The sequence below is a fragment of the Melanotaenia boesemani genome, chromosome 20 (assembly GCF_017639745.1).
Source record: "Melanotaenia boesemani isolate fMelBoe1 chromosome 20, fMelBoe1.pri, whole genome shotgun sequence".
NCBI lineage: Eukaryota > Metazoa > Chordata > Actinopteri > Atheriniformes > Melanotaeniidae > Melanotaenia > Melanotaenia boesemani.
This window is the reverse complement of record NC_055701.1, coordinates 29,523,635-29,667,813: the sequence shown is the minus strand read 5'-3', so window position 1 is coordinate 29,667,813 and position 144,179 is coordinate 29,523,635. Positions and strand designations below refer to the sequence as shown.

Genomic DNA, 144,179 nt, shown 5'->3' with positions numbered 1-144,179 from the left:
TGGAGTCTCCTCGTGGCGGGGGGTGAGGCCACTGGTGGTGCCTGGGTTGGTGGGCGTCGGTCCTGAGCCGGGTGGCCGGGCTATTCTGGGGCGGGCTGGGCGGGGGTTCTGGGCTCTGGTGCCTGGGGGTGGTCCTCCTCCCTCCGGGGTGGTGGGCTCCGTATGTGCCTGGGGTCTGGGCCTGCCCGGATGTGCTGCCATGGTGTGGGTTGGTGCATGCCCTGGTGTCTGGTTGACACCCTGGGACCCAGGGTATGGCCCGGGGGCAGGGGGGGTGTAGGGGTTTGAAGGAGGGCTGAGTGGGATTCGGGGGATTATAGGGGGAGGTGCTGGGGTGTGAGACAGGGATGCTTGTATGTTGTGTGTGTGTCTATACTTTGGATGTTTGTGTGAATGGGGGGGTATGTTTGTGTGCGTGCGTATGCATGTGTTAGGATGAGTGGGGGTGTGTCTGGGGAGTGAGAGTGGGAGGGTTGGATGCTGTGCGAGTGTTTATATTTTTTGGGTGGGGCTGAGAGGGCATATGTGAGTTAGGATGAGTGGGAGTGTGCAAGGAAACAGGTGTGTGCATGTGTTTCTGTGTGTGGTTGGGGCGGGGTTAAGTGCACTTGTGGGGGGGGCTTGGGAGGGCCTGGGGGTGGTGGGCCGTGGGTCTGCCGCTGTCCCCATCCTCTCATTCCCCGTTAGGGGTGTGGGAGGGTGGGAACTTTCTGGGGTGGGTGGCGGCTCACTGGCTGCGGTCCCTGAATGGCCCGGTCGTGGGGGGCGGCCTCTCCTGGCCTGTCTTGCCCTGGGGGGCCTCCTGGGGAGCAGGGGTGCCTAATGCCACTAAAGGCTCATCATCCAGAGGGAAGTTTGCTTCCCTCTGGACATACATCCCCGGACCCCTCTTACTTCCCGCTCTCTCTGTCTCACACACACACACACGTAGGGAGTTGGGAGGCGTGGGGCCATGAGGGGTGGAACGGAGGAGACCATTCAGTGGTCTCCTTGGATGCACCCCATGGCTGCTCGCCTCTCAGTTTTAATTGCACTAAGACACCAAAACACAAGAAACACAACACACAAACAACACCTGGGGGGCATGGCATGCGGTGCATGGCGGGCGGGGCCACTTAGGTGGCCCGGCTCGCGGCTCACTGCCCCTCAATTTTAATTGCACACAACACACACTACATAAACAGTCAGGAGCGGGGAGGGAGAGGGTATTGGGGACCTCTTACGCCCCTGCTCCTCCTGTGAGTGGCTGGGGGCGGGCAGGGGGGGGGTTGCCCCGGGGCCGGGTCCCGGGATGGCTGCGCTGGTGGGCTGCTGGCTCTATGGGGGTTGGGGCCCGCTGTCCGCTGGTCCGCCTGGGGTGTCCCCCACGGGGCATGGTGGGAGGGTTGTGTGTGGCGTGATTGTGTGGTGGTGAGCGATTGTGGGTGTGGCACGGGGGAGGGTGTGAGTGTGGGGTTATATAGGGTGCAGGTGGGGAGTGGGGGGAGGGGGCCGATAGCACCCTGGTTCCCGGGGTGTGCGGCTGGAACATCGGGGTGTGGGGCCATCCGCTTGGGCTGCCCTGGGTGGGCCGGTCCCTGGCGGGGCTGGCGGCTACTGATCTTGGCCCACTGGGACCTGTGCCCCGGGACCGTGGGGGGCTCTTGCTGGGGCTCTCCTCTGCCGCCCTTCAGGTGGGGCTGGAGTTGTCTTTGTGGTGGGGTGGCATGGGTTGGTGCTCCGGGTCTGCTGCTGAGGGCCCGGCCCAGGCCCTGGTCTGCCTCTGGCCTCTGTGGAGGCGAGGTCGCATTTGCATGATCTCACTCACCACTCTTCATCACTGATCACTCCTTGTTTCTCATGCTCTGCATGCTGACACAGTTACTGAGTTGTCTAGTGGGTTTTTAATATTAAGCAATAATTATTAAAAAAAAAAAAAAAAAAAAAAAAAAAAATTGTATTTTTCCTGTGAGTTAGTATCTGGTCGCTGTTATGTCTTTTTGATTTGATTTGGTTATTATTTAAAAACTCTTAATGACTGGCAGCCCTGTTTTTTTTTTTTGTTTGTTTTTTCTGTGTGTGTGTTTCTGCTTTTGTAAAAGTTGTAGGAAATGTTCTGGTGTGTTCATGTACAGGTGTAACAGCTTGTTGTCTGGTGATGGTGTGGATTGAAGGGTCGTTTCCTTCTGTCTGTGATGTTTTTGTCTCCTTTCTTCTTTCCCTTTTGCTCTTTTTTTGCTATTTTCCATCTTTTTCTGTCCCCTCCGGTCAGGTCCAGCAAGATTACATAGATTCCGTGATTCAAAGTAAATAAATAAATAAATTAATCACATTATCAAGAGGAGCCTTACCCATAGGCCTCCCCTTGGCAGAGCAAATTTGTTCAGCACGATACATCAACCAGATTATCATTTTGCTGCTATGATGCTGGACAGGACAAGTTAAAAAAAAAAAAATACTCATCAAGCAGAAACTTTTCAATTGAGAGGCTGGTGCAGACCTGGTTTATTATTGTACACAAGGCCTTTATAAGCAACACGGTGCGTCACCGTTAGGAAGTTAGGAATTTCTCTGCTGGTGCAGACCTGGTTTATTATTTCCAGAGAAATTCCTAATTTACTACATGGGATTAAGTTTTACAAGGAAAAGTAAAGGCAATCAGAACGGGAACATGAAAACACAAATGACCCCAAGACATATCAGAAGAAGCAAAACAAAGATATGAAGAAGAAATGAAGTCTTAAAAGATTGAAAGAAAGAAATTTCTGAAACAAAACTATCATGAAGCAGGCTCAGAGGCCACTAGAAGGTTGGCAAAGGGTGTATGTTAGCCACAAGCTGTTAATAGTTTATACAGAATCTGAGACCCTCAAACAGTAATATCAACCCCGCAGGGCATGGGGAAAATCTTCCAGAGGTATTACCAAGAGCTGTACACACAGCCTCCATCAGCAGATGAAGATGCATTCCTGGACTTACTCCACTAACCCTCCACTGGGAACATACAAAACGAAAGCTTAGCAGCTGCCATCACAACAGAGGAGGTGAAAGATGCAAGGAACAAGTTAAAAAGAATAAAACACGGGAGTGGTGAAGACCCAGCACGGTGGTACGAGATGTCTGGGGAGGAGTTGTTGCCACTACCCCTGGCCCCCTTCTACTGGATGCCACAAAACCATAAAATACCTCCATCCTGGACCAAAGCAATAATCACAGCTTTCCAAAACAAGGAAAAGACCAAAACAACTGTTCTAACTACACACCAATTCCTATATTACATGTGGACTACTGAATTTATGCAACAACCATTTCTAAAAGACCAAACTCCTTTGTACAAGAAATCATAGAGGAAGACCAAACAGGATTCATCAGAGGACGTCGGACACATGACCATATTAGGACATTACATGTAATAGATCCAGCCAACAGAAGACTACACGAGAACAGCGTTTGTAACGTAGACGCTGGAACTTTCCAGTATTGACAAGCGGTGGGCTCTAAGCCAGAACAAATTAGTCAGATAAACTGTGAACGTGCACGTGAATGAAAGGTGAGCTAGCCTGACGTTATCAAGAAAAGTGGACGTAACATGGAAATTTACTCCCATCAGGTGTAGCTGATGTTGCTCTCAGGGGAGATGAGTCAGTTACAGGATTAATGATGGCACTCCATCCAGGTCCACCTTCCAGTACCGGGTCGTCCTCTTCATCAGGACCTCCTTCTAGTACCGGGTCGTCCTCTTCATCAGGTCCACCTTCTAGTACCGGGTCGTCCTCTTCATCAGGACCGCCTTCTAGTACCGGGTCGTCCTCTTCATCAGGTCCATCTTCTAGTACCGGGTCTTCCTCTTCATCAGGTCCATCTTCTAGTACCGGGTCAACCTCTTCATCAGGACTATCTTCTAGTTCCGGGTCGTCCTCCTCATCAGGTCCATCTTCTAGTCCCGGGTCGTCCTCTACATCAGCTCCACCTTCTAGTGCCGGGTCGTCCTCTTCATCAGGTCCATCTTCTAGTCCCGGGTCGTCCTCTTCATCAGGTCCATCTTCTAGTCCCGGGTCGTCCTCTTCATCAGGTCCATCTTCTAGTCCCGGGTCGTCCTCTACATCAGCTCCACCTTCTAGTCCCGGGTCGTCCTCTTCATCAGGTCCATCTTCTAGTCCCGGGTCGTCCTCTTCATCAGGTCCATCTTCTAGTCCCGGGTCGTCCTCTTCATCAGGTCCATCTTCTAGTCCCGGGTCGTCCTCTACATCAGCTCCACCTTCTAGTCCCGGGTCGTCCTCTACATCAGGTCCATCTTCTAGTCCCGGGTCGTCCTCTTCATCAGGTCCATCTTCTAGTCCCGGGTCGTCCTCTTCATCAGGTCCATCTTCTAGTCCCGGGTCGTCCTCTACATCAGCTCCACCTTCTAGTCCCGGGTCGTCCTCTACATCAGGTCCATCTTCTAGTCCCGGGTCGTCCTCTTCATCAGGTCCATCTTCTAGTCCCGGGTCTTCCTCTTCATAAGGTCCATCTTCTAGTCCCGGGTCGTCCTCTTCATCAGGTCCATCTTCTAGTCCCGGGTCGTCCTCTTCATCAGGTCCATCTTCTAGTCCCGGGTCGTCCTCTTCATCAGGTCCATCTTCTAGTCCCGGGTTGTCCTCTCCCACCATTACACCAGCAGCAGAACATAAAGAAAGTGCTCCAGACGTTGTTGTATATTGATTCCTCCATAAATAATATCCCTCTCTGTTCATTTTTCTCTCATATATTCATGTAATTTATGGTTTCTCAGTGAAATAGTGTGACCGGTGCGTTGTCCCTCAGAGAACCAGCCACTGTTAGTGCAGGTAGAGGTGTGTGTGTGTGTGTTATTTTCTTACTGTATAATTTACAGCTGCGACATGAAGCTCCCTGGAAGACTTGAACCTCTGGAAACAAGTCTACACCCCATTCTGGACCGAATATGATCACTCGCAGTACGGCGCCATTTTCCCAGCCTGCTTTGCATATGTCTGCAGGGTTTGGGATCAAAGAGAGGAAATCATGCAGCAGGCAGGCCCTGTCTGATGAAACACACAGTGCTGATATCAGGAAGCCTGAGAGAGTCTTAATGTACAGTCTGACTCTATTTGCATTTATTATTTATATACTTGGTGGGTGGGGGGGCTGTAATACTCAAGAATTATACTATCAGTGGAAAAGTGGAAACATACCTTCTGTTTGAAGACTTTTTAAACCTGCTGTATGAAAATCCCTGCCACCTACATTTCTTACTGTAGAAACCATCTTTGTGCTTCAGAGTTTGTAGGACTTCTTTATGAGCTGAAAATATTTCTCATGCCTGCAACCTCAGCAGGTATGAAAAAAGTGATGAATGAAGGAGTCTGGGGCCACCCTCCCACCAGACAAATGTTGTGATTTTAACATGGAAATGAAGCATTCTGGTGTATCCCAAACAGTTTTAATTGAAACTGAAGCAGACAAATTTTTCCACCATACAGTTTAAATGTTGGAAAAGGTGAGGTTAGAGAAGCTCCACACAACGTTACCCAGCAGATGACAATGACAAATAACCTCCAAACTATTGCTGATGTCCAGAAACAAAACATTGCAGGCAATATTGCATCCAAGTGAAAAGGAATTTACTCATTTTTCACATCCACACTCGGGTTATTCCAGGACTGATTACTTTCTGTTATCCTGCACTCTGGGCGAGGTTAGCCCTCTATCCTCTAGATAAAACAGAAAAAAGTTTGAGATGGTGTTTTAACAACTGTGTGCAGAACAGGGAAGAAAATGCCAATTTTATTAAATTGGGAAAAACAGGAATTCTCTGAGCATAATGAAAGCTCCATAGAGGACCATGGAGGATGCTTTCAGAGCCTTTCTGAGGGGATGTATTATTCAGAGAAGTTCCCTTATAAAAAGGAGTCAAAGGACACTTAAACTAGGTCAAGATATTAAAAAGCTTGAATAGCAACACAGAGCAACAGGACTCAGATGCATGGAGTAAAGTGAATGAGCTAAAATGTGAACAACATAACGTACTGAGCAGAAAACCTGAACTTGCCCTGTTCTGTACCAGGCAGAGCTGGTAAAGTACACAGAGGGAAACAAATACAATCCCATCAGTTTTTCATGAAGACAATAAGCTTGTTACAAACAAAAGAGACATAAATACCACATTTAGGGAGTTTTATGAAGAATTGTGTACATCTAAAGTATTGACTTGAACGCTAGAGGCACTCATGCGAACAGGAGCATGAACACGACAGGTCCGAGGTAAACACAAAGGCGTATAGATCGGACCGTCTCTCGGACCTTGTCTGTAGCTACCAGCGTCTGTGTGATTTTTCCTTCCCGTTGCACATGGATAAAAACTCGTGCCTTAACAGTTGGCAACAGAATGGAAGCGTTTTGTGGGCTGATGCCCCAGATTTCCAATGTGACCAGTAGATTGACCGTTCTCTATTTTCAGGTGCTGTGTACTCCCCCTAGTGGTGACCTCTGGTATTGAGCGTTTTTGCCGCGCTGTGCTTCTGTTGTTTGCAGTCTTTACACAAACAGAGTGGAACGTTGACATGTACGCTAGTGTCCACAGCAGGGACATCCCTGCCCTTACACTCACAAATTATAGTGACAAGCTGCTAAGTTGGCAGTACTGTAAACAGGTCCTCCAGGGAGATACTGTAGGGGTGGGGCTGCCCACTGAGGTGCCTGTTTAAAATGAGTAAAGCTGGTCCTTCCATGAACCAGCAGACTCCAACGTGGCATTTAAGTACCAATACCTGTGCTAATTAATATCTAACTAGGTATAAAATTTAGAATCGATTAGTATCTGAGAATTGATTTTTTGACAATAGTATTATCCAGTAAGCCTGAATCCTCACTTCCGGAAATTTGTTCAATTATAAACCTGCTTTCAGAGATATCTGGTTCAAATCAGAAGCCATGCCGGTACCCTAAATGTGCCCCCTAGATATCAGAAAGAAGTGGAAATTAAGATGGATGCCAGATGGATTAACATATTTGGGCATCATAACAAGGTCCGGTCTGAAAGAAATAATAAAAGCCAACATACTCCCAGTCATCCAGAAAACTCAAATTCTGCTAGAAAATTTGGATAAGTTGTAGATTTCCCTGATAGGCAGTCTCAGTTTAGTAAAAATGATTCTAAAGCCCACAATCAATTACATGACTTCCATGCTACCGCTACATCTTCCTTCCTCACGACTTAAAACATTCAACAGGGTGATAGAAAAGCTATCTGGGCAGGGAAAAAGCCAAGTTTAATCTGACTAAGTTATGTGCTGCAAAAGACAAGGGGGCATTAGCACGCACAGATAGACCGGTGTCATCTGTCATTTTCTCTGTCTCTGCTATCTAAAACTCACCTGCCCACTACAAAGATCCCCCGTGGGCCGGGATAGAAGAGCAACGTGTACCCCTTTTCTGTGGAGGCCAGTTCCCTCCGACAACCGGCACTGGCCTGGAAAGTTGCACATCAAATAACAAAAACTGATCCATATTTATCATTGTACCTCCGTATGGTACAATAAGAAAGCGTTCATCTGATCAAGTCTGGTTTTCAAATTCAGATCCTTTGATGAAATTAAAAATAAATATAATCTGTGTAACTCTGGAGGTTTCTACAAATCAGACATTGCATTCTCTCACATAAAGCACATATCCAGCAGTACGACTGAATTTCAGGAAAGTTTTCATAAGATAGGAGATAAAAGGAGCGTCCAAATTTGATGAATTTATTAGAAGCACACAAGTGCCGAAACTAGATGGCCTGAAAGTATTTTGGGATAGGGACCTGGCTCAGGAGATTCCAGAAGATGACTGGATAAAGCCATGTGCTTTGTGGTACTCATGTGAAACAGTCACATTCATTTTAGATCCTATGAGGACGGAAACTCAGAAACAGTGATGGGTGTTGGAGGTGTAACAGAAAGGTGGGAACTCTGGGGTAGGGATGTAACGATTACCGATGTTACGGTAAATCTCGGTGAATTTTTACAGGATAAGAATTACCGTTTATGTTTAAATTAATCTCATTATCGCAGTGGATTATTGGACATTACAAACAGCCTTGTCTGGGTTTGGCGATGCAGGCGCAGCCGGACTGCGTAGCTTGTAACGACGCTTTAACACAGAATGAGAACATGGCGGAAAGTGGTAGCAGTAAAAAAACTAAATCTGAAGTCTGGGCATAATTTGGATATTTTAAAAAATGCAGAGGAGCAGCTGCTTGAAGACATCTATAAAAAGAAAGTTGCTGCGAAGGGCGGCAACACTACAAATCTCCTGAGCCATCTGCGGGACCACCAATCACAGCTTTACAGCCAATGCGCGGTAAGCAAACGTCAGGTTTTTAGGTTTTACGAAGCTTGTCGTACTACATGTAACTTTTCAATGACATATCCCAAACATTTAAGCCGTATATGTCCTCCTAAACACCAACTAGGTTTCGTTTTGAGTCTTCTAGTAAGAGCTAACTGAGAAGCTACTAGCTAATAACGTTAGCCATGTTAGCATGGGGAGCGAAGCCGACAGAACATAGACCGACGTAACATAACGTAAACATAGAACGCTGTGATTATGGTTATTTATAATGGCCAGATAGAGTTGATACAGGTGGCCACTTGTGTTTTCTGTAACATAAACTTAAGGTTTCTTGAGGCTGCTGAAAGTACCCGTGTCACAATACAAAGTGCCATCATGCACTTTATTCTCCAAAACACAAATCCCCAAGTTATATAATGAGGTCAGAGCTAATGTAATGAAGAGGTCAAGTGAAGCACTTTTTTGCTGCAACTTCTGGACCAGTGGAAGTGGAGCTAGTGTACCAAACATCAGCTTCACTGTTCATTACATTCAATATGTTTACATGTTTAGCAGATCGTAAAATGCACCTGACAAATAAGCTTTATTCCTGTAATCTGTTTACACATTTGGTTAATGGAAAATAAACACTTCTGTTGCTGTGCCAAGCCCTTTTTAATGTGAAAGTTTCATTTTAATGAAAGATTTAAGATTTTGTCTGTTAACATTTTAGTATAAGGAAGTTACAAGATTTAGGGAAATTATTTCTATGTATTTCTATTTTGTTTATATATATATTTTACAACACTTACAAAATATCAAGATAATATCGTTAACCGTGATAATTTTCACTATATTCGAGATATCAAACTTTCCATATCGTTACATCCCTACTCTGGGGCATTCGTTATATGAGTGTGACCAAACAACTGACGTGTGAAATACAATAATTCTGTTCTTAAATAAAATGAAGGATTCACACTTGATAAAAAAAAATCCATCATTATGTCTCTGGTTTAGGACGCTGTCCTCAGGATTGTTGCTCGACGAATGACGACGCTAACGCGACGCATCAAAGATCTTTTATTGTGAAGTCCTCTGCTCTTAAGACACATTTTCAGCAATAAAAGCTGTGTCACTGCAAAGAAGACACCTCTCTCTCCCCTTTCTAAAATACTAACTCTCTGGATCTATACGATTAATGAAATATTTTGATTAGAAAATTGTGATTTTTGGTGAAAGTTTGCAGGTATGCATTGTATGAATTCTTATGGATTTGTTTATTTTTCCTAAATAATCAACATGATCAACATTGATTATGCTTTTGTCATAATCAAAATATATATTAGGTTATATAATAATCTGGATTTTAATTAATTAAACTACCAAAGGATAAAAACAACATTTTTATTCCATTCACTCTAAATTCAGTCTTCCAGATTTAAAACATTAAATAAGTTGTAAAGAACTGAAAATGTTCAGCTGTTGTGTTTTAGCACCATGTAGGACCAGTTTCCAGATGTTTCCAGACCCAGTTCGTGTTACCGTGGAGACCTTCTTTGATATGACATCTCTCTCAACCTTTAAACCTGGAAGTTCATGGACAGTTTCTGCCTGAATCTCACTGAGACCAGAATTTCCTCCCAAAGTGGCTGTTTGGAGGTCTCCTGCCCCCCTCCCTCATACATCTTCCTTTTAACGATGCTCCACAGGTTCTCAGTAAAGTTGAGGTCAGGAGATGATGGTGGTTCCACCGTGATATTTTCGCTTTATACCCATAGAGGCCAAAGATCCTGCTGGTATTCCTGCATCATGGCATGAAGAAGGAACACTTCTTCTATACAAGGGCAGGAAGTGCTCCAATAGAAACGGGACCAGTTTATCAGAGACATCTCACTTATACCATCTACTTCATTGTCAAATTCAAAATAATTCAAACGGTATAGAAACATCTACCTTTTCACTACCTGGTGTATTGAAATCAAATGTAAAAGCTACATTCTGTGTGGACATGGGAGTAGAATTTGGTCCCTACCAATGTCCAACATGTCCTGATTTGTCCCTAAACCATTTTCAGTTCAGTCTGCTCCCTGTCTGCAACAAGAAATCCCTGCTATAAGTCCCACCTGAGCCCATTTCAGCTGGGTTGATTGGCTCTGCTCCTTAACTTTTTGCTAACATAATTAACTGTCTCTCTCTTTTTTTTTCATTTTTTTACCCTGTCCTGTCCAGCATCCTAACATACAGTCTGGGTGACATATTTTGCTTGACAGATTTGCTCTACCAAGGAAGACATGTTATATACATGGCTGCCCTTGATATTTTTATTATTTTTATTTTAATCTTATTTTCTTTAGATTTTATATGTCAGTACCGAACCTGACAGGGAGATAGAGGAAGAGGAAGAAAAAAGGTAGAAAAGAACAGGATTAAAATGTGTAAATAAGAGTTGTCTAGGCTGAATAAAACACACCTAAAAATATAAACTACCACAGTACTACATGATACATAAAGAAAATAGGATAATGATGACATGAAAAAGTACAGTAGTCATCAAACGTACCTGCAGAGAAACGTACCAACACACAAACATCAGCAACATCTAGTAGAAGCAGATGGAGAGATGAGCACGTTTGTGAGCATGCACGTGTGAATGTGGGTGTGTGGCCATGCAACAAGGAAGAAATGTGTGCTTGCAAGGGGCCGTGATCACGCTGCACCCCGAAGCATCAACGGGGGACGGGGGGAGCCCGAGGCCCCAAAGGCCCAGCAGGTCCACATAGCACCAAGCCCAGGACGGCCAAGGCAGACAGAGCAGCGGCTCACTCAGACCAGATCAGAGGCTCTCTGACCGGTGCAGGGGCACTTGGCAGCACAGGGTGACAGTGAGCAGGCCCAGCAGGCCGCATGGTCACATGGAGGGCAGGCACCCCACAGGCCCAAGGGCCGCCCATTCTCCCCAGCAGAGCCCCGCCCAGCAACCCGACAGGACCCGACCGCCCCAGGCAAAACTACTGCCGGCCCCGCCAACCCAACACCAAGGCTCGGCACCCCAGGGACAAGAACATGTCCGCAGGCCCCCTCCCCCCTCCTAAAAAAACCCCACAAAAAACAAACAAAGAAAAAAAAAAAAAAAACTTTTCCCCAACCCTTAAGGCTTCAGGTGACAGCCGAAAACATGTCAGGGTTACAACATCCCCTCACTCTCACATCAAAGAGCCTTTTTAAACTGAAAACAAACAAAAACAAACAATAAATAAATACTTTTTCTTTTTAGTTGCAGACGTTGTATCTTCCACAAATTCTGGAAGTTAATTCTGAAACCATGTTAATATTTGACCTTCTGCAGTGAAGAAGATGGTAAAATGTGGAAAATGTCACTGAGTCAACACTTGGTAAATGAATGATTACTGGCTGACCTATGGTTGTATATAATACATTCAAGTGGAAATCTGCCTGTAAGTTCTACCCTGAAGAGCAGAATAAAGAACTACTAAAGATACAGTCTCATGATAAAAACAATGATCTTAAAACAGAAGACGACGCAGTTCTGTGGGTTTTGTTCTTTTAATGATGAGTCAGTGTGAAATCCTGCTGGACTTGGCTCTGTATTGTTGCAGAGGACGGAGATATAAATACTCAGCCAGCTTCCTGCTTGTCTCTGCTGGGTTTCTGTGTTAGCCGTCCCAGCTGAGCACACAGCCAGCACAATAGACCAGCCCGGACCTTCACAGAGGATTATCACACAAGGCCCCTTCATAAGTCGTAGCTGGAGCATGACAGAACGACACAAAGAGACCACGAAGTTATGTGAAAATGAGTTGAGAAAGATGTATTCTGCTTAAGCTTACAACTGATAACTACAAAAACTATTAGCATTACTACTGTTGTACTACTACATTAAGAATGACAGCAACCCAGTACAACTGCTTATATTTCTAATAGTACTAGAAATGTTATATTTACTGAACTACATCTGTGATGGTAACTGCGAAAACAGAGACAGGAAAAAATTTACAACCAGTTGAAAAGTAGAAAATAATAGAAAAGAATAGCATGAAACAGCATCTGAAACAAAAAAGAATATTTACACTAAAGGTAATACCGGTTAACACAAATGTCTGCCCAGCCAATCACATGGCAGCATCTAACCACGTAAACATGCAGTGGCTGCAGATGTAAGATAGGCATTTGGTTAAGTCTGGTACATGAATATTAATGTACAATGTCCCTGTAATAAATAAACCAAATAAATAAAAATAAAAACATGGTGACGACGACCTGCTGACGTTCAACCTGAGCATCAGGATGAGGAAGAAAGGGGATGAGCGTGGCATAGTTGCTGGTCTGAGTATTTACTGGGATTTCCACCCACAACCATCTCCAGGGTTTCCAGAGATGGTCTGAAGAAGAGAAAATATCCAGAGCAGCAGTTGTCTGGACCAGGATGCAGCAGAAGACACACCGGGTGCCTCCTGCCAGCTAAGAACAGGAAACTGAGGCTACAATTCACACACACTCACCAACACTGGACAATAGAAGATGGAGAAACGTTGCTGGTCTGATGAGTCTCCATTTCAGCTCCACATTCAGATGCTCGGCTCAGAATCTGCTGGAAACATCATGAAAACATGGATCCATCCTGCCTTGGATCAACGCTTCAGGCTGCTGCTGGTGTCATGGTGGGGGGAGGTTTTCTTGTCCCACTTTGGGCCCCTTATTACCAACGTGGCCTGGTTTAACCAGCACAGCCTACCTGAGTATTGTTGCTGACCATGTCCATCCCTTTATGACCACAGTGGAGCATCTTCTGATGCTACTTCCAGCAGGATAATGCACCATGTCACAAAGCTCAGATCTTCTCCACCTGCTTTCTAGAACATGACGATGAGTTCACTGGACTCCAACGGCCTCCACAGCCACCAGATCTCAGTCCAGTAGAGCAGCTTTGGGATGTGGTGGAACGGGAGATTCTCATCATGGATGCAGCCGACAAACCTGCAGCAACTGTGTGATGCTGTCATGTCAATATGGAGAAAACCTCTGAGGGAGGTTTCCTCCACCTGCTTCATCTATCACACCAGGATTAAAAAGGTCCGACCCGGTACTAGAAGGTGGTCCTGGTACTTTTTGTTCAGAAAAGAAACAATAAAAAAAAATATTACTGTTTTCCTCGAGGGATTAGAAATAATATTCATCCATTTTCTGTCGCTTATTCAAATTCAGGGTCGGTGGGAAGCTGGAGTCCAGCAGTTAGCAGGTGTTGGGCAGGTAAACCAGGACAGGTAGACAAGAAGGGTATTGCACGAAACCAGAATAAAGAAATCCAGGATAATTAAACAAGCCCAGCTTGACCTAGCTTGCGCGGCCTATCCTGGCTTAATTGGTTGCACGTTTGCTGAGCCAGGATGAGAAGGTGCGGCTAGGTTAAGCCAGGTGAAGATAGTTGGGATAAGTGCGTGTGCACGGCATACTGAAGCAGACCTCGCGATCGCTCACAGAATCACCGATGGGGAAATGGATAAAAGCCACTGAACAACAGCTCCTGACGGAGTTCTCTGACGAAGTTAAGGATATTATAAGGAAAAAAGGCAACACCAATGCCATAAGTAAAGAACGCGAGAGAGCCTGGCAGACAATAGCCGACCGGCTCAATGCGTAAGTGGTCAAAAACTGTACAATTAATAAACAGTGCTCCACTGGAACTGTCATAATTAGGCTACAATTAAAGGATTACTTTTCAAATCCACTAACTGTTGTATACTTTAAGAGTGACAAGCAGGTGCATGTTACTCAGGAAATGTAGAGTATGATTAGGTGCAAACAATTATCCACAATGTGTCATTTAATCTATTTTCCTCATGTAACGTTTTTATCTATTTTATCTTTCTGTCCTTCATAAAGGACAAACCTGTCTGGCCATAAAAGGACCTGGCAGCAAGTAAAAATTAAATATAAGAACATTTTGCAGGCTGGTAAGTGACTCCAAAGTAGATAACCGTGAACAAATGAGGTGAATAGATGAGGTGTCTGCTGACATGTTCGATGTCTGTATGATTGTAGCAGTTAAAAAAAGGAGGCCAGTGATGGAGGGGATCCAGGGAGGGACAATAACTGACTCTGTCCCAGCCACAGAAACTGTCCGCTTCATACAAGGTACACAAAGTACTGCAATTCTACTGCACATGGAACACAATCAAATATAATATAGTGTCTGACTTTGGATAACCTTGCAGTGTCTGGGAACACAATTACACTTTTGGAGCCACCAGAAGATGATCCGGTTAGTACAGCGTCTCCAAATCACAGGCTTGGTATGTTCTGTGAAATCTTAATCCAAGTCCTCTCGCTGCATGTATACGGCAGGGGGAAGGCACATCTGCAGCTGCAGAATGCACGTCTGCAGATGAGGAGACTGTGTCGGTGGAGTCCAGAAGGCTTGAGGCATGTCAGTTTTATGGGATTGGCCTGCTTATTTATTCCATGAAGGATATGAAGTCAGTGATGTGGTGCTAATAGAAAATGTGTAGCAGGACCCGGATGCTGCACAGTCTCCTAAGCGGCCTGGTAACATTGTGAGTATTGGCTAAAGTAAATCTACGTTATGCACAAATCCTGCTGTGCTAACTGACATTTCCTTTACAGACCTCACAAACTGTCAGAACGCTTTATTCAGGGCACCTGGAGAGAGAGAGAGAGCTGGCAGATGTTAAAAGCTGACTCAAAAAGAGAAAGCTCCAAGGAATGGAGCTGGATCTTGAGATTAAACGCCGGACACTCTGAAAACTGGACCTGGAAATCCAGTAACCGAAAATCTGTATCTCTCAATGACATAGTCATCTCCAAAGGCCAGGGGATGTGAGCTGTCCCTGAAGACTCGTTCACGTCTGAATGCTCTTCTGAGGATGCGGGCTTCCTCGTCCAGCACATCCTCTGAAAAAGGGCAAGCCATTATGAAGAGGGAACAGGTGGAGGGGAGTTGGACCTGAATATTCTACATTGTCTTCATCACGGACTTCTTTGAATACACCTTTGTAACCTCATCCGCTGTGTTTTGTAATCTCAATTAATGCAATAAAACACATATTTATAAAACCTCTGACAGCAATTTGACGAGCAGGCTTCATTAGCATAGCAATATAACACTTGGCCTGAGTAATAATACTGCAACTGGAATCCATATAAAAAGGCTGCTGCGATTACGAACAGATTTGGATTAAATGTACAGTGACTGTATATGTAATATTTTAATACTGGATGATTAAAATGACGCGCCATACTTAGGAAGACCATGGACATGCTGTAAAACACATTAATTCCTCATAGAATTGACGTTGGACATGCAGGTAGTCGCTAGGATTAATCTTAGCCTGAGCAGTTAGCCTGGTCTGGAGCAGGCTAGCTGCAGCGGATAAATCACCACAGTAACTTGGCCGGGTTTAGTTTGAGCTGCTTTCATGCAACCGACTTAGGGCTAAATTCAGCCAGGATAACCAACATATCCCGGCTTAATCGCTTATCTTGGTTTCGTGCAATACCCCTCAGGACAGTTAAACCAGGACAGGTAAACAAGGACAGGTAAACCAGGACAGGTAAACCAGGACATGTAGACAAGGACAGGTCTCCAGTGCATCACAGGACCTAGAAAAAATATTTATAATTCAGTTTCATTTTCACTCTTCTACTCTGTTCTATTTAATCTTGTATTTGCATGAATGAAGCTGATCAGGTGACTGCAGAGGTGACTGGATATGTTTTTACTCATTTTACTCCAGACCTCAGCAGAAAATGTGATATTTGCCATGCTAGTTGTTAATGTAGAAGAAGAAGGTTTTGTACTGGATGCTTTGCAGCAGTGGTGGGACATGTCTAACTGCTGAGGAATGTTACAACCTCACCTGGCCAGGGCTGGTAGTCCTCCGGCAGCTCTCTTCAGATTCTCCAAACCTGGTCCTGATCTGCTCATCTTCATCAAGTCCTATCAGTTAAACCTGTCCTCCTGTCCTTATAATCCCCTGTTCTGCCCTCAGTCCTCGTCGGACCTTAATCCTACGCTCATCAAGGACTCACTCCCTCTCTGTTCCTGGCTTTCCTCACCCCCCGTCACCTTCTCCATTGTCGGTACTAGTATGATCCTTACTCTGAGTTTAAGGTCATTAATAAAGTATCGTTAACCGGCTTTTGTCCCCATGGAGTCCCTACGTAACAAGGAGAAACACAGTCTTATGCAGATTTAGATTTAGGTTCCAATTAAACATTGTGGATCTCATTTTCATCCTCAGTCAGGTGAAATATAAAATGCATAACATAGAGTGATAACTGTGTTACAAGCTTTGCTAAAGTAAAATGTGCTGGGTGTTGTTTCTTTAGTTCTCTGACTTTCCCTGCCAATCACAGGCCTGCTCAGCTGTACCCTCCGGCTAAATTTAACATCGTTGTTTTATGTTAACAAAAACCTTGAAAGAGATGTGAATAATCAGGATCCATGTTGACATCAACAAGCCAGAAAGTGCAAGACATAAAAAGCCAACAAAAATCTGAGGAATCTGTAGCGATGTGAAGCTGCTGCTGCACCTGAGGCGGGACTAACAGCTGCAGCAATCAGCTCAAATGCAACTTCTCAGATCAAACATCCAGGTCAAGATTCTCCTCCACAGCATACCTTCCATCAACATCTGATGAAGTGAAAACCAGACATGTGACCTGAACTTTGGGCAGGGCTCTGATGCACCGCTGCTCAGATTACTTCAGCATTTAAAGCACTGTTTTTTTATTATCCTGCACTGGTTTTATTTATAAACTTTCCAACTTGTGTGAAACTGAAATATTATTTCACAGCAGCTGGAGAATGCAGGTCATTGCAGCTCCCCCAAAGTTTGAGCACTTATACCCCAAACAAGAGAGATTTCCATAGCTGAGAGACACTATGTAGGTCACAGACTGGATGCATTTTGCATATTCGTTTATCATGAATACTGAATGAGAAGAACATGTAAATGAAATTAAATGAAAAATTGACTGTATTAATAAAAAAAACTACCTTATGTGACATATATAATTCTATTGAGCATTAATTAATTTGTAGGTAGCATCCTGAAGATCCTAGGTGCTCTATTGTTGGGTGCTTTATGTCCCTGGTAGGATCACTCATAGCAAACTGGTCTCTAGGGCAGGGACCAGACAAAGCACGGCACAACAGAACTTTATGATGAATAAAAACAATGGATCCAGGTTTCCCTTGTCTGGATAGATCCTCCTCTGGAGTCAGGCCTGGAGTTGGACCCCAGAGGTGAGTGCCTGGTGACTGGGCCTTTGCCCATGTCACCCAGTTGGGCTGAGCCCAAAAGGGTGACATGGTGTAACGAGGGGAGAACTATTGTTAGCCCCCGTTTGTGCTGGGTAACTAGTTCTGAGGAGCAGCTGTCACTCAAGCCAAGTTAAGATAAAATATGTCCAGTTTATTAAAAGCAGAATAAAAGTCCAAGCTAAAACTAAACAAAAGCATCTTGCAACCCTCAGCTCAGACATGGCCAGGGGGGTGCAGTCTTTCCAGCCTCATCCTCCAGGCCAGGGAGAAGGGGGAATGTCCACTGCAGACAATGCTGTTAATAACCAGTCCGGAATGGTGACGGCCAATGGTTTCTGATGCCAGGACAATGGATTAAAAAAGTTGCTCCCGGTGAGAGGCACCGAGCAGGTGTGGGCATGCTGACTGCCCCCCGACTTGGCACCTGTAAATTGGAGTTTACCTCGGTGGACAAGAGGGTAGCCCTCCCTCTGCCTTTGGGTGGGGGGACGGGTCTTGACTGTTTGTACTTATGCACCAAACAATAATTCAGAGTACCCACCCTTTTTGGAGTCCTTGGAGGGGGCGTTGGAGAGCACTCCTTCTGAGGACTCCCTTGTTCTGCTGGGGGACTTCAATGCTCACTTGGGAAATGACAGCGAGACCTGGACGGGCGTGATTGGGAGGAACGGCCCCCCTGATCTGAATCCGAGTGGTGTTTTGTTATTGAACTTATGTGCTTGTCATGGACAAACACCATGTTCAGGCATAAGAATGTCCACATGTGCATTTGGCACCAGGACACTAGGCTGCAGTTCAATGATCGACTTTTTGGTCGTATCGTCGGACATGAGGCCGCATGTTCTGGACACTCGGGTGAACAGAGGTGGCGGAGCTGTCAACTGATCACCACCTGGTGGTGAGTTGACTCAGATGGTGGGGGAGGATGCCAGTCAGGCCTGGCAGATACCAAGCGTGTTGTGGGGGTCTGCTAGGAATGTCTGGGGGAGTCCCCTGTCAGAAAGAGTTTCAACTTCCATCTCCAGCAGAGCTTCAACCATGTCCCGGGGGAGGCAGGGGACATTGAGTCCGAGTGGGCTGTGTTTTGCCTCTATTGTTGAGATGGCCAGCTAGAGCTATAACCAAAAAGTTTCCCGTGCCTGTCGTGGTGGAAATCTGGAAACGCATTGGTGGGATGCCGTCAAGCTGAAGAGAGCCCTATTGGGCCGGCAGTAAATCAGAATCGTTTCCAGTGAGTGTTGGACTCTGCCAAGGCTGCCCTTTGTCTCCGATTCTGTTCATAACTTTTATGGACAGAATTTCCAGGCGCAGCCAAGGTGTTGAAGGGATCCGGTTCGGTGGCCTAAGGATTGGGTCTCTGCTTTTTGCAGATGATGTGGTTCTGTTGGCTTCATCGGGCCGTGATCTTCAGCTCTCACTGGAGCGATTCGTAGCCGAGTGTGAAGCAGCTGGGATGAGAATCAGCACCTCCAAATCCGTGGACCATGGTCCTCAGCTGGAAAAGGGTGGAGTGTTTTCTCCAGCTTGGCAATGAGGCAATGAGGAGGTGGAGGAGTTCACGTATCTCGGGGTCTTGCTCACGATTGAAGAAAGGATGGAGCCGGAGATGGACAGGTGGATCGGTGCGGCATCTGCAGTGATGCGGACTCTGCATTGGTCTGTCGTGGTGAAGAAGGAGCTGAGCCAAAGGAGTCGCTGCTCCTCCACATCAAGAGGAGCCAGATGAGGTGGCTCAGGCATCTGGTCGGGACGCCTCCTGGGCGCCTCCCTGGTGAGGTGTTCCGAGCACGTCCCGGGAGGAGAACCCAGGGAAGATCCACGATACGCTGGATGGACTACATCTCTCAGCTGGCCTGGGAACACCCCAGGATCCCCCTGGATGAGCTGGCGAATGTGGTCGGGGAGAGGGAAGTCTGGGTTTCCTTGCTGAGGCAGCTGCCCCATGACTTGACAGCGGATAAGTGGTAGAAAACGGATGGATGGATCATGGGATCTTGCAGGCTGTCTGTGAGTAAGGACTCAACACATCCAGCAGCTGGTGTCTGTCATGCCTTGTGGGTTTCTGGCTTGGGTTTGTATTAGTTTAGCTCAGTGTTTCTCAATCCAGGTCCTTGGGACCCACTGCCCTGCATGTCTTAGACGTGTTCCTAGTCCAATACTTCTGATTCAAATGAATGAACTTCTTCATCAAATTATTTGCAGCCTGTTAACGAGCCATTTCTTTAATTCAGGTGTGTTAAAGTAGGGTAATTTCTAAAACATGCAGGGTAGGGGGTCCTGAGGACCTGGATTAAGAAACACTGCTTTAGCTGTAGCTGAGTTTGTCTTGTTTCCAGTTTTATTTTGTAGAGTTTTCCCATTGTAAATATTGGTTTGCTTCACTTCACCTGTTTCTTGTTTGTTCACCTTCCTGTATATACTCCTTGGTTTCATTTATTCTTTGTCAGTTCATTGTAAGTCTTTATGTCATGTTACCGTTGTGTGTCCTCTGTTGCCTCCGTGCTCACTTGGATCCTCACCCCATGCCTCAATCATGACAGTGTTTGCTGGTTTACAAATTGATTTCTGCCCCTCTGATGAATTTGTCCCAGGGGTCTTGTTACCTCTTCTTTGCAAGATAGCAGCCTTGGAGAGAAGCTCTTGCTCTGAAAGGCTGTAGACTGAACCCCCAAACCAGCTGCTTTTTACAATATTATTTATTATTAAAGATAATAACCCTATCTTTAATTTTATTAATAATTAAAGAAAGAGTAACAAACAAACATTTGAGCACATCACTGAAAAGCCAACAGCTTGTTGGGAATTCTTCCTCTGAAAATAAAAAACCCTTTTCCCAGCACTTCATGTAATCTTTTGAATGGACTGGATGAAAATAAACTTCGGGTTGATATGTTCTGACCCTTCCCCTCTGGGATTCACTCCCACCTCAGGCCCTTTCTGAGGCTCATTAACGCAACGCTGGACCCATGGGGCCCACTAGATCCTGCAGCCAATATTGATCCCAAGCCAAAACAACCGAAACATAATGAAGGCTTTGCATTGCGTTGACTCCTCTGTACAATGATTGTGCACCATTATCTAACAATTCCTCAGATTGGTAAAATAAGCCTCAGTCATCAAAGACAACCAAATTGTGTTTGGTTTTATTATTTAACTCTTGTAAGTCGTGTGAGTTAATTATCCTACCGGGTCATCAAAGAACGAAAAAAAAAAAAAAGTCCTTTTCCAAAAACTGCCATGAAAACATCACAGATTCATATTTCTTTTAAATTGTTTTGCTCATATATTCAGTCCTGATCAAAACTACTGAATATGTAATCATTCAAATGATTTTAACCCTTTATATGTCAATTTGATCAAATGATGTAGCAGCTTAGAAGGAAAAAAACAACACAGAAGTGAGTTTTTTATTCAGATAACCCATAAAGGCTGAGGTATGAAGGAAGGTCGGACGGTTCGATCTGCAACATATGAGAGCATTCTGAATCTCGCAAGACGTCACCAAGAGGGGAGGATTCACACTGACAGTAATAACAAAGCCACCACAAAGTAGTTTTTATTTTTTCACTCACTGATGACCACATCTTCACTTTAGAACTAATGACGACAAAACCGGATCAAACCCACCGCAGTCTGAAGGAAGGACACATCAACCACCAATACTACAAACATCTCCACAACCCAACCAGATGCACCTCATCCACACAAAAGAAAAACGATATCTTCCACCTACACCAGCGATCTTCAGACAACAGAGACTGAGGTCAGTGTATTAACTGCTACTAATAACAAACTGGACTTACTGGTAACAATTCACATGGAAACAAAAGACCTCCAATCCATCCTGGGATTCGCCTACAACCACATCGGATAGCTTCAACAGTCCAACGACTCTTCAATCGACCATCACAATGCTCAGCAAAAGAATGGACTCAGTCTGATGTTAAAAAAATCCAATTAACTTTGTCAAAGGCTTTCTCTGCATCTAGTGATACTAAAATACTTTGTGAGTGGTTGTTTTGGGTGAGATTAATTAAATTCTACTCTGTCTGAGGCGTTTCTATTTTTCACGACTCGTGCACCAGCACGGGGGTGACGGTCTCTGTCCTGGTGGCCAAAGCTTTAGTAATTATTGTTAAGTCAGTACTGATTAATGACAGGGGTGGTAGCTGGAGCGGTGGTTTGGGTCTTTGCCTGGTTTTAAGATTACTGTCTTGGCTGCTGTATTCATGTGAGTTGGTAGTTTTTATTTCTTCTATTACTTTAAAACCTGCTGGGAAGAGGATTGGCCGTCTGGTCCTGGTGATTTATTATTTGGAGGATTATTTCCAGGAGTTAGTGAGGCATCTAAACGGTCTGGTTGTGCCTTACCTAGCTCTGGTAGTTGGAGGTCTTTTAAAAACTTGTCAGCTTCTGTTTTTTTTGGGGGGAGGGGGGGATTGATCAATGGAGTATAAACTACTAAAAAAGGTCTGAAAAACTTTATTGATATCTTGAGTTCTGACCAGTTTTGCCTGAGGAGTTGAGGGATAGTTGCTTTTTCTTGGTTTGCCAGAAATTTGCTTGTTTTGTTGCTGTGCTGAAAATTCTCATATTAAAGTTTCTGAATAATGAACTGAGTTTTTTCTGGATTATGCATCTTTCAGATGATTCAGTTCATTTAGTTAATGGTCATCTGGTCAGTTTGCATGGGAGTATGCTAGTTGTTTAATCCTTTCCTCTACATTATTTTCTAATTGTTGCTGTTTTCTTTTGTTGTATGATGAAAATGAAATGATTTTCCTCTTAGTACAGCTTTTCCTGTTTCCCATAATATTGATGGAGTGGTTTCTCGAGTCGTTGATTTCTAAACAAAGATGTCCACTCTCTCCTTACAAAGCTATTAAACTTGGGATCTTGGAGTAAGGATGTGTTGAAGTGCCGTTCAGTTTGACATTGACATTGTTTGGTGTAAAGATCCATTTCTGCTCCCGTACGTTCGTGAACAGCAACGTCCGTTTCAGACGTTGTCATACGTCGTCGTCCTCATGCTTCCATGTGTTTTGTGTTGTCATGGGTGTTAAGTCAGTTCCTCCAGTAGGGGGCAGTGATGAGTTCACTCAGCTAACCGACGTCAGTTTCAGACCCCATTTAGCGGCGGTAATGATGGATTGATGGAAAGAAGAATAGAAGGTATATTGCCTAGTTGTGCGGTTGCTTCTTCTCCAGCTATCGCCGAGTCCGAGGTGGTCTATACACTGATTACTTCAGTTGAACTCCAGTTACGTTTGAACGGTTGATCTCTGGTTTAACATTTCCAGCTAGTATATTTGTTGAAAAGAAATGATGAAAAAGCAGGGCTCGTCTTTGTCAGTACCATAAATGTTAGCAAGTGTGAATTTGAATTTATTAAGAGGAATGTTAATAACACTGGACAATAGACACTAATGAGGTCTACAGGAGACTCAGCTCTTTCAACGCCTGCAGGACCCTGCTGCAGATGTTTCACCACTCGGTGGTATCCAGCTTCATCTTCTGCTGGAGCAGCAGACTGAAGGCAGCCGACACTAACAGACTCAACAAGCTCATCAGGAGAGCTGGACCGGTCCTAGGAGTTGAACTGGAGCCTGTGGTGGAGGTGTCCGGGAGGAGGATGCTGAGGAAGCTCCTCCCCCTGCATGCCACACCGACGTCCTGTCAGAGCTCGTTCAGCTGTAGACTGAGACCACCGAGGAGCTCCACAGACGGTCTTTCCTGCCTGATGCTGTCAGACTTTATAACTCCTCCCACTTTAGTTAGCTGCAGCGAATCTTAAAAACTTTTAAAACTTACTGAAAATAAGAACTGTAATATTTATCTGCATACACCTCTTCATAACAGAACATGTGCAATACTCTTTTTGTTATATTTTTTCCTGTACTCTGGCATAAAGTAAAGTTGTTTGTATTCGTAATAGTCTTCCTTCAAGGCTGTTTGTAAAGTTGATGTTTTCATTGTTTAATATTGAAACTCCTCGCTGCTTATTATTTTATACAGATGAGATTATGTTAGGATATTTTTTCCATTTTTAGCTTCTTAAGACCTGATTCTGTTAGGTGAGTTCTTTGAGAAAGCACAGTATCTGCATTTAATTTAACCAGATGGTTTATTATTTGATCATATGGAATCCTCACACATTCCAAGTGACCATTTTATATTTTTGCATTAAGTATGTTTGCATGCTGTCTGTGTGAAGAACTGGTTAAATAAAACATTTGCATACATGATAAATGAACATAGTCGTATCTGTATCAGCTACATAAATGGAGTTATTGTGAATGCCAGAGTGTTAGTGTGGGGTGAAAGTACACAAACAGTCACAAAATAGAAAAAACATCAAAACAACTAAAATAAGTTAAACTTAATAACTAAATAATCAACCTTGTGGTGAGGCGCTTACTTGGGTTTAGAAATCCCCCCTCCTCCAACAGACTAGAACAACCATGGGGTTGTCTTGGAGGCTTGGTGGAGTTTCCATCTACATATAATTTCATTCAACACAAACATATTACGCCCTGAACGACCGGTGCCAGAGGTTGGTTCACATTACCGGCAGTAAATCAGATTAGTTTCCAGTGCGGGTTGGACTCGGCCAAGGCTGCCCTTTGTCTCCGATTCTGTTCATAACTTTATGGACAGAATTTGTAGGTGCAGCTGATGTTAAGGGGATCCAGTTCGGGGCCTCGGGATTGGGTCTCTGCTCTTTGCGGGTGATGTGGTTCTGTTGGCTTCATCTTTAGCTCACACTGGAGCGAGTGTGAAGCGGCTGGGATGAGAATCAGCACCTCCAAATCCGAGACCATGGTCCTCAGCTGGAAAAGGGTGGAGTGCTCTCTCCGGGTCTGCAATAGGGTCCTGCCCCAACTGGAGGAGTTCACGTATCTCTGGGTCTTGTTCATGAGTGAGGGAAGGATGGAGCGGGAGATCGACAGGCGGATCGGTGCAGCGTCTGCAGTGATGCGGACTCTGCATGGGTCTGTCGTGGTGAAGAGGGAGCTGAACCAAAAGGCAAAGCTCTCGATTTACCGGTCGATCTACGCTCCTACCCTCACCTATGGTCATGAGCTGTGGGTAGTGACCGAAAGAACGAGATCGCGAATACAAGCGGCCGAAATGAGTTTTCTCTGCAGGGTGGCCGGGCTCTCCCTTAGAGATAGGGTGAGAAGCTCGGTCATCCGGGAGAGGTTCAGAGTAGAGCCGCTTCTCCTCCACATCGAGAGGAGCCAGATGAGGTGGCTCGGCCATCTGGTCAGGATGCCTCCTGGACGCCTCCCTGGTGAGGTGTTCCGGGCACGTCCCACCTGGAGGAGGCCCCGGGGAAGAGGAGCTGAGGAGAAAGACCAGAGAGGGGAGGCCAGTTACAAGAGGAAGATGGAGGAGCAGCTGCAGCAGCAGAACATCAGTGGGGTGTGGAAAAGCCTAAAAACTATCTCAGGCTTCAAAATGCTCCACTCACAGGCTGAGGGGGAGATGAACTGGGTCAACAATCTGAATCTGCATTTTAATATCAAGCACCCTCTCCTCCCCCCAGCACAGAGCCCCCCTGCCCACTCCTCTGCTTTACAGCAGCCCAGGTGAGAAAGGAGCTGAGGAGGATCACGGAGAAAAAAGCTGCTGGACCAGACAGCATCAGCTCCAGGCTCCTTAAGTCCTGCACAGATGAAATGTGTCGAGTTATGGAGCAGGTCTTCAATCTGACGGTGGTACCTCAGTTCTGGAAGACCTCCTGTGTGGTACCAGTACCAAAGACATCTCACGCCACAAAACTCAGCAGCTATAAGCCGGTAGCTCTCATGTCCCATCTGATGAAGACCCCGAAGAGACTGATCCTGGAACACCTTCATGGTGGGACCCTCCATGGATCCTACAGTTCGCCTACCAGCCTGGCATCAGAGTGGAAGACCTGGTTATCCTCCTGCTACAACATGCTCTGGCTCACCTGGAGAAGCCCAGCAGCACTGTGAGGATCATGGTTTTATTTCTCCAGTGCCTTCAACAGAGCTCGGAGCTACTGAAAGCCAGACTGGAGTGGGCTGGGGTGGTCCTTCATCTGGCAGACTGGATTCTGGACTATCTTACAAACCAGACCCAGCCTGTGAAACCGGGACTATGTCTGACCTGCCTACCTGCAGCGTTGGTGTCCTGTTTCTCTTCAGCCTCTACGCTGCAGGCTTCAGACACAACATGTGACTCTGTGGTGGATCAGTCGTCCTGTCTGGTGAGGTCTGCTGGAGCAGCAGCATCACAGAGGGCGAGGAAGAAGCTGGACTAAGTCAGCAGGTTGGTGAAAAAGTAGTAAAGTTTTTCTGGTGTCCTGTTGAAACTTTGTCAAAAATTTAAACTGTAGTTTATGTAGAGAAACACTTTTTTACACAAACAAAACATCCAATATAAGGTCATACAACAAGAATCATGGCCAAAACGGATGCAAAAGTGAACAGACCCACAAGGGTGACGGGGGGAACAGCTGCTTCTTTATGAGGAAATATTGCATTTGTCTACATCTGAGCATGCATTCCTTGCAAGGGAAATGTGCAGACATATTATACAGGATAAATCTGTTTTCACTGGAAAAAGATTTTTAACAACAGTCTCTGATAGTGTGGGAGTGAGAGAGCAATTTTAATTTGTATACAGAGGTTTTGGAACAAGGTTCATCTAATATTCATGCCCAGAGAGAAAAAGAATCAGATATTTTAAAATGTTTCTATAAATGTAATGAAAGTGATGTAATTAGAGGGAGAATGAAGAAAAAATCCAGCCTCAGGTTACACAGCCTGTGAGATGTGTGTAAAATAGACAACACTGGCATTATTGGCAAATAAACATCAGCTTGTCTGTCTTTAGCATTAATGTGTTAATTTGCCAGCAGTTCTGAAGCAATTATTTAATGAGTCAGATTACATTTTTCTCATAGCAAAGCCAAATGTTTATACCAAGAAAGGAGGCAGTAGAAAAGCAAGACCGAGAAATAAAGATAAAGGCATCCAGTTTCAGGTCTGTTCTCCCTGTTTTTAGCCTGGAAGATCTCCTGCAGTCAAAGCAGCATTCAGCAGATTGATTCTCCCTCCAGTGTGGTGCTGTTCACGCTTTCCAGTGTTTCTTCATGTAATCTGTGTAAACTGGAGTCATTCAGCTTCTCCGTGTCCAGGAAGCCTTTCTGGTTATTGCTGCCTGGAACATCATTACCTTGTTTCCCGGCTCACTTCCACATCCATTCAACAAACGGGAAACTAACCCTTTTCTCATCCTCAGCCAGCTCCTGTCTTTGCCTGACAAAAGATCTGGATGAACTGGTCTGTTAAAGATTTTAGAAAAATATGTTAAATAATCTTCAGACCCTGTCCCTGTTCTCCCAGTCTGCTTTTGGGACCAGACAGGATTCATGACCCTTTAATATTTTCCCTTTAATATCCATCCGTACGTTCTGATGCCTCTGGCGTTTCTTCCCTTCCGACTCTGTGATGACAGCATCTCCACCTGCTGCTACTATTCTGTCTTTCTGACACCAGTAATGCCCACGCCGTGTCCACCAACTAAACATTTTACCTTTTCTAATTCTAAAGCGGGCGCACATGAGGGAACGCACATGGTGGCCATAAAAGGTCAGGTGGAGGTCTGTAATACATATTTATCACATCATTTCCACGATGGCTCAGGAGGGAAAAAGAAGGAAGAAATGAAAATTTTCAGGGTTTGAGACAGAGATCCTGATGGGCCACATTGGAAAACCAGGAAAGACTTTATCTGGTGGGGAAGTCGTGGGCATCACAGGGGTCAGAAATCAGCAGGTGGAGATGCTGTCAACGCCGTGTCAGAGGAAATGCACACCAGAGGCATCAGAACGTACGGCTGGATATCTCAGTCGGTAGATCATCCGTCTGCCATGCGGGAGACCGAAGTTTGATTCCCACAGGGGTGAATCGCTTTGGAAAAAATTGTCTGCTAGATGACAGTAATGATGCTCGTAATTTGTTTTAATTTATAAAATAAACATGTACAGATACATCTGAGACTGGTAGCAGTTTATTTAGTGTTAAATAATATTTCTTTCTAGTTGCTGGATGGGTGGTGCTCCAGCTGGGTGGGCGGTGCTTCAGCTGGGAGGGTGGTGCTTCAGCTGGGTGGGCGGTGCTCCAGCTGGGTGGGCGGTGCTTCAGCTGGGTGGGCGGTGCAGAGGGACACCATCACCGCTATTAACCAGGTGGACGAGGAGTTGCGGGAAATAAAGACGTGTGGACAGAAATGAAGACAAGAATAAAAGCATTGTGTAAGAATAAATAAAGGAAATCCTCCTCTTGTGTGTTTCGTTAGCGTAGCATCACTTCTAGACCTCCAGCCTCCAGTCTGGTCCCGCTCTGCTGGACTGAAGGACCAAAGCTACTTTCCGCCTGTTCTTTTACTGGCTGCTACACGCTGGCAGCAGACTGGCTCCTTATTTATCTGGATGGGTTTTATAACATGAAGTTTTGTTTCACAATGACAGAACATGTTTTAGTGGTTGAGCTTCTTATTAACATCATCTCCCTTTTTCCTGGAAATCCTGGTTTTCCCGAGTGTGGCTCTTAGGAGGATTAATATGGAATGTGTCTTTATTCATGTCTGCAAACAGCTTTAACATCTAACATGTGGTGTGGAAGGTAAGAGTGGATTGTGTACAAATGTTTCACTTTTCACATCATTTCCTTGATTTTATTCTGGACCGGTGGTGTCGCCGTTTCCCGTTTTTCTAGATTATGTGCGTACGCCTGGGTCAGAGTTGCCGTGGAGGTAGGAACATTTTCCCGTCAAGTCTGGTTTTTATAAATCCCAAAAGCTGACTATATTGGCGTACGCCGGGTTTTGTTCCTATGCCATCTTTAGAAATGAGGCCCCAGGACTGCTTTCTACTCTGCCTTCTTCTCCTGAGGCCTCGACATGCTACTGCAGATAAAGACTTCTTGATTAGACATGCATTACAGCTGCACTAATTACCTGCTGCTTCCTGAAGCACCTAGCCCCCCCCAGATGAGCTGGAGCCACGCCCACCACCACTATGATAAACAGCTGTTTGGGCATAACATGGTTTTATCATGTTTGGTGGAAGAAAAGTCAGCCCATACCAACCCGTTATCCATTGAAAGAGTACATAAAGATTTTTTCCCTCCAGTGTTCCCAGAGACCAGTTTCAGTCATTGAATGGAGCAGTTCATGCTTCCTGCAAACACTGTGTGACCAGTTGCAGCTGTAAATACTGTGCCTGTTGAAAGTCAGACATGTATAATATGCCAAACTGCCAAATCTAGTGCAGGTATAAGGTTTTATGAATCACATCTTCAGGTGAAGTTCCTCTTATTCAGTCCACCTGGACAGGTGTGCATATGAGTTGGACTCTACAAGGCTTTATTAAACCAAAAAATGGTTAATGTGAAGCAGATCAATGCTGAACTGCTGATTGGTGGTTTCTGATTAACATGGTGAGAAGTGAAAATAAGCTCAGAACATTTTTAAAGGTTTATGGCAGAGAAGACCAGCGACAGCAGAATGAAGGAGCGCTGGCAGCTGAGCCAGACAGAAGCAGGCTGGCTGGTTTTCCAATGGATGAATAAGAACAGACTCACATGTAGACGTGTGTGGTGCAGAATCACAGAGCACAGGTCCAGGGTCAAAGCCAGGCAGGCAGTCCTAGTCCAGAAATCCTGAATCCAGGGGACAGATACCAAGCTCACGGGTCCAGAGCAGAGGCAGAGAACAGGGTCAGGTCCAGACCAAGCCAAACCAAGGCTGGAAAGGTTTGCAAACACTCCTGCTTAGAGGAGAGAGGAGCAGCTGAAGCACATCAGCGTAATCAGGACGTGATCCATGAGCAGAGAAGGCGACCACGAGCATGACTAAAGCAGCCACGAGGACGGCAACATGACAGTATCTGATGTTAAAACTGAGACATTTTATCATTTTGTTCATCTTCTACTGGGATAAAATATGGTTTTTATTTTACTCACACTCAACTTTTTTAATTAGGGTTGTAGAATAATAAGAAATGAAGAACTAGAAAGTCATGTTTTCTCACATGCTTTGCTTTGAAGTCTTAAATTATGATCAGGTTCTGACAATCATCATCAGTCTTATGATAAGTTTACCTGCGTCAATTATCATGTGTTGTGAAACCCTGCTGCACCACCAAGCAAGAGGCACAACAAAGACCAAGGAGCTCTCCAAACAGGTCAGGGAAAAAGTTGTGAAAGTACCAAAAGCCCATAAAGAAATCCCTGAGAACAACATCACACCCCTACAAACCTGCCATGAGAAGACCAGGTGGAGTAGCCCATCAATCTGAGAGGTGACAAAGAGGCCGAAGGATTCCCTGACGGAGCTGAGAAATCAAAAATAAATATATTGACTGGCCCTTCTGTTCTCCTTTGTTTCTCAGTCTTTGTCGACGTGGATCAGCATTTCTGTTCAGGCACTCTCCTCCATGCAGTTTCGTTTCATGAATCCCAACTTTTGCATTATTTTAAGCAAATATTCAGGTGTACACTTTTAAAGTGCTCAAACAGCATCAGGGACCCAGCTTCGTCACAGAGCCTCCATTAAAACGTCTTTGTGTGTGCATTTTTTACAGTGTAGAACCGAGTCGCTGCTTCTGGGAACACCAAGGTCTGGGGATGGAATTCCCTGATGGCGAAGCTTCATTTAAATGATGGATGTGCTGCGTGTTCACTAAGATAAAATAACACAACAGTTCAGAGCCGTGACGTGCGAACACGGATCATGATATCGTTTTATTTGCAGTTATATTGTCACTGCTCTTTTACAGTGTAGATGTACGCTGTTTTATTAGTCTCAAATTTAATAATGAATTCTTAAAATGAAAAACATGAATAGAACATAAACATTGGGAACGACATCATCCAACTTTAAAAAATGTGCTGACATTCATGCCCAGTTTATATAATGATAAATATTTAAATATTTGATGAGTAAAGGTCCAGTACAAACCACAAGAGAGTTCTGGGCCAGAAAAAGCCCCCAGCATTGGGATTTGGGGAGTTTGGCTGAGTCTGAGTGAACACCTCGTTCTTTGTCTTGTCCCTGAGCAGTTTTTGCAGTGTGGCAGGATGCACTGTTCTGCTGGAGGCCACTGCCTCTGCAGAGTGCAATGCTCCTAAAAACAGCTTCAGTGGGTGGTCCAAAGTGATGTCCTGAACCTGAGCTTTCTCAGGACAACTTTCCATAGTCATGCAAGGATAATGGTAAATGGACTGTACTTATAAAGGACTTTTCTAGTCACTTTGACCACCACAAGTCATATTCATCCATTCATGCACACACTCATGCAGCACTTCTGAGGAATTATCTATGACAGTGTTTCCCAATCCAGGCCCTCGGGCCCCCCTGCCCTGCATGTTTTAGATGTAACCCGACTTTAACACCTGAATTAAATGAATAGCTCGTTAACAGGCAGCAAGAGAACTTGGTGAGGAAGTTCATTAATCTGAATCAGGTGTGTTGGAGTAGGAACATGTCTAAGACATGCAGGGCAGGGGGTCCCGAAGACCTGGAGTTTTTCACACATTTGCACAGCAGTGAGCACATCGGAGGCAATGTGGGGTTCAGAATCTGGCCAAAGGATATTGCGAGTGTGTTGGATGACGCACTACTGTCCAGTGACGTGACTAATTTGTAAAAATCCCATCCACACCCATGCATATCCTAGAAAACAGACTGTGTCCTTTGCTGAATCTCTTCTGCTACCTGGCCAACCGAGTCAAGTGGGTGGAGTTTTCTCTTGATTTAAACTGGGCGATCAGCTGGGGCATCAGCTGGATGACCCGCTCAGACCCAACGGCTTGTTCGGTGAGAACGCCTCTTTTAAACACATTGGTGGAACAAACCAATCGGAATCCGTCTGCAGATAAACTTAGAAAATGTTCCAACTTGATAAATAGTGCTGATCTGTGGCCTTTATTTGAGTTCAGCAGATAACTGTGCATTAAAATAATTCCCTAAACAACTTCTGCTGATATTATGATTCTCTTCAGCTGCTCTAAGCAGTAACGTCCCAATCCAAGTCCTTCATACTGCTTAAGAAAGTGGTCCCCAACCCTGGCCCTCAAGGCCCACTGTCCTGCAGGTAAAGTATATATATGTGTGTGTGTGTGTGTGTGTGCGTGTGTGTGAATATCCTGAATGAGCAGGTTGTTCCATCTTCCCTGACGGCTCAGTGCAGGATTCATGGGGCTCAGACTGTGAAAGAGTGGTTCAGGGAACAGGAGACATCATTTTCACACTTGGATTGGCCTCCAGAGTCCAGACCTGAACCCTGTGGAGGATCTTTGGGATGTGCTGTGGTCGGACTCTCCATCATAAATACAAGATCTTGGAGAGAAATGAATGCAACTCTGGATGGAAATAATCTGGTGACGTTGCAGAAGCATCTAGAGACGATGCCACAGAGAAGCTGAGATAAAGGAGGTCCAACCAAATATTATTTCTTTTTTTGTTTTTGGCTTTCTTTTGGCCAGCCAGCTTATTAATACACGGAACAATTTTGATTTTCCAATAAGGATAAAAGTGTCTACTGATGACAAAGTACATAAACTAATGGTATCATCCAAACTGACTAGGCCTGTTCAGGGTGATTTAAATGACATAAAATGCCTTTACATACATGTGCTTCATATCTGAGTGTGTGACAGGTGTAGGTAGAAAGAGAGGGATGGGCCGAGCGACGTAGACAGAGAGTGGGGAGAGGAGAGAGTCGCCATTACCGCTGGGTAGCGCTGCTGAAGGCTGAGAGGAGGGAGCAGGCTCAGCTTTCAGCGCATACCACAGTACCAGCTCCAAACTACACCAAAATACGGCTGATCCGCCGCCTTACTGGACCACGTCTCCATATAAGCCCGGATTTGGATTTTGCTTGTGGACTCCTTTGTACGCAGATTGTGGACAGTGGAAAGGAATTTCTCTCTCTCTTTTTTTCCTTTCTAAAGTGGGAATGCTTCCTCCTGTTTTCCGTGGTATGTGGAACTGGGAGCGACCATGTTATTAGGTGGGTAGGGGCATGTATCTGAACTGACTTCATGAGCTCCGCTAGCACTCTCTTCTGTGGGCGAAAGCTGCCCACACGATAGCGCCCTACCGAGATAAAAAGGACCAGTGTGGGTACGGGGTCTGGTTTGTTAAATTAGCTCGGCGTGTGTTTTCCACCAGGGTATTCCCAGGAAGGCTGCAGCTAACGTTAGCCGCTAGCTAACTCACCCTCTTGGCATGCTAGGCTAACAGTCCTCGGCTAATGTTAGCTAATGGGGTTTGGAAAGGTGGGTTTTTCTCCTCTACTGGAGTATCGGGGCCAGGCCGAGCCAAGCCGGGTTTCGTCCTCTCTCCTCAGGATAAATTTCCAGCCGTAGCCTCAAACCTCGGCTCCAGTCGTAGCCTCGGAGCCCTGACGCATTACCTCGACGTTGGTTTTAATTTCAGGTTAACTAAGTCATTAACGCAAACTCCTCCAACCCGCGCTGTGTCTGCGGGTTTTGTACGTTTCCACGGATTATTTAATCTCTGGCGTGACATCCACCCCTTTCACCTCACTTAATTAAACTATTTTGAACGAGTTTAAAGGGAAATTCTGCTAAATTAACGACACTTTTCGCATGTTGTGACGTCCACGCCGTTAAAGGTGAATTAATTGTCCCTGACTTGGTCTGGAAGTTGCCGGGTTAGCATTCAGGGATGCATGTATGGAGGACAGGGAGGATTATTGAATTTTCCCGTCATTAAACAGGGTGTGTTCACACTTGCACAACCCAACGACCCAGCAGAGGTGTTGCAACCACATTTGTTTGATTTGCTTAAAGCAGGGAGAACATATCAGGTTAGTGGGCTTGTCCTGCAGCTGCAGCCCTGCATCCCGTTTCCATAGACCCCCTTCCTCCATTCCCAAAACTCTTCAAAGGGTTAGTCCAGCTTCTACCCACAAAGCCATCCTGATGTTTTTAAATGCATCATTTGTGGGACCCATTTGTGTTTGGAATAAAAGCAGTTAGCGTCCTTTGTTGTTTTGCTGTTATCTCCCTTGAGTGTGAAAACCTCAGGAGTTTGCTGAATGATTTGATGGGACTCTTGTGCTGATCAGTCTGTTCAGGGCTTTTCTCTCAAGCATTTGCTCATAATTGGTCAGTATTTGAAGCAAAACCCATGATCTGTGTGGTGCTTGAGATGCCTGTTTTGCATGCAGGAAGCAAAGATAATGTTTTTCTAGTAGAACCCGCCCGGTGTGGTTTTTTAGGCTGATTCAGATATTTGGCAGAAAATTTTAAGATAACTGATTGATTTACTGATAAATTTTAAAAATTGTGTTTTTTTTTTTTTTCCCAAAAATTGTTAATTGATAATTTTTTTATATGGATAAAAAAACCTTTAACGTAAAATGACATTTTCTCTACTCCATTATTTTCTTTGCCATGAAGTCATGACTTATATGACATTTTTCTCAGACATTAAAAAATGTGGACAGAGTTGCTTTTTAAACATAAAATGGTCCCAGATAGTCTGGAACTCATGTTCCTCCACAACCCCACAGCGAGCTGCTGCTACAGCCTGAGTCCCGTTCTAGGATTTTCTGACCGAGTAAAACAAGAGGGACGTCCTGACGTAGCTGCAGACAGAGTAATGTTCATCACTTTAACTTCCCTTCTCTCTGCTTCACATCCATCCTCCTGAAATGCGTCTCACCATGCAGCTGATGAGGGATGAAGCTCGTTCTGGATGCTCAGATCTACACTTTGGTTATTTCTGCACTTACTTACTGGCTTTTAAGCTGCTAGCTAACGCTATGCTAGTTTGACTTAACCACAGCGTCAGGGAGAAACTTAAGCTAGGTTAGCGCAACTTTAGCAATGCAACGTAAATTAAAAGCATGACCAACGCAACCAAGCACGGGTCGCTATCATGACACATGACAGAGTTAAAGTAAAACTGGAGACATGCTGAGTCATTCTTAACTTCACAACTTACCTGTCGTCAAGCTCCGCCCACACCTGTGGTGCTGCCTGGCTGTAGCTGCTGTTGTAGTTACTGACAGCGGTGAGGACTGAATGGAGTCAGAGCTCCATCTAGTTTACAAACTGCCCAATGACATCATTCTCCACGACTCCGACAGATAACAGCATTTACTGTTTTATGATAAATTAATAATATTTCGGCATTTAATCTGCAAAACTCAAGCCAATAATGATTAGTTTGAAAAGGGCTGTAATCGGTCTATTTAATCGGCTGGCGGATCAATCGGTCGGGCTCTGTCTAGTAGGAAGCTGGTTAAAAATGAGGAAACTCAGCTTCTGTGTGGTGTTTAACCCTTTAATGCCGTATGCATCTTATTTGATACATACGCTTTCTGAGACCATTTGCATCACTTTACGGTAAAAATCCTGTTGTACACAATCCGATACTCGTCTTCTGCCCCTTGGTCTAATTTTGAAATATCATACAATAATAAACAGTAAATATACAAAACATTTATTTTCTTTATTTTTTTCATTTTGTTTTAGGGCCAAAAATGAGTTCAGATTCAAAAAATTGGATTGAATGAAATTTTTTTCCCCATTTTTTTTCTTGGGTTGAGCTTTAAAGGGTTAAAATGCATCATGTCTGAGAAGCTTTGCAATTGTGTTTGCATTAATGCAAAGTGCAATTCTGCCCAGGTGATGTTAAAATGCTGGGAAGTGTTCAGTCCTGGTGTCTGCAGACCGTTGGACGGCATCGCTGCTCACAGGCCTCGTCGGATGGCAGGGTTGATGGTGTCACTCACCTACAAGCTGTTTTTCTTACATCATTGACACCTTAGGAGGGGAGCGTAGGTCAGTGATGCTCTGCCTCAGGTCTGGACCTGACTTTGGAAGAGGACTTCATTTTTTGATTAAAGAGCAACACAAAGTTTGTTACATAATTCTGATATTAGATAATCAGTGATGTTCTAGTTTACCAGCTTCACACTAAACATAAATTAATAAGGAAGTTTAACCCTTAAAACTGGAGCAGAAACTGGAGGAAAAAGTGGAAACATGGAAATAGTTTCTGTTGTGTGTTTGTTTCAATAACAATATTTGTTCTCCTGAAAGCCAAGACTTGAGAGAACGATGAGATGACAAAAGGCTTGGTCACTGTTGATCTGTGTGTTATTTCTACAAAGAGGTTGTCCTGAAAACATAAAGTATTCACGTTGACTGGGATTTAAAGCTTCAGCTTCTACTGGCTGGTTTGAGGGTTAAATGGTTTGCATTATGTTTCCGTGGCTGTGATGGCAGATGAAACTTAAAACTTGATTATGTAAGTTCACTGGCAGCTAAAAACTGTCTGATAAGGCTTTTGAAAGCTGAGTGAGAAGTCCTGTGAGGCAGAGTCAGAGCACGTCCACAGCTCTCATTACTCTTCTACAATTTATCGTCAGTAGAGAGGACATGTAAGGTTTAGGGATTCCACTTTTAACATGTTTTTAGGCTGGAAAGTTACTCCATGTGTCTTAGGAGGTAGTTTGTATTTCACTCATAGGTTTGATTAATCTCTTCCTGTGGGGGGAGATTGTCTGGACTAGAGTCGTCATAGATCAATGGTGCTTCGTTTAAAGCAGATGGGACACAAAAAGTTTACTTTTACATAAAAGTCCTGATAAATCATCTGAGAAAGGTTTCCGACCCTTGTCTGTGTGTTCTGCTGTGCTTCAGGGCTTAACAGCATTTAGTCATCTCTAAAACCAGCTTGCCAAGTGATACCTTAATCCCCCTCGAAACCGTGGCGTGAATGGAATAATCACAATGCCCGAGCCTGCTTTTAGCCGTCAGCGCAGCACAAATGCAGCGTGGGCTGTGTGTTGGCTGCCGACATTAATCAGACGATCACAAGCTCCATCGAGGTGTTCACAGTTTGCAGCTAATTGGCTAGCACCACCGCTGTGCCTCTCTCTATACAGGTTACCTTCTGTTGAAATTTGCATAGGGAGCATTAAGGATCAGTTCCTTTCTCAATCAAGTCCAAAAAGAAAAGAAAATACTTCAAACTTTTCTGTTTCTTGGTTGCATCGCCTGCAGTGTTAATATCTGCTTGGTTGTGATTGCACGTTGGCCCAGCCCCTCTGCCAGGGGAAAAGGGTCATATAACTGTTCAAACAGGGCGTTGGGTCCAGGTTGGACTGATTGCTTCTACTCCCTGATCCAAGAAGAGACGGCCAAGACCGGGTTTGTGAACTCTAGGAATGACTACAATGCTAAATGCAGGGCTCTAGAGCTTTCAGGCTGCCCAGCTTCTCCTAGGAGTAGACGTCAGACTTTTATCCAGTTGAATGTGTCTCTCTGTTCTATTTATGTCTGTTCAGGCAGAGAAGGGTGGGTCTTCACTCATGTGGCACCATTATTGGTTCTAATTATAGAGAGATAGTCACGATATTACAATTATCACGATTCTTCGTGGGTTAATTACTTTCCATCACTAGAAATGTGTAGAACCAACTCTCCTTCTAGGTCTTTATGTTTTTTTCTGTCTTGTGATGCCAACATAACAATATAATGTAGAAACAAAGTAAATACATAAATATAATAAATACATATCATTTCTCAGAGAAGAAGATGAAAAGGCTACAGGACCTCTACCTGGACTGGGGAGGCTTCTTTCTGGAAACTACTTTATAAAAATGTTTTGAACATTTCTTTGGGAAGCAGGTTGCCAGTTTGCTCTCTGAACCCACAGGTTTTGATCCATGCACGAGATGCGCTAACTAGCCGAAAGGTTTCAAACTAATCTTTTATGTAAAGTGACAATATTTAAGGATCTTTAGGATGAATTAATCGTGTGGTTAAATGGTAAATTGTCTGTACTTACAAAGCACTTTACATATATGTCACATTCACACACACATTCACACACACATTCACACACACATTCACACGCTGATGGGGGAAGCTGCCATGCCAGGCGCTAACCACGACCCATCAGCAGCAACTAGGGGTTCGGCGTCTTGCTCACATACTCTACCACTGAGCCAGGCCGCCCCCCAAAAATACTGCAGTTAATTGTGAAATCAAGTAAAGTGGTCATCTGATGTCTTTGTCTCTGATTGGCTCTGATCCAGAGGTGGACGCTGTTTTATGTTTGTTGAGGTAGCTGCTGGCATCAAGCACGACAAAGAACATCATAAAAAACAGCTATAGAGACAAATACAGTTACCCTACTCTGAGAGAGAATCTCTGCCATGGATGAGATGTCCCTGAGATGGACGTGACGCCTCCGCGATGGACGTGACGTCTCATCGATGGATGTTACGTCCCTGCGGTGGACGTGGCGTCTCATCGATGGACGTAAGGTCCCTGCGGTGGACGTGGCGTCTCATCGATGGATGTGGCGTCTCATCGATGGACGTAAGGCCCCTGTGGTGGACGTGGCGTCTCATCGATGGACGTAAGGTCCCTGTGGTGGACCTGAGGTTGTCGGTGCAACGCCGGAGCAGGTGTTGGACTGTAATGGAGGGGAAACGCTGCGACCAGTGCAGGAGATTCGTCCGGAGCCTGGTCGTGTTGTGCCATCTCTGAGGTTTTGTGCTGAGCAGGAACTGCTCATTGAATCAGACGTAGAGAGTAACTCCCTGGTTTTTTGTTACTGGCAGGTGTGGCGCAGGTGTAAGAAGCTTGCAGCAGCTTGTTCTGGTTTTGAGCTCTAAAAACCTGACAGACCGGCTAGTCTCTGTTCTCTGTTTTACTCTATGATGTAATATCTCGGGTGTGTTTGAGGGGTTCTAACTTGTTCCTGTTTTTTTATTGAACTTAGCTGTTAAGACTTCTTTACCAGTGTCTGCCCGTGTTACGGTTAATCTAGCCCTCCCTAAACTCCCTGCTCTTCCATCATCACCATGGCCTCTATAAACACTGAGGGGAGCCTCACTGCTTTATGTGGATAAACTAGGTTCCTCCTCTGGAGGCCTGACTCACACAGCAGATTTAATGACTGATTAAACAAGAAAAAGTCACATTTTCAGTAATAATTTACTAATAACTTTGTCAGTATTGAAAGATCTCGTGTCACCTGACAGCATAATGATTCCACGAATGATGCAGACTGCTTCTAATCAGGGTTAACAGCTACATTAAAAGAAGAATAGCCTAAATAGTCAGCATTATATATTAATTCTCTAGGATGTGCTGATGACAATGACAGATTTGAACTGATTTGTCTTCACTGTTTCATTCTCACAGCAAAGCAAATCATTTCTAGGTCAGTGACTGTCAAAGGGCTGGAGTTGCATGCCATTTTTATCTTGCCTTGGCACAAATTGGTTGAAAGCACTCCTTTTTCTGTGCGAGGGGAAAAGTGACATTGCTGAGCGCGCTCCATGACTGAATTACTTCCCCTCCCCTTACATAAATGTTACTGTCGCATACGTTGCTGCTTTCTGAGAAGAACATTTTGATATAGCTGTTAGAAAAATGATTTTTCTTTTACTTATAAAACATAAAAAGGACTTCTGCAATCATTTTTACATTACAAACCTCCTCTGGACCAGCATATCTCTATAATGTGAAACCTAATGAAAGATCTTTTTTTTTTCTTTTTTTTTAGAATGAATGCACCACACACACCAATGCATGTATCAAAGGGTTATGCAAAGAAACAAAGATCGTATTCATTGTTTTTATTTGGCATTATTTTGTCCTAATTCTGAATTTCCTATCTTGCAGGGAGGTGATGAAAAGAGAAGCTGGCTGCTCTGTCCCAGCTTGAGGAAAAAAGCTGGAAAGAAGCGGAGTGTGTTTCGGACCGAGGCATACAGTGGAACAAAGGGAAATATAAAATGGCAGAGCCTCTGTCCCACTGACGAGCAGGACTGGAATGTTATCTTGACCTTTTTTCTTGAAAGTAACCAAGTTAGCGATGAGTGGGGCCAAGAACAAGGATGCACGCCCCCCGACATTCGCTGTCAGTGTGGTTGGCCTCTCTGGGACAGAGAAAGAAAAGGGCAACTGTGGCGTGGGCAAGTCTTGCCTCTGCAACCGATACGTGCGCCCTGATGCAGACAATTACTACCCTGAGCACACCTCTGTGCTCAGCACGATAGACTTTGGTGGACGTGTGGTTAACAATGACCACTTCCTGTACTGGGGGGAGCTGTCCCATCGAGGGGACGAGGGTTTGGACTGTAAAATCCAAGTCATTGAACAAACTGAGTTCATCGACGACCAGACGTTTCTTCCACATCGGAGTACAAACCTGCAGCCGTACACCAAACGAGCTGCAGCCACCAAGCTTCAGTCGGCCGAGAAGCTGATGTACATCTGCACAGACCAGCTGGGCTTGGAGCAGGACTTCGACCAGAAGCAAATGCCTGATGGGAAACTGAACATTGACGGCTTTGTGCTTTGTGTTGACATCAGCAAGGGTTGCAATAGGAAATTTGATGACCAAATGAAGTTCGTTAACAGCCTTTACTCTCAGATCGTCAAGTCAAAGAAGCCGATTGTCGTTGCCGCCACGAAATGTGACGAGTGTGTGGACCAGCACCTGAGGGACCTGCAGGCCTTTGTTGCCAGTAAGAAGAACTTGATGCTAATTGAGACGTCAGCACGCACCAATGTAAACATAGAGCTGTGCTTCAATGCTCTTATCCAGCAGCTGGATAAAACAAGAGGAAAGCCAAAAACTGTGCCATACCTGGAGGCCTATAAAACCCAACGGCAACTTGTTGCCTCAGTAACGGATAAATTTGAGAAACTGATGATACACACAGTAAGAGATTATCACACCACGTGGAAAACAGTAACAAGTAATATGAAGGGCCAGCCAGACTATGATGAGTTCATTACTTTGGAGGGCTCTAGAAAAGCTCTTAGTATGTTCACAAAGCACATTGCACATCTGAAGCAGGAGCACGTTAAGAGGAGGAGGGAAGAGTACCTGACGACACTGCCAAAAACCCTTAACAATCTTTTTAATAGCCTGGATGAAGTCGAACATCTCTCATGGCCAGAGGCACAGAGTGTCATCCGCAACCGACCCGATTTCCACTACTGGTTTGTGGTGCTGGAGCAGACGCCGTGGGATGAGACGAACCACATCGACAACAGTGACCGAAGGATACCCTTTGACCTCCTCAATACCCTGGATGCAGAGAGGATTTACCACAGCCACGTCCAGCACCTGCTGTCGGAGAAGAGAAGGGTGGAGATGAAGGAGAGGTTCAAGAGGACACTGGAAAGGGTTCACTTTATCAGTCCGGGGCAGCCTTGGGAGGAAGTCATGTGTTTTGTCATGGAAGATGAGGCCTACAAGTACATCACAGAATCAGATAGGAGGGATGTTTACTGTAGACACCAGCAGGAAATAGTTGAAAAGGCCAAAGAGGATTTTCAGGAAATGCTTTTTGAGCATGCAGAGCTATTTTACGACTTGGATCTGAATGCAACCCCCAGTTGTGACAAGATGAGTGAAATTCACAGTGTGCTAAACGAGGAGCCCAGATACAGAGCTCTGCAGAAGCTTGCCCCGGATAGAGAGTCACTCCTCCTGAAACACATAGGCTTTGTTTACCACCCCACCAAGGAGACATGCCTGAGCGGGCAAAACTGTGTAGATCTTAAAGTGGAACAGGTTTTGGCAAACAGGCTGGCGCAGCTTGATCATGGACACTCTAATCTCTACTATAACAGTGCTAACATCGATAAGATCAACCTCTGCCTTCTGGGAAAGGAGGGTCTTTCGCAGGAATTAGCCAATGAGATTAGAGCTCAGTCCACAGACGATGAGTACACCCTAGATGGTAAAATTTATGAACTTGACCTTCTTCCTGTGGATGTCAACTCCACGCTGCTTTTCAGCCACACGTGGATTGCATCGTTCAAGCCACACGGCTGCTTCTGTGTGTTCAACTCCATCGAGTCACTCAACTCCATTGGCGATTGCATCGGCAGGATCAGAGCAGAGATAGCACAAAGCCGACGAGATAGATTCGCTCAGCCTCTCCCTTTTATTCTCATCCTTGCAAATCAGAGGGACAGTGTTTGCAAAAACATCCCTATCCTAAGGCACCAGGGCCAGCAGCTGGCAAACAAGTTGCAGTGCACCTTTGTCGACATCCCCTCTGGAGCTTTTCCTCGGAAATTTACGGAGTTCCAAATTAAACAGGGGCTCCGAGCCGTGCTGGAAGGGCTGAAGCACAGCTTTGACGTCCTGACCCCGCTGCCTTGCATCAAAGACATGACGGAGATGGACCTGAGAATTGTCATGTGTGCCATGTGTTGGGACCCCTTCAGCGTTGACCTCATCCTCTCGCCTTTCCTCGACTCCCACTGCTGTAGCGCCGGGCAGCCAGGCCAGAGCAACACGCTCGTCTTAGATAAGATCATTGGGGACAGTCGGAAGAGGATCCAAGTTACCGTCCTCTCCTACCACTCTGCTATCGGTGTCCGTAAAGATGAACTGGTGCACGGCTACATTCTGGTTTACTCTGCCAAACGCAAGGCCTCGATGGCTACGCTGCGGGCGTTCTTGGCTGAAGTCCAAGATGTGATCCCCGTCCAGATGGTTGCTATCACAGACAGTCAGGCCGACTTCTTTGAGAATGATGCCATCAAGGAATTAATGACAGAGGGAGAGCATATTGCCACGGAGATTGCTGCCAAGTTTACGGCGCTCTACTCGCTGTCACAGTATCATCGGCAGACGGAGGTCTTTACCCCCTTTTTTAATGAAGTTCTGGAAAAGAAGCCGAACATTGAAAGCTCCTTCCTGCTCGACAGCTCATTACGCGAATGCACCACTGGAGCCAGTGAAGATGTCTTTCCTACATCGCCTCATAGCCATTCACCGGCCTACAACACCTACTACCCAGAATCAGATGATGATAATGAGGCCCCCCCACCTTACAGTCCAATCGGTGATGAGGTTCAACTTCTCCCTACTCCAAGTGAACGAGCCAAGTATCGCATTGACCTGGAGGGCAATGAGTATCCGGTCCACAGCACGCCTGTTGGTGATCACGAGCGCAATCACAAAGTGCCTCCACCTGTCCGGCCCAAACCAGTCCCTCCCAAGCCTAATGTGAAAAAACTGGACCCCAACCTGCTCAAAACCATCGAGGCTGGCATGCGAAGCAACCGCCGCTTGCAGCGTGGGCCGGTCCCGCACCTGGAAGAGGTGGAAGCATCAGACAACTATGCAGATCCTGTGGACACCTTGCTCAGGTCCAGGGGTTACCACAACGATGATATATACGCTGTGCCTGATGATGCACATAGCCGCCTGGTCAAAATTAGAAACTCCTTTGGAGGGTTACATGGTGTTCACGGAGCAGAAGAGGAGAATGGATTCGATCGGAAGTCTCAGGCTGGAAGGCGTCCATCAAAGTACAAACATCGGTCTAAAATCTTATTCAGTAAAACCAAGGCCTACCAAAGACGCTTTCAATCTGACAGCGATGGGGAAGAGTCATGCCCCGCCACGCAGAAAAAGAAAAAGGGAAGAGCCCATCGGGGCAGCGAGGAAGACCCACTCCTTTCCCCGGTCGACCCATGGAAGTCAGGTATAGATAATCCTGCAATCACCTCCGATCCTGAGCAGGAGGACAAGAAGATGAAGAAGAAAAAGACACCCAAGACACCAAAGGAACCCAAGAAGGTGAGTCTTCCCCATTCTGATACACTGGCAGAATATTAATGTCACTTCATATTTAATCTTTTGCTTTTGGCAAACTGTGTTCTTTGAAAATGCTTTGAAGAAATAATTTAAAAAGCTAAAACAAAGTGCCTAATGTGTAAATGAGAGCACAAGAGTGGCTAGTTGTGTGTGAGCGGTTGTGTGTAAGTGTTGGATGAGCACATTTTTATAGGCCCAGGACTCATATTAAGAATTAATGTATTTGATAATTGATGGAATACGGTCTTATTGAAACTGTTTATGAGCCTCGGTAGCCTACAGGACTCAGACAGGCCATAAAAGCAGCTTGATAAAAGCTGCACTGTTAAAAGACAGTAGGGCTCTTTATGAAGTTAGAGCTGAAGCTTTATCTCTCAGACAACTCTTTAACAGCTTTGCTGAGACGTCTGAGAGCGTATAGAAATATGTAAGCAAATATGAACTAGAAGCACTCAGAGAGCGCAGACCTCCACCAAGCCTCTGTCATTTCTTTGCCATTGATTGATGGCTAAATTTTAGTTAGAAGCTCTAATGGCAAAATGATCCCTCTCTCCCAATAGCAAAGAATCCTTTAAAAAATTCCTGGGTCCAGGCGGTGATCCTTATCCCCCCTAAAATCTATTCATGTGTTCCTTTATTCCATTTCTGAGATCTCCTAAAAATTTAATTAAAATCTGTCCATAACTGTTTTATGTCAGTTCTGTTGCTAATAGACAGAGACAGACCTCCACCTTGGCAGACGTAATAATGCTAATGGGCAGAATTACCTGGCAGTTAACAATTTTATATGTATTCAGCTGATTATTGCACCTGGATATTTGTTCCTTATTAATTACTTTACCCTTTAGGTAAAGTAATGATGACAGGCTGTCTGGACCTGTTAATACTATAATCAAATATTTTATTTCAGTATTTTATTTAATAAAATAAAATGCTGTTAAATAACAGCTAAAACACAGCTAAAACACAACTTGAACAAAGCAACAATAAAACAACTAAAATACTAAACACTAAATACAGTTAAAAGACTTTTAAATAACACAGCTAAAACACAAGTAATATTGCAGCTAAAACACAGTTAAAATACTGCTAAAATATCTCTAAAATACAACCAAACTACTGCTAAAATACGTCTAAAGCAAAGCTAAAATACAGCAACAGTAACAGTTAAAAATACAGCTAAAATACTGCTAAAACACTAAAATACAGCTAAATAAACAGGCCAAAATTCAGCTAAAATATGGCTAAATAACCCTGCTTAAATACTGCTAAAGCATGAAACATGATCTATCTCCCACTTTTTTTGTACTCTCAAAATGGAGACAAAACTTAATGCAACTTGTGTAATATTCAGTTTTTTCCATTCTTATCCTGAGCGTCTGTTTTTGAATAAAAATATCTGTCATCCATATTGAAATAAACTTCAAGTACAGTTTAGCTTTGAAGCATTTAGCAACAATCGTGTCATCTTCTTGCAGACAGACTGAAACACACACATGCATGAGGCCAATCAGATAATAGTGTGAAAATCAGAAGAGAATCATCCGCCGGCGCTACGTGAGCGTCATGAATGCAGGCCATTGTTGGAACATCGAAACTGTCTTTGATAATCAGAGGAGAGAGCGAAAGTAGAACCGGAAGGTAGAAAAAAGAAGGTGTTTAATCGCCGTCTTGGCCAATTAGAGAGGAGCCTGCACCGCTGTAGGCATGACAACACTTTGAACAGCAGAGGAGTGTGGGAAATCAAAGCCAACTCAGCACCTCGTCCCAGCTTTAGTCCTGAATAATGTTCTCTGTCTTCCTCCACATGAACCTTCCTCTGCTTTCTCCTCCTCTTTCCCTTCATCCTGCTAAAGTTTTTCTGATCTATTCCCTGATTGCCCTCCTCCTCATCTTCGTCGCCTCTGATATTTTCTGCCTCCTCCTCACCCTCTCTCATTTTCTCTCTCCCTCGTGTCTTATCTGCACTCTTTCATTCCTTTTTTCTCTTTCCATCTGTTCATTGTGTCATCTGTTTTTTGTTGTTTTTATCTCCTCTTTTCACCCAGAATTCTGTCTTTTCCTTCTTCACTTTCCACTGTCCTCTCTCCTTTTACTCTAGCTTGCCTTTTCTTTCACACTCATAATTTCTTTCCACCTACTCATCTTGCTTCTCATCTTAATTTTAAACTCATCCCTTTTTTGTCTCTTCTCCTGTAGCCGAAATCATCTAAACCTCCAAAACCTTTGTACCCACCCACCCGGAGAACCTGGGAGAGCAACTACTTTGGTGTTCCTCTGCAGAACCTGGTGACCCTGGAGCATCCCATCCCACTCTTCATTGAGAAATGTGTTGACTACATAGAACGAACTGGTGAGTCATCCACAACTTCTCCTGCTTCCTCACTTCATGTTGTTACACTCATGAGCGTCGGCTGTTTTCTGACATCAACATGGAGCATGTGGATCTGTTGTCATGTTGTGGTTAGGGTTAGGGTTTTCTGATGCAAACATGGAGCATGTGGATCTGTTGTCATGTTGTGGTTAGGGTTAGGGTTTTCTGATGCAAACATGGAGCATGTGGATCTGTTGTCATGTTCTGGTTAGGGTTAGGGTTTTCTGGTGCAAACATGGAGCATGTGGATCTGTTGTCATGTTCTGGTTAGGGTTAGGGTTTTCTGGTGCAAACATGGAGCATGTGGATCTGTTGTCATGTTCTGGTTAGGGTTAGGGTTTTCTGGTGCAAACATGGAGCATGTGGATCTGTTGTCATGTTGTGGTTAGGGTTAGGGTTTTCTGATGCAAACATGGAGCATGTGGATCTGTTGTCATGTTCTGGTTAGGGTTAGGGTTTTCTGATGCAAACATGGAGCATGTGGATCTGTTGTCATGTTCTGGTTAGGGTTAGGGTTTTCTGGTGCAAACATGGAGCATGTGGATCTGTTGTCATGTTCTGGTTAGGGTTAGGGTTTTCTGATGCAAACATGGAGCATGTGGATCTGTTGTCATGTTCTGGTTAGGGTTAGGGTTTTCTGGTGCAAACATGGAGCATGTGGATCTGCTGCCATGTTAGGGTTAGGGGTTGCTGATGCAAACATGGAGCATGTGGATCTCATCATGTTCTGCTGCTGCATCCCAGACATATTTTGTGTGTTTTGTTGATTATCCTTCCAGACTAAGTCAAAACTACCTGCCGTTGTGTTTTCCTCTGACCAGTCACTTTCATGCTAATGTTTGCATGAGTGCCTCTAGCGTTCAAGTCAGTATAGCAACTCGCGCACGTGACACGGTTACCCGCGTCAATGCAAGGAGCCTACCTGCTAAACGAACACTAGGAAAGTGTGGCAGCCATGATATGTACGCGAACATGTCGCTATCAGCATGTATATGCCAGCCCTTAGTGTGCGTTTCATCATCCATGATCCGTGTGAAAGACACCAGACTCAAACCGTAGTTGATGTGGAAGCTTTGCTGGGCATATTTAGCTGCTCATAACTAGGGATGTCACCATTATAGATTTTCTCGGTACAATTATTGTCAAAGAAATAATCACAATATCACAATTGTTACAGTTTATCTGTGTTAATTATTTTTACACCAGAAATGTGTAAGACCATATGAACAGTCCTTCTAAGTCTTTATGTTTTATTTCTATCTTTTGATTCCAATGTAACAAAATAATCTAGAAGCGAAGGAAAGTAATTTCCATCTAATTTCCTCTGCAGTGTGCAGAATAAATAAATCCTACATTTTTACTGTAGGTGGAAAGGCTACAGGACCTCCACCTGGACTTGGGAGGCTGCCTTCTGAAAACTACATTATAAAATGGTTTTGAACATTTTTTTTTAGAAAGTAAGAAAAACATCTAGCTATCTTTGACTTCCAACTTCCTTTAACAAATTAGCTGCTGTCTTATACTGGAACAGTAGAAATAAAGAAACTACATCACATGTAGGTGAGTGACACCGTCAACCCTGCCATCCGACGAGGCCTGTGAGCAGCGATGCCGTCCAACGGTCTGCAAGCACCAGGACTGAACACTTCCCAGCATTTTAACATCACCTGGGCAGAATTGCACTTTGCATTAATGCAAAAACAATTGCAATTTTAACCCTTTAAAGCTCAACCCAAGAAAAAAAATGGGGAAAAAAATTTCATTCAATCCAATTTTTTGAATCTGAACTCATTTTTGGCCCTAAAACAAAATGAAAAAAATAAAGAAAATAAATGTTTTGTATATTTACTGTTTATTATTGTATGATATTTCAAAATTAGACCAAGGGGCAGAAGACGAGTATCGGATTGTGTACAACAGGATTTTTACCGTAAAGTGATGCAAATGGTCTCAGAAAGCGTATGTATCAAATAAGATGCATACGGCATTAAAGGGTTAAACACCACACAGAAGCTGAGTTTCCTCATTTTTAACCAGCTTCCTACTAGACAGAGCCCGACCGATTGATCCGCCAGCCGATTAAATAGACCGATTACAGCCCTTTTCAAACTAATCATTATTGGCTTGAGTTTTGCAGATTAAATGCCGAAATATTATTAATTTATCATAAAACAGTAAATGCTGTTATCTGTCGGAGTCGTGGAGAATGATGTCATTGGGCAGTTTGTAAACTAGATGGAGCTCTGACTCCATTCAGTCCTCACCGCTGTCAGTAACTACAACAGCAGCTACAGCCAGGCAGCACCACAGGTGTGGGCGGAGCTTGACGACAGGTAAGTTGTGAAGTTAAGAATGACTCAGCATGTCTCCAGTTTTACTTTAACTCTGTCATGTGTCATGATAGCGACCCGTGCTTGGTTGCGTTGGTCATGCTTTTAATTTACGTTGAATTGCTAAAGTTGCGCTAACCTAGCTTAAGTTTCTCCCTGACGCCGTGGTTAAGTCAAACTAGCATAGCGTTAGCTAGCAGCTTAAAAGCCAGTACGTAAGTGCAGAAATAACCAAAGTGTAGATCTGAGCATCCAGAACGAGCTTCATCCCTCATCAGCTGCATGGTGAGACGCATTTCAGGAGGATGGATGTGAAGCAGAGAGAAGGGAAGTTAAAGTGATGAACATTACTCTGTCTGCAGCTACGTCAGGACATCCCTCTTGTTTTACTCGGTCAGAAAATCCTAGAACGGGACTCAGGCTGTAGCAGCAGCTCGCTGTGGGGTTGTGGAGGAACATGAGTTCCAGACTATCTGGGACCATTTTATGTTTAAAAAGCAACTCTGTCCACATTTTTTAATGTCTGAGAAAAATGTCCTAACCCTTATTTTTGTCCTCAAAATTGGCTCTCATTTATCTTACCAACATGGAAATGAGCGCACATCTGATGAGGAATGATCTTTTGATGATTTTTGGGCCTGCTAAGTTTGTCATGGGCTCAGGCTGTTTATCATATTAATTTTCCCAAAACGTTCTGTGAGTAGATCGGTGTGCATTTTAAGCGGTATTAGTAAGCTATTTCATTTTATTTGTTTTGGGAATCTGTATTAATATGCTTTGTTGCAAACGGGTTCTGAGTCCTGAATATGTGGCTGCTAGTGATGCACGACATGAAAAATTTGAACCAATACCGATAACCGATAATTTTCTGCTTCTCATGGCCGATACCGATAAGTTCATATTTTTATGTTTATATTATAATCTGCAGTTTGTGCTGGATGCAGCTGTGAAAAAGTGCTATTTAAATAACTCTGGCTTATCTATAACGACAAAAAGTTTTGGCTCTTCAAATCTTTGTTTTTTTCATGTCATGGCACATAAATGTGGGCATTTGCTGTAAATAACAGCAGCAAAAGACAATTCCATTCAATCAACAAAATTTTCACTGTGGTAAAACCAAGCAGCAACCTCCAGCTGTAAAATGTGAAACCTATGTGGAAGTGCAAAAAATTGCAGTTCCCCCCTCATCCACTAGGGGCTCCAAAACAGAGCAAATCCCCATAAACTCCCATGTTAAAAAGACCAACTTCACAGTAGAAATAAACATGTTTAAAGCCTGGTACAAAAATCCATTTTAGGATTAAAAGGTCAAGTTTACCTTCATGACAACTGTGAGGGGGATGAATTTTCTTCTAACTCATTTGTTTTGGATGTTATTTAATTTTGAAATTCGGCATAATTAGGGGCATGTCGTGTGCAGCACAACCGCAGATTTTAGCTGGCTAACAGCACACCTTAGCTTTAACCTGCCTACCTCCGTTAGCTGGTTAGCTATGGTTAGCTCCGGGTGAGCTTGGTTAGCTCTTACCTACAGCCTGTTTGGAGTTTGATGGTTGTTAATCATCCACCCACACCTTCACAGTCCCCCTCTCAGCTCCACCTCCTTGCCCATTTTTGGATTTTCCTGGAATGACTACAGGCTTGACACTGCCAAGATGGCGACGGTGGGAACCGCCCAATAACCTTCAGTTCAGCTCTTCAGAAACCTACGGGTGACGTCACGGAGGCTCCACCCATCTTTTATATACAGTCTATGGGTAAAACTTACGTGTAGTCCGTTCTTGTTGATCAAGTGGTGGATGATGCCATTGAGAGCAGGGAGGGACACATCCGAGAAGCATGGGTTCTCAACGTCAGAAAAAGGCTGGTCGTCGAGCGCTATTAATTCCATACCTTTTTTGTTAATGGCTTTAGCCTATTCACTGTCTCTTAAAAAGTTTTTACAGGCTAAAACGCCTGCTGAATGGATGCCTCGACACTCTGTGTTGTTTTTGTTTTAGCTTTAGCACCGCTAGATGCTGACGCGGCAGCTTCGTATTCTTTCCATACTGCTTACGAATTTTCAGGTGTGATATTAGATTCGTTTACCTGCTGCTGACGTGTTGTTGAAGTGTTGCTGACGTGTTGCTGACGTGTTGCTGACGTGTTGCAGATGCGTTGCTGACATGTTACTGACGTGTTGCTGACGTGTTACTGACGTGTTGCTGACGTGTTACTGACGTGTTGCTGACGTGTTGCAGATGCGTTGCTGACATGTTGCTGACGTGTTGCTGACGTGTTGCAGATGCGTTGCTGACATGTTACTGACGTGTTGCTGACGTGTTGCTGATGCGTTGCTGACATGTTGCTGACGGGTTGCAGAGGTGTTGCTGATGAGTTGCTGATGTGTTACTGATGTGTTACTAACATGTTGCTGAAATGTTGCTGATGAGTTGCTGAAGTGTTGCTGGCGTGTTACTGACATGTTACTGACATGTTACTGACGGGTTGCTGAAGTGTTGCTCACGGGTTGCTGAAATGTTGCTGAAATGTTGCTGACGTGTTGCAGATGCGTTGCTGACATGTTGCTGACGTGTTGCAGATGCGTTACTGACGTGTTACTGACATATCACTGACGTGTTGCTGACGTGTTGCAGATGCGTTACTGACGTGTTACTGACATGTTACTGACGTGTTGCTGAAGTGTTTCTGAAGTATTGCTGAAGTGTTGCTGATGTTTTGCTGACGTGTTGCTGACGTGTTACTAACATGTTACTGAAGTGTTGCTGATGAGTTGCTGACGTGTTGCTGACGTGTTGCAGATGCGTTGCTGACGTGTTACTGACGTGTTGCTGACGTGTTGCTGACGTGTTGCTGACGTGTTGCTGACGGTTTGCAGATGCGTTGCTGACGTGTTACTGACATGTTACTGACGTGTTGCTGACGTGTTGCTGACGTGTTGCTGACGGTTTGCAGATGCGTTGCTGACATTTTGCTGACGGGTTGCTTACGTGTTGCAGATGCGTTGCTGATGTGTTGCTGACATGTTTCTGACGTGTTGCTGACGTGTTGCAGATGCGTTGCTGACATGTTGCTGACTTGTTACTGACGTGTTGCTAACACGCCTCTTCTGCAACTCACGAAACCAAAACAAAGCACCACAAGCAGAAACACGTGGACGTGGTGGAGCTTTGTTTTCAATCCTCTGATCTACCATCACGTTCAGACATAATCTCTTATAGAAAGTGACAATACTGAGGAGTCTTTACGATGAATTTTCGTGGCGTTTCTTATCCGTCTTATTTGCGCCTTATTTATCGGACGTGCTGCAGCCATGAAGATGGTATGCTTTAATAATTGTAGAATTAAGTAATGCTGACATCCCTACTCAAAGCCCCACGCAGCTTAGTTACCTTTTTTTCTTTCTGACCACTGAGATGAATATTTTAATTGCATTTAATATTTTATGAGTTTGCATTATGTATCCACTCATGGTCCAGTTCTTCCTTCCACATTTAATGCCTTAAATTACCTCTAAGAAGCAAAAACCATCTGAATGACCTTAAAGTCACTTTTTCACCAAATTCTTTCAGACTTCTGTGATGAAGCTTAACATATTCTGCTGGAGATCAGTTATTGTTTATTTACACACACACATAAATTTATATTATATTATATTATATTATAGTATATTATATTATATTATATTATATTATATTATATTATATTATATTATATTATATTAAACTATTGCAGATAGAAAAAACTGGACACTGTTTGGTGTGGGGCTTTTTCTGTCTGAGCTCCTTTCATATTTGGGCTGTTAATTCCTGTCCTGAAAATCCCGTTGGAATAAGTTTAGATATTTAGCTGGATGTACACGAGTACGTTAGTGACTGCCAACCACACTGAGGATTAATCCTGGTGTTACGTGTGTGTGCATGGCTACGCCTGCCAGCTGACGGCGGTGTATCAGAGACGACCAGTGCTGTGAAACCCTCTAAGTCCAGACAGTCTGTTGGGTGGATTTAACAGCTTTTCCCCTCCTGTGTTTTTCTGGAATATCATTTCTCACCAGACACACAGAAAGCACATCTTTGTGCTTCTTTTTCTTTTCAAACTTGTTATGTAAGACCTTTGATTTCCTGACAGTTTGAGAGCTTTTACTTCTCCCTTAGCAGGAGAACAAGTCTTTTAGGCTGATTCCTCATTAGGAAGCCCAGGTTGGGGTTTAGGGATTTGTCTTAAACACGAGCAGCCTCACAAAATTGCTGGGCACTAAATCTCTGCATATAACATATTTCACTTCGTAGTGGAGAGGGTGAGGTCATGTTGGTTTGATTGATACACCCTCTTCTGATGGAAAACGGGTTCAAATCTCCGTCTGCAGCGATCCATCCTGTTAATATACATGTGGGGAAGACGCTAAGTCGTTTTCAGGTCTGGAAATGCAGCTGATTGGTACAGTGTGTTAAACTGATTTTCCCAGCAGAAAAGTCCACTCTTTCTTTAAGTTTGGTTCATGAAACATCTTTCCAAGATGAGTTCCCTGATCAGGGTCAAACCCATAATGTTTTCCCCGTAGGAAAGGGTGGTAATCCCTGCAGGGTAGGCTGATGGCTGGTTTAGCAGCAGGTGAGAGAAGTGTGATGACGGCTATTTGTGGTGCTCGAGGTTTCAGACGGTGTGAGTGGTAAAACTGACATGTTCTGAGAGGAAAATGTGTCGGTGGCAGAGCGTGACTTTAAATGTGACTGGAAGTATAAAGCTGTGAAACTGGGATCTGTTGCCTGTTATTTAGGTGTGTAAGTGATAATTTGTTTCACATAGTTTGCACACACTTTCCTCCCAACCTGGTTGTTTTATGACATCAGCTGTTTCAGAGGATCAGACAAACCAGCGAACTTTTCTGGCTGTAAACTCTTTGAGCTCGTAGGGTTGTTTTCTGCAGGATCAGTTCCCATCAGATTGAGAAGTCTGGAGGTTAGTGAACACCTCAGACTCTTAATTTGAGCCGTTTCTCGGCAGCTTGCTGAGGAAGAGAGTTGACTGCTCTGTAAATATGTTGATGGGTAGCGAGTGTCAACATCTGCATGAACACCCTGATGCAGGGCTGGCCAATTAATCGAAAATGAACTGAAACAGACATTCAGAACCAATAATCCATGTGAGTGATCTCTTAAATATATTTAAAAATATTCACTAAATGACCACATATAGTTAAATTGTTGTGCCCCTTTTACAATAATGTAATATCTGCTCATATATTATTAAAAAAACTTGCAACAGAAACTTCCATTTAGCTATGAAGCCTAAAAATTTAACCATACTAAAATAATTTCTAATTAATTGTAATGGAAGGTAACATTTGAGGTCATATCACTCAGCCTGATGCTGGTTTTCTGTTTACTACCATAAATGGACCCATTCTCATCTGAACTGTCATGGATTTATTGGCTGACGGGTGTTAAGACTCAGGAGAGTTTTTCTTTGATATCAACCTATTTGACTTTGTGTTGTTCGCCCTTTCAGACTGGAGCTGGACACCCAGCTTACAGGGAGTCCTCCTGTCCTTAAATCTCTCTGAAAAATGCAAAGCTGTGAGATCGAACGCACATCTCTGCTCTGTACTTTTAGAATCACAGCCCAGCTACACCTTCACTCTGCTCTCAGCAGTCAGGAGGTGAAGGGTTGGAGCAGCTGTAAGCTAACCGGTGTATTCACCAGAGGCTGAGACGATGTAGAGACAAACACCAAGAGGAGTAGGAGAGGAAGGTTTTTCTCTTCACTTTGTGGAGAGATGAGGATTAATTGGAACTGTTCAGGCTGTGCTCTCAGCCTTCGTCTGGATGAAACGTGATGAACTTGATGTGACCTTCAGGACTGCAGACTAACTTCTTTCATTGGTTGCACTCACTTTTTAATTTGGGTGCATCCAAATGTTCCCAGCATTACTCTCAACAGCAAAGATTTTCCTTTTATTAAGCACCCAAATACATCCATGGTTATTTAAATGGTCATGGATAATAATGAGATTCAGGAAAATATCGATCTTTATTTGACGTGTGAACTTGAAATGCTTCACTGGGCTGAATGAAAGAAAACATTTCACAGTGAAATGGATCATGAGCTCCTTGGCCTTCCCTGGATTTACGTTTTTATGAGAATTTTCTGCTTGGACTTGGACTTAGTGAAAGGCTGTTATAAACCACGTTTAATGGCTTCTCACCCAGCCATGAATGTGCCTAGCAGCCTCTCATGTCACCGGTTTAGTGGACAATAATGAATATTTTATTTTCCAGGATGTTGAGGAGGCCTGCGGGTGCAGCCGATATGGTTTATGCTGGCGTTAATCAGCAGTTTATGAAATGCCTTAAATGATCTCTGGGTGAGCATGCAGCAGTACCCGTGTCTTTATTTGCATGTGTTTGATTTTCCTCCTTCCTCACACCTCCTTCAGCTGTTCATTAACCCTTTAAAAACGGAGCTGCTGTGGACGGCTGACAGAAGTTCCCGATTAGCAGAATTCAGTTTAAACTGCCCTAAAGGTTTGCGGATGTTAACAGAGCTACAAGTTGTTTCAATGTCAGTGTAAAATGTGGGTATTGAAGTATCCATATATCCCACATTCTCTTCATGCCGCCCGCCCACCAGGGTTACTAGAGTAAAAGCATTCCAGCAGGGCCTCCTACGCATCCAGTCCAGTGGCGTCTATTTTGTGTTCCAGTAGCCCATTTCTCATCATAATAAACTCGTTCCTCAATACCTGATGCAGACCAGGCGACGTCTGAAACGGAATGTCGCTCTGTTCGATTGAACTCATGATGGTGGTTAGGCAGTAGTGTTAAGGATCTTGCCTAAGGACTCAACTGGAAGGTGTTAATATTTTGCCCCATTATTTATGCAGCATATGTATATATATATATATATATATATATATATATATATATATATATATATATATATATATTTACACACACACACACACATAGCAGAGGAGTAAATAATTAAGTCCCGAGGGCTCGCTAATGGAATGCAGATTCTTCATATTTTATGTGCCAACCCAGTTGCTGTAGCTGTTCCAGGTCTTGTTATTTAATATCCAGATTTCTGAAGATATGCCTTTTCAAAGCAAAGACGATGTCATCAGATAACCAGTGATTTCTTGTTCAGCTTGTCTCCAAGTTCTTCAGTAGATGACAAACTACTTCTGATGATTTGTCTTCACTACAACTGCTGACGTCTTTGTAATTAAAATGGCTGAAACACACACACTCCAGGCTCCCGGTCTTCGCCACACCAAGCTGCATTTATTTTAATTTGTGTGAACTCTGGCTTAAACTCCACATCAACTACATCTCCAAGGAAGGATCAGGCCAGTCTAAAGACCCATCTATGCTGACTTATGTACGTAAATAGCGACATCCATTTCACACGTCATACGTCGCCGGCCTCATACCTCCATACATGTTTTGTGTTGCCATGATTAAGTCAGTTCCTCCACTAGTGGGCAGTGTTAAGTTCACTCCTGTGATCCGCCCTCAGCTTCTGACACCGTTAGCAGCGGTAATGCCTAGCACGCCCTCAGCGCTCGCTTACACTCCTTCTTCCTCAAAAACCTATACAATTTTTGCAGTTGTCCTCGTTTTCATTCTTCTTCTTTTTTGTTCTCTTCCTGAACCTCTTCTTCTTCTTCTCTGGTTTGTTTCTTTTTCTGGTCACATGTCAGCTGTTCTGCTCCGGACTGCCAACCCGAGGATGGCTTGCTCCGTGTTGTGCGTCAACCGACGGAAAGCTAAGCTCCCCGAAAACTGACCAAATTACACTCAAAATCATTCTGTGTCGAGCAAAAATGGACTTTAACCACTGAAACTAAATTAAACTAAACTAAACTAAACAAAGAAAGTCTGCCCAACGCTTTAAACGCCAAGACATCCCAGTGTAAACCAGTCTGTAGCAGCTTTTAGTCCCAGTATAAACCAGTATGTAGCAGCTTTTAGTCCCGGTATAAACCAGTATGTAGCAGCTTTTAATCCCAGTATAAACCAGTATGTAGCAGCTTTTAGTCCCGGTATAAACCAGTATGTAGCAGTTTTTAATCCCGGTATAAACCAGTATGTAGCAGTTTTTAATCCCGGTATAAACCAGTATGTAGCAGTTTTTAATCCCGGTATAAACCAGTATGTAGCAGCTTTTTAATCCCGGTATAAACCAGTATGTAGCAGCTTTTAATCCCAGTATAAACCAGTCTGTAGCAGCTTTTAGTCCCAGTATAAACCAGTATGTAGCAGCTTTTAATCCCAGTATAAACCAGTCTGTAGCAGCTTTTAATCCCAGTATAAACCAGTCTGTAGCAGCTTTTAATCCCAGTATAAACCAGTCTGTAGCAGCTTTTAATCCCAGTATAAACCAGTCTGTAGCAGCTTTTAATCCCAGTATAAACCAGTGTGTAGCAGCTTTTAATCCCTGTATAAACCAGTGTGTAGCAGCTTTTAATCCCAGTATAAACCAGTCTGTAGCAGCTTTTAATCCTAGTATAAACCAGTGTGTTGCAGCTTTTAATCCCAGTATAAACCAGTCTGTAGCAGCTTTTAATCCCAGTATAAACCAGTGTGTAGCAGCTTTTAATCCCAGTATAAACCAGTCTGTAGCAGCTTTTAATCCCAGTATAAACCAGTCTGTAGCAGCTTTTAATCCCAGTATAAACCAGTGTGTAGCAGCTTTTAATCCCAGTATAAACCAGTCTGTAGCAGCTTTTAATCCCAGTATAAACCAGTGTGTAGCAGCTTTTAATCCCAGTATAAACCAGTCTGTAGCAGCTTTTAATCCTAGTATAAACCAGTATGTAGCAGCTTTTAATCCCTGTATAAACCAGTGTGTAGCAGCTTTTAATCCCAGTATAAACCAGTCTGTAGCAGCTTTTAATCCCAGTATAAACCAGTCTGTAGCAGCTTTTAATCCCAGTATAAACCAGTCTGTAGCAGCTTTTAATCCCAGTATAAACCAGTCTGTAGCAGCTTTTAATCCCAGTATAAACCAGTCTGTAGCAGCTTTTAATCCCAGTATAAACCAGTCTGTAGCAGCTTTTAATCCCTGTATAAACCAGTGTGTAGCAGCTTTTAATCCCAGTATAAACCAGTCTGTAGCAGCTTTTAATCCCAGTATAAACCAGTCTATAGCAGCTTTTAATCCCAGTATAAACCAGTCTGTAGCAGCTTTTAATCCCAGTATAAACCAGTGTGTAGCAGCTTTTCATCCCAGTATAAACCAGCCTGTAGCAGCTTTTAATCCCAGTATAAACCAGTCTGTAGCAAATTTTAATCCCAGTATAAACCAGTCTGTAGCAGCTTTTAATCCCAGTATACACCAGTCTGTAGCAGCTTTTAATCCAGTATAAACCAGTCTGTAGCAGCTTTTAATCCCAGTATAAACCAGTCTGAAGCAGCTTTTAATCCCAGTATAAACCAGTCTATAGCAGCTTTTAATCCCAGTATAAACCAGTCTGTAGCAGCTTTTAATCCCAGTATAAACCAGTCTGTAGCAGCTTTTAATCCCAGTATAAACCAGCCTGTAGCAGCTTTTAATCCCAGTATAAACCAGTCTGTAGCAGCTTTTAATCCCAGTATAAACCAGTCTGTAGCAGCTTTTAGTCCCAGTATAAACCAGTATGTAGCAGCTTTTAATCCCAGTATAAACCAGTCTGTAGCAGCTTTTAATCCCAGTATAAACCAGTCTGTAGCAGCTTTTAATCCCAGTATAAACCAGTCTGTAGCAGCTTTTAATCCCAGTATAAACCAGTCTGTAGCAAATTTTAATCCCAGTATAAACCAGTCTGTAGCAGCTTTTAATCCCAGTATACACCAGTCTGTAGCAGCTTTTAATCCCAGTATAAACCAGTCTGTAGCAGCTTTTAATCCCAGTATAAACCAGTCTGAAGCAGCTTTTAATCCCAGTATAAACCAGTCTATAGCAGCTTTTAATCCCAGTATAAACCAGTCTGTAGCAGCTTTTAATCCCAGTATAAACCAGTCTGTAGCAGCTTTTAATCCCAGTATAAACCAGCCTGTAGCAGCTTTTAATCCCAGTATAAACCAGTCTGTAGCAGCTTTTAATCCCAGTATAAACCAGTATGTAGCAGCTTTTAGTCCCGGTATAAACCAGTATGTAGCAGTTTTTAATCCCGGTATAAACCAGTATGTAGCAGTTTTTAATCCCGGTATAAACCAGTATGTAGCAGCTTTTAATCCCAGTATAAACCAGTCTGTGGCAGCTTTTAGTCCCAGTCTAAACCAGTCTGTAGCAGCTTTTAATCCCAGTATAAACCAGTCTGTAGCAGCTTTTAATCCAGTATAAACCAGTCTGTAGCAGCTTTTAATCCCAGTATAACCAGTCTGTAGCAGCTTTTAATCCCAGTATAAACCAGTGTGTAGCAGCTTTTAATCCCAGTATAAACCAGTGTGTAGCAGCTTTTAATCCCAGTATAAACCAGTATGTAGCAGCTTTTAGTCCCGGTATAAACCAGTATGTAGCAGCTTTTAATCCCAGTATAAACCAGTATGTAGCAGCTTTTAGTCCCGGTATAAACCAGTATGTAGCAGTTTTTAATCCCGGTATAAACCAGTATGTAGCAGTTTTTAATCCCGGTATAAACCAGTATGTAGCAGTTTTTAATCCCGGTATAAACCAGTATGTAGCAGCTTTTAATCCCGGTATAAACCAGTATGTAGCAGCTTTTAATCCCAGTATAAACCAGTCTGTAGCAGCTTTTAGTCCCAGTATAAACCAGTATGTAGCAGCTTTTAATCCCAGTATAAACCAGTCTGTAGCAGCTTTTAATCCCAGTATAAACCAGTCTGTAGCAGCTTTTAATCCCAGTATAAACCAGTCTGTAGCAGCTTTTAATCCCAGTATAAACCAGTCTGTAGCAGCTTTTAATCCCAGTATAAACCAGTGTGTAGCAGCTTTTAATCCCTGTATAAACCAGTGTGTAGCAGCTTTTAATCCCAGTATAAACCAGTCTGTAGCAGCTTTTAATCCTAGTATAAACCAGTGTGTTGCAGCTTTTAATCCCAGTATAAACCAGTCTGTAGCAGCTTTTAATCCCAGTATAAACCAGTGTGTAGCAGCTTTTAATCCCAGTATAAACCAGTCTGTAGCAGCTTTTAATCCCAGTATAAACCAGTCTGTAGCAGCTTTTAATCCCAGTATAAACCAGTGTGTAGCAGCTTTTAATCCCAGTATAAACCAGTCTGTAGCAGCTTTTAATCCCAGTATAAACCAGTGTGTAGCAGCTTTTAATCCCAGTATAAACCAGTCTGTAGCAGCTTTTAATCCTAGTATAAACCAGTATGTAGCAGCTTTTAATCCCTGTATAAACCAGTGTGTAGCAGCTTTTAATCCCAGTATAAACCAGTCTGTAGCAGCTTTTAATCCCAGTATAAACCAGTCTGTAGCAGCTTTTAATCCCAGTATAAACCAGTCTGTAGCAGCTTTTAATCCCAGTATAAACCAGTCTGTAGCAGCTTTTAATCCCAGTATAAACCAGTCTGTAGCAGCTTTTAATCCCAGTATAAACCAGTCTGTAGCAGCTTTTAATCCCAGTATAAACCAGTCTATAGCAGCTTTTAATCCCAGTATAAACCAGTCTGTAGCAGCTTTTAATCCCAGTATAAACCAGTCTGTAGCAGCTTTTAATCCCAGTATAAACCAGCCTGTAGCAGCTTTTAATCCCAGTATAAACCAGTCTGTAGCAGCTTTTAATCCCAGTATAAACCAGTATGTAGCAGCTTTTAGTCCCGGTATAAACCAGTATGTAGCAGTTTTTAATCCCGGTATAAACCAGTATGTAGCAGTTTTTAATCCCGGTATAAACCAGTATGTAGCAGCTTTTAATCCCAGTATAAACCAGTCTGTGGCAGCTTTTAGTCCCAGTCTAAACCAGTATGTAGCAGCTTTTAATCCCAGTATAAACCAGTCTGTAGCAGCTTTTAATCCCAGTATAAACCAGTCTGTAGCAGCTTTTAATCCCAGTATAAACCAGTCTGTAGCAGCTTTTAATCCCAGTATAAACCAGTGTGTAGCAGCTTTTAATCCCTGTATAAACCAGTGTGTAGCAGCTTTTAATCCCAGTATAAACCAGTATGTAGCAGCTTTTAGTCCCGGTATAAACCAGTATGTAGCAGCTTTTAATCCCAGTATAAACCAGTATGTAGCAGCTTTTAGTCCCGGTATAAACCAGTATGTAGCAGTTTTTAATCCCGGTATAAACCAGTATGTAGCAGTTTTTAATCCCGGTATAAACCAGTATGTAGCAGTTTTTAATCCCGGTATAAACCAGTATGTAGCAGCTTTTAATCCCGGTATAAACCAGTATGTAGCAGCTTTTAATCCCAGTATAAACCAGTCTGTAGCAGCTTTTAGTCCCAGTATAAACCAGTATGTAGCAGCTTTTAATCCCAGTATAAACCAGTCTGTAGCAGCGTTTAATCCCAGTATAAACCAGTCTGTAGCAGCTTTTAATCCCAGTATAAACCAGTCTGTAGCAGCTTTTAATCCCAGTATAAACCAGTCTGTAGCAGCTTTTAATCCCAGTATAAACCAGTGTGTAGCAGCTTTTAATCCCTGTATAAACCAGTGTGTAGCAGCTTTTAATCCCAGTATAAACCAGTCTGTAGCAGCTTTTAATCCCAGTATAAACCAGTGTGTTGCAGCTTTTAATCCCAGTATAAACCAGTCTGTAGCAGCTTTTAATCCCAGTATAAACCAGTGTGTAGCAGCTTTTAATCCCAGTATAAACCAGTCTGTAGCAGCTTTTAATCCCAGTATAAACCAGTCTGTAGCAGCTTTTAATCCCAGTATAAACCAGTGTGTAGCAGCTTTTAATCCCAGTATAAACCAGTCTGTAGCAGCTTTTAATCCCAGTATAAACCAGTGTGTAGCAGCTTTTAATCCCAGTATAAACCAGTCTGTAGCAGCTTTTAATCCTAGTATAAACCAGTATGTAGCAGCTTTTAATCCCTGTATAAACCAGTGTGTAGCAGCTTTTAATCCCAGTATAAACCAGTCTGTAGCAGCTTTTAATCCCAGTATAAACCAGTCTGTAGCAGCTTTTAATCCCAGTATAAACCAGTCTGTAGCAGCTTTTAATCCCAGTATAAACCAGTCTGTAGCAGCTTTTAATCCCAGTATAAACCAGTCTGTAGCAGCTTTTAATCCCAGTATAAACCAGTCTGTAGCAGCTTTTAATCCCTGTATAAACCAGTGTGTAGCAGCTTTTAATCCCAGTATAAACCAGTCTGTAGCAGCTTTTAATCCCAGTATAAGCCAGTCTATAGCAGCTTTTAATCCCAGTATAAACCAGTCTGTAGCAGCTTTTAATCCCAGTATAAACCAGTGTGTAGCAGCTTTTAATCCCAGTATAAACCAGCCTGTAGCAGCTTTTAATCCCAGTATAAACCAGTCTGTAGCAAATTTTAATCCCAGTATAAACCAGTCTGTAGCAGCTTTTAATCCCAGTATACACCAGTCTGTAGCAGCTTTTAATCCCAGTATAAACCAGTCTGTAGCAGCTTTTAATCCCAGTATAAACCAGTCTGAAGCAGCTTTTAATCCCAGTATAAACCAGTCTATAGCAGCTTTTAATCCCAGTATAAACCAGTCTGTAGCAGCTTTTAATCCCAGTATAAACCAGTCTGTAGCAGCTTTTAATCCCAGTATAAACCAGCCTGTAGCAGCTTTTAATCCCAGTATAAACCAGTCTGTAGCAGCTTTTAATCCCAGTATAAACCAGTCTGTAGCAGCTTTTAATCCCAGTATAAACCAGTCTGTAGCAGCTTTTAATCCCAGTATAAACCAGTCTGTAGCAGCTTTTAATCCCAGTATAAACCAGTCTGTAGCAGCTTTTAATCCCAGTATAAACCAGTCTGTAGCAAATTTTAATCCCAGTATAAACCAGTCTGTAGCAGCTTTTAATCCCAGTATACACCAGTCTGTAGCAGCTTTTAATCCCAGTATAAACCAGTCTGTAGCAGCTTTTAATCCCAGTATAAACCAGTCTGAAGCAGCTTTTAATCCCAGTATAAACCAGTCTATAGCAGCTTTTAATCCCAGTATAAACCAGTCTGTAGCAGCTTTTAATCCCAGTATAAACCAGTCTGTAGCAGCTTTTAATCCCAGTATAAACCAGCCTGTAGCAGCTTTTAATCCCAGTATAAACCAGTCTGTAGCAGCTTTTAATCCCAGTATAAACCAGTATGTAGCAGCTTTTAGTCCCGGTATAAACCAGTATGTAGCAGTTTTTAATCCCGGTATAAACCAGTATGTAGCAGTTTTTAATCCCGGTATAAACCAGTATGTAGCAGCTTTTAATCCCAGTATAAACCAGTCTGTAGCAGCTTTTAATCCCAGTATAAACCAGTGTGTAGCAGCTTTTAATCCCAGTATAAACCAGTCTGTAGCAGCTTTTAATCCCAGTATAAACCAGTCTGTAGCAGCTTTTAATCCCAGTATAAACCAGTGTGTAGCAGCTTTTAATCCCAGTATAAACCAGTCTGTAGCAGCTTTTAATCCCAGTATAAACCAGTGTGTAGCAGCTTTTAATCCCAGTATAAACCAGTCTGTAGCAGCTTTTAATCCTAGTATAAACCAGTATGTAGCAGCTTTTAATCCCTGTATAAACCAGTGTGTAGCAGCTTTTAATCCCAGTATAAACCAGTCTGTAGCAGCTTTTAATCCCAGTATAAACCAGTCTGTAGCAGCTTTTAATCCCAGTATAAACCAGTCTGTAGCAGCTTTTAATCCCAGTATAAACCAGTCTGTAGCAGCTTTTAATCCCAGTATAAACCAGTCTGTAGCAGCTTTTAATCCCAGTATAAACCAGTCTGTAGCAGCTTTTAATCCCTGTATAAACCAGTGTGTAGCAGCTTTTAATCCCAGTATAAACCAGTCTGTAGCAGCTTTTAATCCCAGTATAAGCCAGTCTATAGCAGCTTTTAATCCCAGTATAAACCAGTCTGTAGCAGCTTTTAATCCCAGTATAAACCAGTGTGTAGCAGCTTTTAATCCCAGTATAAACCAGCCTGTAGCAGCTTTTAATCCCAGTATAAACCAGTCTGTAGCAAATTTTAATCCCAGTATAAACCAGTCTGTAGCAGCTTTTAATCCCAGTATAAACCAGTCTGTAGCAGCTTTTAATCCCAGTATAAACCAGTCTGTAGCAGCTTTTAATCCCAGTATAAACCAGTCTGAAGCAGCTTTTAATCCCAGTATAAACCAGTCTGTAGCAGCTTTTAATCCCAGTATAAACCAGTCTGTAGCAGCTTTTAATCCCAGTATAAACCAGTCTGTAGCAGCTTTTAATCCCAGTATAAACCAGCCTGTAGCAGCTTTTAATCCCAGTATAAACCAGTCTGTAGCAGCTTTTAATCCCAGTATAAACCAGTCTGTAGCAGCTTTTAATCCCAGTATAAACCAGTCTGTAGCAGCTTTTAATCCCAGTATAAACCAGTCTGTAGCAGCTTTTAATCCCAGTATAAACCAGTCTGTAGCAGCTTTTAATCCCAGTATAAACCAGTCTGTAGCAAATTTTAATCCCAGTATAAACCAGTCTGTAGCAGCTTTTAATCCCAGTATACACCAGTCTGTAGCAGCTTTTAATCCCAGTATAAACCAGTCTGTAGCAGCTTTTAATCCCAGTATAAACCAGTCTGAAGCAGCTTTTAATCCCAGTATAAACCAGTCTATAGCAGCTTTTAATCCCAGTATAAACCAGTCTGTAGCAGCTTTTAATCCCAGTATAAACCAGTCTGTAGCAGCTTTTAATCCCAGTATAAACCAGCCTGTAGCAGCTTTTAATCCCAGTATAAACCAGTCTGTAGCAGCTTTTAATCCCAGTATAAACCAGTATGTAGCAGCTTTTAGTCCCGGTATAAACCAGTATGTAGCAGTTTTTAATCCCGGTATAAACCAGTATGTAGCAGTTTTTAATCCCGGTATAAACCAGTATGTAGCAGCTTTTAATCCCAGTATAAACCAGTCTGTGGCAGCTTTTAGTCCCAGTCTAAACCAGTATGTAGCAGCTTTTAATCCCAGTATAAACCAGTCTGTAGCAGCTTTTAATCCCAGTATAAACCAGTCTGTAGCAGCTTTTAATCCCAGTATAAACCAGTCTGTAGCAGCTTTTAATCCCAGTATAAACCAGTCTGTAGCAGCTTTTAATCCCAGTATAAACCAGTCTGTAGCAGCTTTTAATCCCAGTATAAACCAGCCTGTAGCAGCTTTTAATCCCAGTATAAACCAGTCTGTAGCAGCTTTTAATCCCAGTATAAACCAGTCTGTAGCAGCTTTTAATCCCAGTATAAACCAGTCTGTAGCAGCTTTTAATCCCAGTATAAACCAGTCTGTAGCAGCTTTTAATCCCAGTATAAACCAGTCTGTAGCAGCTTTTAATCCCAGTATAAACCAGTCTGTAGCAAATTTTAATCCCAGTATAAACCAGTCTGTAGCAGCTTTTAATCCCAGTATACACCAGTCTGTAGCAGCTTTTAATCCCAGTATAAACCAGTCTGTAGCAGCTTTTAATCCCAGTATAAACCAGTCTGAAGCAGCTTTTAATCCCAGTATAAACCAGTCTATAGCAGCTTTTAATCCCAGTATAAACCAGTCTGTAGCAGCTTTTAATCCCAGTATAAACCAGTCTGTAGCAGCTTTTAATCCCAGTATAAACCAGCCTGTAGCAGCTTTTAATCCCAGTATAAACCAGTCTGTAGCAGCTTTTAATCCCAGTATAAACCAGTATGTAGCAGCTTTTAGTCCCGGTATAAACCAGTATGTAGCAGTTTTTAATCCCGGTATAAACCAGTATGTAGCAGTTTTTAATCCCGGTATAAACCAGTATGTAGCAGCTTTTAATCCCAGTATAAACCAGTCTGTGGCAGCTTTTAGTCCCAGTCTAAACCAGTATGTAGCAGCTTTTAATCCCAGTATAAACCAGTCTGTAGCAGCTTTTAATCCCAGTATAAACCAGTCTGTAGCAGCTTTTAATCCCAGTATAAACCAGTCTGTAGCAGCTTTTAATCCCAGTATAAACCAGTGTGTAGCAGCTTTTAATCCCTGTATAAACCAGTGTGTAGCAGCTTTTAATCCCAGTATAAACCAGTATGTAGCAGCTTTTAGTCCCGGTATAAACCAGTATGTAGCAGCTTTTAATCCCAGTATAAACCAGTATGTAGCAGCTTTTAGTCCCGGTATAAACCAGTATGTAGCAGTTTTTAATCCCGGTATAAACCAGTATGTAGCAGTTTTTAATCCCGGTATAAACCAGTATGTAGCAGTTTTTAATCCCGGTATAAACCAGTATGTAGCAGCTTTTAATCCCGGTATAAACCAGTATGTAGCAGCTTTTAATCCCAGTATAAACCAGTCTGTAGCAGCTTTTAGTCCCAGTATAAACCAGTATGTAGCAGCTTTTAATCCCAGTATAAACCAGTCTGTAGCAGCTTTTAATCCCAGTATAAACCAGTCTGTAGCAGCTTTTAATCCCAGTATAAACCAGTCTGTAGCAGCTTTTAATCCCAGTATAAACCAGTCTGTAGCAGCTTTTAATCCCAGTATAAACCAGTGTGTAGCAGCTTTTAATCCCTGTATAAACCAGTGTGTAGCAGCTTTTAATCCCAGTATAAACCAGTCTGTAGCAGCTTTTAATCCTAGTATAAACCAGTGTGTTGCAGCTTTTAATCCCAGTATAAACCAGTCTGTAGCAGCTTTTAATCCCAGTATAAACCAGTGTGTAGCAGCTTTTAATCCCAGTATAAACCAGTCTGTAGCAGCTTTTAATCCCAGTATAAACCAGTCTGTAGCAGCTTTTAATCCCAGTATAAACCAGTGTGTAGCAGCTTTTAATCCCAGTATAAACCAGTCTGTAGCAGCTTTTAATCCCAGTATAAACCAGTGTGTAGCAGCTTTTAATCCCAGTATAAACCAGTCTGTAGCAGCTTTTAATCCTAGTATAAACCAGTATGTAGCAGCTTTTAATCCCTGTATAAACCAGTGTGTAGCAGCTTTTAATCCCAGTATAAACCAGTCTGTAGCAGCTTTTAATCCCAGTATAAACCAGTCTGTAGCAGCTTTTAATCCCAGTATAAACCAGTCTGTAGCAGCTTTTAATCCCAGTATAAACCAGTCTGTAGCAGCTTTTAATCCCAGTATAAACCAGTCTGTAGCAGCTTTTAATCCCAGTATAAACCAGTCTATAGCAGCTTTTAATCCCAGTATAAACCAGTCTGTAGCAGCTTTTAATCCCAGTATAAACCAGTCTGTAGCAGCTTTTAATCCCAGTATAAACCAGTCTGTAGCAGCTTTTAATCCCAGTATAAACCAGTCTGTAGCAGCTTTTAATCCCAGTATAAACCAGTATGTAGCAGCTTTTAGTCCCGGTATAAACCAGTATGTAGCAGTTTTTAATCCCGGTATAAACCAGTATGTAGCAGTTTTTAATCCCGGTATAAACCAGTATGTAGCAGCTTTTAATCCCAGTATAAACCAGTCTGTGGCAGCTTTTAGTCCCAGTCTAAACCAGTATGTAGCAGCTTTTAATCCCAGTATAAACCAGTCTGTAGCAGCTTTTAATCCCAGTATAAACCAGTCTGTAGCAGCTTTTAATCCCAGTATAAACCAGTCTGTAGCAGCTTTTAATCCCAGTATAAACCAGTGTGTAGCAGCTTTTAATCCCTGTATAAACCAGTGTGTAGCAGCTTTTAATCCCAGTATAAACCAGTATGTAGCAGCTTTTAGTCCCGGTATAAACCAGTATGTAGCAGCTTTTAATCCCAGTATAAACCAGTATGTAGCAGCTTTTAGTCCCGGTATAAACCAGTATGTAGCAGTTTTTAATCCCGGTATAAACCAGTATGTAGCAGTTTTTAATCCCGGTATAAACCAGTATGTAGCAGTTTTTAATCCCGGTATAAACCAGTATGTAGCAGCTTTTAATCCCGGTATAAACCAGTATGTAGCAGCTTTTAATCCCAGTATAAACCAGTCTGTAGCAGCTTTTAGTCCCAGTATAAACCAGTATGTAGCAGCTTTTAATCCCAGTATAAACCAGTCTGTAGCAGCTTTTAATCCCAGTATAAACCAGTCTGTAGCAGCTTTTAATCCCAGTATAAACCAGTCTGTAGCAGCTTTTAATCCCAGTATAAACCAGTCTGTAGCAGCTTTTAATCCCAGTATAAACCAGTGTGTAGCAGCTTTTAATCCCTGTATAAACCAGTGTGTAGCAGCTTTTAATCCCAGTATAAACCAGTCTGTAGCAGCTTTTAATCCTAGTATAAACCAGTGTGTTGCAGCTTTTAATCCCAGTATAAACCAGTCTGTAGCAGCTTTTAATCCCAGTATAAACCAGTGTGTAGCAGCTTTTAATCCCAGTATAAACCAGTCTGTAGCAGCTTTTAATCCCAGTATAAACCAGTCTGTAGCAGCTTTTAATCCCAGTATAAACCAGTGTGTAGCAGCTTTTAATCCCAGTATAAACCAGTCTGTAGCAGCTTTTAATCCCAGTATAAACCAGTGTGTAGCAGCTTTTAATCCCAGTATAAACCAGTCTGTAGCAGCTTTTAATCCTAGTATAAACCAGTATGTAGCAGCTTTTAATCCCTGTATAAACCAGTGTGTAGCAGCTTTTAATCCCAGTATAAACCAGTCTGTAGCAGCTTTTAATCCCAGTATAAACCAGTCTGTAGCAGCTTTTAATCCCAGTATAAACCAGTCTGTAGCAGCTTTTAATCCCAGTATAAACCAGTCTGTAGCAGCTTTTAATCCCAGTATAAACCAGTCTGTAGCAGCTTTTAATCCCAGTATAAACCAGTCTGTAGCAGCTTTTAATCCCTGTATAAACCAGTGTGTAGCAGCTTTTAATCCCAGTATAAACCAGTCTGTAGCAGCTTTTAATCCCAGTATAAGCCAGTCTGTAGCAGCTTTTAATCCCAGTATAAACCAGTCTGTAGCAGCTTTTAATCCCAGTATAAACCAGTGTGTAGCAGCTTTTAATCCCAGTATAAACCAGCCTGTAGCAGCTTTTAATCCCAGTATAAACCAGTCTGTAGCAAATTTTAATCCCAGTATAAACCAGTCTGTAGCAGCTTTTAATCCCAGTATACACCAGTCTGTAGCAGCTTTTAATCCCAGTATAAACCAGTCTGTAGCAGCTTTTAATCCCAGTATAAACCAGTCTGTAGCAGCTTTTAATCCCAGTATAAACCAGTCTATAGCAGCTTTTAATCCCAGTATAAACCAGTCTGTAGCAGCTTTTAATCCCAGTATAAACCAGTCTGTAGCAGCTTTTAATCCCAGTATAAACCAGCCTGTAGCAGCTTTTAATCCCAGTATAAACCAGTCTGTAGCAGCTTTTAATCCCAGTATAAACCAGTCTGTAGCAGCTTTTAATCCCAGTATAAACCAGTCTGTAGCAGCTTTTAATCCCAGTATAAACCAGTCTGTAGCAGCTTTTAATCCCAGTATAAACCAGTCTGTAGCAGCTTTTAATCCCAGTATAAACCAGTCTGTAGCAAATTTTAATCCCAGTATAAACCAGTCTGTAGCAGCTTTTAATCCCAGTATACACCAGTCTGTAGCAGCTTTTAATCCCAGTATAAACCAGTCTGTAGCAGCTTTTAATCCCAGTATAAACCAGTCTGAAGCAGCTTTTAATCCCAGTATAAACCAGTCTGTAGCAGCTTTTAATCCCAGTATAAACCAGTCTGTAGCAGCTTTTAATCCCAGTATAAACCAGTCTGTAGCAGCTTTTAATCCCAGTATAAACCAGCCTGTAGCAGCTTTTAATCCCAGTATAAACCAGTCTGTAGCAGCTTTTAATCCCAGTATAAACCAGTATGTAGCAGCTTTTAGTCCCGGTATAAACCAGTATGTAGCAGTTTTTAATCCCGGTATAAACCAGTATGTAGCAGTTTTTAATCCCGGTATAAACCAGTATGTAGCAGCTTTTAATCCCAGTATAAACCAGTCTGTGGCAGCTTTTAGTCCCAGTCTAAACCAGTATGTAGCAGCTTTTAATCCCAGTATAAACCAGTCTGTAGCAGCTTTTAATCCCAGTATAAACCAGTCTGTAGCAGCTTTTAATCCCAGTATAAACCAGTCTGTAGCAGCTTTTAATCCCAGTATAAACCAGTGTGTAGCAGCTTTTAATCCCTGTATAAACCAGTCTGTAGCAGCTTTTAATCCCAGTATAAACCAGTCTGTAGCAGCTTTTAATCCCAGTATAAACCAGTGTGTTGCAGCTTTTAATCCCAGTATAAACCAGTCTGTAGCAGCTTTTAATCCCAGTATAAACCAGTGTGTAGCAGCTTTTAATCCCAGTATAAACCAGTATGTAGCAGCTTTTAATCCCTGTATAAACCAGTGTGTAGCAGCTTTTAATCCCAGTATAAACCAGTCTGTAGCAGCTTTTAATCCCAGTATAAACCAGTCTGTAGCAGCTTTTAATCCCAGTATAAACCAGTCTGTAGCAGCTTTTAATCCCAGTATAAACCAGTCTGTAGCAGCTTTTAATCCCAGTATAAACCAGTCTGTAGCAGCTTTTAATCCCAGTATAAACCAGTGTGTAGCAGCTTTTAATCCCAGTATAAACCAGTCTATAGCAGCTTTTAATCCCAGTATAAACCAGTCTGTAGCAGCTTTTAATCCCAGTATAAACCAGTCTGTAGCAGCTTTTAATCCCAGTATAAACCAGCCTGTAGCAGCTTTTAATCCCAGTATAAACCAGTCTGTAGCAAATTTTAATCCCAGTATAAACCAGTCTGTAGCAGCTTTTAATCCCAGTATACACCAGTCTGTAGCAGCTTTTAATCCCAGTATAAACCAGTCTGTAGCAGCTTTTAATCCCAGTATAAACCAGTCTGAAGCAGCTTTTAATCCCAGTATAAACCAGTCTATAGCAGCTTTTAATCCCAGTATAAACCAGTCTGTAGCAGCTTTTAATCCCAGTATAAACCAGTCTGTAGCAGCTTTTAATCCCAGTATAAACCAGTCTGTAGCAGCTTTTAATCCCAGTATAAACCAGCCTGTAGCAGCTTTTAATCCCAGTATAAACCAGTCTGTAGCAGCTTTTAATCCCAGTATAAACCAGTCTGTAGCAGCTTTTAATCCCAGTATAAACCAGTCTGTAGCAGCTTTTAATCCCAGTATAAACCAGTCTGTAGCAGCTTTTAATCCCAGTATAAACCAGCCTGTAGCAGCTTTTAATCCCAGTATAAACCAGTCTGTAGCAAATTTTAATCCCAGTATAAACCAGTCTGTAGCAGCTTTTAATCCCAGTATAAACCAGTCTGTAACAGCTTTTAATCCCAGTATAAACCAGTCTGAAGCAGCTTTTAATCCCAGTATAAACCAGTCTGAAGCAGCTTTTAATCCCAGTATAAACCAGTCTGTAGCAGCTTTTAATCCCAGTATAAACCAGTCTGAAGCAGCTTTTAATCCCAGTATAAACCAGTCTATAGCAGCTTTTAATCCCAGTATAAACCAGTCTGTAGCAGCTTTTAATCCCAGTATAAACCAGTCTGTAGCAGCTTTTAATCCCAGTATAAACCAGCCTGTAGCAGCTTTTTAATCCCAGTATAAACCAGTCTGTAGCAGCTTTTAATCCCAGTATAAACCAGTCTGTAGCAGCTTTTAATCCCAGTATAAACCAGTCTGTAGCAGCTTTTAATCCCAGTATAAACCAGCCTGTAGCAGCTTTTAATCCCAGTATAAACCAGTCTGTAGCAGCTTTTAATCCCAGTATAAACCAGCCTGTAGCAGCTTTTAATCCCAGTATAAACCAGTCTGTAGCAGCTTTTAATCCCAGTATAAACCAGCCTGTAGCAGCTTTTAATCCCAGTATAAACCAGTCTGTAGCAAATTTTAATCCCAGTATAAACCAGTCTGTAGCAGCTTTTAATCCCAGTATACACCAGTCTGTAGCAGCTTTTAATCCCAGTATAAACCAGTCTGTAGCAGCTTTTAATCCCAGTATAAACCAGTCTGAAGCAGCTTTTAATCCCAGTATAAACCAGTCTATAGCAGCTTTTAATCCCAGTATAAACCAGTCTTTAGCAGCTTTTAATCCCAGTATAAACCAGTCTGTAGCAGCTTTTAATCCCAGTATAAACCAGCCTGTAGCAGCTTTTAATCCCAGTATAAACCAGTCTGTAGCAGCTTTTAATCCCAGTATAAACCAGTCTGTAGCAGCTTTTAATCCCAGTATAAACCAGTCTGTAGCAGCTTTTAATCCCAGTATAAACCAGTGTGTAGCAGCTTTTAATCCCAGTATAAACCAGTGTGTAGCAGCTTTTAATCCCAGTATAAACCAGTGTGTAGCAGCGGTCAGACTGGGAGGTAAAATGATGTAAAATGAATGTATGAATAGATTTAGCAGCATAAAGGTCGACCAGAAGAAGAAAGCAGAATTTATTACTAACAGAACTTTGTAGAAATAACACACAGATCAACAGTGACCAAACCTTTTCTCATCTCATCGTTCTCTCAAGTCTTGGCTTTCAGGAGAAAAAATATTGTCATTGAAACAAACAAACAACAGAAACTATTTCCATGTTTCCACTTTTTTACCCCCCAGTTACACACCCCCTGGGTTGCAGAGATCTGGGCCAGTTTTAGGGGTTAAACAGAAGTCCTGAAAATCTTATTTTTACAGCAGAGAAGAACTGCATCTGATCAGCGGGGTCTGGTTTGGGGTCTGGTTCGGGATGTGGTTCGGGGTCTGGTTCGGGATGTGGTTCGGTGTCTGGTTTGGGGTCTGGTTCGGGGTCTGGTTCTGGATGTGGTTCGATGTCTGGTTCCGGATGTGGTTCGGGGTCTGGTTCGGGATGTGGTTCGGTGTCTGGTTCGGGATGTGGTTCGGGGTCTGGTTCGGGATGTGGTTTGGGGTCTGGTTCGGGATGTGGTTCGGTGTCTGGTTCGGGATGTGGTTCGGGGTCTGGTTCGGGATGTGGTTCGGTGTCTGGTTCAGGATGTGGTTCGGGATGTGGTTCGGGGTCTGGTTCGGGATGTGGTTCGGGGTCTGGTTCGGGATGTGGTTTGGTGTCTGGTTCGGGATGTGGTTTGGGGTCTGGTTCGGGATGTGGTTCGGTGTCTGGTTTGGGATGTGGTTCGGGATGTGGTTCGGGGTGTGGTTCGGGATGTGGTTCGGTGTCTGGTTCGGGATGTGGTTCGGGGTCTGGTTCGGGATGTGGTTAGGTGTCTGGTTCGGGATGTGGTTCGGTGTCTGGTTCAGGATGTGGTTCGGGGTCTGGTTCGGGATGTGGTTCGGGGTCTGGGTCGGGATGTGGTTAGGTGTCTGGTTCGGCTGCGGGTCCTCCACACGATGAGCACACAGTAAGCATGAATGACCAGCTTTTATTAGATGTGTCCAGAGACGTGGCTCAGAGAGGGACCCAGAGCCGGGATTAAATGTCTTTTTGCTGCTGATGCATGTGGACGTCTCATTGGCAATGTGAGACTTCCTGGTTGGAGGGAAGCCATGTTTCCTCTCCACACTTTTCAACTTGTTTTGCCTTTTTAAATATAAAAAGAGCCACTGCGCTCTGTAAATAGTTTGTTTACATATTTTCTTGCTCTTTTGCCATTTTATGTATAATTCATCACAGTTTTTCTGGCCTTGATGTAGAGAGGCTTTATTGTGTCAGAAGTGATTCATCAGACTTCTTGTTAACAAGTTTAGTACAGATAAAAGCTGGTTGGATTCCATGTTCAGAAAATCCTGAAAACAAACGTGTGTAGAAACGTTTTTCACAGTGGCCAGAATGTCTCATTCCTTCTGGTAACGCCATGTTGCATCTGGAAGTTTCTTCTCATTGCAGCAGTTCATCAGAGCCGGTCCGGTTAACAGGTGAACGGGTTTCAATCGGCAGTGGTTGAGTTGTATCGTCGTCTCTTTGCTTCAGTTTGACAGCAGCTGTGTGGAAGCAGGATCGTTTTGTTATGGGTTCGACACACCAGAGGCGACCAGCGACGGGCAAAAGTCACGGTCCAGGTGAAGCCCAACACACGGGACGCAGCAAGCGACAGCGGCTACGACCGCGGCTACAACCGCAGCAAGCGACAGCGGCTACGACCGCGGCTACAACCGCAGCAAGCGACAGCGGCTACGACCGCGGCTACCGCAGCAAGCGACAGCGGCTACGACCGCGGCTACCGCAGCAAGCGACAGCGGCTACGACTGCGGCTACAACCGCGGCTACGACCGCAGCAAGCGACAGCAGCTACGACCGCGGCTACGACTGCTGCTACGACCGCGGCTAAGACTGCCACGGCTACGACTGCCACAGCTACTGGGGCCGTAGCTGCGGCAGCGTCGCATCACTCATCTGAACGGTTTGGCTGGTTAAGATTTTGAAGGGAATTCTGACATTTTCATGACAGACGAGGTATGAAGCGTTTAGCTGGGACTGACAGAAATCTGCTGCTGCTACTGAACCAAAGAAAGACGAGCTGGGTTCATCTGTGTTACAAACAAGGAACCAGCATGGTGAAGACCATCATCTGATGGCAGACCTCGAGGCTGACCCGGATAGATCCAGGAAATCATGCTGCTCCATACAGGACGTCAGCTGGCCTGCCACTAACTTTTCCAAAGTTGTGGAAACAAAGGGAAGTTTTGATATGGGCCAGTAGTTTTTTAGGCTCTGAGGGGCCACGACTGGTCTTTTGAGGATGGAGCTTACCACAGCTTGTTGGAAGTTTAAGACTCGCTGGTGGACAGAGCTTTCTGTGCCTGCAAGGGGAGACCCCGCCTTCCTGCATCTGGAGGGGGTTTTAAAAATTCTCATGATGTAGAGAAGAACTAGTACGGCTCCACATTACGAAAAACAAACCTGCAGGGGCGCTAGGAACCACTTTTGACCCACAAAATCCTGTTTTTAAAGAAATTCAAACATTTTTATCAACAGTAGAGGTGGTTTTCACCACAATAAAGTAAAACTGTTGTTTACAGCTCAAAAAGACTTTTGAGGTGCACTAGCCCTTTAAGGAGGAGTCTGTGCAACTGTGATTTAGTGGATTTCCACAGGCGCTCCACTTTCTGGCATTTTCTCCTAAAACTACTTCATTCATGGCGGAGCGGGATATGAAGGCTTTCTGACGGGTGAGACCAAAACAGACTAACAATGGCTAACAATCAGCACAGGAGCTGGGTCAGGCAAGGCAGAGATCACTAAATAGTGTTTAATTAGGAAATTAATTAGGAAATTAATTAGGAAAACGTTGCAAAAGGCAGGCACCTCCGTAGACGATGATGATGTACAGCGGTGGTCACTGACTGGAAAGTCTTATTCCCTCCAAACAAACACATAAAGAGGCCAGTGAGCGGTTTTTTCTAATGTATAATAGAAATGTTGGGTCCTGTATTTATTTTTTATAAGAAGTTATTTGTAATTGTCAGCACAAGGTAAACTCTGAGTTATTGTGTGATAAATAATCGTGAACCACCATGACCTGACAGCCTTTTGGTCAGTAAGCTGCTGTACTTTTTCATGAAGGAAATCCCAGTTTTCTGCTTTTCTCCTCCTGTGAAGCCTCAGCTCGGATGTCTGCTGCAGAATCATGCAGCAGCCGTGTCAACCTTACTTCCTGTAAAGCTGATTATTGCCTATTTTCAGCTGCTTTGAAGCTGAAGCGCCGCTCTCGGCGTCCTAGTGGAATATAGGGATTTTGAGTGGAGTTAAAAGGATGCCATGAAAATAATTGGAGTATTTGAATAAATCTTGGAGGATGAGTAACTTTGGGTAAGTTTACTTTAGGCCTGAGTTCAGACTAATGCTACATGAAAGGTGAGGAGGGTTTTTGTTAGATCTCCATCAGTTTGTGCAGCGATTACTGAGAGTTAATAGCAGCCGGCTTGTGTCACATGCTCGACACGGTGCTATGATCCGGTGTGTGTCGTCATCACGTGTGCTTTCTACACATGTGTGCGTGTTTTCCGGCTGGCAGCTGGACATGGAAAGGCATGAAATGAGCTTCCTGTTCAGTCTGGGAGCGTCCAGCCGGCCCCCGACGAGCCGGCCCCCGACGAGCCCGATCTGGGTGTCGGACCGCCGACCCTCTGCTGCCGCTGGGAGGAAAACATGGTGGAGGAAGTCTGGTCTATGGCTGCAGCAGCTTCTGTCCAGCTGTTAATGATCAAGTCTTCCTTTGTTCCAACTCTGAGAAATATTCACAGCTTGTTTTTCACTTTAATTAACTCACATAAAATGAAAAAATGAATTAAATCCACACAGTTAGGAAAACTACTGGTTTGCCATCAAAATAGTTTGTTAATCTTTGTAGTTAAAAGTGGATTAATTGAGCGTACCGAAGCTGACGTCGCAGCTCTACATTTTCCCCAGAAACACCTAAATCCATTTTTTCCTTTTTTTTTCTCCTTTTCAATCTTTCAGGTTCATCTTATTTTAATTTAATGCAGTTTATCTTCATATTTTTTCTTGTTTTATTTAATTTTGTTTTATTTTACAAACTACATTTTTATCTTATTAAATTAAAATTCTTTTTCATTTTTATTTTATTTGCTTTATTTGATATATTCTTATTTAATCTTATCCATTTTTATTTAATTAGATTTTTATTTGATCCCGTTTTATTTCATCTTATTTGGTAAGTTTATTTTATTTACGGTATTCTTTATTGTATTTAATTCTAGCTGTATTTTATTTTATTTCATTTAATATTTAATTTTTTTTAACTACTTAGACGTAGCGAACAATCAGCTGATGTTAACTGTGCAACTTTTCCCAGTTGGCTCTTCGGCGTTAGTTCAGCTGACCACATGAAACTATCCACCAACCTGCAGCCATCAGACATCCCAAGCTGTAAATTTCCTCATTGAAAATATCTATATAAAAAAAATCACCTAGATTCGTAATGTTGCTTCCTGGGTGATTTTTGGTTTCTATGACCTCCTGTGACCCCTCCCTGTCCGCCCTCCACTGGCAGATTAGCCTTAAATGGAAATGTGAGTGTGGGAATTTTCAGGCCTGAGCAGGTGTTTTAGTCCAGACTGTTTATAGGACAGTCCGAAGGGATTAACTTGCTCCTGATTCTTCTGCTCAATCAGCTTCTGAAAACAGCTACCATTTCACTGGCGAGATTTACCCCAACGACACGACCGTTTCCCTCCCAGCCACAACTGAAGCCGGCTTTCCCAGCTGTGGTGTTTGATTCCTGTCAGTGAAGAAGTGGAGGCTCAGTAGCTGATAGCCGAGACGGGACCAGGTGGAATAAACCGGCAGCCGAGACTGGACCAGGTGGAATAAACCGGCAGCCGAGACGGGACCATGTGGAATAAACCGGCAGCCGAGACGGGACCAGGTGGAATAAACCGGCAGCCGAGACGGGACCAGGTGGAATAAACCGGCAGCCGAGACGGGACCATGTGGAATAAACCGGCAGCCGAGACGGGACCAGGTGGAATAAACCGGCAGCCGAGACGGGACCATGTGGAATAAACCGGCAGCCGAGACGGGACCATGTGGAAGAAACAGGCAGCCGAGACGGGACCAGGTGGAATAAACCGGCAGCCGAGACGGGACCAGGTGGAATAAACCGGCAGCCGAGACGGGACCGGCTGGAATAAACCGGCAGCCGAGACGGGACCAGGTGGAATAAACCGGCAGCCGAGACGGGACCATGTGGAATAAACCGGCAGCCGAGACGGGACCAGGTGGAATAAACCGGCAGCCGAGACGGGACCATGTGGAATAAACCGGCAGCCGAGACGGGATCAGGTGGAATAAACCGGCAGCCGAGACGGGACCAGGTGGAATAAACCGGCAGCCGAGACGGGACCATGTGGAATAAACCGGCAGCCGAGACGGGACCATGTGGAATAAACCGGCAGCCGAGACGGGACCAGGTGGAATAAACCGGCAGCCGAGACGGGACCAGGTGGAAGAAACAGGCAGCCGAGACGGGACCAGGTGGAATAAACCGGCAGCCGAGACGGGACCAGGCGGAATAAACCGGCAGCCGAGACGGGACCGGCTGGAATAAACCGGCAGCCGAGACGGGACCATGTGGAATAAACCGGCAGCCGAGACGGGACCAGGTGGAATAAACCGGCAGCCGAGACGGGACCAGGTGGAATAAACCGGCAGCCGAGACTGGACCAGATGGGACTTGGCATTTCTTTTAATCTGTTTGTGCCGTGTTGATCATTGAAGTGGCTGCTTTAGCTAATTAGTCTGATTGGCTGTGTTTAGCGTCAGTAATATTCCAGCTATGACCTTCTGTATCTCACTGTCTATGAAAAGCTTTTTCCTCTGGTTGCATGGACGGTTCAGCTGCAGCTTGACCAGGTTGTTTAATTGGATTCCTCTCCTTGTTTTTTTCTTTCTGTGGCCCTCTCCCCTGAGGCAGGTGGTGATATGCCCACTTTCCTTTCTGCAGATGACCTGTTATATCACAGAGCAAGTAATTCATCTGGTCACAAATTGGACAGCTTTAAAGCTATTTATATTCATGCATGCCGAACTTTTACTGGGTGTCTGTTTTTGCATCAGTTCCTTCTGTTTCTTCAGAGTCCAGGTCTGAGGCAGGAACTGTGGGGTAAGTTCAGAGCTCCTGAGGCACATTGAGTCCTGCTGGATGCATGGCAGGGGGAATTTAGTTCCCAGCCACGTTTTCGTGGGGTTTTCATCTGATTTTCATCTGATTTTGATCATTAGAAAGAGCTTTTTCAGAGTCAGTCCAACATGATGTAGATGATGTCCTTTCCCATGATGTAAACTAACTGGTTTTATTCTTTGATCGATTTTCTTTTGAAAATGGCTTCCTGTTTTAATGTCTGATGCATACCACAGATGCATTGCTGAGAACTGTGACAAATGTTGTTAATATTTTGGGTTATTTAAATTTCTTTAAGACCCAAATGTAATTTAGCTGCAAATTTAAATATGTCATCCTCCTCCTGTGTCATTTTTATCCTCTGTTGGCTGATTCTTCACTAGAATATGAAGTTTTTCATGCAAAACGTTACCACCAGATTGTGTTTTTGGTAGTTTAATCAGAATCATAGGATCAAGACATTTAAAATGGCTTTTGCAAGATTATCCTGAGTACGACGGGCAGTCATCAGTGAAAGAGCGTACGCAACCTCACTACACAGAGCTACACACCTCAGTGTGTTTATATATCCATAAAACAAAGAATGAGGTCCAGACACAGACTCAACGTTCCGTCTCAGCAGAGAGAAAATGTTCGAGCTCCCCATGTCTTAAGGAAACATCCCACAATGATCAGCATTATGGGTTAGGGTTCTGGTATATTGTAGACTGAAAGATCAAATTAAGGGGATTGGTTGTGGCATCAGAGTGCATAACAGAATTGGGGCTCCATACGATCAGAGCTATCCCGAGGCATGGTACAGATGAGTCTACTTTAAACCAGGCCAGGGACCAGAGCGCACTGGAGATGGATTCTGTGCATGTGTGTTGTTAAAATGAAATAGCATGTGAGTATCTTTGTCTTGAGGGCCGGCTGCAGACGGGGGGCGGGGCCTAAGAGGCTAGTGCAACGCCACCTGGCTCCAAGGCAGTCATCTGGTGTAATGGGGCTCGTGTGACGGGGAGAGTGTGTCCTGTGGCTGTGTTTGAGCAGTCCAGTCTTCCATTAACGTGCCTTGAAAAGACCTCACGTTGCCCTTTTTTCTCTTTTCATGCTGTTTTTTTTGCCACCAGCAAACACGTGAGCATGCTCACACAGGCTGCAAGGTGAATATTAACCCTTTAAACTCAACCAGATCTCCTGCCCTTCAGAGCTCTGACCTTGTAAACACCTCATTCTGAATGAAAATGGCCATTTTGAATTAAACTTAAATCCGAAGTAAGTGTCTGGTTTATTCTGATTCAAACTGAATAATTCCTCCATCATGTAAATGTTCATTCTGCTTTAAATGAATCCCGGTCGGTCTGAGCATGCTCGTTCCCTTGTCCTGTCGCCATGACAACGTGGTCCTCTACCTGCCTTCTCCTCCCCAGCTGACCCCAGTGAGGCAGGATGCTGGTGTCGAGCTGCTGCTTCAAGACTAAAACCACCATTAGAGGGAATATGGTTCTTATTATGTGGTCTTCCATGTTGTAGATGAAAGGAAAACAAGCAGGAACTCCATGTAAACGTTGATTCAGAATTACTTTTTCCATGTAAACACAAAGGAGAATACTTTAGTTCCTAATAATTAATTCCTATTATTTCCCATGGCAAATTTAAAAACGACGGGACACTGCTGCAACGTGACGCCACGCTGCCCGACCACGCTGCGCGAGTCTCACAGCCGATGCATGAGAGTTGGCAGCCCTGTAAAACAAATGCGGCATCCGGCTTGCACAGGTTAGAGCTCCACCGCGGTGTGGTGCTGCAACATGCTGCTGTCATGTATGACACGAGAGAGATCCCTCCGCAAGAACCCAGAGCGCTCAGTCGAGACGCTCCATGTGAAACCTGTTGGCATACACAGCCTATGGTAAAGGTAGGAAAAATCATTTTTTCTTACCGTGCAGTTAATTGACTGATCGCGACAGGCCGAGTATCCGCCACAGTCCCGTTCTGTTTAGCTGTTCAAGGTTTCCCTGAAACGCATCACACCACGTAACCCCACCTGGTTCTAGCATGTGCAGAGACAACATGCACCACAAAACCACTGGAACGAGTGGTCATGTGGTTATTTTTTCTGTGAAAAGGGTTAAACCACCCCTCTCGATTGTAAGGAAAATTCCTTCCAGTCGAGGTCGATTGGATCAGCTGATTTTCATCCTGACTGAACGATCGGATCAAAGTGCTCCATGTAAACGCAGCCAGTGTTTCTGGCTTTGATGAAGATTCTCTGGAGAGCGTTTAGGTGCTGACTGTCTGTCCATGTCCTCACCATCCTCCTCCTCCATCTCATCCTCACCCGTCCTTCCTTTCTCTGCCTCTTTCTACATGCTCTTTGCACCCATCCTATCTTCCTATGTTTCCTTTCCTTATCTTCTGATGCCTCCATCCTTCACATCCTCTCCCCTGCCTTGTCCATCCCCCACCCAGCTACTCTCTCCACCCATTCCTGAGTTCCCCATCATATTTTCTCCCCTGCTTCCAGCTTCATCCTCTTATCCATCTCCTTCTCATCCTCCTTTCTCTTCTCCAGTCTCATTTTCTCATTTTCTTCCTATTTTAAAGGAAGATTCCACCATGTTTCTACTGAGAAATCAAACCACAAGTTTTTAGTCTGATATTTTCATCCGTCTTCCAAAAAGGAGATGAGTGCTCAGCAGTAAATGCTACCATCTCTTCATACTTACAGTGAATGTTTGAATTAACAGCAACGTTTGAATTTTACTTCATCATGATCAGAAAAACAGCGAAAACACAGCAAAGAATTACATGTGTGAGCTAAGGTAGCTAATCCTCTGAATACTGGCCCATCTGCCTCTGTTACATTAGAAGTTAGTGTGCCTGTATGTGTGTGAGCTGTCGGATATCTGTCCCATCAACACACACATTTATATACAGCTCAACACACACACACTCATAGAAAGCTGTTTGTTCATTGTAAGGATTGAAAAAAATCCTCCTCAGAGTCATTTTAGGTTCTTGTTGACAAAACGATGTGATGCTTCTGGAAAATGATGCTTCTGGAATATTCTAACATATCTTTGGCTAACGTAGCGGTCAAACCTGTGACGATGATGATCTGCCCTTCATTAACACTGCGACTCAGTTTCAGCTCATTTTTCAAAAAGAAAGAAAAACTAGTTTAATTTTTGTGAATTAAGTCCAGCAGCGATTTAAAATCAGCAAAACCACACCAGCAGAATGACAGAATACAGAACTGGAAAGTATCACTGACTTTTTTACTGTTTGCAGAATAATTTTTAAGATGTTTGTGTGATCCTGGAGTTATAAGCCCATTAATAAGAACAGGAATTCCTCCACCAGGGGGCGGAGCTTCAGCACTGACATATGAGTGTGTTGAGGATGGGACTGACATCATACGTGAGCAATTTTGTGCAGATAACTGCTTGTATGTGAAAGTTGTAACAACTTCCTGTTTCATCATCAAACTTTGAGGGGTCGCCACGCCCACTGGCGAAAACTTTAATCGGTCATGTCAAGAATAAGTGGAACAAATGTGCGAGCCCTAGGCTGGTTTCCCTGGGATGAGTTCATTAAAATGCAATGCTTATAAACTGCCAACATGGCGACTTTGACCTAAAGTGGCCGACTTCCTGTCAGTTTTAGGGTTCGGCTCCAGGAGGATTTTTTGTCCAGCTTGGTGTGATCTACAAATGTAGACTTGTGTGTTTACTGAAGCTGCATTCTCGGGGATGCCACAATAGGTGGCGCTGTTCGAGCACGTGGTCCCCCCTTTTCACAGAACCCAACTAAATCTAAATGTACACATTCCTTTGGGGGAGTTCACACATTTTCATGAGTTTTCGGGCATATTCGGACCCCTAAACATTCATTGGGCGGAAAAGAAGAGAGAAATAATGAACACTTGCGCTTCACAGGACCTAATGGAGGCCGGCCGTGTTACTGGCCAGTCCTGGACCAGTGGTCAACCAGTGCAACCATGTTTAGAGTTTTATAAAGCTGATTCTCCTTGTCCAACATTACAAGATGGAACTGAAACGCGTCCATACTTCCAGCCTGGACTTCCAAGCAGAAACAAAGTGTGATTCTGGTGAAATATAAAGTGTACTGACTGTCCGAGCACCTGCAGCCGGGCCTCCGCTGCCTCCTGGGACTATGCAGGATATATATTCCTGTCAGTTTTGCACCCACAGATAGAAAAATATGTTTTTTTTAGGGTTAAGACTTTGTTTTAAGTTCAGTGTCAGAGTTGGGTAATGGTTAGGGTTAATTATTGAATTGTGATGATTCATGTTAGAGTAAGGGACCAGGGAATGTGCTGTGTCAATGGGGAGTTTCTCTTTACCCAAGGTACCCAGATATTAAATCATACTCAAGCACACACTCCCCTCACTGCCTTCATATTGATTTATATTGACCCGTGGTTGTGTAGCGGGACAGTCATTAAATGAACTCACCAGCAGAGAAACTGATGACTCTACCAGACCACAGCCTTAACTCTGTGTTAGAAAAAAGACGCTGTTCTCCTTCGGTCATTACTTTCATACCTTAAGCCTTCTGTTTCTCTGACACACACCCTTCCCCACTCTCCAGAGGAAAGAACCAGCAGCAGAATGACTTCCAGACCAGAGCTCGGTTGTTTCTCAGGATTGTGGTAGATGCTGCATTTACAGTCCACTCTGTAATCTGAGCATACGTTTTCCTTTAAGGACTCGCTTGAGAAACTCCCATTTTTAAAGTAACCTTTGTAGAAATTCAGTCGTGATTTTAAACATGTTTTTGGGTAAGATGATGCATTCAAGGCACATGTTTGATACTCTTTAGCATTAAAGATGTTAGATAATCAGATGGGAACAGCAGAAATAATGTTATAACAACCTTTTTGGTTGCCAGTGGGCTGAACACGCCTCGGCTTGGTCTCTAACACCCCGTCATCCACTGCTGCGATAACCGCTCACATCTGACACCTGAGAAATAAAACAGCTTTATATCATTTACTTGGAAAAGGTCCATAGAAGGTAAGTTGGAAGTTTCGGGTGCAGAATGTGGATCCCGGTGCGGTAGTACGGTAACAGTTCTGGTCTGCTGTCTGGTGGTAGAGTGGATCCTGGTGCGGTAGTACGGTAACAGTTCTGGTCTGCTGTCTGGTGGTAGACTGGATCCTGGTGCGGTAGTACGGTAACAGTTCTGGTCTGCTGTCTGGTGGTAGACTGGATCCTGGTGTGGTAGTATGGTAACAGTTCTGGTCTGCTGTCTGGTGGTAGACTGGATCCTGGTGTGGTAGTACGGTAACAGTTCTGGTCTGCTGTCTGGTGGTAGACTGGATCCTGGTGCGGTAGTATGGTAACAGTTCTGGTCTGCTGTCTGGTGGTAGACTGGATCCTGGTGCGGTAGTACGGTAACAGTTCTGGTCTGCTGTCTGGTGGTAGACTGGATCCTGGTGTGGTAGTACGGTAACAGTTCTGGTCTGCTGTCTGGTGGTAGACTGGATCCTGGTGCGGTAGTATGGTAACAGTTCTGGTCTGCTGTCTGGTGGTAGAGTGGATCCTGGTGTGGTAGTACGGTAACAGTTCTGGTCTGCTGTCTGGTGGTAGACTGGATCCTGGTGTGGTAGTACGGTAACAGTTCTGGTCTGCTGTCTGGTGGTAGACTGGATCCTGGTGCGGTAGTACGGTAACAGTTCTGGTCTGCTGTCTGGTGGTAGAGTGGATCCTGGTGCGGTAGTACGGTAACAGTTCTGGTCTGCTGTCTGGTGGTAGACTGGATCCTGGTGCGGTAGTACGGTAACAGTTCTGGTCTGCTGTCTGGTGGTAGACTGGATCCTGGTGTGGTAGTATGGTAACAGTTCTGGTCTGCTGTCTGGTGGTAGACTGGATCCTGGTGCGGTAGTACGGTAACAGTTCTGGTCTGCTGTCTGGTGGTAGACTGGATCCTGGTGCGGTAGTACGGTAACAGTTCTGGTCTGCTGTCTGGTGGTAGACTGGATCCTGGTGCGGTAGTACGGTAACAGTTCTGGTCTGCTGTCTGGTGGTAGACTGGATCCTGGTGTGGTAGTACGGTAACAGTTCTGGTCTGCTGTCTGGTGGTAGACTGGATCCTGGTGTGGTAGTATGGTAACAGTTCTGGTCTGCTGTCTGGTGGTAGACTGGATCCTGGTGTGGTAGTACGGTAACTGTTCTGGTCTGCTGTCTGGTGGTAGACTGGATCATGGTGCGGTAGTATGGTAACAGTTCTGGTCTGCTGTCTGGTGGTAGACTGGATCCTGGTGCGGTAGTACGGTAACAGTTCTGGTCTGCTGTCTGGTGGTAGACTGGATCCTGGTGTGGTAGTACGGTAACAGTTCTGGTCTGCTGTCTGGTGGTAGACTGGATCCTGGTGTGGTAGTATGGTAACAGTTCTGGTCTGCTGTCTGGTGGTAGACTGGATCCTGGTGTGGTAGTACGGTAACAGTTCTGGTCTGCTGTCTGGTGGTAGACTGGATCCTGGTGTGGTAGTATGGTAACAGTTCTGGTCTGCTGTCTGGTGGTAGACTGGATCCTGGTGTGGTAGTACGGTAACAGTTCTGGTCTGCTGTCTGGTGGTAGACTGGATCATGGTGCGGTAGTATGGTAACAGTTCTGGTCTGCTGTCTGGTGGTAGACTGGATCCTGGTGCAGTAGTACGGTAACAGTTCTGGTCTGCTGTCTGGTGGTAGACTGGATCCTGGTGTGGTAGTACGGTAACAGTTCTGGTCTGCTGTCTGGTGGTAGACTGGATCCTGGTGTGGTAGTATGGTAACAGTTCTGGTCTGCTGTCTGGTGGTAGACTGGATCCTGGTGTGGTAGTATGGTAACAGTTCTGGTCTGGTGCAGCAGTGAAAAGGGTCCCCCTTCAAACGTTCCCATTGTCGTTTAGGTTCAGTTTACCAGGATGGTGGTAAAGAACAAACTGACTCTGCTGAACTCTAAAAGGAAGAAGAGGATTGTATGGGGTGGAGGTGTCACCCCGCAGTGTAAAAGCAGAGTGTAAACCTGGCCTGGTGCTCTGGACGCTGGAAGGTCCTTCGTTTGTTCTGCTGTTCTTGTACGGAGGACAGCTGCTGCTCTTTAGAAAACCAGATTGTTCACTGTGCCACGCGAACACTCGTCTGGTCTTTTGTCTTTAAGCTGATTAGTCCGGTCCTGTCAGGACTTCAGTGTTGTGACTTCAAAGTCTTTGTTGTCATGACAACAGAGTGTTTACCAGTTTGTCCTTCAGTGCAGACCGTAAATATAAGTTCAGTATTGTCTCTAAACATGTCAGCAGTGACTTTCAGCTGAAAAACCATCAGATGTCGACGCATTTCTGTGTCTGAGCAGTAAAACGAGGATTAAAAATAGCCAATGATTGACTTTCACATTATTGAACTGGTTTCCTGCTCCCTCCCCCAGCAGATGGTTATCGTAGCAATAAACCGACGGTGGCGACTGGCCAGCAGGCAGAGAGAGAGAGGTGGAGGAGAGATGGTGAAAGCGAGGAGGAGGAGGAGGAGCTGGACAGTGACAGGAGCGATAGGGTAACGGGGTCAGGATATTAGATCGTATCAGCGTAGGACTAATCAGATCCCAGCATGCAAACATGAGCTCCGCTGCTGAATTCCTTCCCTTCAGGTCCACGCTGTGTTTGCACTGCGTCTCACATCCTGTTTGGGAAGGAAATGTCCTCACAAAGACACGGGGAAGCACGGAGGGCCGTTACAGTTTGTCAAAGGGCGTTGGAGGGTTCGCGTTAAGGTCAACTGGATGAATGATAATGAAGTTAGTGTGCACAGCTGCACAGCAAACATGAGATGCCTGTGATGAAGAGCTGCGTCATCATCAGCTGGAACATGAAAATGAGATAAGTCTGTGTTTTCTTTAGCAAACAGCCACTGAGCTGGGATAAGAAGTGCTGGACAACCAATTAAAACACATTCAGCAGAAAAAGCAAAATGAATGTTGCATCATTTCTTTCTCCTAACATTAAATCTTATCCTGTTGGAAAAGCTTGTTTTATTTTCACTTTAAATGGAGCCACATTTGTAAGGAAAAGGCATTTGTGGGAGTTGAGTATGTAGGCTGCGCCCATGAAAAACTTGCCAAGTCTCCTACTGGACAGCTGAATCCACAGCTGACTCTTGTTTATGCTCTACGCTACAGACCGATACGGAGCCTTTCGTCCATCTTCACGACCTCTGGAAACCATGGAGGCAGTGTTGAGCAGCACAGCTGACACTCAACCTCTAAAAGGAACAAAGAAGAAGAAGATGCATCATGTTTAATGGCGCAGACGACCACCGTCTACTGCAGTGCTGCTTCTTGCATTTCTTTGTGAGAATGAACGTCGTCATGATCGTCACCATGCTTACTGCTGTCTGAAACTCAGAGGTGTACTCTGCACTGCCCTCTGGTGGATGTGTTGCCTAACAACCATAGCAATGTAAAGGACGTATGAGAGTATGACAGAAGTGGCATTTGTATCGATGCACCTATTTATGTACATAAAGGGGCATAAATGAGTCTTAAAGGCCTGTTTCCACCAAGCTGTCAGGCTTGGGATGGGCTTGTTTGGTGCACTTTGTAAACCTTGATCTCTGTTGCGTTTCCACAGCAACCGTACCCTCACCTGGTGGGCGGGGTAGATGTGTCAGCTACATAATATCATGATGTCATAGTGGTGCAACACCCTCTTTGAATTACAATGAAGAAGAAGGCAACGCGAACCAAAGGAGGAGAAAGATGGCCACCCAGCAGGTTGTCCTGTGTAGGTAGGGATAGGAATTGATAAGATTTTATTGATATCAGTACCATTATCAATTCTGGCTATCGATCTGGTTCTTTATCAAGTCCCTTGTCATTTCCTGACCCAATTTTTTTTAAGAAAAAAGAAACAAGTAACTCTGACACACATTTACCTTGTCAGAAAACCTGTTTAATATCTAAAAAAGTATCTTCAAACTGACCTGGATGCCAAAACTACAGATCTGCTCTGAAAATGGTAAATAATGCATTACTTAATATTCGGGCTGTAAGCCACGCGCAGCATGACAAGCCCCAGACATCCGTCATGTGTCCGTTATGATGGCGGGACGTGGAGAGGCCAGGTGGAAAAGATGAGAATAATAATAATAATAATGGAGCAACATGGACGTCGCCTCCGTGGTGAACAGGTGCAACTTTTCCTGTATTTTTTTTTTTTTTTATACCACCGGCATAAAAATGGCCGCTCTGCTCTCTCTGTTTGTGCAGCAGCTGCTTCCTCCCTCTCCTCTCATGTTGTTCTGTGAATCATGGCGGCTGTCAGTGATCAGCTGATCGGCTTTTCTCTCTTGCTGCGTGTGTTTATGGATCAGCTGAGAAGGAGGAAACTAGTGGTTCATGTTCACACCGTCACATATTTACCCCAAAGTCTTGTTGTTGGCAGGACCTTCTCTAACAGTAGCTGCTGGTGGTAGACGGGGTTTGTACTTCAGCTATGCAGGGGCGGGTCTAGAAAAGTTCTGATGGGGGCCCAGGCAGGAGCACTGACCGGGGGGCACAAATAAGACCATTTTTAGGTCTAGATTTTATGAAATATTGAACTGATTATTACAACTAAAGTGATCATCTGATGTAAAGAAAAAAGGGAATAAAAACCAGTAAAACAAGCAGCCAGTGATGTATTTTACCAGCAGGTGTTTACTTTGGGTGAAGCTGCTGTAGGACTTTTATCACTGCTGCACAAACACTCAGACTTCAATGACAAAAGGAAAAAACTGTTTTTATCCAGATCATCGGTTTTATCAGAGTTTGTCTGTAGCTGCTGCTGTAGTTACTGACGGCGGTGAGAACTGAATGGAGTCAGAGCTCCATCTAGTGGACAAACGGTGCAGCATCATTCAGCACAAGTCCGACACTTGACATCTACTGTTTTATGAGAAATTAAGAATATATCGGTGTTTAATCTGCAAATCTCCTGCGGATTGTTTTGAAAAGGGCTATGATCGTCCGCTTTAATTGGCCGGCCGATCACCAGTCGGGCTGTTATTATGGCATCCTTTCTTATAATACATACCGTCCCGTACTGAGCTGGACCCCTTGGTGGAAACATTGAGCTTCTGGTGCCCTTGGTGATGACAGGTGTCTCATCAAAAGCACATTCGTTGAAGAAATTTGTTAAAGAAATGGATAAATTACCAAAATGTCTTGTTACCTCAGACTGCCAGCATCCATTACAGCAGAATCAGCTGTTTAGCAGAGGAGATTTGAGAAGTTTTTTTTGGGAAAATCTACAAACCCAACTCTGCTGCTCATCCCACACATGCATTTTCCTTCCAGATATGGCTCCATTTAAAATGGAAATAAACAGACTTTTCAACAGGATTAGATTTATTACCAAGAAGCTTTGTTACAACACAGTCACCAGATCATCAAACACCCATTTACTGACCTTTTCAGATTACTTTTGAGCTGAAAATATCTAAAGTAAATATCAAGGAAATGCTGCTATCACCTTGGCCGATAACACCCTGGAGTGTTTTACATGCCGAGAAAGAAGCTCTTCCTCTCTGACGAGGCTTCAGGTAGCGGTAGCATCTCCCTGAAGGCCGCTGGGTGAGCAGTCTATGGCAGGGGTGAGGGGGTTCTTTAAGGATCTGGTGGCCCTAGTTCTGCAGCTTTTGTTGTAGATGTCTTCTGAGTGGGGGAGGGGGTTCTGATGATCCTCTCAGCTGAGCGTCACCCTCTGATGGCCAGGATGTCCTGCTTGGAGCTACTCCCCATCCATGTGATGATGCTACCTGTAAGGATACTCTCCACAGTGCAGGTGTAAAACTTCTTGAATATCCTGATCGGGTGTCTGAAGTGATGAAGTTTTTGATCAGCCATTCAGAACACTTCATTCAGGGCTACCGGCCAGTTGCTGGTCAGGGTGGTGGGCTGGGTTTTCTTGGAGACTGGGACAGCTGGGGACTGTGATAGGGAGAGTTAAAGATGGTGGTAAACACTGTTGTTAGCTGGTGAGCACAGGCTTTAGGACACGTCCGGTAATCCTCTCTGGTCCTCGGCCTTCCTGGTGCAGGACCTGGTTTAAACTCCCTCCTGATGTGCTCCGTCGCAGAGAGCTTTTCTGCTGTGGCGTATGTCCATTTCATCTTTCGGTTGTCAGCATTGAGCACTTGGTGTCCTCACAGATAGAGTAATCTGAACGCTTTCCACTCTCTGTTTGTTTAGATTTGTTTTGCTGAGCAAACACTTTCACACACTAACTGGGCCAACTGGGTTTCTCAACCGGCCGAGGTTAAAAAAACCTAAACGCTTGACCAAAATTTCCTTTTCACTGAAGACGAAACCCAGACCATTCACACTATCAACAGAGTGTGTCTGCATGTTCTCATAGACACAGATAAACACACAGATACCAACTAACACACACTTCTACACACTCCTGCTCACAGTTGACATGATTTACTTGAACCCATTAAAGCTGAATTTACATAATACATGCTCTGCTTAACTGCCTCTGCAGACACACACACACACACACACACACACACAGAAGCGTGCATTCTGCAGTGTGAATGACCTTGTAGCAGCTACAGAGCAGAACTTACAGTGTGTATGGATTTCATGTGTGCTGTGGCCACATGTATCCATGCTGGTCTGAGATCAGCTGGCAGTGGTCTGCTAGCCAAAAGCTAGAGGCCGGGAGTAGGTAGCACCGCATGGAAAGTAGAAATCAGTCAGCAATCCATCTGTTTGGATTAAAAACTCTGTCTGATTACATTTATGTTCATTTCATTTTCTACATAAATGATGAAATAAGAGTTCTTTGTTTGGTGCGTATGCATCCATACAGAAAAAAACACGGACCCATTTAACATGCACAATAACAGCATGTTTGGAGTGTCTTCTTACCACGTTACCCCCCACCGCCCCTTTCTCGCTTTCTTTTCCTGTCCTCCTGGGCTTCTTTGATGAATCAGCCATGCTGCATGTTCAAAGCGACCAGTGTGTTGATATCCAGTTGCTAGAGTGTGATGTGATGCTCCGGGCTGGTAATAAGCTGGGAAGTGTAGTATCGCTGCCTTGGGACGCTGCAGGGCAACAAAGGCTCCAGGTGATAAATATCAGTTTGCCATCAAAATGAACCAGAAATAGAGTTAAAGGTCAGGAAGCTGCGTCTCGTTGCTTTAAACATCAACCAGTTTGCATCAAATTGAATTCAGCAAAGACCTTTGGCTGGTTCAAACAAACCAACAAACACAGAAACGAAGATGAGATAGAAAAAATAACAAGACTATTACCTTTCACAACCTAATCTAAGTTATTTTAAACACTCCAGTGATGTGAACACGACCGAAGCCTTGGAAAATGATCAATGTTGAATATTTCTGTTGTTTTTGTTTGCAGGTCTGACGACAGAAGGCCTGTATCGTGTCAGCGGGAACAAGACAGACCAGGACAACATCCAGAAGCAGTTTGATCAAGGTAACACCCTCACCTCACAGCAGAGCCTCATAAATACACGTTCAGCTACTAGGAAAGCTGTGGAAAGAGCATAATGCAGCACAGAGGCCAAGAGTTTTATTCTTTTCACTGAACGCCGTCCTAATTTCTGCTCCTAGAAACTTAAATGGTGCTGGTGAAGAACTCTGCAGTTCTTTTGAAAACGTGCTTCCAGTTGAGCAGCGCTTGTGTGATGTTTGCTATAAAGTCAACCCTGCAGAGAAAAAGTCCAGAATCTGAGCATGCAGCCACAGCTCTGAAGGAGAAACACATGCCCTGCAGAGCAGAGTCAGACCTGCACACCATGGCTGGAGGGCTGCCAAGAAGGCTGCCGAAGAAAACAGTCAGCGCAGTCACATGGTCCAGCAGTGTGAGGAGTCTGACAGCCAGCCATGAAACATGCAGCATGGACTGGGATGGAGCTCCAAACTATTCATTCATTCCTTCTTTCTGTCAAACTGTAGTTTGTTAACCATCAATTTGTAAAACAAAATACAGCAGCTGAAGAGAAATATTTGCAAGCAGAAATGAGCTCATGGTGATAAAATCTGCCGTCGTGTTTCAGCAAAGTAGCTGCCAGTTTCAGCCTCACCACGGGGGGCTTCTGGTTCATGGCTTTCAAAACGGGAAAAAGGAAAATAACAAACAAAAGCATCCAAAAAAAAGGCCTGAACTCTTCACTCTTCCTTCATATTTACATAAGCAAAGTGTGGAAAAAACGAATAAATAAGAATAAAAAACATTTTTAACTGTAAAACCCCAATTCCAAATAAATACCATGGACACTGGGAAGTGTAAATAAAACCAGAATACAACGATTTATAAACCTCATCAACACAGATTTTATCTCCAGTAGAAGAAACAACAGCAGAGGATGAAACAGACGTTTCTCCATGAGAGGAAAATATGAGCTGGTAGTGGATCTGATGGAAAAAGCTGGACCAGGAGCAACAAAAGGCTGGAAAAGTACCTGGTACAAAGCAGAGACACCTGGAGGAGCATTTAATAACTAACCAGGTTAACTGGTAACCGGTCATTAACATGTAACCCTCTTCACCATCAGTTCATTTATTAGGAAACCCAGTAAGATGAAATCTTAATTATTCTTCAATAAGTTCATACGGTGAAGACTTTTCACAAGTAAATACCAGGCTAGGGTAGTGCATGACTCACTTTAAACTCTTTAGAGACGGATGGGATTTCATTTGACCTGCGGCCCTTTAAAAACTGCTGAGATTCACACTTCATACAAACACGTCTCCATAACACCAACAAGGTGTTAAAAACATTCCAGCCAAACACATTCAAACCTTCTTTGGTTTTTAAAAAGCAGAACAAATAAAATAAACCCAGCGTTGGTGTTTTTAGATGTTCAAGGATTCAAGGATTCAAGGAACTTTATTGTCATACCAGCTCACATTTACATGTTTATGGTACGAAATTAGAACTGAGGTCCCGGTTTGAGCCATAAGAAGGAGGGCAATAAGTGAAATAAAATAAGAGAAAAAAAAAGAAAAAAAATAGAAATATAGGCTAAATATAAATAGAATATAAGCTAAATACAATAGAATATAAACAGCACAATTTTAAATAAAATAAAAATAAAAATAACAGTAAACACTAAAGAGCCCAGTTTGCATGTGCAGCCTAGATACATATGTGCAAGTATGTATGTGCATGAGGTAGTGGTAGTCCAAAGTATAACACTTCTGATATTAATATTAGTGATATTGCACTTATATGGACAGCAGGTAAACATGTAAACATGTGGACAGGAACTCCCCTGGGGGGGGTAAAGTGTTTGCAGTGCAGGTCTGTTTGTCGGAGTGGGGGGGGGTGGATTCAGTTTAGGATGGGGATGGGGGCAGGGCAGCAGGGTTTGGGCTGGTGTTCAGAGGTGGGGAAGGGTGGGGTAGGGTGGGGAGGAGTCTACAAGGCATGGCAAGAGTTCAGCAGTCTGACAGCTTCGGGGAAGAAGCTGTTCCTGAACCTGGTGGTCTTGCTCCTTATGCATCTCAGCCGCCTGCCTGAGGGGAGGGGTTGGAAAAGTCCATGTGCTGGATGGGTGGAGTCCTTCATGATGCGGAGGGCCCTCCCCCTGCATCGTGCTGTGTAGAGGTCTGAGGTGGTGGGAAGGCTGCTCCCCATAATCCTCTGTGCAGCCTTTACCACCCTCTGCAGAGCCCTCCTCTCAGCGGCGGTGCAGTTACCGTGCCACACGGTGATGCAGGTGCAGAGGACGCTCTCCACCGCGCAGCGGTAGAAGCTCCTCAGGACAGCGCTCCCTAGTCCGGCTCGCCGCAGCTTCCTAAGGAAGTAGAGGCGCTGGTGTGCTTTCCTGACCAGCTGGGAAGTGTTGGTGTTCCAGGTGAGGTCCTTGGTTATGTGCACACCCAGGTACCTGTAGCTGGAGACCACCTCCACAGCTACTCCTCCGATGTGCAGGGGAGGAGTAGGGCGCTTATCCTTCCTGAAGTCCACCACCATCTCCTTGGTCTTCTTCACATTGATGCAGAGGTTGTTTTCTCTGCACCACTGCACCAGGTGTTCCACCTCCTCTCTGTATTCCGACTCATCGTTGTTGTTGATGCGTCCCACAACCGCTGTATCATCTGCAAACTTCACTATATGACAGCTGGGATGTCTCGCCGAGCAGTCATATGTCAGCAGAGTGAACAGGAGGGGGCTCAGCACACAGCCCTGAGGAGAGCCGGTGCTGAGGGTGATGGAGGAGGAGGTGGAGTTATGGATCCTGACAGTCTGAGGTCTGTTGGTCAGAAAGTCCAGGACCCAGTTCCCCAGTGTGTTACTCAGACCAAGGGTGGAGAGCTTCTGGACCAGTGTCTGTGGGATGATGGTGTTGAAGGCAGAGGAGAAGTCCAGGAAGAGCAGGCGGGCGTATGAGTTTCTGCTCTCCAGGTGGGTGAGGGTTGTGTGGACCACTGATGAGATGGCGTCATCAGTGGAGCGGTTCTTTCTGTATGCATACTGATGTGGGTCCACTGTGACGTTGATGGAGTCTTTGATGTGGGCCATAACCAGCCTCTCAAAGCACTTCATGACTACCGGGGTCAGGGCTATGGGTCGGTAGTCATTCAGGCCTGTCACTGTGGGACACTTTGGGACGGGGACAATGGTTGCACCTCTAAGGGTCGTCTGTTAGCAAGCTAGCCTTGTCTCGTTGGCGCTGTAGAAACCCTAGCAGCACCTCGGTGTGTCTGCAGGAACAAGCCGATGAATCACTGCTTTCCACTCCGTCCTCCGACAGTCCAACGAAGCTCCTCCCGTCCCGGCCGGTGGTTGGCCTGGGTTAGCCTTGCTCTGGCTACGTCAGGTCTGTAAGGGTTCATCCATCCAGACAACGTCTCTTTCAGGGAAGCAAGACGATGCTGAACCACATCCTGCATCCATCACAGCAGCACAGGAGGAGAGTCCGGCTGCTGAACTGGCTGCTGGGTAGAAAATATGACATTTAGAAATCAGGTCGTAGGTGATCTAGTTAGTAAATGTGATGTGACTGGTACATTTTTATCTCTTGAATTAAGTTTGTTTTCACTTCAGATTCTGTGACCGGAACAGGAAGTTGATCATAAACAGAGTGAAACAAACGTCCAGGCTTTGTACATGTAGGCCGATTAAAGATTGGACAGCAGTCGTAAACACGGAGCACGTTCAGGATGAAAGCCACTTTGATGAGGCTGCACACTGAACTGCTGACCCTCCAACTGGCGGACATCAGTCCAGAGATCATCCTGTGTGGAGGAACGTCCGAATATCTGTAGCACCACAGACTGAAGAGCTTAACAAGCCGAGCTGAACTGATCAAAGTCTCTCAGAGCCTGTAGACTGACAGAAAGACATCATTTAATAAGTGGTTGATGTGGGCTATCGTCAGGTTAGAATCAGCTGGGTTCATCCGCCTACTGGCCTTTCATGGTATTACTGTTTAAAAAGCCGGTCCATCACACAGAAAAGAGAAATAATCAAATAGTATGTTTTGTGTTGAAGGAGAGAATCATGACCCAGCTGAGGTGTTAATTCCTGCAGATACAGGAAGGAACTCCCTTTAGTTTGTGTTTATTTTCTTCTTGTAATTTTCTTTGATGTGCAAACTTGTTGCCTCAAAGCTTTTCAACCTTTCACTCTCCAGCAGCTCTCCTTCTCCACCAGGAGCGGTGGTGTGTGTGCTGTGGGGTAAATGTGATGGATATTTAACCCTTTAGCTGATCTACGGAGGTTTTCCAGACATTTCTATCCCGTCCAGCAGGTTTACAATCCAGCCACTAAATGTAGTTTTATTCAGAGACTCTATCTGGTAAATCCACAATGATCCATGATAACAGCATTATTTATCACATTTCACCATAAAAACATCACCATCACTACTATGTTGCTAAGAGACCTCTATTTAGACCTGGACATGATGATGAAGCCACTTCCTGTCAGACTTTCCACCAATCAGAGAGCTTAGATTGACGGTAACGTCCAATCAGGAGCAGCCAAAGATCAACCAGTGAGCAGAAAGTTCTATGTGTGTGTGAAAAGAAGAAAAATAATGCTCCTCTATGGCTGGAATAAAGCCAAGAAGACGTTTCTGATGCACAGTGGCGCCACAAAGCAGCTGAGCTGGAGTTGGTTTAGTGAGGATAGCAGGTAAATAGTAGCAGGAATAACTGGAAATGAGGAAAAAGTGGAAACATGGAAATAGTTTCTGTTGTGTGTTTGTTTCAATAACAATATTTTTTCTCCTGAAAGCCAAGACTTGAGAGGATGATGAGATGAGAAAAGGTTTGGTCACTGTTGATCTGTGTGTTATTTCTACAAAGTTCTGTTAGTAATAAATTCTGCTTTCTTCTTCTGGTCGACCTTTATGCTGCTACATCTATTCATACGTTCATTTTACATCATTTTACCTCCCAGTCTGACAGCTGCTACAGACTGGTTTATACTGGGATTAAAAGCTGCTACACACTGGTTTATACTGGGATTAAAAGCTGTTACAGACTGGTTTATACTGGGATTAAAAGCTGCTACAGACTGGTTTATACAGGGATTAAAAGCTGCTACAGACTGGTTTATACTGGGATTAAAAGCTGCTACAGACTGGTTTATACTGGGATTAAAAGCTGCTACAGACTGGTTTATACAGGGATTAAAAGCTGCTACAGACTGGTTTATACTGGGATTAAAAGCTGCTACAGACTGGTTTATACTGGGATTAAAAGCTGCTACAGACTGGTTTATACTGGGATTAAAAGCTGCTACACACTGGTTTATACTGGGATTAAAAGCTGCTACACACTGGTTTATACTGGGATTAAAAGCTGCTACAGACTGGTTTATACTGGGATTAAAAGCTGCTACAGACTGGTTTATACCGGGATTAAAAGCTGCTACAGACTGGTTTATACTGGGATTAAAAGCTGCTACAGACTGGTTTATACTGGGATTAAAAGCTGCTACAGACTGGTTTATACTGGGATTAAAAGCTGCTACAGACCGGTTTATACCGGGATTAAAAGCTGCTACAGACTGGTTTATACTGGGATTAAAAGCTGCTACAGACTGGTTTATACTGGGATTAAAAGCTGCTACAGACTGGTTTATACTGGGATTAAAAGCTGCTACAGACTGGTTTATACTGGGATTAAAAGCTGCTACAGACTGGTTTATACTGGGATTAAAAGCTGCTACAGACTGGTTTATACTGGGATTAAAAGCTGCTACAGACTGGTTTATACTGGGATTAAAAGCTGCTACAGACTGGTTTATACTGGGATTAAAAGCTGCTACACACTGGTTTATACTGGGATTAAAAGCTGCTACATACTGGTTTATACTGGGATTAAGAGCTGCTACAGGCTGGTTTATAATGGGATTAAAAGCTGCTACACACTGGTTTATACTGGGATTAAAAGCTGCTACAGACTGGTTTATACTGGGATTGAAAGCTGCTACAGACTGGTTTATACTGGGATTAAAAGCTGCTACACACTGGTTTATACTGGGATTAAAAGCTGCTACAGACTGGTTTATACTGGGATTAAAATCTGCTACAGACTGGTTTATACTGGGATTAAAAGCTGCTACAGGCTGGTTTATACTGGGATTAAAAGCTGCTACACACTGGTTTATACTGGGATTGAAAGCTGCTACACACTGGTTTATACAGGGATTAAAAGCTGCTACAGACTGGTTTATACTGGGATTGAAAGCTGCTACAGACTGGTTTATACTGGGATTAAAAGCTGCTACAGACTGGTTTTACTGGGATTAAAAGCTGCTACAGACTGGTTTATACTGGGATTGAAAGCTGCTACACACTGGTTTATACTGGGATTAAAAGCTGCTACAGACTGGTTTATACTGGGATTGAAAGCTGCTACAGACTGGTTTATACTGAGATTAAAAGCTGTTACAGACTGGTTTATACTGGGATTGAAAGCTGCTACACACTGGTTTATACTGGGATTAAAAGCTGCTACAGACTGGTTTATACTGGGATTAAAAGCTGCTACAGACTGGTTTATACTGGGATTAAAAGCTGCTACAGACTGGTTTATACTGGGATTAAAAGCTGCTACAGACTGGTTTATACTGGGATTGAAAGCTGCTACAGACTGGTTTATACTGAGATTAAAAGCTGTTACAGACTGGTTTATATTGGGATTGAAAGCTGCTACACACTGGTTTATACTGGGATTAAAAGCTGCTACAGACTGGTTTATACTGGGATTAAAAGCTGCTATAGACTGGTTTATACTGGGATTGAAAGCTGCTACACACTGGTTTATACTGGGATTAAAAGCTGCTACAGACTGGTTTATACTGGGATTAAAAGCTGCTACAGACTGGTTTATGCTGGGATTAAAAGCTGTTACAGACTGGTTTATACTGGGATTAAAAGCTGCTACAGACTGGTTTATATTGGGATTGAAAGCTGCTACACACTGGTTTATACTGGGATTAAAAGCTGCTACAGACTGGTTTATACTGGGATTAAAAGCTGCTATAGACTGGTTTATACTGGGATTGAAAGCTGCTACACACTGGTTTATACTGGGATTAAAAGCTGCTACAGACTGGTTTATACTGGGATTAAAAGCTGCTACAGACTGGTTTATGCTGGGATTAAAAGCTGTTACAGACTGGTTTATACTGGGATTAAAAGCTGCTACAGACTGGTTTATGCTGGGATTGAAAGCTGCTACACACTGGTTTATACTGGGATTAAAAGCTGCTACAGACTGGTTTACATTGGGATTAAAAGCTGCTACAGACTGGTTTATACTGGGATTAAAAGCTGCAACACACTGGTTTATACAGGGATTAAAAGCTGCTACAGACTGGTTTATACTGGGATTAAAAGCTGCTATAGACTGGTTTATACTGGGATTAAAAGCTGCTACAGACTGGTTTATACTGGGATTAAAAGCTGCTACAGACTGGTTTATACTGGGATTAAAAGCTGCTACAGACTGGTTTATACTGGGATTAAAAGCTGCTACAGACTGGTTTATACTGGGATTAAAAGCTGCTACCGACTGGTTTATATTGGGATTGAAAGCTGTTACAGACTGGTTTATACTGGGATTAAAAGCTGCTACAGACTGGTTCATATTGGGATTTAAAGCTGCTACAGACTGGTTTATACTGGGATTAAAAGCTGCTACAGACTGGTTTATACTGAGATTAAAAGCTGTTACAGACTGGTTTATACTGGGATTGAAAGCTGCTACACACTGGTTTATACTGGGATTAAAAGCTGCTACAGACTGGTTTATACTGGGATTAAAAGCTGCTACAGACTGGTTTATACTGGGATTAAAAGCTGCTACCGACTGGTTTATATTGGGATTGAAAGCTGCTACAGACTGGTTTATACTGGGATTAAAAGCTGCTATAGACTGGTTTATACTTGGATTGAAAGCTGCTACACACTGGTTTATACTGGGATTAAAAGCTGCTACAGACTGGTTTATGCTGGGATTAAAAGCTGTTACAGACTGGTTTATACTGGGATTAAAAGCTGCTACAGACTGGTTCATATTGGGATTTAAAGCTGCTACAGACTGGTTTATACTGGGATTAAAAGCTGCAACACACTGGTTTATACAGGGATTAAAAGCTGCTACAGACTGGTTTATACTGGGATTAAAAGCTGCTATAGACTGGTTTATAGTGGGATTAAAAGCTGCTACAGACTGGTTTATACTGGGATTAAAAGCTGCTACAGACTGGTTTATATTGGGATTAAAAGCTGCTACAGACTGGTTTATACTGGGATTAAAAGCTGCTACAGGCTGGTTTATACTGGGATTAAAAGCTGCTACACACTGGTTTACACTGGGATTGAAAGCTGCTACAGGCTGGTTTATACTGGGATTAAAAGCTGCTACAGGCTGGTTTATACTGGGATTAAAAGCTGCTACATACTGGTTTATACTGGGATTAAAAGCTGCTACAGGCTGGTTTATACCGGGATTAAAAGCTGCTACAGGCGGGTTTATACTGGGATTAAAAGCTGCTACAGGCTGGTTTATACTGGGATTAAAAGCTGCTACACACTGGTTCATACTGGGATTAAAAGCTGCTACACACTGGTTTATACTGGGATTAAAAGCTGCTACAGGCTGGTTTATACTGGGATTAAAAGCTGCTACAGGCTGGTTTATACTGGGATTAAAAGCTGCTACAGGCTGGTTTATACTGGGATTAAAAGCTGCTACAGGCTGGTTTATACTGGGATTAAAAGCTTCCTCTGTTTTGCTCATCTCCGTTTTTCGAGGCTCATCATTACAGCCAATCTGTGAAATATTCCACATAAAATCTGTATGTATGTTCCTGCACGCGGTGCAAACCTGCTGGTTCACCTTCCTGCTTCACTATCTCCTGTCTTTCCTCTGCTTGCTTCCTTATCTCCTCCTTCCTTGCTGCTTGTGGCTCTTTGTGTGTTCAGATGTGTATTTCCTGTTGTTGTTGTTTCCTGTTTCCTGCAGTACCCCTATGTTTGTTGGCCAGTCTTCAGACTCAGTCCGACAGCTGTTCCTGGGTCATGAAGCTTTTTTTGCTGCGTCAAGGAATAAATTGCACACCTGTAAATTATACCGTGATGCTCAATGTACCTTTAAAGTACCTTTAAAGAGCATATACAGTAATATTCTAGTGTCAGTGGGTGAACTTTGCAGTGGTCTTAGAGGAAACTAGACCGCTTTGCCTCCTTTTTGTGATGAGATTGTTTCCACTACGTAAGACTTTGAGCAGTTTTGGTTATTTTCAGACCATGAGAAGGTGAGAGGTTCAAAGAGGAGCAGGAAGTGGTGGATGGATGGGTCAGACAGATGACTCTCATTCAGTGGTTTCTGGTTTAGTCTGGTGGGAGGAGCTTCAGAGGGAAAAGAGCTGCAGGAGGGGCAAATTTGTAAAATTTGTTTGTTTGAGCCTTTTCCAGATTTCTTCCCATCTCAAAATGAAAAACAAAGCGATGGAGGTGGAGAGTCCCGTCCTTTTCTCAGTGGGAATAAGATAAAGAAGATAAACCTTTAAGGTGGACATGTTTTCTGCTGCTCCATCAGAGAAGCACTTGGCCTCTGTGAATCCAGACAGACGGATGATGACCTCTGTTAGCGGGCAGCAGAGAGGAGCTCTGTTCTCTTGCTCAGTGTCCTCCACTGCTGCAGCACCGCTACTCTCAGCTCTTTAATATCCAGTCAAACCACAGCAGAATCCTGTTTGACTCACGTATGGACTCGAACGTAAACTGCAGGTGTAACTGGTCAGAAGTCCGTTGATTGTAGCCTAGAATGCTACGTCATTCACACCTCAGGAATCTTTCCAGTGGCGTATAACATGTGGGTAGTTGGAAGAGAGAGGTCTAAAACCTGCAGGTCTACGGTCCTCTAGGGAGCGGGTTGAATACCCCCGGTTTAAATCTCTATGGTCTTAGCCCACTTGATTTATTTTGTTTTAGGAAAGAAAAGATGGCTGCCTTGTTCACATTTTGCACTAAATGCAAACTGTATTGCAGGATGGATTCGCTGCGCATTTCCGTCTGCAAGCTGGGTGGGACCTGTTCTACCTTTTGGTCTGGACTTGGGTCACAGCTTTCAATCATGTAAAGATGGACATTAATGTCAGGTGCTCGCCAGGTCCTGAGGGTGTGTGATGAGGCTCTGCCTTGTGTGTGATGCAGGGGATGAACAAACGCTTCGAATCCAACTTCAAGCCTCATGACCTTGTGATTCTCTCTCTCTTTCCCTGCAGATCACAGCATTGACTTTGTGGTGATGGATGTGGCCGTGAATGCTGCTGCCGGAGCACTGAAGGCTTTCTTTGCCGACCTGCCGGACCCGCTGATCCCCTACAGCCTGCACCCGGAGCTCGTAGAGGCTGCAAGTAAGAATAATTAATAATGCATCAGTGTGGAAGAGATTTAAAACATAAAAACTAGTCCTGTGTCCACAGTCAGTGATGCATCTTACTAGTGATTGAACACTTTCCTGCTAGGAACTACAACTGCAACTACAACCTGAAACTCCCAAACACCTGTGGCTGTTGTTTAGCTGTTAACCTGGACGATGGGTTAACATTCAGCCTCATGGCGGGTTTCCTCAGGTCTGTTGTGTAAAAATAAACGTGTGGTCTCGGCTAAAAGCTCATTAAAACCATTACTTAAACCATCAAATACAGTGAAGACAACAAATTAAAAAAGAAGGTAAACAAATTCTGCAAAAACGATGTGAACACACTGGCGTTTGCAGTGATGCTTCCACCTCAGATGACATCTCACAAGTCTTGGCTTCATACCAGGATGGTTTATACAGAGTTCTGAGAAATCATCTATTTGTTTTGGATGTGATTTTTAGAGCAGAAAGACCCTTGGGGCTTAATGGTTGGCATTACTTGGCATAAAAGGTGCGATCTGATGAACGAAGGCTAATCCACAAATTCCAGCCTCCTTCTCCTTTAAGCTCACTAAGAGGTATTTTAACTAATCTGTGGAAAAACAGAGGCGGACAAACAGAGGTTGTTGGTTTTATTAGGGTTTAAGTAGAAATTCAGACTCCGTGCATGTTTTTAACCTGTCTGCTGAAGTTAGATTTACACTCACTTTCTTTACATCATTCATTTTTAAGGGGCTTTTTCAGCTGCAGGATGCTGTCATACATCCACACTCTGCTCGGTGTGTCTATTAGCTGAACCAAGCACTGAGAAGAGGAAAAAAAAAAAGGAAAAACAAGCTGACAACAGCAGCTTAATGAGCCAAAAATACATTCAAGGAGAAGTGTAGACACCCTGCCTTTTCCTGTTTCTCACATTGGTTCTTCCAGCAGCATCTTGCTTCACCTTTCTTTTCTCTCTTTCTGCTGCAGACTGCCATCACACTGCTTCCCTCTCTTCTAGTTCACAGTGCCATTTATGCTCCCTTACGTACGTATTTAGGTATGTCCGTTTCAAACGTTGTCATATGTCGCCCCCCTCCTACTTCCATGTTTCTTTTATGTTGCCATGGTTATGGAGTTAATTTATCCACTAGTGGGCAGTGCAGAGTTTATTGTTCATGTAAACTACCACTATCATGTCAAACTATCCTGCTCAACATTGCCTCGTGGTTTCCGGTGGTATCGCTCCATTTGCGGCGTCACGCAACAGATCTGAAAGACTCCCTAAAACACATCCAATACACACATAAATGACACAGATGGCAGATGAAAGTGTCCTTCTGTCTGCGTATCCGTCTTCTTCTCTTTAGGAAAGATTTCTCCACAGGATAGCAGACGTAACGCCGGTATAAATCCAGCTACGCCGGCTCTACCGTACGCAGACGTAACGCCGGTATAAATCCAGCTACGCCGGCTCCACCGTACGCAGACGTAACACGGTATAAATCCAGCTACGCCGGCTCCACCGTACGCAGACGTAACACGGTATAAATCCAGCTACGCCGGCTCTACCGTACGCAGACGTAACACGGTATAAATCCAGCTACGCCGGCTCTACTTTACGCAGACGTAACGCCGGTATAAATCCAGCTACGCCGGCTCTACCGTACGCAGACGTAACACGGTATAAATCCAGCTACGCCGGCTCTACCGTACGCAGACGTAACGCCGGTATAAATCCAGCTACGCCGGCTCTACCGTACGCAGACGTAACACGGTATAAATCCAGCTACGCCGGCTCCACCGTACGCAGACGTAACGCCGGTATAAATCCAGCTACGCCGGCTCTACCGTACGCAGACGTAACACGGTATAAATCCAGCTACGCCGGCTCCACCGTACGCAGACGTAACGCCGGTATAAATCCAGCCACGCCGGCTCTACTTTACGCAGACGTAACGGCAGTATAAATCTATCGTAGAGCCTTTTCTTCTGTTTTTAATGTTAAATGATGCTTCTTGTATTCTGTAAAGCTCTTTGAATCACCCTGTGGGTGGATCGTGCTGCAGATAAACTGGCCTTTCATTGCCTTGTGGCACGCAGCACCAACATAAACCCAGCTACGCTGGCCACCGTATGTACATGCTAGTATAAGCCCAGCTTATGTCTCAGTAAAATGGTGTTAGGATGGTTCCAGTGTGATACCTTAGTGGATTCACTGGAAAGGAGCTTTTATTTAAGCCATGGCTGTCCTTGTATTTGGAAGCATCAGAGAGGTGGTGAGTTTTAGATCAAAAGGTTTGTTTCTTTGCTTTCAGCCTCAGAGGTGATAAAACCTTATTGAAGCTGCTGCATCATGGATCAGCATCAGACGGATGTAAACACCATAAAGGAGGGTTAAACAGTGTTTCTGGTCTCGTGGTAGACAGAGCTGCAGACTGTCCACCTCTGACCCCTCACTGCCATCAGAGGGTCGTCTCCTCTGGTTGGCTGCTCGTTAAAATGATTGATGCCGTGCAGGATAAATAAAACTGTGTCTTAAAATGTGAAGGGCTTTCCCGCTGGCCCTGGAATGTCTGGAATATCCTGGAGATTATCCTGGAGAATATGATGCGAGCAAGGACGTGGTGTTGTTGCCGAGTCTTAAGGGAGAAGCTCCCTGTTCACATCATATTTACCAAGTGAAGATTTTCAGCTCCAGCGATGCTCGATTCTCCGGAGAAGCTGCCGAGCATCGGATGGTCCAGATTACTTTCCAGGACTACAGCAGGATGAGTAACCAGGTGGACTCGGAGTGTTTCAGGAAGTGGAATTTATTTATTTATCTGTTTATTCTTAAAACAGGAAAAATATGACCTTGTTTTACATTTTTACATAATAGAAATTAAGATAATTTAATTTAAACTGAACTGAATTGTATTTGATAAATTGAAATTACATAAATTGATTAAATTAATCTCATTTTAGTTATTACTTGTAAATGAATTAAATTTATTAAATTTAACGGAAATTCAAATAAATTGAGTAACTTTAAATAAATTGATTTAATTTAATTGTAATTTAAATTGAACTAGATTAAATTAAGTACATGAAACTAATTGTGTGGAGTAAATTTTGGATCTGTTTTCAGTTAATTAATCAGGGAAAGTTTTTGACAAGACGTCGCTGACACTCAACGCTTGAAGCTGTAAAAGGTCTGACTGAAGACATGAAACCACCAGCTGGGGAACTCTGGAGAACTCTGGAGAACTCTGGAGAACTCTGGAGAACTCTGGAGAACGCTCCTGACGATGGTTTCTGCTGCAGACAAAGTGTGTAAAACCTGCTGTTTTCTCTCCGTGTGTGTAGAAATCATGGACTACATCGAGCGTCTGCAGGTCCTGAGAGAGATCGTGAAGAAGTTTCCTTCTGTCAACTACCAGGTCTTCAAATACATCATCACGCACCTCAACAGGTAAAACCATGAAATAAATAACCTGGTTCAGTCTGTGGTGCATTTCTGACTCAACACTCAGCGTGAGATCGTTCAGCCACCTGAAGAAACACGAAAGATGCTTCCTAACCCTCTCCAAGTTTAATGTAAGGAAACAGAAAGAGAGAGAAAAACAGATATTTGAGGACTTCTTCATCTTCTGAGCAATAAGAAAAATCACCAAACTTTCTGAGCATCCCTGAACAGTCCTGCTTCGAGCCTTCAGAAGTACCAACGTGGTCTGGTTTAACCAGCACAGCCTACCTGAGTATTGTTGCTGACCATGTCCATCCCTTTATGACCACAGTGGAGCATCTTCTGATGCTACTTCCAGCAGGATAATGCTCCATGTCACAAAGCTCAGATCATCTCCACCTGCTTTCTAGAACATGACGCTGGCCATGCTTACACGGTGGTTTTTAATTCAGAATTAAATCATTCAGAACTAAAGTATGAGGAGCGACTTTGGGGCGTGGATGTTTCCGTGAGGCTGCAGCAGCGCCTCACACAGCCGTGATAAGGATGTTGCCGGCCAGTCACGTCTGAAACCGTCTCCCAGTTTGGTCCTAACAGACCATGAAAACCAGATATGATGGGCTGAATATGGTAAAAAACACGCTGCCAAGTCTGGAAACAAGTTCATGGACAGTTCCTCGTTGTACCACTAGAGGCAGTGCAAGGCCCACCAGCGGCACGCGTACCACCGGCTGAGAACTCGTAGATGAGTCGTGGACGGATTTGTATAAAACCGTGCATACACCATGTTTTTATTGTAGGGGCAGACCTCGTTCTGAGACGGGTGATACTTACCACAAACTGCTGAGTCATCTCAGCACCTGTTAGGTCGTAGTGACGTCATGTCAGGGTTAGCTGGTAAAGTGGAGGCAAACTTGATGGTTTATGGGTCGGCTGTCATGCATCTCAACCATTAAGAGCGTTTCAGGGGGGTCGAACGCTGAAAATGCAAAGAGGTGAAGTCGCTCTGAAACAAAGAAAATGTGGATGTAAACATTTTTACGAAGGCTAAATAAAAAGTATGTATGTATGAATAAAATATTTTTCATTTCATTCCAGAATCACGTGATTAATCATGATTAGTCGCGATTAATCAGATGATTTTTCCTGCTTTAATTCTCACCCAGCTGTGTTTGATCGGCAGGGTGAGCCAGCACAGTAAGACCACCCTGATGACGGCCGACAACCTCTCCATCTGCTTCTGGCCCACTCTGATGCGTCCCGACTTCGAGAACAAGGACACCCTGTCCACCACCAAGCTGAACCAGGCCGTAATCGAGACCTTCATCGTGCAGAGCGACTACTTCTTCCACGGAGGCGAAGTGGCGGAGAGCTCCAGCAGCGAGGGGACGCCGCCGCCGCATTGCCACAACATGGTGGAGGCGCTGCTGCCGCTGCAGCTCCCCCCGCCCCTGCAGCCACAGCAGATCCAGCACAGCCTGCACCCCGACCCGCTCATCTGAACCCCGCTGGGAGAGTTTGTCTTGCTTTTAGCTGCCGGTGGCAGGCTGGAGCTCATCCTCCATAAACGCCTGTCCGGCTGATTTCAGGACAAACTCAACAACCTGCTGCGGGATTTCTGGAGGACTCCTCGTCAGCTCTCAGACGTATGAGCTTTGGGGTTTAGAGACACATTGACCATTTGTTGGATTAGTCCTAATCTGAGAGATTTTCTCATCCCGGAGGTAATTCCTGGATTAGAGAATTTCAGTCGCACGTCACCTTTGGAACTAACGTTTTGGATCTGATTGCCTCAGTTAGGAAGGAGGGATGCGGAACAAACAGTTTGGATTTGGCACATAACTAATTATTAACAAGGTCAGACCGAGACTCAAATCCCATCCCTCCTCTCCCTGATGATATAGCACAGTAGGGTCTTATGTCCCCGTTAAGCCCTGCCCTCCTTATCTTCGCTCCAAGGCCTGAGGAGAGAAGTCCCTGTGGCTGCTTCTCTAGTCTGAAACATCTGACAGTGGCTGGCTGCTCACCCGGCTCACCTTGGTGAGGATTTCAGAGTCTTCCTGCAAGTTTCAGCACAGGAAACATTCGTCGTCCTGCAGCCAGAGGGAACCGGGCCTCTCAAGACGCTACGAGTCCACCTTCATCACAAACGCAGGATTTCATCGTTTGCATTTTTGTTTTTGTTTAATAGAGCTCTGGTTTAGATTTTTCCCACTACGTGAACTTTAGAGGACACATGCACGATCTGTGTACATCATCTTCATCTTCTTCTGTTTTTATCTATTTTTTTACTTCTGACTGGTTCTGTGTGCGAGCGTGTGCGTGAGCCGGTGTGTCTGTGTGAAGCGTGGTCCATCAGCAGCCAGTGTGTCCTTCTCTGCAGAGGGAAGGAGGATTCACAAGGGAAAAGCCACGGAGCGACTCCGTGCAGGAGAACCGGACTGAGTCTCTCATTCTTAAGAGACGATAAACTGCACCAGCCTCCTCGGACGAGCGAGGGAACCATCTGCTTCCATCCCTCATCCTCCTCTTTCTGTTGGGTTGGTGGACAATTTGCATGTCTCTGATTTTGCCACTAAGTGATAAAAACTTTGAAAACATTGGAAACACTTTGAATCTAAGTGAGCTCTTGTTAAGAGTTGCATCGTTTTATCTTGAATCTTTGGTTTAAGGGGAAATTTCCACAGAAAATGTTCTTTTTTCATTTTTACTCATGAAAGAAATCCAACTCAATATCATATTTTTTGTTAAATGTTGAATAGTTTTCCCTAAATAGAGGTAAAATATATATAAGTACATATATATGAATATATAAACCTGTCAGCAGCAGGAGTTGCTGATGGCGTGAACCAGCACCGGGTACTGGACTGTAACCCGTCAGAAGCTAGAATCCTATTTCTTCTGATGGGGTGTGAATGTGTGTGAGAGTGTGTGGCGTTCGGTAGCAAATGGGTGGGGTTAACTCCTCTCTGGCCCGTCCAACAGAGCAGAAATCAGCCTCGTTCTCCATCCAGGACACTGAGGGAGAAGAAGGGTTGAACATGTCTGAGTTTGTTCCTGGAACCCGGATCCCTCCCGGTCTCTGGTGGGACGTTCGTCACGGATGCAACACGCCTCGTCTGCTGCTGCTTGTCTTACCGTTCAGGAGGATTTCCATTGACTTTGTGGTACTTTAACCTTTCACTACACTACAAACAGGAAACGCTGATAATTTAGTCCAGATTCTTTCATTTAATGTTGATTAAAACATAACCTCATCTTTTAAAGGATCGTTTGGCTCTAGTGGCCTTAATTCAGCTGTCGAGAGGACGGGATGTAACGAGGAGCTGAAGCCTCCTCAGCCACACCCACGTATGCCAAGAAAACCTAGAAAACCCTTCTAGCCATTCTAGACTTGGTTTTTGTCCTCTCAGGCCACTTTCCCTCCGTTTATGTCCACCATTTTTCTTTTGTTTTTAACTCCAATCAGGAGGAATTTCTTGTGTTTCTCTTGAAAACTCTGAAATTCCAGTTTCACTTTTTCCTAAATGTCAATGGGACAAATTTACTACCTTTTTAAGTCATTAGAGGACAAAAAAGTCCTAGAAGAGCATTACAGAGCGACGCCTCATTTGATGCTCGACTCTTCAGTCCGAATCCCAACAACCAAACATGTGATCCAGTTATTTTAACCCTTCACAGCCTGTTTCATGAAGTCACTGTTTTTATAAAAAATACACATTAAACCAGTCATTTAGCATAAACTCCATGTTGGAGAGCTGAGGGTTTTTCTTAATTCAGTTCAACTTTATTTTCAAAGCACCAGTTAAATATTTTACATAATCCATTGATTTGGCTCCAACTAAAACCGAAACACCCGAGTCGGCTTTATAAGAACTGTGTTCATAAAAATAATGAAAGGAAAATGATTTTATTTGTCTTATTTTCTTAGGACAGGACTTTTCTGTCCTCTAAGGACCATAAAACAAAGTAAATCTTAAATTTAACAGTAAAAAATACTAAATGCATTAAATCATGTTGTTAAAAGTTGATGTTTAAAATAGAAAGACATGTTTTTTATGTGTGGATGTTAAAGCAGTAACATCATTTAAAGGGTTAAAATAATTAGAATAATTACATTTTTGTTATTTTTTGTAAGGACTGAAGTGAACTGAGCGAGTCCAGAAACAGAAGTTTTCACGGCCGTTTTTGGGACGTTTAGTCTGAACGGGAAACGAACCCTCGAGGTTAAAGAAGCTTTGTTTAACCACAGCGTGGACGCGGCTGAGAAGTCTCCTGGTTTGACGCGAGGACGAGGAACGTAGGTACTGAGGGGAAAGTGGGTTTATGTGGAGAAGCTCCGGCTTCCGTTGGAGAAGATTTCCAGTGAAACGTTACGCTGAAGTCGTCTCGGATGCAGCTGCTGCTACTTTTATCCAACATCAAGCTCATTTTCTGGAGCTTGTTGCTGTAATTTTATTCTTTTTTTAAAGGTTTTTCAAAGTGTTTCATTCATTTTTAACTTCCTCTGCACTCCCCAAACCCCAAATAAATCCTCCTTCTATCCTACCCAGAATGCAGTGCTCTGTGTGGAGGCAGATGGCTGCTTCTCACTTACACTTGATTATATGTAAAAACAAAGTTCAAGTAAAGTAAAAATTCATTTCCTCCGTTATTTTAAAGGATTTGACAGCCAGACCAGTGTGTGGCGTTATGAAACAGGAAGTGACATGGAGGAAATGCATCTCTGGGCCTGAAAGCTGCAGAGAAACGAGATGAGCTTCCTCTGGGATGTGATGGCATGGTGAAGTTTGTGTGGATGAGCAGGCGTGATGTTGCACCGAAGAGGATTTTAAAGGGACTGAACAGTGAAGAGATCCTGATTCAAACTCCAGATTCTTCTTTTTGGGGTAAAGGGTTCATTTCAAGATGAGTTTTTTTTTCTTTTCCTGTAGCTTTCCATCAGTTCTGCTGTCATCCCGTCACACCAGTGTACAAACCAACTGACCTTTAACCTCCGCCGTGTACTATAGTAAATGAAAATGATTTTCACAAATAAAGAAAAACCTCTAAAATCATATTTTTTCTTTTTCTTTTTTTTCCTGTAATATTTTCAAATAAAGTTTCTTCTCTTTTTTCCAAACTGATGCATACTGTGGTATTTCACAAAGAGTTCGGACCCGGATCCACGATCTGCTCTGAGATTTACTGGCCGATCGGGCCACATGCAGCTTTTCATAACGAGCCTTTGAGTTTTATGTCTGTTTTAAATTTTGGTTGAGGATATTTGTACAACCTTAATCAAACTGAGAGAGTTGTGTAACGTGGAAATTAAAACAATGCAATGACTTCCAGGTCTCATCAAACTATTTTATTCCCAAAAAGCTCAAATCTGAAAGTTTTTTCATTGCATGCAAATCCTAACCTGCAAACGGCAAACATGAAGCGTATCCTGCCCCAGATGTGAACAGGATCCAGAACCAGCTTCTTCTGTCTTCTCTGGACCAAAGCTCATTTAAAATGGTCTGAGGCAAAGTGGGAACCTGGATGAAGATGTGAACTAGTTTGTGGAAAGCATGGACGGCGTGTCCTGCAGACTAAAGAGGAGAGGGAGCATCCAGCTTGTTATCAGTGGACAGGTGAAAAGCTGCATCTCTGATGGGATGGGGCTGCATTAGTGCCTATGGCGTGGGCAGCTTCCACATCTGTGAAGCTCCATTAATGCTGAAAAGTACATGGAGGTTTTAGAGCAACATCTGCTCCCATCCAGACAACGTCTCTTTCAGGGAAGGACTTGCAGATTTCAGCAAGACGATGCTGAACCACATCCTGCATCCATCACAGCAGCATGGCTTCACAGGAGAAGAGTCCGGCTGCTGAACTGGCCTGCCTGCAGTCCAGACCTGAGATCCATTTTCTGGATCAGAGGAAAAAAACAGACATCACTGCATTAATTCAACAGCTGAAGTCACGTTACATAACGTGGATTACACAGTGTGATAACCGCGATGGGCTTCAAGGACTGATTCACTGTTCCCGACATTTAAAGCACACAGGACAAAGGAAATTCCCAGGAATAAGAGATAAAGTATTCCAGAATTTCAGAAAAATGCAGAGATAAGCCTGGATAATCATCCAGAGGTCCCATGTTCTCAGTGTCAGCTGCACTTTTCGTGTTTCACTCGGCTGAAACTGAGCAGAAACATTATCTTCATCTCTCTGACAAACATGGACCAAGCATGAATCAGCTGATATCTCAGCTGATCGAACCTTCACTTGTTCAGAAGCTAAAGTCTGACATCTAGTGGAGAAAAGCATGAAGCATCGCTGTCTTCAGCCACTGCTGGGAAGACAGGAATGAAGGTCTGAGTGTGTCAAAGGTAGCATCCAAGACATTTTTCTAAAGTCACTTTTCCTTCATTTACTCACACTTTCTTCCCAAAACAGGAAGAAAAGCAGGAATGAAATGTTGGTGTTGTGACCAAACACATGCAGGCACAGCTGCGCTGATGCCTTTAACAGCGGTAAGCGTTGCTTTCAACCTTCCTGGAAACACACACACCCACACACACCGTCCTCTTCATCTGTTCCGCGGTGCTGGAACCGGCCTGGACCAGATCAAGTGGATGCTGAACACAGCAGACTGGCCGCAACAAGCCGTAATGCAGTGATAGCCAATGAGACGGCAGTATTTCTACCGCTGTCCAAGGTGCTGAACACACCACGTCCAAAGTACCGGCAGGGACGCTGGTTCGGTTCCGGCTTCAGCCAGAGCAGCTTTGATCCAATAAATGTCAGTCTTCAGTATTTACAGTGTTAGTGTGAGATGAAGTTATTTTTAAATATATTATGAATTAATTCTTCTTGATTTTTGTCCTTTTCCATAAAATCTGGATTTTTCTCCTACATCTCTGTGCTTGTGTAATATAACAGTCAGGAGCTTCTTTATGATTTATTAAAGTCAACATTTCACAGAAATGAACAGTATTTAACTAAAAATATGTTTCTAAAGAAAAATGGACCAAAATAAACACATTTCTTATTATTCTGAATACATGAAGGCTGATTTTATGAAGCAGCTTGCTCAGAAATCCTAAACTTTAGGAGCCACGACTGGACTGACGGGACATTTTCAGGTAAAACAAACGAAGCCTGAACAAACCTTTCAGTTTAAACAATGACACACATCCAGAACAACGGGTGTAGTTTTATGATGCAATGTTTACACGTTACACTTCAAACTAAGCTAGCTTCCCTCTTGGAGAGAAACTGTGACAATGAGCTCATTTTACACGTTATCGTAGAACTAAAAGCTGAAATAAACTTAAAAACCATGCGGTTCATATGATCCATCTCTCCCTCTTTTCTGCCGCCCACCACTTCTTTCCAACCTTGTAGAAGGAGGACTGTTGGAATTCTCCCCAGGTCTTTTCTTGGGTCACCCCGTCTGCCTGATACAGGGAGAACCTGGTGTGTATGGATCCGGCGCCGTCAGTGCCTCCATTCCTTAAGTTTGTCGGCCTGGACTCTCTGGACTCTGCTTGAGCTGCTTGTGGCAGAACCTGCAGGCGTCCTTCCATTACCTGTTCAGACCCCGCAGACCGCTGCCTCTAGTTCCTGATTAGAAAAGGTGTTGCATAAGCCTGGTACACCCTTTAGTACTTGACCTCCCTAGACTGACCCATCACCAGGAAAGCGTGATTTGGCCGACCTCCGGTCTGACAGTTTCTTGTCCTCTTTTTCTTGGGTGTCTGTTGTGTTTGGCTGCCTCCGGTGGCTTGATGGTGGGAGGATTCACGGTCGCTACTTTTTACACCATGCTGAACATGACCCTGGAACTACTTTTTACACCGTGCCGAACATCACCCTGGAACAACTTTTTACACCGTGCCGAACATCACCCTGGAACTACTTTTTACACCGTGCCGAACATCACCCTGGAACTACTTTTTACACCGTGCCGAACATCACCCTGGAACTACTTTTTACACCGTGCCGAACATCACCCTGGAACTACTTTTTACACCGTGCCGAACATCACCCTGGAACTACTTTTTACACCGTGCCGAACATCACCCTGGAAGTACTTTTTACACCGTGCCGAACATCACCCTGGAACTACTTTTTACACCGTGCCGAACATCACCCTGGAACAACTTTTTACACCGTGCCGAACATCACCCTGGAACTACTTTTTACACCATGCCGAACATGACCCTGGAACTACTTTTTACACCGTGCCGAACATGACCCTGGAACTACTTTTTACACCGTGCCGAACATCACCCTGGAACTACTTTTTACACCGTGCCAAACATCACCCTGGAACTACTTTTTACACCGTGCGGAACATCACCCTGGAACTACTTTTTACACCGTGCTGAACATCACCCTGGAACTACTTTTTACACCGTGTTGAACATCACCCTGGAACTACTTTTTACACCGTGTTGAACATCACCCTGGAACTACTTTTTACACCATGCTGAACATCACCCTGGAACTACTTTTTACACCGTGTTGAACATCACCCTGGAACTACTTTTTACACCATGCTGAACATCACCCTGGAACTACTTTTTACACCATGCTGAACATCACCCTGGAACTACTTTTTACACCATGCTGAACATCACCCTGGAACTACTTTTTACACCGTGCTGAACATCACCCTGGAACTACTTTTTACACCGTGTTGAACATCACCCTGGAACTACTTTTTACACCGTGCTGAACATCACCCTGGAACTACTTTTTACACCGTGCTGAACATCACCCTGGAACTACTTTTTACACCGTGTTGAACATCACCCTGGAACTACTTTTTACACCGTGCTGAACATCACCCTGGAACTACTTTTTACACCATGCTGAACATCACCCTGGAACTACTTTTTACACCATGCTGAACATCACCCTGGAACTACTTTTTACACCATGCTGAACATCACCCTGGAACTACTTTTTACACCATGCTGAACATCACCCTGGAACTACTTTTTACACCATGCTGAACATCACCCTGGAACTACTTTTTACACCGTGCTGAACATCACCCTGGAACTACTTTTTACACCGTGCTGAACATCACCCTGGAACTACTTTTTACACCGTGTTGAACATCACCCTGGAACTACTTTTTACACCGTGCTGAACATCACCCTGGAACTACTTTTTACACCATGCTGAACATCACCCTGGAACTACTTTTTACACCATGCTGAACATCACCCTGGAACTACTTTTTACACCATGCTGAACATCACCCTGGACCTACTTTTTACACCATGCTGAACACCACCCTGGAACTACTTTTTACACCATGCTTAACATCACCCTGGAACTACTTTTTACACCGTGCTGAACATCACCCTGTAAACAACATACATGCTACTGGATGTAACTGAACATGCTGAATGTCCTACATCAAGATGCTCCCGTCTGTCTGGACACGTTTTCATCCACATCACATCTGATTTCATGTCATGCCGCGAGGAAAGTGTCTCCTCTCGTGCAGGACTCGGCTGGGATCCTGCATCCATGCTGCTAGCAGATCCGCAGCAGCATGTGGATGCTGGTTGTTCACATCCAGCCAGAGAAGAATTCCCCGACTGGGTCAAATGAGAGCTGAGGCTCAGCTGCACCATTTAGGAGACAGTCCAGGAAATGTTATAAAGAAATGTTTAAATCCTGCTTGACTAGTTTAACTCTTTTGTTTGTACTGACTGGAGCAATGACATGAGGACGACTAGTTTTATGGAACTGACCTAAGTTTATTCGGACTGACATGACCAAAGCAAGTGGCGATGTCATGAAACAGCTGAGTGAATGAAAACAAACGCTGCACATTTGCAGTTTGATCAGAGCACGAGCAGCTCTGACGTGCAACATGACGAGTTGTTGAGGAGTTTGAACTGATAGTAATGAGCAAAGCCCCAAAGCCTGGTGGACACAATGCATTAAAGCAGGGATACTCAACTCGATAGGGCTGAGGGCCAGATTTTGAAAATAAGAAATGGTCGGGGGCCAGTTTATAAACCATCATGCAAAATCAGTAAACTTTGAAAAAGGCTGACAGCTTGTGCTCATATTTTGATACTTTTTATTAGCTCCATTGCAATTCAGCAATATTTATTCTGAACCATCTTTAACAGTATAGCCAGAGCTCTTTTTTAAACCATGCATACAAACATTGCATAAAATAAATAAACTATTAACAAGTTTTTCAAAAAATAAAATGAAAAATATTTCATGTGTGAAAGATGCACAAAATGTTAAGATTCAAATAACAAAAACAAAGCTGCACAGTGCAAACCAGCAAATATTGGAAGAGCTACTTCAGAAAAATCTTTGCTCATTATAAAATAACAAAGAACAAAAAGATGTTTGAAACAGTCCGGACCAGAAAACACAGGTATGGGATCAGATGCTCCAACTTAATGCATCACACACAGTCCCCTCTTAATGTGAAATAATGCATCTCATGTCCTTTGAGAGGTTGTTGAAGGATGGTTTGTGAGATGTCAAGGCGATATGCAAGCACTGGTTGAGATGCGAGTCAGTGAGTTTGTTGCGCGCTTTGTCCTCTATTACGCGCTTTTTGCCTCTGCTGAACAGCTCCCGGTGACACTGACAGCAAACGGGTCGCGCGCGAAAAGCAGCAGTTGCTGTGGGATCTTGAAGTTGTCAAACCGCGATCTGAAGTTTTCTGACAGATTTTTCAGCAATAATACCATATGTGACAGCACAGTCCCATTTGTAGGAACACCATGCAGGGTAGGGAAGTGAAGCTGTTTTCCCACAAAAACTCCCAATGTTGTCTGAAAAGCTCTCATTTTTTCAAAGAGCTCTGCCACATTGGAATCCCCACCTTGGAGCTGCAGGTTAAGTTGGTTCAAGTGGCTCGTGATGTCACAGAGAAATGCAACCAGAGCCACGGATTCCTCATCTTGCATAAACTGAGACAACTCTTCAGCCTTCTTTGTTTTCTGACTGGTGAGAAATTCGTCGATTTCTTTGCGCAATGCAAAGAAGCGCTGCAGAACTCGCCCTCTGCTCAGCCACCTGACATCGTTGTGCTGCAGTAGGTCTGAATATTGTGCGTCTTGCTCCTGCAGCAGTAATTTGAAAAGCCGGTGCTGTAACCTTGAAGTTGAACGAATGTGATTTACAATCCTGATCACAGTGTCCATCGCGCCTTTCATTTCACCGGACAGTTTGGCACACAGCACCGTCTGGTGAATAATGCCGTGTAGCGAGTTAACTGTGGGATGTTCTGACATGAGACGTGATGCTAAGCCCCTCTCTCGTCCTGTCATAGATGGCCCACCGTCAGTCACAAGGAGGTTGATTTTATCCAGGGCCAGAGACTGTTTCTCAAAAAAACTCTTAATTGAAGTGTAAATGACCTCCCCTGTAGTTTTGCTCTTGAGGGGCAAAAGGCACAGCAGCTCCTCTTTGAAAAGCTCCCCGTTGAAATATCTCACAAACACAGCTAGCTGTGCAGTATCTGTCGCATCTGTAGACTCGTCCACAGCGACTGACATGTAATCCACACATTTTAGTTCGTTACGTAAAGTTGAAAAACTGTCTTTGTACAAAGTTTCCAGTCTCCGTGCCGCAGTTGAATCCGAAAGCTGAACCTGCTTCACACGTTAATGATTTCATCTTTGTGTTTGTCACCGGCAAACAACTCCTCCACGATTCCCAAGGTGCAGACTTTCACGAGCTCAGCATCCACAAATGGCTTTCCCTTCTTTGCCAGTTCCCAAGTTACACGAAGCGAGGCAGCTGTCGTCGTCAGGATTGTTGATGTGGTTGAATAAGACGACTTTAAAGCTGAAATCTTGTCTTTCCGTGCAGTGCTGCCAACTGGGAAAGCTGCACTGAAGCTAGCATGTTTCGACTCGTAATGGCGTTTAATATTAGCAACTTTGCAGACAGCAACCGTTATTTGGCAAATTAAACATAACGGTTTGCCATTGGTATGAGATGGCAATATGAAGGCAAACTCATCAGGCCATTTGTTATTAGACTGTCTGTTTTCAACATCAACTTTTCTCCGCTTACTAACCTCACTCATTTTCTACACGAGCCAAGCAGCCACTCAGGCAGACGTTTGCTGTGCACTGCAGTGGTGGATTCTGAACCGCGCAAACTTTAAGTGTCTTCACGGCCCCAAAACATAATGGGTCATTTGTAAACTGACAAGAGGACTCCTTTTACATCCAGTTCCTCGTGTGAAAGTTGGAGAAATTATTGAACATTAGAAACCATGATCAGGGACAACTTTGTGTGTAATATCTTATATCAGAGCACGAATGATCTTGGGCCAGTCAACAGTCCCCGACGGGCCGGATTTGGCCCGCGGGCCTTGAGATGAGTATGGCTGCATTAAAGGGTTAGAAATCAGCTCATATTTCCCATCAGATGGTAGAATGTCTCCCTTTCAGCGTCTGAAATGTTCTACTGGGAATAAAAGATGGCCTGATGGGGATTTTATTTATATTTCACACAGAGACACAACTTTTCTAGAAGTTTGTATAAATATTCTGATCTGAAGTCTGGCTAAATAATTTTTTTCTCTTCAGTCCTGGAGGGTAACTATAAAAATTCTCATTGTTCATGTTTTACTTTTGTGCCACAAGAGGAAGCTGAACTGAATGCAGCTAAAAGTTGCAGGATGGTAGATCTCCAGGACTGGACTTGGGCATTAGACCGTGATCTGGAGATGCATGTTCTGAACCAAACACACATCATCAAGTCATCTTCATCAGCCGCTGTCTGACTCAGGCCGTCTCCATGACATCACAGTTCTTTTACTTCAGTTTTACTGACGCTTCTTCATTTTTTAATCGTTTTATTATAAATCAAGGCAGAATTTTTTAGATATTTATAATATCTGAGGTTATCAGAAAACTGGTAAACTGATGGCACTGTTGTGGATTTTTTTCAGTGGCATCACATGAAGTCGGTCTTCAGTATCAGCTACAGAAAACTTTTAGTAATGAGATTACAGTAACATTATTGATCATGCTTGAAAGACAACTTGTTTTCGTCTTGGAGAGCCATCATCAGCATGACCTCTTCCATCCCTCCCACAGAAACATGCCATCTGACTGGAAGATATGTCAGCTGAGTGGTTCTGATGCATCTGGGACTGTTCAGTCTGAAGATGGCCAGCAGATGGCGCTGTGGTGGAAGCTCGCCACTCGTCTCTAAAGCTCTACCAGGCAGAAATCACACCGAAAAGCTGCTGCACTGATTTAGACTCACGGTGTCGGCATGTTTTTTCTATTCATGATAATAATAATAATAATAACAATAATAATAATAATAACAATAATAATAATAATAATAACCTCAAACTTAAACTTCCCTCAGGTTTAGGCTGCTGAAATGTAAGCAGCCTTTTACTAAAAAAAAAATAATCCAGAAAACCTGGTCATGATGTCGAACTTCAAATATAAAATGCTCAGTGGGGAAAATCTGCACTTCAGCCCTGCTTCTCTTCCTCTGCTGTGTCAACGTTTGTGTTAATTACAACTTTATGGTGTGTCCCTGGATCTGGTCCTAACCTATCATCTGTCCACTGGTGTGTCCCTGAATCTGGTCCTAACCTATCGTCTGTCCACTGGTGTGTCCCTGGATCTGGTCCTAACCTATAGTCTGTTCACTGGTGTGTACCTGGACCTGGTCCTAACCTATCGTCTGTCCACTGGTGTGTCCTCTGTTGTTGACCTGGCTGTGTCACACCATAACTGTGTTTTTTTAACGTCACCAGTTTCATCCACCAGGGGGCCCTGGTGAGCACAGGGAGGAAACCATATGTTGTTCCTGGATTTTTGCAGATTTTATTGACATTTTAGACCAATCTCCTGCCTAGTGTGATTTTATTGTAGAAATTTTTAACAGACATCAAAAACTTGTAGAAGAAAAGCCAGATCATGTGAACTTCACAGGACCAACTCAACATCTACAATAAAACAGTTAAATAGGCCTGGGCCCCATTTCAGGAAGCGGTTTTAGTCAAAACTCTGAGTTAGTTGACTCCGAGTTAAGGGAAACTCTGGGTTTTCGGTTTCACAAAGCCAGTTCATTGTAACTCTGAGTCAGTTACCACGGCAACAGAGTCGCTGGCAGGTTTCCTTCTACTAACCCTGAGTTTCTCCTCTTTAGCTGCAGACTGAAGGAAGTGTCAGGCATGGCATGTCCTTTTCGTGAAGAGCTAGTTGACATCGAAGCACAATTATTCCACAGATGTCTACGTCGGGAAAGGGTGATCAGACGCCACTTAGATGTTATTCCCTCATGATTATTTGTTTGAGCGTTACCGTTTTTTCTGCACAATCAGTCTTGTATGTGAACAACATTCTCAGCCCTCATATTGGTCATATGACACATGGTGGACATGCTCTCAGGTCGGAGCAGGTTCTTTCTGTTGCACTTTGTTTTTTTGTTTTTTTTTGCCAACGGGAGTTTTCTTTATAACATCAGTGATGCTGAGCATATTTCAAAGGCAGCAGTCTGTCTGGCTGTATGAACTGTCACTCTTACACTGAAACCTTTGCTCTACACTTTGTGGTGTTTCCAAGTCACAGACCCACAAAATACATCAAAGAAGAATTCCACATAATTGCAGGTATTTGTCTAAGCAATAATGAACTTATTTTAAGTGTGGAACACTTTCAGATAATCTGATATATTTTAGGGTTTCTGGATGTGATTGGATGCATAGATGGACTCAGATTTCTATCACAGCTCCTTCATAGGAACAGTGAAGTGACATCTGCATTTACATATATGGGGAAACATCAGTAAAGAGGGTCAGACATTATCTACAGCACATTTGATGACCGTGATGCTTGTGCATTAGTGCGATATGCAAGGGAAAAAGAGCAACTCTTCCTTATAACTGTCCCTGTAGGATGTGATCAGACTGTCAACAAGAACAATCTGCCTACAGTTAGGGACATTCTAGTAGGGTTGCAGTGCATAAACAATTACAAAACACCAAATTAAGAAATATCTTCTAAAAATATTAATACCAAGATACATTAAAGCAGAGATACAAATTTTTAATAAGTGGAACAACCGAGATAAAAACTACTACTCACGTGTTGACTCGGTCAGCTATTTTCTGCTGGCTCACCTTCTTTTGCTGCCGCTAATGTATTGCTTTTATTTTGAAATATATGGTCATGTTCTGCATATGCATTCATTATTTTTTCTAAATAAGAGGAGCGAATCTTTTTTTCATCTGTTGCCATGGCGAATCATAATATCCTTGTTCCATTGATGAGGGCTTTTAAAGATGGTTAATGACCTCAGGTGTAACTTGGATGCACAGAAACTGGTTCTTCTAGATCTAAGTGATACTTTTGATCCAGTTGGTCACTAGATTTTATTAGACAGACTCAGAAGTCTGGTGGGCCTGTCTTAACTGGTACTGTTCTTGGTTTTACTCCTATCTCACAGATTGACAGTTTTATGTAAGTATGGATACCTGCTCCTCAAAGACCCATTAAATCCAGAGTGGGGTCCCCAAGGACCAGTTCTAGGCCCACTTCTTTTTAACCTGTCCATGTTGCCTCTTGGGGATGTCATCAGAAAACACGTCATTGTTTCCACAGCTATGCTGATGATACGCAGCTTTACATCGCTGTATCTCCTGATGGCCTGGAGCCAGTTAACGTCCTTTTAGACTGAAAATTTAGATCTAAAGTCAGGGATGGAGAACTTCTTACAGCTCGGCCAGGAGAAAACTGAAGTTTGAATGACTGGTCCTGAAGAGAAGAGAGAGAGACTGTTTTACCAAAATGACCTTATTTTTTGTGAGAAATGTGGGTTTCCTTTTTGACTCTGAGCTGGATTTTATTCCACACATTAAAAATTTTCATGTTGTGAGTGGGAAGAACTCAAACAGTCAATAGCTGAACTAGCCACTTGTTTTAGCCAGTTTTCAGAATACATCCTGTCGGTCGGTCGGTCGATCAATATGTGTGTGTACATATAGTATTATTATTAGTAGTAGTAACAGTAGTATTATTATTACTATTATTATTAAATATTATTAGTATTATTATTAGTATTATTACTATTAGTAGTAGTAGTAGTAGTATATATTGTTGGTGCTACCATTATATACTATTATTATTACACTGCTGTTATTTTTAAGTGTATCCATTCTATTCTCCTGAAAGAGGGCCATTGATGGCATCCCTCGTCTGCTGTGTCCATCTTCTTTGGTCCAGAGCAAAAATCAGGCCACCCGTCGTGATGGGGCCTCTGTGCAGCTCACGGAGAGCATGAACGTTATCTTTCCCTCACATCACCACTCTTCTTCTATTGTTACATTCACCTGTTCAGTTACAGAGCCCCCTGGTGGTGAAGGGGATTCATATTCTAATGCAGTCCTTCACCTGTATAGAAGCCTCTGTAAACACAACAGAAACATCTTAAAAACAGGATTTTATCGTCTTAAAAACATCACCAGAGTCGTTCATTTCTCTCTCTTGTGAGCGCTGATGTGGAGATGTTTTTATTTCTGGTAAAATAGATTATTGTAATGCCCTGCTCTCTGGCCTTCCTGTAATGTGTAAAGACATGAGGTAAAATAAAGACTTGGTTTATTCACTATGAACAGAAATAAATGTTTTCTCCTTTCTCTGCACTTCTATATGTGTCCAGTGGGGGGCGTTGATGATTTCATGTTATCTTTGTGCATTTTTTTCTCTCCTTGTGAGCGCAGAACAAGAAAAAGCATCTGCTTCTCACATCCCAGCCTCTGCTTTGTCATCCTCCCCCTCCTCCTCCTCCCATACTCCCCCAGGAAGGGGAGCACCACACCCTGTCAGCCAATCAGAGCTCAGCTCCACCTCCTCCATCACATCATCTCAGTCTCCAAGGTAACAGGGTGCCCCCCTGTTTCTCTCTCTTTCTCTCTCTCACTCTGTTTCTATACTGAAAGGTACCGCATCATCACCACCATCATCCTTCCCATCTAACTGCCCCACCGTCCCATACTGAGCTGGTGGCTAGTTAGCTTTAGCTCCCTCTGCTAGCTTCTCCTCTCTGCAGTGGGACTGTCACCACCAAAAGAACCTTCTTCTTCTTTGCCTCCAGCATCTAACAGAGAAGAGGAAGAGGGGAGGAAAGGGAATAAGCGCTCTGGAGGAGAGGAAGAGGAGAGATGTGGTATGTACTTTTCAAGCTGCTCTGTGTCCACCTCATGTTTACAGTTCATGCAGGAAAGAAGTATGTGTGTTTAATCCTTCCTGGAATGCTGCTTTGATGGGCTAAAGCTGTCAGAAGGATGCAAGGCAGAGAAGGGAGGGAAAAGGAGAAAAAGAGGGGTAGCAGCAGAGGGAGGTGACTCCCAGTCTTGTCTCTCAGCTTTTGTTAGGAGGCCTGCTCTGCAGAAGGCTGGCTGTGCCTGCTGCATACGGAGAGGCCAACACCTCTGCTGCCCTGATCCACACCATCCATCCTCCTTTGTTTTTCATATGCGGGGAAATCCTGCTCTCCAGTCTCTGCTCCGTTTCACTGCAGTTTTAATGCTAGGATTTGGATGAAGTCTTTGCTCAGTCCAACAGGTAAAGTCAGGAGCAATCCTCCCAGAGAGCTGCTGGGAGTGACATGGCATCACTGAAAGTCATTTAAAGCTCATACGTGTGAACAATCAGATGATCGTTCATGCAGGAAACAGATTACGTTTCAAACCACTTAAATCTGAAGGAAAATTGGAAGTGAGCATAGCTGAAGTGTTTGTTGGTCCTGTGTTGATTATTATTATTATTTAATGTTGATCATTTTAAAGAAATGAACAGCTTGATCAATCTTACCACTGTGAGATTATGGCTCAAACCAGGGCTGATTTTAGTCCAGCACATTCAGCACAATCTGGTCGCAAGTGGGCTGGACCAGTAAAATAACAGCATAGTAACAATATAATAATGACAAGTCCTAAATTTTCCTTTTATTTTAGAGCAAAGCAATACAACTGCATCATCACGATGTTTACATTTGATTAACTTGTGTTTTAGAAAACGATTAAGATCCTGAAATTTAAAAGGTGCAGTTTCAGCTTTATTTTTCCTGATTTTATCATTTACAAACACGTAATGACTTACAATCACAGCTGATCTTCAAAATCACCAGACGTTTAAAGGCAGGGTAGGAGATGCTTTCCAGGAGCATTTTTACTATATTGCTTAAAATCTGTTTCACACCCCGACTGCAGCCAATGAATTAAAAGCTCGAACACAAAAATAAAAAAATGTAGTCACCTGTGGAACAGACGGGACTGAACACCATCCAGTCGTTTTAACCGACCTGCTCTGTAAGATGGGTTGGTGATATGTCTATCAAACCACCCCCACAACCCCTCTCATGCACAAATCGTGCACGAATCATACACTCCCAGAGGCTTGAATCACTTGTAGAGGCAATGCAGCACGGGCTAGAGCTTGGCTAGCTTACTACATCAAACACGTCAACGTCCGGGACATTAGGGCAAAAAAGGTGCCGACATGGAGACAAATTGTTTAAGAGAAGGCCACTTCCAAGAAAAGCTGAAGGAGAGCAGAGCAAGAGCTACTTCTTGATAGGTGAGATAACATTATGTCTTCATGACTTTTGGAGAATACTCATATTCAATAGTCATTTTAACAGGCAGTTAGAGGACAAAACGAACTGGTCAAAAGGCAGTGTTGGTTTACCGGGCTAAGCTGGGGACACACTATACCACTTTTTGCCAGTTTTTTCCCTCCATTTCTTGTGGAGCGACGTTGGCACTAGCTGCGGGCTGTCGGCATGATTCATTCTCCAGGTGGATGTGGTGGTGTGTGCGGTTTGGCGACTCAACTAAAATACAAACATCACCACGAGGAAAGCGCTAGCGAAGGTTAGCCAGTTGATGCTGAACCCTCGGCGACAAGCATCTCTCGTTTCTGTGCTGTGGAGGCGTGGCTTCGGGGCAGAAAGGGGTGTGGGACTTTTGAATTGTGTATTTTCCAGAAGCAGCCTGCTCCAGCCGTTTTTCCAGGACCTCCTGCCCGACCTTTAATCACTTCATCTCGTGATAACTTTTCAAGCTCTAGAAGTTATTTTAAATGTACATTTCCACATGCATGTGGTAATGCTGAGCACCTGAATCGACTCACCTCATCATACAAACTGAACTCACGTCTATTAGGTCAGAAAGATGGAAAATATAGAAGAAGTTCTCCTCCTGCCCTGGAAATGTTTTATATTTAAGCATAGAAAATGCAATGTTACATGGAAAAATACTGAAGTTTGTTTATTTTTCGTATTCATCCTGCAGGCCGGACTGGACCCTCTAGCGACTGGTTTTGGCCCCTGGGCCACATGTTTGACAACCCTGGTTTAAAATCTCTTTTTTGCTCAGTAATTCTGTGCATCCTCAGAACAGAACCATTTTACTGTTTGTTACCTCCTCTGACTTGCTGAACACTTTCAACCCGGCGCTTTTTTAATTATTCATGTGTTTGCTGTTAGATCACCAGTTTCATTGCTTTCAGCCTTTTGTATATGATCCTTTTTTTACTTGTCCCTACTGCAAAAACTGAGCTGTTTTTCAGTTTAAAATCCAGGTTTCTGCTCTCATTTGTAACGGTAAATCATTGAAACACTTGCTGTTATTGCTAAGTTTTCCTGTTATGCAGAACAACTGCAGTTCAAGGCTGAAAAAGTTGCTTCATTTCCAGGTTTTTCCTTTCCTCAAATACAGAGGAAAGTTATCAGAACTAGACTTTTACTCTAAAGATGAACACATAAAGAATAAAAAGAAATACAGTGTTGGGAAGGAGAGGGAAGTGTGGGGGAAAAGGTTTGAAAATGGACATTTTCTTGTTGGCTACAAGGAGAAGGAAATCTGCAGTACGAGTGGTTAACTCACTGCTCGCCCAACGCCTTCATTTTCCACTCCACAGGATATGATGTAACCATGTCCATGGCCGTTAAACAGGGCTGAGCAGTCGCAGCGATGCACACGAGCTGTCAGAGGAGAGGCGAGGAAGGTTAAACTGGGTGTGGTCTTCTCCTGTTACAAAGCCCATGTGGGATTAAATCCATCCTGATAAGTGAGGGAGGCTAAACAAGCCTTTAGGTCTAAACTTGGTCCCATCTCACGTTAACCCGACTGGATTTTAATCTGACTTTTATGATACTACAGCAACACCACCACGATGAGAACAATATTACTTAGAATAACTCCATCCAGTCTTCCTCTTCGCTGAACTTATTTCAGTTGGCGGTCATATGCTAACTGGATTAGCATGTTTTTAGCGTGATATTTGGTTCATGTTTCGGGCGTTTAGGACACGGAAACATTTGCAGTTCAGCTGCTGTGACATCTTTTCTTCTTCAACCAGACCATGACCTTCACTTCTCTTCATTCTGTTTCTCTTTCCCTTTGAGCAGATGTAATGCTTTTGATCATTTTTAGGCTTCTGTGTGTATAAATTCCTGATTTAATCTGTTGTCCAGCTTTTTTGTGTGATTCATGGTGTTTATCTGCATGTAACATGTTCGGTGAAAATAAACTACAGACAACAGCAGCTAATGGACAGAAGGCAAATTAAAGGAGTCTCAAGTAGTTTTGAAGGAGACACACTTTCATAAATGTGGTTAAAGAGAAAGAACCATGATTTAATGAAGCTGGATGAAGGATGAGATCATTTGTCCGTTAGAGGTAGAGTAATTTTCCTTTGTTTGTCATGTAAACAGATTTAAACATTTAGCGTGTTCTGTGATGGGAAGATTCACCGTTCAGCCTCGGCTCTCACCTTCTCATCTCTTTCTCTTCTAGCTTTTTCTTCTCGTTCCTTTTAGGCTTCTTTTTCTCCAACTACAGTCTTACTTTCAGCTCTTTCTCATCTTCTCTCTTCTTTCTTTGTCTCTCAGTCCAGGATTTTTGTTTCTGACTGATGTTCAGAAACAAAATGATGAACCTCCTGGAGCAGAAAATTCTGAATTACACTAAATTCATTAATCAAGAATCAAACTCAAGCATTATAACAAAACCTTAAATTCAATTACGTGAAGGAAAAGAAGTAAATCTGCTTTTCTTGCTGCATTTTTGCTCTTATGTTCGACAGTTTGTGCTAAAAATGAGTCATTAGTGAAGATTTCACTCCGATTTTTCCTGGATATGTTCACCACTTGCTGAATAAAGTGAATTATCATCTGGCTGCAGCTTCCTTCGTAGATTCTTGCTGTGGGTCTGTGTGGCTGAGCGGAGGCAGGGACACTGAACAGAGCTATCAGGATGCAGCACTGCAGGACAACCTGAGCAGCAGACATGCAGACAGCTGACTCCAGGCGGATGTTGGCCCATTAGGGCCCAGCTTTACCTTTCATTCTTCATGCATGGCACCTGGCAGCTGGTTAGATGATGTTTCCCTCCCTCATTCCTTCATTCATGAGAACTTTCTGACTTGGTGAACTCATCAGTGGAACAACACATGGTCTGGAGTTCCTGACATTTTCTTAAAGATGAGATTTTCAGATCATGTGGCTGGTCTGCCGGTAGGCTGAATGCCTGGCAGGACGATGGCTGGTGAGAAAGCACGAAGGAAAGCGGAGGTTGTTGCTGATGAGAAAATGATGCACAGGTGTGCAAGTCAGTGGAGGTCAGGAGGGAGATGCCACACCCACTATCACACACGCCAAAGGTCAAATATTCAGAAAACGATCCGCTAACATCTTCTCCGAAGCTCTTCTCTGTGACGTCATTGGAAAAGATTGTTGGATGAAGGAAAGGTGGGAGGAAGCGTTCAGAAGGAAAACAGCTGCTCTGAAATGACAATCCACCCACAGAAGTCCAGTTCAATCTAATTTAAACAAACCCACCTTGGTCCAACTTATAAATTTTGTTCTCATATCAGTCAGTTCATAAGAAAAGCAGCGAACTGGATCAGAACTTCTCTTTCATTCAGTCCTCCATCCTGAGTTGCACAAGGAGGAAAACCTCCACCAGGACCAGAACCAGGAAGGAAAACTCCCATCACAACAAGGAAGCATGACCATCTTCCTGGACCAGTTACGGGTGGAGAGGACAGGAAAGAGGGTGAACCAGCAGCAGAACTCTAATCCAGAGATTCCTGCTGACAAAGAAGAATGAATGAACAACAACGTCAGATGTTTTATCATAGGACGTCTCCCAGCAGCCTCGGCCTATGGCAGCGGGACTAGAGGATGGATCAGGGTCACCAGGCCAGACCTGCTATAAGATTTATCAGGAAGGAAAGTTAGAAGATGATCTGAAGGTGGAAAGGTTCTGGTTCCTGAAGTTAAACTGGGAACCAGTTCCACAGAGAGGGTCTGAAAACTGGAGGTTCTGCCTCCTGTTTTACTTTAGTACCTCCAGGAACCAGCAGTAAACCTGGAAGGAACAAATCCATGGACCTGTTTTCCTGCATCACTCTGAGACAGGATGCTCCTCATTCTGGGAATGTCCCGTTGTGGAAGAAGGTGGTCCTAGGAACCTGTTTTACAGTAGTAGCGGTTTAAAAGTTCCCCTGTTTCCATGATGGGTCCTTGACTGGTTCTTGACTGGTCCTTGACTGGTCCTTGGCCGATCCTTCACAGGTCTGTGGGGGTAATGTAATCCCCCGCAATGACGTCGTCAGCGAGGCTCTGCCCCTAAGCAGCCCAAGTAAAAAAACAGCTGCAATCCCTCTTTTGTCCACGGGGAGGAGCAGTGATTTGATCTTGCTGCTCTCTAAACAGTTTATAATGAGCTGTGTCGCTCATTTGTTGCATTTTTGCCAACATTTAAAAAATGATTTGATTTGAAAATGGCGTCAAATAAATGTATCAAAAAAGCCGACATGTGTAGCTAATGGTGTTATGAGGCAAAGCACAACCTCCTCAAGTCGGCTAAGTGGTGAATGTCACTAGCAGCGAGCTTTCTAAACATCCCGAGGAGCGCCGCCAGCGGTCATTTGACTGCAACGTAAGTTATTCACAGTGGGGGTTGATACAGCTGCTGCATAACTGAATATTGACAAAATCATAACGTAATATCGGCAGGTAAAAATAACATAATACTGATAATGTGTAAAGCAGGGATCACAAAAGTCCGGACCCAGCCCAACCTATATTCTGAATTTGGCCTCAAAGTGCTATTATCCTAAGTAGATAAGTAAATAAATGGTTTATACTGTGAAATGAAGTGTCCCTGGATTTTAGTCATAGCGATCTAGTGATAAAACGTGATAAAACGTCATACAGCTGTGTCTCAGTGGTGGGACAGCTGCCTGCCCGCTGTCTGAAGCAGGCACATGCGCAAAGGCTGGTAGGAATGACAGGAACCAGCAGCCTATCATCACACAGGGTTTGTGATCTTACAGCCAATCAGAAGCAGAGTAGGGCGGCCATTTATTACAACTCCATAGCCGTGATATACGACAGTTTGGCTGAGAAAGAGTCTCCCTGAGCGGCTCTGTGGAAGTTTAGACGTGCTAAACTGCTCGTAAATATTGATGTGTTTACTTTTCCAAACAAGTAAGCAGGTAAAACTATAGACAACAACTATATAATAAAAGTCCTAAAATACCAGGTTCAGCCGTTTAGTTTTTAATACACTATAAGCATGGTAGCGTGACTGGCGGTCATCAAAAGACCGCTGGCGACGCTTCCAGTGTTTAACACTAGAAAACCCAGAGATTTCTTACCCCTCTACCATGCCCAGAGTACAACCAAAAGGCTGCCCGGTTTGAAATTAACAATTCAATGGCCAACAGTTAGCACCTTTACATTTGTAAACACAGCCATTACCTGCCGTTAGCTGTTCAAGCATACTCCTTGGGGGGAGGAGTGTGCTTGAAAAGAGCCTTGTGGACTGTGCTGTATAGTTTCACTCACCACAAACGGTATTTGTGCTTTTGACCATTTCTCACATTTTCATGTACCCTTTATTCAGCATTGGTCATGTGAGTTTTCATCGTCATCACACTATTGTACGCCCAGCTTGCTTTCAAGTGAGAGATTATCACGTTTCTGTTTCCACAAAGGCAAGAAGGAAAGCATAATCAAGTATTTCAAATGAGAGATAATTACATTCCTTTTGACCTGGGAACAGAAAAGCAAAATCAATTTAATGTTCCTCACTTCCTAATATGGTGCAACAAGGTTCACAGTCCTCAATGTTTTTAGTAAAAAAAAAAAAAAATTAAAAAACACCTTACTAACAGGGTGGAATGGAACATAACAGAGTGGAACAGAATATAACAGGGTGGAAAATATTTGTTCCCAATTCCAAATAAAAACGCTTCAATGGCCAGATGATCAGCAATGAATAAAGATATTTCTACAGTGATCCAGATTTTTTGTTTGTTGTTTTTTTTGTTTTACATTTTAGATTTTGTAAGAGATGGGTGTGTTTTAACAACAGCAGTTTTATCCGTGACTTTAATCGATAATTATTATCATTATCCAGTGTATAAAAATGTTGGTGTAAAAACGCCAAAGATAGATAAGCATGATGCTGAACTTCGTGGTCTTAGCTCCTGGTTTGGTGTGTCTTGTTCTGTTTATTATCATTCTGAAAGGTATACCAAGTTGTGGGCTGCATATATGCAGCCCACAACTTGAACAAAGGCTAAATTCCTCAACATTCGCACTTGCTCCATAAAATTACCATCTCCAAGGCTCCTCCACCACCACTTTGACTATGGATTGATAAGTAAATGAGCCGCAGTTTTGTAATTGTTGCATTGTCAAAACAGTTCTGTTAGTGTTGTCACACAAAATTCAGTAGACTAGTTGGTTCCTATGCAGTGAATTTACATGTTATTACAAAAATACACAATAATAAAATAGGCAAGTGGTAAGATTAGAATAATGTTATAAGTTCTGCGCAAAGACTCCTTTTTCATTTTCCAAAACAAAACTGACATAAACAATCTTGAAAAAAAAATGTGCACGTAGGCTATGAGGAAAGAATGAATGCAATGAAGTAGGGACTGGTTGAATAAACACGGTTTAACTGGACGCCTAAGCGAGCGCGTTGCAGGATGGCTCCAGATTTTATTGTCAAATGGTTCCAGGTCAACCAAGTCCGAACTGCTTAGAGCAGAGTCCTGCACGGTTCTGTTTTGCTACGCATACCTGCTCTAACCCGTTAGAATGACTCCCGAACCTGACTCGTCACCAATGTATTTATTCCATTTAAATCCGAACCAGACTGATGTTTAACCCGCGACCCGAGCCATTAACGCATCATTGCCATGCTGCACCGCTTCTTTTCCATTATTATAGCCTATTGTTGTTTTATCATTGTGTTAATCTAAAACACATAGATAGCCTATGAATGTTTATTTTAAGCTTGCTCAACATTTTTAAAACAGCTTTATATTCCTCTGACTGAACCATTTCAGAGTGAAGACTAAACCAGACCAGTGTGTTTTATTTTGCCACTGAGAGGGTATTTATAATAGGCTACTCGGAGATTGCTGTGCTTTAACAAAATGTAATCCACCTTTCCTGGCAGCAGCTGTGTTCTCCGTTCCTGGACTACAAATCCGGCGGCAGAAAACTCTGCTGCGCAAATACCAGCGTAAAATAAACTTTCATATATTTTCTCTGTGTTGTTGTAGTATATTCAGATGATAAAACAACAATATAATAAAAAAGAAGACTTGGAAGGAGGAACAGCGGTGCAGTAGGCTATGGCACACGTTAACGTTAAAAAGCACACTGCTTGTTGTAAATACTTGGTTTATGCTTTAAGAGGTAAATATTTTGGTTAACATGTTGAAGAAATATCGTTGTTTCTTTTTTCATCTCTTGCTATGCTATTGAATTTGGCAACATTAACATGGAAATTCACTGCATTAGGACCGACTAGCCTACTGAATTTCTGGTAGCATGACAACACAAACTGGACTCGTTTGACCACTCTTACCCAATGTGCAACAATCACAAAACTGGGTCACTTGTTCAGCTGCCTCATTGCGGCTCATTTACGTATCAATCCACAGTCAAAGTGGTGGTGGAGGAGCCTAAGAGATGGTAATTTTCTGGAGCAAGTGCGAATGTTGAAGAAGGCGCATGTTCAAGTTGGGGGCTGCATACAGTACCTTTTGGAATGGTAATCAGAGCGTGTCGGGGAATAGCCCACCTGGAGGGGTGACGTAATCGGGATTCCCGGCGAGCAGGAAGTCGCAGCACAGCGAGTGTTGGATGTCCCCCCGCGATTAGACACATTGAAGTGGAAGAAATTATCTCCGATCCTGCGTGGGGCTTTTATCTGTCGCCCTGTCTTCTTATGGAGGTGAAATAAATAATATGAGAATAAAATAACCCTTCCTAGCTACCTCAAACAGATTCTGTGTTGCTTGATCCAAATCTGATTTGTCTATGTTAATAATGCTAATATTAAAAGATTAATCAGTATGATAAATACATCCTATTGAGAATAGAGCTAGGGGCTGTGATCCAGTATTTGAAAGGTTTTATTAACCTACTAGCATTCATTTCTGAATAAAACAATTGGCAGCGCACAAGCATGTTACAATTTCACATTCCACGTCAAACGATGATTTGTATTAAGTTTTATGCATTTTTATGAATTGTGACTGGCCATCAGAGGTGCTTTGAGTGGTGCCTCTGCCGGTCAGTGTAAATTCAGATAAAATCTGACAGACTACGGGCGATGAGAAGTCTGTGAGAGAAGCGCCATCTTCTGGGTCTACCCTATATTACAAGGAATGGGTGGAGTTTGATTAAAACATCGACACTCCCAGGAGAAGGAGGGGGCCTCTCTGGCGGCTGGAAGTTGGAAGGCAGCTGGCTGGAACTGGAATGGAACTGGGCTGGAAGCCGGCAGGTATTCGGCTGGCTTTCAGCTTGGATGGGAACTTTTAAACCGCTACTACTGTATATGTGAGTTAAAGCAGAGATTCCAAACTCTGGTCCTCCAGGCCCACTGTCCTGCAGACGTTCAGTGTTTCCCTGCTTCAACACACCTGACTCAGATTAATGACTTAGTACCAGTCTAGTGCAGGTCTAGTCAGATCTGAATCTGAATCAGCTGTGTTTGATTTGGATCATTCCCTGCAGCCCGGTTCTGGTGGTTTTGCTCATATGACTCAACCGGATCTTTTAATGACCATCTGAACGACGCTAATCTGATTTTTTAAAATCTGACCCAGGCCACATTCCTGTGGTCCTAGACGAGCTACGTATCCGATCTGTGGAATCGAAGCGACCTCTGTCTGAACCTTCATGTTGTGTTTCATCTGACTTTGACGTCACAGAAGTCGTATCACAATTCTGCTGTTTCACAATATTTACTGTTTTCTTTTTTACTGTAAATGGAAATGACGACTAAACACCAGCATCCCTTTAAATATACAAACGAATGAAGCAAAGTAAAGTAGTGGAGGAGGGACGGGGTGTATTTACAGTTAGCATGTGTTAGCGTGCAGGTCGGGTTTGGTGATCATCCTATCAGGTGCGGGTTGGTAAAACTGGACCTGTCCAGGACTCTGCAGACCAACTCGGCTGCATTGTCTGTTCATGCCTCTGTCAGAAGGCGGAGCCACTGCTCCACAAAAGGCCACGGTTAACATTTGTGTTCTCCTTTCACTCCATCTCCTTCTTTCATTCACCTAGTGGGCATCATGTTATCGGTTCAGAGTGGACCGGTACTTCTACATGGATAAACGTGAAGCATCCATTACATCCGTACATACTACGTGACGTTGTGTTATCCTCTGCGCATGCGTGTCATTTCAGGGCCGCATGCCGTCACACATCAGCACGATGAAGGTCGCAGTGACATGATGAGGTGAACGGCTGCAAAAAAAAAAAAAAAAAAAATAGGATTTGAGCTTCAAGACCTGCAGTTGGAACGCAGCCTGCAGGTTAATGGGCATTGTGGACCAGAGCTGGGGATCACAGAGATCCTGGTCCAGAATAACTCCAAGGTTCCTCCCTGTAGTACTGGGAGACAAGGTGAGGATGCAGGTCAGAAACTACACATGTTCAGTAAAAAAAAAAAGCTTTTTTTATGCAATATGATCATAGTGTTACTCAGAGACAGTATTTCTTGTTAATATATCAAGATATAACAAACTACTACCTTCTTATCTGTTTGTGATAATAATAAGGAAAAGAAAACGCACAGAAGGGAATCACGCTGCTCACACGGCTGTCCTCATATTTATCCACCTAAATCCCAATTAGTACAACTGGATAAACATAACGAGTGGCACTTTGAAAGTTGTGGCCACAAGGAATTGTAGGAAAGAATTTTCTTCTATTTTCCTAATAAAGGGAGGTGTGTTGCATCTTTGTTAAAGAAGATGATAAGAGAAACGCTGAGCTGCTTTCTTGAGGATGGTAGAGAACTGAAATGACTTCTTTTATGTCTGCTGCTCATGTACAGCAACTCTGGACCATTTAGGTTTAGAGAAAGCAAAAGGGACAAGAGGAAACTGGAGCCATGGCAGAAATGATGACCTTTTATTGGAAAAAATGATAAATACGTCAAACCTCGGGATAGTGGTCAGATCATGAGGTATGTCCATGCCCTGATTTGACTACATTCCTTTGGGAATCTTTATCCTGCATGTTTTAAACATTTGAATTCCCTTTAAGCTATTAGCTAAAACGTTTTGGTACAACAACACGCTGATTGCCATGCTCTTGATTGGTTCCAGTTGGGTTGCAGTCAGTTGTTTTGTTCCCGTCAGTCCCCAAGGGGCTGCATCACTTAGACTTTTTAACCCTTGTGGGTAATTATGGACTTTTTTTTTGCCCTGGCCACCATTGTGGTTGGGTCACCCTTTGTAGGAGGAGTTTTGTATTTCTCTTGAAGAACTTTGACATTCTGATTAAATTTTTTATTAAAAGTTAACAGGAGCCCGAGGACAAATTTACTTCCTTTTCAGATCCTTAGCAGACAAAAGAGTCCTCTCCAAAAACTGCTCTGAAAACTTCATAGATTTTTTCAGGTTTTTTTTAGGGTTTAAATTAGAAATTCCCACTCTTGTTTGTTTTGCTGCACACGGAAATCACTGAACTACAGCTTCACATCTGAGTTGTGAAGGTTAATAATCCTCCAGTCTAGTTTCTGGGTGGTGTGAAGAAGTTATAAAATAAAAAGGAAGGTGAGGAAAACAACGCTGATTTAGTACGAGATGCTTGTCCTGTCACTTTGTTCAAGAGGTGGAAGCTACAATCACTTCAGCTGTTTCCTCTGCAACATTTTCTGACTTTCACTAGTGTGACAATTTATCAGGATATTTATTTGGTTCCCTTAAAGTCTTTGGTTGCCTCACACACACACACACACCTTTTTATACATATATATATATATATATATATATATATATATATATATATATATATAAAATACAACAAGATATTACCACTCCAGCTGTTTACCATATGAATTTATCATTTTGAACTAAACACAGATGTTAAAATCATGTCCAGTCTATATTGTGTCATAAATCCAAATCAATTTGAATCATGTCCAGGAAACATATTAATTTCTTACACATTGAACAGATGTCCACCTCATTTTTTTGAGTTACACACACACACACACATATATATATATATATATATATATATAATTGCCCCCTCGCCCTTCGTGGACGGTCTCTCATCCATCCAAGCTTGGGTCCTTTACCAGAGGCCTGGGAGCTTGAGGGTTCTGCACAGTATCTTGGCTGTTCCTAGGACTGCTCTCTTCTGGACCGAGATGTCTGAGGTGTGTCCTGGGATCTGCTGTAGCCACTCTTCCAGTTTGGGGGTTCCTGCCCCAAGTGCTCCGATGACCACAGGCACCACTGTTGCCTTCACTTTCCAGGCCTTCTCAAGTTCTTCTTTCAGGCCTTGGTATTTCTCCAGTTTCTCATGTTCCTTTTTCCTGATGTTGCATCGCTTGGTATTGCGATGTCAACCACAAAGACTTTCCTCTGCTGTTTGTCCATCACCACAATGTCCGGCTGGTTTGCCATTACCATTTTGTCGGTCTGGATCTGGAAGTCCCACAGGATCTTAGCTCAGTTATCCTCTACCACGGGGGTGTTTCCCACCTTGACCTCGGGGCTTCCAGTCTGTACTCCGCACAGATGTTCCTGTACACTATACCAGACACTTGGTTATGACGCTCCTTGTAAGCTTTCCCTGCCAGCATCTTACACCCTGCAGTTATGTGCTGGATTGTCTCAGGGGCCTCTTTGCATAGTCTGCACATGGGGTCTTGTCTTGTATGGTGGATCTGGGCCTCTATTGCTCTGGTGCTCAAGGCCTGCTCCTGTGCAGCTATGATCAGTGCCTCTGTGCTGTCTTTCAGTCCAGCCCTTTCTAGCCATTGGTAGGATTTCTCCATATCAGCCACTTCAGTTATCTGTTGGTGGTACATCCCATGGAGGGGCTTTTCCTCCCATGATGGTTCCTCCATCACCACATGATCTGTTTTCCACTGCCTGAGACATTCACCGAGCACTTCGTCCGTTGAGGCCATCTTCCTGATGTATTCAAGGATGTTGGATGTTTCATCCTGGATAGCGGTTCTGACACTCACTAGCCCGCTGCCTCCTTCCTTGTGCTTAGTGTACAGTCTCAGGGTGCTGGATTTGGGGTGGAACCCTCCATGCATGGTCAGGAGCTTTCGTGTTCTCACATCTGTGGTCTGAATCTCTTCCTTTGGACAGCTTATTATTCTCGCAGGGTATCTGATGACCAGCAGGGCATAGCTGTTAATTGCCTGGACCTTGTTCTTGCCATTGAGCTGACTCCTTAGGACTTGCCTTACTCGTTGGAGGTATTTGGCTTTGGCTGCTTTTCTTGTGGCCTGTTCAAGGTTGCCATTTGCTTGTGGGATTCCAAGGTACTTGTAGCTGTCCTCAGTGTCTGCTATTCTGCCGTCTGGGAGTGAGACCCCTTCTGTATGGACTACCCTCCCTCTCTTTGTCACCATCCGCCCACACCTCCCAAGTCTGAATGACATTCCGATGTCATTGCTATAGAACCTGGTTGGGTGGATCAGTGAGTCAATGTCTCTTGGAGTACAGCTTGATGTCATCCATGTAGAGGATGTGACTAATGGTGGACCCATTCCTGAGTCGGTATCCATAGCCAGTCTTGGTGATTATTTGGCTGAGGGGGTTCAGACCTATGCAGAACAGCACAGGGGACAGGACATCTCCTTGGTATATGCCACATTTGATGGACACTTGTGTAATTGACTTACAGTTGGCCTCAAAGGTGGTCTTCCACTGCCGCATCGAGTTTGCAATGAAGGCTCTTAGAGTCCTGTTGATGTTATACATCTCCAAGCATTCCATGATCCATGTGTGTGGCATTGAGTCACAGGCTTTCTTGTAATCAATCCAGGCAGTGCACAGATTGGTATTTCTGGTTCTGCAGTCCCGAGCGACTGTTCTATCTACCAGTAGCTGGTGTTTTGCTCCTCTGGTATTTTTACCAATGCCCCTCTGTGCTGTCCTCATGTATTGTTCCATGTGCCCACTTGTCTTAGCCGCTATGATGCCTGACATGAGCTTCCATGTGGTGGGGAGACAGGTTATTGACCGAGAGTTGGATGGAACTGTTCCCTTCAGGAGATCCTTCTGGATCAGGACTGTCCGGCCTTCAGTTAGGCATTCAGGGTGGGTCCCATCCTTTAGCAGCTGGGTCATTTGTGCTGCCAGGTGCTCATGGAGTGCAGTTAGCTTCTTCAGCCAGTAGGTGTGAACCATGTCAGGCCCTGGTGCTGTCCAGTTTTTCATACCTGAGACTCTTTGTTGAATGTCTGCCACTGTGATGGTTACTGGTTCTTGTTCAGGAAGGTTGCTGTGGTCTGCTCTTAGATCCATCAGCCACTGTGCACCGCTGTTGTGTGATGCCTCCTTCTCCCATATGCTTTTCCAGTATTGTTCAGTCTCCAGCCTTGGTGGGTCTGCCCTGTTGTTATTACCCTGCCACTGACAGTACAATTTAGCTGGTTGAGATGAGAACAGCCGGTTTATTCGCCTTGCTTCAATTTCTCTCGTGTACCTCTTTAGGCGGGTGGCCAAGGCTGAGGTATTTGTCTGCATCCATAATTTTCCCAGTGTGCTCTATTAAATCTGGTAAATGTTGAACTCTTTAAGCTGAAAGCTTTTGCGTGCTCAGAGGTGCTATCCTGTAGACCAGGGCTATTCAATTCAGTCCTACGAGGGCCGCAATCCAGCAGGTTTTCCATGTATCCCTGCTTCAACACACCTGACCCAAATTAATTAGTTATTGTGCAGAACTTGATTGGCTGTTAGATCCATTTAATTTGATGCACGTGTGCTGAAGCAGGGATACATGGAAAACCTGTTGGATTGCGGCCCTCGTAGGACCGAATTGAATAGCCCTGCTGTAGACCGTGGTTGGAACCAGTGCTTTTCTATCATCTCCAACCAGTCTGCCCATTCTCCTCTGACACCAACCAACTACTGCTCGCTGGATATTTTCTGTTCTTCAGACCATTCTCTGGGAATCTTGGAGATGGTCAATGAGCAGTAAGATAAGTAGTTAAAGTGTGGAAGGGTCATTGGATTAGAACAACAGTTTTATTCTAAATGAAAGAAAAGTCATTATTTTCCTTCGACACACCCAAACATGCACCACTCTGATAGATATCTGGTCATATAAAGATCAAGGTACACTTTTTTTTCATTTTCCCATCGTTTTGAGATGGGAAACAGACTTTCAAGCTGCACAAAGAGGCAGAGTTAGAGATGTTTAGATGCCACATTAGAACTGTTTAGTAGAATATTGACTCTGAAATACCACTTTCTGTATGATGATGCACTTAACAAAGAAAGGCTGAACTGTCGCATTATCCCTCGCTACTGGGAGAAAATAAACATGGCTTCCACACAGATAATGGTTTGATGTGGCCCCTGTGGGAATCTAGACAGGAAAGTGAAGGGTAGTAATGTAATATAATACATCCAGGAAGAGGAATGGATTTATTATTAGTTATAATCACAGAAAGCTGAGGGAATATAATGTGAGCTGTCTTACATGTATTAGTTGGTGAGCCAGGATCATCAAAAATCATGTTTCCTTGGTCATATTTTTTAAAAAAGAAGGACTGGAAGGTTCGTCAAAGAAATGTTCATAAGACATTTTTTGCAAGTTCAAGTCAAGCCTCAAATAACTTAGTTGTAGTCCGTCGTCTGGTCTGCTTAGATCTCTACATGTCAATAATGTTCATGGAATTTAGGACCCACCCGTCCGATTTATCTGGCAGCATTAGTGTCAACATACATTAGTGTCCTTCTCCACTGCACCATTTCTTTGCTCTACTCAGTTCAGAAAACCTGCAGAAAAATCATTCAGATTCTTTCTAAAACATAAAATGGTTGAATAGTTTTCAATGTGAACCAAAATCCATCTGAACGCACAGATTGGTTAAAAAAAACTTTTCTAAACTTTTCACTTTTTCCTGAATGTAGAGATGATGGACGAGAAGTTCTGCATGTTATATAATTAATACTAATGTTTTCATTTAAAACAAAACTCCCAGGTAGAAATGACTTTCAGGAGCCAGTCCAGTTTGCTTATCATAACGTTCTTGGGATTGAAGATGCCGTCATCTACCTGCTTCAGAGAGCCCTCTCTCATCTGGACCAATCAGGCAGCACTTTGAGGATCATGATCTTTCATTTCTCACGTCCTTTTAACACAATTCAGCTGCTCTGTTATGTGAGAAGCTCCATAAATTCCAGGTGGAAAACTCCACCATCACCTGGATTGATGACTCGCTAACAGACCAGAGGTTGTGTGTCTGAGATGGTGGTCAGCAGCTCTGGAACACCACAAGGAACTGTACTCCCACCACTTCTCTCCACACTGGACACCTCCGACCTCCAATCCAACTCTGAGTCCTGTCATCTACAGAAATACTCTGATTACTCTGCAGCTGTGGGGAGTATCAGTGAAGGACGAGAAGCGGTCACTCGGCCTGTGAGATGGAGCAGAAACAATCACCTCATCCTGAACACAAACAACACAGATGATTGTTGACTTCAGGAGGAACAGGAGTAAACAAAACACTGTTTACATCCTGGGAGAAGAGGTGGAGGTGGTGGAGGAATACCTGTACAAGAACTTAAAGTGACTGAACCAACTGGTGTGTATATATGCAGCCAGTTTCCAGTCTCTTACCTGAGCATCTGCATCTCCTCGGTCAGAAACGTGATACAGAGAGGAGGAAGGCGTCAGAGGCAGGAGACGCTCTGATACAGCTCCCCCTCTACCCTGTCATACATTATTCATGTTGGGGCAGGGCTGGAGGACCCACGGGACATGCACACGTCCTATTAGTCATCTGTCACTGCAGTCTGTCTTTAGTCTGAATTTCCTTTCTCCACATCAGCAGCTGTAGCATTTGTTTTAGGTTTTGCTGTCACAGCAAGCCACCCTCTCTGTTTGCAGGAAAAAAGCTCATTTCAGAAACAACGTCAGCTGAGAGCTGAGCTCACCTTGTCTGGTGTACGGTGTGGTGTGGCTGCACCAGGGCTGGCCGAGGCTGCAGACGACCATCACATGTAGCAGAGCAGACGGTGTGAAAAAAAAAAAGTGTAGCACAACTGTTAACCTGTATTTTGCAGCAAATCCCAAAAATTCCCAAAAGAAAACTGCTCACAGTTGGGCCAGATTGTTTCTGGAATATTTGTCTTGAAGTATTGGTGCACCAAGGGAAGAAAAGGATTAATCGATTTACACTTACCATTCACAAGTACCGGGTCAGACCCCCTTTTGGATTCTTGGTGTGATAGAATAACCCTCCTGTCGTGCTCACACCCTACCCCTTACTTTAGGGTTCAAATTTGACCTGTCTGTTTTCACTGCTCCTAAAATAATACAAAAGCCATTAATCACCACCAAATCTTCATTTTACACTTTGTTAGCTGTAAAAAGTCTCACAGTAGTTAACATGAATAACTGCAGTAAAAATACAAATAGGCACTGAAAATGTGTGTGTGTGTGCGTTTGTCTTCATGTGAGTTCATGCACGAGGGGCATTTGACTCTCAGGTCAAAGAGGGCCTTGCAAACATCTACAGTTGCCAGATATCTAAAAAACACGCAGGATTCGGCACAGCTGGTAAACCACAGTAAGATTCTCAGTAAACTGAACGGAACAGCTGAGGAAGCAAACGTTAGGGGGTGGGGGACAGATGAACTGGAGAAGTATTGATACCAACAATCCAGGTGATCTTTGACTCCATATTTCTACCATGCACACACCTCTAACTCACAGACGGTTCCAAAGATCGGCTGGATGCGTAACACACAGATCCTGGTAAAAAGGTCTCTCTTTCACCGTAAAACTGTCATTATTTTACACAAGAGCAGCATGAAAACAACTCAGTGGGTAAACTGACAGAAACACATTTTAATAGCAGGAGTATGTGCGCAACAGTTCGCTCAACCTTTAATGTCATGTGGCGTTATGAAGTTGGTGATGGGTCTAGATGGCCAGTGAATAGCCACGGGGAAATGTTGCTCGACAACGCCACCCGGAGAAAGGGCCTGTCTCCAGGAACACTAACCTCCAACAGTGTAGTTGGGCACACAGGTTCATTTTATACACCACTGGGCAGAGACAGTTCAAGGTTAAACACTATTTATTTGGGCACAAAATAATAAAACCAATCTTACTAAAAGTATGGGGCTGGGACCAGCAGCAGCATTAAACCAAACAGGAGAAACAAACCAAACCACCCGTGCTCTACACACTGAAGAAAAGCCACCACCAGCATCAGGGGAGCTGCCTCAGGTCCCAGCACCTGCATACAAATAAAATGTTAAAAACCCACAATAAACAATTTAAACTTCATAAAACAATTAAAAATGCCCACAAAGTACTTTGAATAAATAAAAGGACTGTGCACTAAAACAAAGGAATCCAGAAAGGTCCAGACGGTCATGTAGGCCGGACCTATACAGCAAATGAACCGGAAACCTCAAACATGTGTACGAGCACTGGAATGCTCTTGGAGAGTCTCTTAAAACCCAAACATAGACATAGTAAGCCAAAACAGCAGGGCCGGCAGGGATTAATGAGTCCGGCCGGAGATCTGCAATGTCCAGCACCCTAAAAAAACAAAACAATAATTTTAACCTGATTTACAGGATGCTGGTCCAGATTAGTCTGCGGACTCACCACCGGTGCAGTGCCAGTGAATCCTGGAGGGGACGGAGGGAAACCAAATGGCGCTCTCCCTCTGCAGCATATAAAGAAAGCCATGAGCAGGGAGCCACCCTACATGCAAAAAGGCATTCCAATCGAGCAGACTCCCCAAGAGCTAGCAGTACTGCACATAAGGGCTGCTACTCTCCCTAATAACTTGAGATTCCAGCAGTTGGTTTATATGCGCCTTTACTGTCTCGTACTCAGAGGGCGGGATGCGACGGTACCTCTGCCGGAACAAATTAGTACAATCCAAGTCGAAAACACGAACTGATATTTATAGAGCAACGCCTTTGCCCTAGCCTGATCCGGCTCGGAAAATACAGACAGGTCCAACGACCCCACTCAACTCTGGGGTGGCCGCGGCCTGAGAAGAAACCGTGGCAAGCGAGGACCCAACTTTGGTCTCCCCTGTGGGTAAACTAACAACCTGGATGGCACCTAGTGATCCCAACCTGGTTCTGGGATGAAGAAGAACCTCTGTTGTCCCCACATCAACAACCGGAACATAAACAGTGCCCCGGGTAACCCGTACCAGACATGGCGAAGCTAGGAGCCCCGCAGGCAACCCCGACTCAGGGGGTTCGAACAGCACACTCTGGCCAGAGTATGTCTCTGAACAGGTGCTGACCACGAATTTCATCACTCTTCCAGGTATGCACACCACGCGCCTTCCCCTAACCCCCACTGCCCCAGCGGATTTCTCCTGAATGGAGGTTGCTGATTGATGGCACTGCTGCAGTGATGCAATCACTGGACCAGGAACTTGGGTAACAGGGCACAAGTCAAAAAGAGATGAACCGAAAGTGCCAAAGAGATCCTGATAACACCCTTGGATCATGTTCATCACCAAGACTCCAGGGACTGAAGGCCCCATACCGGGAGGGTCCTTAACCACAAGAATCCCACACCGGGGCATCACTTTGCCACACAGTTGCACGTCCAGCTCCAAATAGTTGGACGTGGAATCGCTAGGCCATTAGCTGCCTGTAGCTGTAGACAGTGACATAAGCGAAGGCGATCGAAACCCCAAGGTGCAAACTGTTCCTGAAAAAAACTTTCCGTCATAGTGGAAACAATGGAACCAGTGTCCACTAAACAGGAAACTACAACCCTCCAACCAAGACATCAATATTTGGACAGGGAGCTATTAAATCAACAGCCGCTGCACCCTGTGAGCCTGTCGGTTTCGCAACTGAGTTGTTGCTCGGCACCTCAGTAGGCTTCAGTTTTCCGGCTGGTTGGAAAAATGGGCCGGGAGAGCCAGTAACAGTAATTACAGAAACCTGCTGCAGTCTTGATGAAGGTACGGGTTTTTGTCTAGGTGATCATGAATTAAGATAAATTAATAAAGAGAACGGGGTGGGGTTGCTTTATATAGTCACAAGTCAGTAAAATGCACACTCTGAAGAGACTAGACATCAGCAATAGATGAAATAACGAAGGTTTGACTGTTGGGATTCAAAGTGAAGCGAAGAAAAACATCATCACCTGGTTCAAGGACAGAACTTTTCAGTGAATGGACGGAGAAATTATTTTCCTCTGTAACCAAAAAACCTTCATCTGTGATTTCAGGACTGACCTATTAGATCCAACTACACTGAAAATCACAGATGATTATCTAGCAATAACTGAGCCAAGTGTTACGGATGCGAACTCCTCACCAATCCGTATACAGAGGACAGAACACACAATGGAGCTGACCACGTTTACTGTGACAGACATAAAAAAAATACACTATTTCAGTGTCTTCACATGGACCGGGCACTCTCGCTCCCCTCATCAGTTTATAACAGAACTGTGAGGAGGGGGCGGCAGCAGCACAAAAACACATTAATACATACTGGCCGGGTTATTACATATTATTACACAGAGTATAAATCATGTGAACTCCTTTTATATGTGAACAAATCATGTATGAACTTATTATCAATGAACCATGTATAAAATTATATTGTGTGGAAACAGGCGTATTAACATGGAGCAAAATGCACATATTATGTATTTTACACTTATAAACGAAATAAACATACCTGTGACAGACATAAAAAAAATACACTATTTCAGTGTCTTCACATGGACCGGGCACTCTCGCTCCCTATAAAATAAAATGACATTGTAAAATGGCTGCCGTCGTAACAACGTTGTCTACACAGGTTAGCTAACTGAAATAAAATCGAGGCTGAATAAAAACGTCTCCAAAACTCTTATCAGCTCACCAAAGTACACAAAACAGTACCAATACAACTTAAAATATTTTCTTCACAGCATACATCAGTGTGAGACTGAAGTTAGCATATTAAATAAGTGAAAAATATATATATATTGCCGCGACGAACTTACCCTCATCAGTTTATAACAGAACTGTGAGGAGGGGGCGGCAGCAGCACAAAATAACGTTCGCGCGAGCGGAGTGCAGTTTCCGGTTTTTCAAAATAAAATATAAAAGCGATAAAATTCACATACATATTGGAAAACAAAATACAAACACTGAAAAGGAAATGGAATAACATAAGGTGCATTTTTAACTCCGTTACACCCACCCCCACTGAATTTTATCGAATTTGAGCCACAAGTACACAGGAGTCATCAAACACTCAAAAAATCACAACTAAAGTGGGTACCTCAAAGGTGAACCAACAATAAAAGTGTCCCAGAAGGACAAAGTGGAATGAGGGTGGCGCCAAACCCTCAACCCATCTACTGGTAATAGGGTGCCTTCTACACCCCACAAACCCCACACTGAAACAGACTTCACAACACAGGCTCAATTGGCATAAGATATCAGAGAACAGATAAAAGAAATAACAACAGAACAAGTCCAAAAAAGGACATAAAAAGGCCAAAAACTAATCTGCAAGGGCCTGGAGCACTGATTTGCAAACACTCTTAACACTAAAAGTGTCAGGGATAACATCCTGCTGAGTCATAGTCTGTATTAGTCTGTTCACAGGTTTAACCAAACGACCAAATCTAGAGCGTACTTGTGATTGACTAACAGGAGTAACAGGCCGTGCAATAGTCGAGTGGTCAGCAGTCGGTAGGGCATGAGTAGACTGACCAGTACTAGAGCTAGAGTCAGACAGTCCAGTCTTTGAGTCAGAGGTTGGGCCAGGCACAAGATTAGAGTCACAGGAAGCATGTTGGCTGGGGCCTCCATCTGGGGACAAGTTGACCGTGCCTTGAGGAGGTGAAGTGACACCGATCAGGTCAGTAACATCCGCTTGTGTCGAGACCGGTTCGGTCAACTGAGTGATCCACTCAACAGTTCTCCCCACAGAGTCCACAGGCTCTGCAACATCCAAGGGGTCCTGCTCTCCAGCTGAAAACATCGGTCCACATACGGTCTGCTGATCACTTTCACACTCTGACCTGGTCTCATTCACGTCACTGACACTTGGGATGGAGCAACTACTGACAAAAGTTGAAACATTGTTGGACGTGTCACAGAGCTCTACTGGAAGGAAGTTCACAGGCATCAGGAGGTTTCTGTGGACAGTCTTCACCCTTCCCGTAACACTGTCACTGATCTTGTAGGTGTGGGTTTCAGGATTGACATCCAGGACAGTATAGATAATTGATTCCCACTTATCAGCGAGTTTCTTTTTCCCTCTTTCCTTCTTGTTGGCTAAAAGCACTCGATCTCCTATCTCAATGCTGGACCCCTTTACCCTCCTGTTGTACAGCAAAGTGTGTCTGTGTTGTTCCTTAGCGGCATGTTCCTGAGCAACCACCATCGCCTCCTTAAGGTCGCTGGTAAGAGACTGCACATACTTGTCATAGCTCGTCACAGCTGAATCATGCAGGACAGAGCGAAACAGGACATCCACGGGCAGGCGTGGGACACGTCCAAACATGAGATAGAAGGGGGGAAAGCCCGTTGTTTCGTGGGCGGTACAGTTGTACATGAAGGTAAGAGTCTGTAACTTTCGAGGCCAATCGGCTTTTGCTTCAGGGGATAGGGCACGAATCATCCCACCCAGGGTCCGATTGAAACGCTCCACAGAACCATTGCCCATGGGATGATAAGGCGTGGTATGTGATTTCTTGACGCCAGAAACTTTCAGCAGCTCACTGATCAGTTGACTCTCAAA

The 144,179-nt window shown here is 43.7% G+C and overlaps 2 protein-coding genes across 3 annotated transcripts in view; both read left to right on the top strand.

The window, feature by feature from the left end:
• The first annotated feature begins 32,505 nt into the window (after nt 1-32,505).
• arhgap5 (Rho GTPase activating protein 5) lies at nt 32,506-108,944 on the top strand. Of its 2 annotated transcripts, XM_041971249.1 has the most exons (7): nt 32,506-32,645; nt 39,316-43,246; nt 45,464-45,617; nt 89,962-90,039; nt 100,321-100,452; nt 103,788-103,893; nt 105,071-108,944. In XM_041971249.1, the coding sequence occupies exons 2-7, from the start codon at nt 39,509-39,511 to the stop codon at nt 105,387-105,389; spliced, it is 4,527 nt and encodes a 1,508-aa protein (XP_041827183.1). In that variant the 5' UTR covers nt 32,506-32,645; nt 39,316-39,508; the 3' UTR covers nt 105,390-108,944. The 2 variants fall into 2 exon arrangements, with proteins under 2 accessions (XP_041827183.1, XP_041827184.1); XM_041971250.1 differs by lacking the exons at nt 89,962-90,039; nt 100,321-100,452; nt 103,788-103,893; nt 105,071-108,944 and adding an exon at nt 86,183-86,369.
• An 11,900-nt stretch (nt 108,945-120,844) lies between these two features.
• akap6 (A kinase (PRKA) anchor protein 6) overlaps nt 120,845-144,179 on the top strand; it is a 315,131-nt gene continuing 291,796 nt past the window's right edge. Inside the window, exon 1 of the mRNA XM_041971385.1 lies at nt 120,845-121,062. The gene's annotated coding sequence lies outside the window, so the exon portion shown is untranslated. The remainder of the gene's footprint in view (nt 121,063-144,179) is intronic.

What these genes read in the sequence shown, in the direction of transcription:
- arhgap5 (XM_041971249.1), top strand. Translation starts at nt 39,509, where the DNA reads ATGAGTGGGGCCAAGAACAAGGATGCACGCCCCCCGACATTCGCTGTC. An exon ending in TGACTACATAGAACGAACTG is followed by an intron (nt 45,618 to 89,961) that starts GTGAGTCATCCA and finishes TTTTGTTTGCAG; the next exon opens with GTCTGACGACAGAAGGCCTG. An exon ending in CCAGAAGCAGTTTGATCAAG is followed by an intron (nt 90,040 to 100,320) that starts GTAACACCCTCA and finishes CTTTCCCTGCAG; the next exon opens with ATCACAGCATTGACTTTGTG.